Raw genomic sequence first — 144,179 nt, forward strand, 5'->3', positions numbered from 1 at the left:
GTGGGCCATTTGCACAGAGGAGCATCATGTGTGGCCATTATACAGTATGGAGCACTGTGTGGCCATATTTTTTGGGGGTTTTAATTATTGTATATGAAACAGTGTGATCAGCAGTGCTAAATGGGTGTGGTTGGGACTTGGATATGGGTGTGACTAGTGAAATGGGTGTAGTCAGCGTGGCCTAAAATTTGCCGCGGGGTACTCGGTATCGGGCCCTTTGGTTCTCAAGGGGGATGTCACGGTCCGTGGCCCTCGGGAGGTCCGTTAATAAAAGGGAAAGGTCTTTAAAGGGATTTGTTTCTGACGCCACCTGTGGTATTCGGTCAGGGTGACCAACGCTGCTCTATGGGGTTCGCTGGGGTGATGTTATGGCAGCTGGATGGTATACCTTCCCACAGGTGAAGTATGAAGGTGATGTATGTCCCCAGGGCTTCCCAGTGTGTAGACGGTGGATGATGTGAGGCACAGTGAAGAACGAGGACACAAGGTTGCAGTCTCTTTACCTTTTACTGAAGGCTTCAGCATCCACAGTCCAGAGCACCAGATCACAGGGCAGGCAGAGTCCGGCCGGTTTGGAGGCAAATCAAGAGTCCCCTTATCCAGGTGGAAATCAGTAGCCTTCCTCTAGCGCCTGGGTGTTGTTGTACCTTACTGCTGAGCCTCTCATAAGGTACTCACAACTGTTGTAGATGTTCTAGATGTTGTGTCTCACTCTGTCCCCCAGATGGATAGGACAAACCCGTATGACCGGTGGCATGAGGCTTTTTACAGGGACTCTATCACGCCCCAGCCTCTCGTGGGTGCCACCTTGCCTCCTGGGTATAGGGCGGGCAGGTAACATGGAATTAGCTGTCCTGCTGGTCTCTGGAGCAAGGCATAGAGAACTGTTGCTCCCTCAGTGTTCTGGCTACCGGGATCCTGCGCCTCAGAAGGAGGCGGCCTGTGTAGGGCAGAACTCCTTCTGGTTTCCTCTCCTTTTGCTATGACTTCTTCTCACTGTCTACAATACAGTTCTCTGTTCGTGTCTCTTTTTGGAAGCTGCCACACGTGGGGCAGGCGCAGCTCCGTGGCCTTCTGTCTAGGCCTATGACAGGATTCCACCCCTGTCAGGGACGAACTCCCTGAGCGGAGCTCAGATAGCAGCTGCTTAGCAAAGCTCATATCGCTTCTAACTTCCTCTCCAGACCACCAGTTTTACCCCCGCGGGGCTATCGGGTCTAGTGTGGTCTGCTCCCCTGATCCACCTATGGGTAAGCATGCATGATTGAAAACGCCTTTGGGTTACCATTATGGGGATATTGTGATGTGTGATTGGCTGTATGGCGAAGGTACCCTGTTATTTTGGGACCTTTGATTTAGATATATGCATTGATTGCTTGTATCCCAGGGATGAACTGTGCTGACCACATGTAACTCGATGTATCGTCATGTTTCCTCTACCATACCTTCCTGTTTGGTATACACTGCATACAGCAGTTATGTAAGAAAAAAAAAATCCAGCTCCGGAGTAAAAGTCATCAATTTTATTTCCACATATTTAAAATTCGGAAAAAGCTGCTTGCAAGTAACTGCACAACTAGTGTTGAGCGATACCGTCCGATACTTGAAAGTATCGGTATCGGATAGTATCGGCCGATACCCGAAAAGTATCGGATATCGCCGATACCGATATCCGATACCAATACAAGTCAATGGGACACCAAGTATCGGAAGGTATCCTGATGGTTCCCAGGGTCTGAAGGAGAGGAAACTCTCCTTCAGGCCCTGGGATCCATATTAATGTGTAAAATAAAGAATTAAAATAAAAAATATTGATATATTCACCTCTCCGGCGGCCCCTGGACATCACCGCGGGTAACCGGCAGGCTTCTTTGTTTAAAATGAGCGCGTTTAGGACCTGAGGAATGACGTCGCGGCTTCTGATTGGTCGCGTGCCACCCATGTGACCGCCACGCGACCAATCAGAAGCCGCGACGTCATTCCTCAGGTCCTAAATTCCTAGAATGAGGAGTTTAGTGCCTGAGAATGACGTCGCGGCTTCTGATTGGTCGCGTGGCGGTCACATGGGCAGCACGCGACCAATCAGAAGCCGCGACGTCATTCCTCAGGTCCTAAATTCCTAGAATGAGGAGTTTAGTGCCTGAGAATGACGTCGCGGCTTCTGATTGGTCGCGTGGCGGTCACATGGGCGGCACGCGACCAATCAGAAGCCGCGACGTCATTCCTCAGGTCCTAAACGCGCTCATTTTAAACAAAGAAGCCTGCCGGTTACCCGCGGTGATGTCCAGGGGCCGCCGGAGAGGTGAATATATCAATATTTTAATTCTTTATTTTACACCTCACTACGGATCCGATATTGATACCCGATACCACAAAAGTATCGGATCTCGGTATCGGAATTCCGATACCGCAAGTATCGGCCGATACCCGATACTTGCGGTATCGGAATGCTCAACACTATGCACAACTATTCCAGAAAAGAAGCCATAAGTTATCTGAACGCGTTTCGAGCACGCATGGTGCTCTTTGTCCACAATAGTGGACAATAGTTGTGCAGTTGTGGAATAGTTGTGCAGTTACTTGCAAGCAGCTTTTTCCGAATTTTAAATATGTGGAAATAAAATTGATGACTTTTACTCTGGAGCTGGATTTTTTTCTTCTTACTTACTCAGCAGAGGACGTTGGGCAGTGGCGTTTTCCTTGCTCGGATGTTCCTGTGGACTCTCATGGATTTGCTGATGGGGGTGAGCTGAACCTTAACTTTTTCACTGTTCAATACAGCAGGTATACATATATAGTTGTTATGTGTTATTGATACATAAACTTTGTACTTGTTTTTTAATTATGGTGTTTGGGACTTTTTTACTCCATTTTTCTTTGGTCTCATTTATCTGGAGTTGTCCATTTGAGTGGATACCCTTGAGGTGTCCGGGGAGAGTTATATACTCTCAGGCATATTATACATTGGTGCTTTATGATTATGCATATATAGGCTGATGGGAGCAGTAATCCTATCAGCTGACACCAGTGTACAGAGGTAACTTTTTACCTCTGATCACAGCTGTGGGCTCACGCTCATTTGACAGTGTGGGAACCACATCTCTCTGACTGGCGGTAATGATCACAGGCAGTGTTTGCCAGGCTGTCATGCACAGCGTGGCAAACACTGGATGTTCTGCCCCCCATTCAAGCAAATGGGGTCCGGGTTCTGTTCTGGCACCAAATTTTTTTTTTTTTAACTGTTCGGCCAAACCCGAGCATCGAGGGATCCATCCATCTCTGCTTAGGAATAATTTTCCCCCCTAAACACCTGTGGATATACACCATCCCGGTGTAACAGGCCAGATTAACCTCCCGCCCAGAATATACCCGGGGTTAAAGTGGCCTAGGCCAGATTATACCCCGGGTATATTCTGGCATAGCCCAAACTATACCCTGGGGTATAAATTGGACTAGTCCAGTTTATACCCCTCTGGGCCAGAATATACCCCGGGTATATTCTGGCCTAGCCCAAACTATACCCCGGGGTATCAATTGGACTAGTCCAGATTATACCCCTCCAGGTCAGAATATACCCCAGCTGCTGTAGATCAGATTTTTCAGCCTTTTGAGAACCATTGAGAGATATAATCAATAATGGAGCAAACAGGGCCCCAGGCAGCGCACAGGGCCCAAGGCAGCACACAAGGCCCCAGGCAGCGCACAGGGTCCCCAGGGAGCGCATAGGAACCCAGGCGGTGCACGGGGCCCCAGGCAGCGCACAGGGCCCCAGGCAGCCCACAGGAGCCCCAGGCAGCCCACAGGGGCCCCAGGCAGCACACGGAGACCCAAACAACGTACTGTGCCCCAGGCAGTGCACAGGACCCCAGGCAGCCCACAGGGCTCCAGTCAGCGCACAGGGGCCTCAGGCAGCGCACAGGGGCCTCAGGCAGCACACGGGGTCCGTGGCAGAACACAGGGCCCCAAGCAGCGAACAGGGGCTCAAGGCAGCACATAGGGCCCCAGGCAGCACACAGGAGCCCCAGGAAGAGCACAGGGGCCCCTGGCAGCGCACAGGGCAACAGGCAGCACAGAGGGGCCCCAGGAAGAGCACAGGGACCACGAGAAGTGCACGGTGCCCCAAAAAGCATAAGGGGCCCCAGGCAGCGTACAGGACCCCAGGCAGCCCACAGGGGCCTCAGGCAGTGCACAGGGCCTCAGGCAGTGCACAGGGCCTCAGGCAGCACACGAGGTCCCAGGAAGCGCACGAGGCCCTAGGCAGAGCACAAGGCCCCATACAGCGCACGGGCCCCAGGCAGCGCACAGGACCCCAGGCAGCCCGCAGGGCCCCAGGCAGTGCGCAGGGGCCCCAGGTAGCACACAGGGCCCCAGGCAGCGCACATGGCCCCAAGCAGCACACAGGGGCCCCAGGCAGCGAACAGGGCCCCAGGCAGCACAGAGGCCCCAGGCAGTGCACGGGGACCCAGGCAGAGCACAGGAGCCACAGGAAGCGCACGGGGCCCCAGGCAGCGCACAGGACCCCAGGCAGCCCACAGGGACCCCAGGCAGCCCACAGGGACCCCAGGCAGCCCATAGGGCCCCAGGCAGCACACAGGGCTCCAGGCAGCCCACAGGAGCCCCAGGCAGCCCGCAGGACCCCAGGCAGCCCACAGGACCCCAGGCAGCCCACAGAGGGTCCCAGATAGCGCACAGGGGGCAGAGACATTGAGCAAGGGGGTAAGAGATAGCGCGCAAGGGGGGGAAATAGACAGAGCGCATGTTCCTTGTGCGCTGTCTGGGACCCCCTGTGCGATGTCTGGGGCCCTGCTCTTAAGTATATGACTCAATCCTGTAAGGCTAGTTTCACATTTGCGTACAGCCGTGCATATGCGTACGCTCTCAGTGAAGCCTTGACTACGGCTGCACCCCGCCGGTTAAGCTTCACCCACGTTCTTTTGACGGTGCTGCAACCTGCGGCGAAGGCAACAAGTTGGATTTTCTTGCGTTCACCGAATCATCAAAACAACGCATGTAGACGCAAACATCCGCAGGGCCTGCGTACCCAATGACAAAGATAGGGTACACAGGCCGCATGCGGCCACATGCGTACCTGGGCGGAGCTTAACTGGCGGGCGCGGCTTCACAGAGCGTACACAGCCGTGCACAAATGTGAAACTAGCCTAAGATGTCTAGGGCCCCTGTGCGATGTCTGGGGCGCCATTCTTGAGTACATCACTCAATGGTTCTCAAAAGCGTGAAAAATCTGATCTACAGCAGCAGAGGTATAGTCTGGCCCGGAGGAGTATAATCTGGCCTAGGTATAATATACACATGGTCTATACTCCGCTAGGGCAGAATATTAGTTTGTTTTTGCTGCTGTAGTGCTACAGTATAAATAGATGCACATACACAAACCATATACCATTTCATGTGGCTTTTGTCAGATTTTCATGCAGTCTGCAGCAGATTTCCCTCTTCCATATGACACGGAGAAATCTGCTGTGCTTCTGCACAAAAAAATCCACATCGTTGGGATGCGAATTTTGATGCAGATTGACTGCTGATTTTTTCCCTGTTGAAAATCAGCAGCAAATCTAGTGCACGGGAACGGGTGGACTAGACTTATAGCATGTGTTGGAGGCATTACATTGAACTGACAGTAGATGGTGCATTTCCATCAGTGCATAGTTAATGTTATGTGTTGTAACTTGTTATGTATAGGGAGAAAAATACTTTATCTAAAAAACTAATTAAAGCTGCCAAAAAGGAAACAGAGAAGCACATTGCTAAGGAGAGTAAAACTAATCCCAAACTGTTCTTCAACTATATCAATAGTAAAAGAATAAAAACTGAAAATGTAGGCCCCTTAAAAAATAGTGAGTGAGGAAAGAATGGTTGTAGATGACGAGGAAAAAGCTAACATATTAAACACCTTCTTCTCCACGGTATTCATGGTTGAAAATGAAATGCTAGGTGAAATCCCAAGAAACAATGAAAACCCTATATAAAGGGTCACCCAAGAAGAGATGCGAAACCGGCTAAATAAGATTAAAATAGATAAATCTCCAGGTCCGGATGGCATACACCCACGAGTACTAAGAGAACTAAATAATGTAATAGATAAACCATTATTTCTTATTTTTAGGGACTCTATAGCGACGGGGTCTGTTCCGCAGGACTGGCGCATAGCAAATGTGGTGCCAATATTCAAAAAGGGCTCTAAAAGTGAACCTGGAAATTATAGGCCAGTAAGTCTAACCTCTATTGTTGGTAAAATATTTGAAGGGTTTCTGAGGGATGTTATTCTGGATTATCTCAATGAGAATAACTGTTTAACTCCATATCAGCATGGGTTTATGAGAAATCGCTCCTGTCAAACCAATCTAATCAGTTTTTATGAAGAGGTAAGCTATAGGCTGGACCACGGTGACTCATTGGACGTGGTATATCTCGATTTTTCCAAAGCGTTTGATACCGTGCCGCACAAAAGGTTGGTACACAAAATGAGAATGCTTGGTCTGGGGGAAAATGTGTGTAAATGGGTTAGTAACTGGCTTAGTGATAGAAAGCAGAGGGTGGTTATAAATGGTAGATTCTCTAACTGGGTCGCTGTGACCAGTGGGGTACAGCAGGGGTCGGTATTGGGACCTGTTCTCTTCAACATATTCATTAATGATCTGGTAGAAGGTTTACACAGTAAAATATCGATATTTGCAGATGATACAAAACTATGTAAAGCAGTTAATACAAGAGAAGATAGTATTCTGCTACAGATGGATCTGGATAAGTTGGAAACTTGGGCTGAAAGGTGGCAGATGAGGTTTAACAATGATAAATGTAAGGTTATACACATGGGATGAAGGAATCAATATCACCATTACACACTGAACGGGAAACCACTGTGTAAATCTGACAGGGAGGACTTGGGGATCCTAGTTAAAGGGAACCTGTCACCTGAATTTGGCGGGACTGGTTTTGGGTCATATGGGCGGAGTTTTCGGGTGTTTGATTCACCCTTTCCTCACCCGCTGGCTGCATGCTGGCTGCAATATTGGATTGAAGTTCATTCTCTGTCCTCCATAGTACACGCCTGCACAAGGCAAGATTGCTTTGCGCAGGCGTGTACTATGGAGGACAGAGAATGAACTTCAATCCAATATTGCAGCCAGCATGCAGCCAGCGGGTAAGGAAAGGGTGAATCAAACACCCAAAAACTCCGCCCATATGACCCAAAACCAGTCCCGCCAAATTCAGGTGACAGAGTCCCTTTAATGATAAACTTACCTGGAGCAGCCAGTGCCAGGCAGCAGCTGCCAAGGCAAACAGGATCATGGGGTGCATTAAAAGAGGTCTGGATACACATGATGAGAGCATTATACTGCCTCTGTACAAATGCCTAGTTAGACCGCACATGGAGTACTGTGTCCAGTTTTGGGCACCGGTGCTCAGGAAGGATATAATGGAGCTAGAGAGAGTACAAAGGAGGGCAACAAAATTAATAAAGGGGATGGGAAAACTACAATACCCAGATAGATTAGCGAAATTAAGATTATTTAGTCTAGAAAAAAAGACGACTGAGGGGCGATCTAATAACCATGTATAAGTATATAAGGGGACAATACAAATATCTCGCTGAGGATCTGTTTATACCAAGGAAGGTGACGGGCACAAGGGGGCATTCTTTGCGTCTGGAGGAGAGAAGGTTTTTCCACCAACATAGAAGAGGATTCTTTACTGTTAGGGCAGTGAGAATCTGGAATTGCTTGCCTGAGGAGGTGGTAATGGCGAACTCAGTCGAGGGGTTCAAGAGAGGCCTGGATGTCTTCCTGGAGCAGAACAATATTGTATCATACAATTATTAGGTTCTGTAGAAGGACATAGATCTGGGGATTTATTATGATGGAATATAGGCTGAACTGGATGGACAAATGTATTTTTTCGGCCTTACTAACTATGTTACTATGTATGTTTCTCCCTGCTCTCTATGATATGCACCTTAAGTTCTCCAGTGTGAGTTCCTATTCTATCCTGATAAGGTATATAAAGTGAACTTGGAACACCTCCAACAACAAAAAAAAGTTTTCCAATTTTGACAACAATGGAAGACAAACTATATGATCAGCTTTTGAGATTCTACACTGCAACAGAAGAAAAGTACCCTGTTATGGACCTGGTGGTTAGGAGCACCCGGCACGACCTGATAGTTAAACTGACACAGGACAAGCTCTGGGATGTGGGAGCTCTGCTGACCGCAACCCCTAATCCTATCACACACACTAGAAATAGCCGTGGAGCGTTCCTGACTCTCCCTAGACGCCTCTTCACAGCCTAAGAGCTAGCTAGCCCTAGAGAAAGAAAATAAAGCCTACCTTGCCTCAGAGAAATTCCCCAAAGGTAAAGGAAGCCCCCCACATATTTTGACTGTGAGTTAAGATGAAGTCACAAACACAGAAATGAAACAGACTTTAGCAAAGGGAGGCCAGACTTACTAAACAGACAGAGGATAGGAAAGGTATCTTTGTGGTCAGCACAAAAAACTACAAAAGACCACGCAGAGTGTGCAAAAAGACCTCCGCACCGACTAACGGTGCGGAGATGCCACTCTGCATCCCAGAGCTTCCAGCTAGAACGGCAAAATCATGATATCCAGCTGGACAAGAAAACAATGAACAAATAATAACTATCAGGGACTTAGCTTCTGCTGGAGCAGACAGGTCACCAGAAAGATCCAAGAGCGAACTGAACAAATGCAGGAACATTGACAGCTGGCATGGAGTAACGATCTGAGTGAAGTTAAATAGACCAGCCAACCAAAGGATAAACCACGTCACCTGTGTAAGGAACCTCAGAAGCAGCAGCTCCACTCACAGCCACCAGAGGAAGTCCATAGACAGAACTCGCCGAAGTACCATTCACGACCACAGGAGGGAGTTCGACAACAGAATTCACAACAGTACCCCCAGTGGATCTACAATCTACCTCCAGAGAAACGTTCAAATGCCAAGTCCCAGTTTAGACAAACATCTAAGCCATATCGAGCAGAGAAAGAGATAATTTACTATGGAAAAAAGGAGGATCTCACTAAAAGCCGACTGCCAAATATCCTGAAGGCCTGTCATGACAACCCAACTTCTGGTGGCCATTTTGGCAGAGATAAAACATTTGCCAAAATTTCTGACCATTATAACTGGAATGGAATTATTATTATTTATTGTTATAGCGCCATTTATTCCATGGCGCTTTACATATGAGGAAGGGTATACATAATAAAAACAAGTACAATAATCTTAAACAATACATGTCATAACTGGTACAGGAGGAGTGAGGACCCTGCCCGCGAAGGCTCACAATCTACAAGGGGTGGGAGAGAATACAGTAGGTGAGGATAGAGCTGGTCATGCAGTGAAGAATGATGTTTACCAACATGTCAAAGCCTGTCAAAAATGTTTTGTGACATGTCCCAAAATCAGCAAAGAAGCTCCACCACTCAACAGTATACCAGTGCCTGGAAAAGTATGGAGCTTAGTTGGGATTTATAATATGATCGGTCCTCTTCAGGAAACTTCAAACGGCAACAAATATATAGTTGCTGTCACTGATCATTTCTCAAAGTGGACTGAAGCAACAGCTGTTCCAGACAAGAGTGCCATGTCAGTAGCAAAATTTTTGTACACCATTATTTGCCGCTTAGGCTGTATGGACACTCTGTTTAGCGACCAGGGAAGAGAGTTTGTGAACTCGATCACTGACAACCTGATGGATCATTTTTAAACAGATCACCGCATTTCATCTGCCTACCACCCACAAACAAATGGCCAGCAGGAACGTGACAATCGAACACTCAAAGAATCTCTTTGCAAGCTTGTCAATGACCAAGGAACCAACTGGGACCAGTTCATCCCTGGTGTTTTGTTTGCCTATCACACATCTGTGGATGCCTCAACCAAGTGCACTCCATTTGAGGTCATGTATGGACGAAAGGCTAGGCTTCCTATTGACCTCAATCCATCAGCAAATGACACAGTTGATGTCATGTCTCTTTCAGATGATGCCAACCCTGATGTGCTAAATACACTCACAATCATTCATAACAGGATCCTCTCAACTGTAAGTACCAACATCCATTCTGCTCAGGAACACCAAAAGTGTGCCTTTGATCGCCGACACAAGAGCAACAAAGAAATCACTGCTGGAACCATTGTTCATATCAAGAATCAATGTTGTATTCATCGCATGGGTTCAAAGATGGCACCACGGTGGGTTGGACCCTACTTAAGGTACCGTCACATTTAGCGACGCTGCAGCGATCTAGACAACGATACCGATCGCTGCAGCGTCGCTGTGTGGTTGCTGGAGAGCTGTCACACAGACAGCTCTCCAGCGACCAACGATGCCGAAGTCCCCGGGTAACCAGGGTAAACATCGGGTTACTAAGTGCAGGGCCGCGCTTAGTAACCCGATGTTTACCCTGGTTACCAGTGTAAATGTAAAAAAAAACAAACACTACATACTTACATTCCGATGTCTGTCCCCCGGCGCTCTGCTTCCTGCACTGACTGTGAGCGCCGGCCGGCCGTAAAGCAGAGCGGTGACGTTTACACTGGTAACCAGGGTAAACAATGGGTTACTAAGCGCGGCCCTGTGCTTAGTAACCCGATGTTTACCCTGGTTACCCGGGGACTTCGGCATCGTTGGTCGCTGGAGAGCTGTCTGTGTGACAGCTCTCCAGCAACCACACAGCGACGCTGCACCTCTGGCATCTCTCGTGATGGAGTCTGGGCAACTGATGCTGAAATCATGGCCACAGCAAATCTGTTGAGTTGTGACATCGTCATCCACACCAAAGTTGGTGACACCATGGATTGGTTGACCTATCCCGCAAGCTTCAATCTGCAGTCAGCAACAGAACATGCACTTTATCTTGAAAACAATCATGATCATTTTAATGTTGTTATCAGTGTTTACTAATCATATTAATGTTGCTATCAGTGATTACCTTTGAACGTTTATATTGTAGTGTCCTGTCATCAGCCATGTGTACGATTATCAGCCGAAAGCCTCTCTGGAACCAATAATCGCCCCATGTAAAAGTACCTTTATAAGTTGAAGTTTCAGAATGTTTTATTATATGCTGAACAGTTTTTTTTATGAACAGTCAAGGTGTTCAGGTTGAAGTAAACAAAAGTCTGTGTGTTTAGAGTTTTAAACACTAAAATGTTGAAATATTATGTAATTCTTGAGTATATCACTCAATGGTGCTCATAAATGTGAAAAATCTGATCTTTAATATGCTTTAATCTTTAATATACTCAAGAACGGGGCCCTGTGCGCTGCAGGAGGCCGTGCGCTGCCTGGGGCCCCATTAGCTGTCTCTGCCCCCGTGTGCTGCCTGTGGCCCCGGGTGCTACCTGGGGCCCCTGTGCGCTCCCTGGAGTCCATGCGCTGCCTGGGGCCCTGTGCGCTGCCTGGGGCCCCTGTGCGATTCCTGGAATCCATGTGCTGCCTGGGGCCCCTGTGCGCTGTCTGTGCCACGGTGCTCTGCCTGGGGCCCCGTGTGCTGCCTGGGACCTCGTGTGTTGCCTGGGGCCCCGTGTGCTGCCTAGGGCCCCTGTGTGCTGCATGGGTCCTTGTGCGCTGCCTGGGGCCCGTGTGCTGCCTGGGGCCCCTGTGCGCTGCATGGGGCCCTGTGGTCTGCCTCGGGTCCTGTGCGCTGCTTGGTGCCCCATGCGCTGCCTGTGGCCCCTGTGTGCTGCCTGGGGCCCGTTATTAAGAATGTCACTCAATGGTTCTCAAAAGCCTGAAAAATCTGATCTACAGCAGCAGGGGTATATTCTGACCTGGAGGGGTATAAACTGGACTAGTCCAATTTGTACCCCGGGATATAGTTTATGCTAGGCCCGAATTTACTCGGGGTATAATCTGGCCTAGGCCACTTTAACCCCGGGTATATTCTGGGCGGGGGTTAATCGGGCCTGTTACACCGATGCCATGGTGGTTATATATGAGCAGTCATCACATATGCAATTTAACTCCTTAACGACCGCCGATACGCCTTTTAACGGCGGCAGTTAAGGGTATTTAAACCACAGCGCCGTTAATTAACCCCTTTACCCCCAGGGGTGGTTTGCACATTAATGACCGGGCCAATTTTTACAATTCTGACCACTGTCCCTTTGTGAGGTTATAACTCTGGAACGCTTCAACGGATCCCAGTGATTCTGACATTGTTTTCTCGTGACATATTGTACTTCATGACAATGGTAAAAATTCTTTGATAGTACCTGCGTTTATTTGTGAAAAAAACGGAAATTTGGCGAAAATTATGAAAATTTCGCAATTTTGCAACTTTGAATTTTTATGCAATTAAATCACAGAGATATGTCACACAAAATACTTAATAAGTAACATTTCCCACATGTCTACTTTACATCAGCACAATTTTGGAACCAAAATTTTTTTTTGTTAGGGAGTTATAAGGGTTAAAAGTTGACCAGCAATTTCTCATTTCTACAACACCATTTTATTTTAGGGACCACATCTCATTTGAAGTCATTTTGAGGGGTCTATATGATAGAAAATACCCAAGTGTGACACCATTCTAAAAACTACACCCCTCAAGGTGCTCAAAACCATATTCAAGAAGTTTATTAACCCTTCTGGTGCTTCACAGGAATTTTTTGAATGTTTAAATAAAAATGAACATTTACCTTTTTTTCACAAAAAATTTAATTCAGCTCCAATTTGTTTAATTTTACCAAGGGTAACAGGAGAAAATAGACCGCAAACATTGTTGTACAATTTGTCCTGAGCACGACAATACCCCACATGTGGGGGTAAACCACTGTTTGGACGCAAGGGAGAGCTCGGAAGGGAAGGAGCGCCATTTGACTTTTCAATGCAAAATTGACTGGAATTGAAATGGGACGCCATGTTTCGTTTGGAGAGCCCCTGATGTGCCTAAACATTGAAACCCCCCACAAGTGACACCATTTTGGAAAGTAGACCCCCTAAGGAACTTATCTAGATGTGTGGTGAGCACTTTGACCCACCAAGTGCTTCACAGAAGTTTATAATGTAGAACCGTAAAAATAAAAAAATCATATTTTTTCACAAAAATTAACTTTCCGCCCCCAATTTTTTATTTTCTCAAGGGTAAGAGAAGAAATTGGACCCCAAATGTTGTTGTACAATTTGTCCTGAGTACGCTGATACCCCATATGTGGGGGTAAACCACTGTTTGGGCGCATGGGAGAGCTCGGAAGGGAAGGAGCGCCGTTTGACTTTTCAATGCAAAATTGACAGGAATTGAGATGGGACGCCATGTTGCGTTTGGAGAGCCCCTGATGTGCCTAAACATTGAAACCCCCCACAAGTGACACCATTTTGGAAAGTAGACCCCTTAAGGAACTTATTTAGATGTGTGGTGAGCACTTTGACCCACCAAGTGCTTCACAGAAGTTTATAATGTAGAACCGTAAAAATAAAAAATCATATTTTTTCACAAAAATTAACTTTCCGCCCCCAATTTTTTATTTTCCCAAGGGTAAGAGAAGAAATTGGACCCCAAAAGTTGTTGTACAATTTGTCCTGAGTACGCTGATACCCCATATGTGGGGGTAAACCACTGTTTGGGCGGATGGGAGAGCTCGGAAGGGAAGGAGCGCCGTTTGACTTTTCAATGCAAAATTGACAGGAATTGAGATGGGACGCCATGTTGCGTTTGGATAGCCACCGATGTGCCTAAACATTGAAACCCCCCACAAGTGACACCATTTTGGAAAGTAGGCCCCCTAAGGAACTTATCTAGATGTGTGGTGAGCACTTTGACCCACCAAGTGCTTCACAGAAGTTTATAATGCAGAGCCGTAAAAATAAAACAAAAAATTTTTCCCACAAAAATTATTTTTTTAGCCCCCAGTTTTGTATTTTCCCGAGGGTAACAGGAGAAAGTGGACCCCAAAATTTGTTGCCCAATTTGTCCTGAGTGCGATGATACACCATATGTGGGGGGAACCACTGTTTGGGCGCATGGGAGGGTTCGGAAGGGAAGGAGTGCCATTTGAATGCAGACTTAGATGGAATGGTCTGCAGGTGTCACATTGCGTTTGCAGAGCCCCTAATGTACCTAAACAGTAGAAACCCCCCACAAGTGACACCATTTTGGAAAGTAGACCCCCTAAGGAACTTATCTACATGTGTGGTGAGCACTTTGACCCACCAAGGGCTTCACAGAAGTTTATAATGGAGAGCCGTAAAAATAAAACAAAAATTTTTTCCCACAAAAATTATTTTTTAGCCCCCAGTTTTGTATTTTCCCGAGGGTAACAGGAGAAATTGGACCCCAAAATTTGTTGTCCAATTTGTTCTGAGTGCGCTGATACCCCATATGTGGGAGGGAACCACTGTTTAGGCGCATGGGAGGGTTCGGAAGGGAAGGAGTGCCATTTGAATGCAGACTTAGATGGAATGGTCTGCAGGTGTCACATTGCATTTGCAGAGCCCCTAATGTACCGAAACAGTAGAAACCCCCCACAAGTGACACCATTTTGGAAACTAGACCCCCTAAGGAACTCATCTAGATGTGTTGTGAGAGCTTTGAACCCCCAAGTGTTTCACTACAGTTTGTAACGCAGAGCCGTGAAAATTGAAAAAAAAAATCTTTCCCCCAAAAATTATTTTTTAGCCCTCAGTTTTGTATTTTCCCGAGGGTAAGAGGAGAAATTTGACCCCAAAAGTTGTTGTCCAATTTGTCCTGAGTACGCTGATACCCCATATGTTGGGGGGAACCACCGTTTGGGCGCATGGGAGGGCTCGGAAGGGAAGGAGTGCCATTTGGAATGCAGACTTAGATGGAATGGTCTGCAGGCGTCACATTGCGTTTGCAGAACCCCTAATGCACCTAAACAGTAGAAATCCCCCACAAGTGACCCCATATTGGAAACTAGACCCCCATGGAACTTATCTAAATGTGTTGTGAGAACTTTGAACCCCCAAGTGTTTCACTACAGTTTATAACGCAGAGCCGTGAAAATAAAAAATCTTTTTTTTTCCCACAAAAATTATTTTTTAGCCCCCAGTTTTGTATTTTCCCAAGGGTAACAGGAGAAATTGGACCCCAAAAGTTGTTGTCCTATTTGTCCTGAGTACGCTGATACCCTATATGTTGGGGTAAACCCCTGTTTGGGCACACGGGAGAGCTCGGAAGGGAAGGAGCACTGTTTTACTTTTTCAACACAGAATTGGCTGGAATTGAGATCGGACGCCATGTCGCGTTTGGAGAGCCCCTGATGTGCCTAAACAGTGGAAACCCCCCAATTATAACTGAAACCCTAATCCAAACACACTCCTAACCCTAATCCCAACAGTAACCCTAACCACACCTCTAACCCTGACACACACCTAACCCTAATCCCAACCCTATTCCCAACTGTAAATGTAATCTAAACCCTAACCGTAACTTTAGCCCCAACCCTAACTGTAGCCTTAACCCTAGCCCCAACCCAAACTTTAGCCCCAACCCAAACTGTAGCCCTAACCCTAGCCCTAACCATAGCCCTAACCCTAACTTTAGCCCCAACCCTAACTGTAGCCTTAACCCTAGCCCTAACCATAGCCCTAACCCTAACCCTAGCCGTAACCCTAGCCCTAACCCTAACCCTAGCCCTAACCCTAACCCTAGCCCTAATGGAAAAATGGAAATAAATACATTTTTTTAATTTTTCCCTAACTAAGGGGGTGATGAAGGGGGGTTTGATTTACTTTTATAGCGGGTTTTTTAGCGGATTTTTATGATTGGCAGCCGTCACACACTGAGACGCTTTTTATTGCAAAAAATACTTTTTGCGTTACCACATTTTGAGAGCTATAATTTTTCCATATTTTGGTTCACAGAGTCATGTGAGGTCTTGTTTTTTGCGGGACGAGTTGACGTTTTTATTGGTAACATTTTCGGGCACGTTACATTTTTTGATCGCTTTTTATTCCGATTTTTGCGAGGCAGAATGACCAAAAACCAGCTATTCATGAATTTCTTTTGGGGGAGGCGTTTATACCGTTCAGCGTTTGGTAAAATTGATAAAGCAGTTTTATTCTTCGGGTCAGTACGATTACAGCGACACCTCATTTATATCTTTTTTATGTTTTGGCGCTTTTATACGATAAAAACTATTTTATAGAAAAAATAATTATTTTTGCATCGCTTTAGTCTCAGGACTATAACTTTTTTTTTTTTTGCTGATGATGCTGTATGGCGGCTCGTTTTTTGCGGGACAAGATGACGCTTTCAGCGGTATCATGGTTATTTATATCTGTCTTTTTGATCGCGTGTTATTCCACTTTTTGTTCGGCGGTATGATAATAAAGCGTTGTTTTTTGCCTCTTTTTTTTTTTTTTTCTTACGGTGTTTACTGAAGGGTTTAACTAGTGGGCCAGTTTTATAGGTTGGGCCGTTACGGACGCGGCGATACTAAATATGTGTACTTTTATTGTTTTTTTTTTTTTTTTATTTAGATAAAGAAATGTATTTAGGGGAATAATATTATTTATTTTTTTTTTCATTATTTAGGAATATTTTTTTTTATTTTTTTTTACACATTTTGAAATTTTTTTTTTAACTTTTTTACATTGTCCCAGGGGGGGACATCACAGATCAGTGATCTTACAGTGTGCACAGCACTCTGTCAGATCACTGATCTGACATGCAGCGCTGCAGCCTTCACAGTGCCTGCTCTGTGGAAAAAAATATTTTTTATTTTCACGATTCTGCATTCTAAACTTCTGTTTAGAATGCACTTGGGCATTCAAAGTTCTCACCACACATCTAGATAAGTTCCATGGGGGGTCTAGTTTCCAAAATGGGGTCACTTGTGGAGGGTTTCTACTGTTTAGGCACATCAGGGGCTCTCCAAACGCGACATGGCGTCCCATCTCAATTCCAGACAATTCTACATTGAAAAAGTAAAACGGCGCTCCTTCACTTCCAAGCTCTGCTGTGCGCCCAAACAGTGGTTTAGCCCCACATATGGGGTATTGACGTACTCAGGAGAAATTGCACAACAACTTTTGTGGTCTAATTTCTCCTGTTACCCTTGTGAAAATAAAAATTTGGGGCAAAAAGATCATTTGTGTAGAAAAAATGCGATTTTTTATTTTCACGGCTCTACGTTATAAACTTCTGTGAAGCACCTTGGGGTTTAAAGTGCTCACCACACATCTAGATAAGTTCCTTAAGGGGTCTAGTTTACAAAATGGGGTCACTTGTGGGGGGTTTCCACTGTTTAGGCACATCAGGGGCTCTCCAAACGCGACATGGCGTCCTTCACTTCCAAGCTCTGCGGTGCGCCCAAAAAGTGGTTTACCCCCACATATGGGGTATTGTCGTGTTCAGGAGAAATTGCATAACAAAATTTATGGTTACATTTCTGTTTTTACACATGAATAAAAAAAAAGTTAAATGTTCATTTTTTCCTTCCACATTGTTTCAGTTCCTGTGAAGCACTTAAAGGGTTAATAAACTTCTTCAATGTGGTTTTGAGAACCTTGAGGGGTGCAGTTTTTAGAATGGTGTCACACTTCATTATTTTCTATCATATAGACCCCTCAAAATGACTTCAAATGTGATGTGGTCCCTAAAAAAATGGTGTTGTAAAAATGAGAAATTGCTGGTCAACTTTTAACCCTTATAACTCCCTAACAAAAAAAATTTTTGTTTCCAAAATTGTGCTGATGTAAAGTAGACATGTGGGAAATGTTACTATTTTTTGTGACATATCCTTGTGATCTAAGGGCATAAAAATACAGTTTGAAAATTGCAAAATTTTAAAAATTTTCGCCATATTTCCGTTTTTTTTTCATAAATCGCAAGTAATATCGAAGAAATGTTACCACTAACATGAAGTATAATATGTCAGGAAAAGACAATCTCAGAATCACCAGAATCCGTTGAAGCTTTCCACAGTTATAACCTCATAAAGTGACAGTGGTCAGAATTGCAAAAATTGGCTCGGTCATTAACGGGTTAAGGATGGTATTCACACCATGCATTAATATCACGGTGTTAACCCCCAGCAATAAAGCACAAGTTCTCAATTCAGATGTCAGTTTCCACATAGTCTAGTGATGCCGGAGTTTTCGTGTGTAAGGCCATGTTCACACAGTGCGTTTTTTACTGCGGAACCGCCGCGATTTTGCCGCTGCGGCTCCGCAGCTGTTTTCCATGCAGGGTACAGTACACTGTACCCTATGGAAAACAGGAACCACTGTGCACATGATGCGGGAATCGGGAAAAAAAGCCGCGCTGAATAGCTGCGGTAAAAAAGAAGTACCATGTCACTTCTTTTTGCAAAACTGCAGCGGTTCTGCACCCATTGACCTCCATTGTGAGGTCAAACCCGCAGTAAAACCCGCAGATGAAAAATATATCTGCGGGTTTTACTGCGGTTTGTGGTGCAGAACCGCTGCAGTGTGGCTGCCCCCCCATGCCCCAATCCCACCCCCCCCATGCTCCGATACCACCCCCCCGTGCTCCGACGCCCCCCCCCCCCCCCCGTGCCCTCATCTCCCCCCCTTATACTTACCCGGCCTCCGTCCGGCCGTCTTCTCCCTGGGCGCCGCCATCTTGCAAAACGGCAGGCACATGCGCAGTGCGCCCGCCGAATCTGCCGGCCGGCAGATTCGTTCCAAAGTGCATTTTGATCACTGAGATATAACCTATCTCAGTGATCAAAATAAAAAAATAGTAAATGACCCCCCCCATCCCCCTTTGTCACCCCCATAGGTAGGGACAATAAAAAAATAATTTTTTTTTTTCCACTAAGGTTAGAATAGGGTTAGGGGTAGGGTTAGGGGTAGGGTATTTTCAGCCATTTTAACCCTAAAAAACTCCCTAGAAAACACACAGACTCTGCATAGAAAACTGCATTAAAAAACGCACTAAAAACGCATCAAAAAACGCACCAAAAAAGGACCTGCGTTTTCTGCCAAGAGCTGCGGTTTTTAGTGCAGAAAAAAAAGGATGGAAATCAGGAACGTGTGAACATGGCCTTACACATTGTACTTTACGTGAGTGCTACCGTCAGGTCAATATGTTTTGCATTTAGGCTGCATGTTCCTGTTTGTGTCCCCACAGAGCAGCTGGTTGTGTAGAGGGACAGTGCTTGCATTTACCGTCCATTCCCCGGGGAAGAACACCGGAGTGTGGTGAAGCTGTCAGTACAGAAGCGGCGGAGCGCTGCACACACCGTGACTGGAGACAGCTGCTGACAACTCAGGCACAGGCCACGCCCACACATTAGACATCACGTGCTTCCTGGAGTGACCAATCACAACATTCCTCTTGGAATCCAGTCACGCCTATCACAAACCCCGTATTGGTGCAGGTGCTCCGAAGTCTGCTTAGTGATTGGTTGCTGCTGAGTGGAGTGGGCGGGTCAGGGAAATGTTTTGCTCTGGTTAGCAGCTAGCCTGCTTCCGGTAGCCGGTGTCCCGTGCAGTTACTCAGCAGCTCCATACCACACCGGCTGGCTCGGTACTGCTGGAAGGTAACGCGTGGGCTCTCCGTGCCGTGTGTATGTGTCGGCGGGGAGACTCGCTGCTCTCGGCCTGCAGCAGTCTGTGGCTCCCTCTGCGATCTCGTACGTCTCCCCCAGTGATTAGCGTCCGTGCAGGGGGATGTCACGTGCGGGTCCCCCGGTAACGATGGGGCCAGCTGCCGCCTGCTTCCCTCCCCATACACCCACTGCTCTGTGTGGTGCCCGCCAGGTTCTGGGCACAGGAGGGGTGATGGCTGCTGCCATGGGTCATGCTGGGCAGAGGACCGGCCCGTGGTACTAGTGGTCCCGGCGGCCGCACTGCTCTTAGGCTATGTGCTCACGTTCCGGATTACATCCGGATTAGCTGCGGATTGAACGCTGCGTATCCAGATGTTATGGAATCCCGTGTCCATTATGCGTGCAGGGCCGCCCTGCGGAACTTGACATGCTGCATGTCTTTTTAGAACGCAACACGTCTGTCACAGGGCCCTATGTATGGGGTGCAGAGAGAACACATCCGGGATCACCAGGCGTACAGAAGGGAGCGGCGCGGCTCCATCCAAAGCGCCTTGATTACGGACCGTGGACACGCACCCTTAGGGTTTCCCGTATGGCTGGAAACAAGTTTGCATGCTTCCTTCTAGTGTTGGCAGCAGACGCTGTGACTGCCCCGCGCTCCTGACACTATGGTGTCACCTAATATGGACTTCACATTGTTTTTCTAAATAAAGGTCAAATCAGTTTTCTAATTTTTATGTAAATATTTAAAGAGGCCTGTCAGCATGATTTTGTAATGCAAAGCAATAGCTGTAACACAGATGAAAAATTTTGATACCTCTGGTGAAGACCTCCGCAGTGTTCTTCGTTAATCACCATTTGAAGGTGTCTGCTAATTAGATTTTGGTGTGCAGCGGCCGGACTGTACATGGAGTCTTCTCCTAGTCTATGATTGCCCGACACCTCTGCCTGCCTCAGGTCTGTGAATGACTGGACACTGCTGAGATTTTAAACACAGGAGGCAGGCGTAGGGGCCAGGGAATCACAGACCGGAGGCAGGCGGAGGGGCCGGGGAGTCGCAGGCGGAGGGGCCGGGGAATGACAGACCGGAGGCAGGCGGAGGGGCCGAGGAGTCACAGACCGGAGGCAGGCGGAGGGGCCGGGGAATGACAGACCAGAGGCAGGCGGAGGGGCCGGGGAATGGCAGACCGGAGGCAGGCGGAGGGGCCGGGGAATGGCAGACCAGAGGCAGGCGGAGGGGCCGGGGAATGGCAGACCGGAGGCAGGCGGAGGGGCCGGGGAATGGCAGACAGGAGGCAGGCGGAGGGGATGGGGAATGGCAGACCGGAGGCAGGCGGTGGCAGACCGGAGGCAGGCGGAGGGGCCGGGGAATGGCAGACCGGAGGCAGGCGGAGGGGCCGGGGAATGGCAGACAGGAGGCAGGCGGAGGGGATGGGGAATGGCAGACCGGAGGCAGGCGGAGGGGCCGGGAATGGCAGTCCGGAGGCAGGCGGAGGGGATGGGGAATCGCAGTCCGGAGGCAGGCGGAGGGGATGGGGAATCGCAGTCCGGAGGCAGGCGGAGGGGATGGGGAATGGCAGGCGGAGGGGATGGGGAGTCGCAGTCCGAAGGCAGGCGGAGGGGATGGGGAATAGCAGTCCGGAGGCAGGCGGAGGGGATGGGGAATGGCAGGCCGGAGGGGATGGGGAATGGCAGGCCGGAGGCAGGCGGAGGGGATGGGGAATGGCAGGCCGGAGGCAGGCGGAGGGGATGGGGAATGGCAGGCCGGAGGCAGGCGGAGGGGCCGGAAAGCCACAGACCGGAGGCAGGCGGAGGGGATGGGGAATTGCAGACCGGAGGCAGGCAGTGGCTGAGGAGTCGCAGACCGGAGGCAGGCGAAGGGGCCGGGGAGTTACAAACCAGAAGCAGGCGGAGGATATGGGGAGTGGCAGACCGGGGGCAGGCGAAGGGGCCGAGGAGTCACAGACCGGAGGCAGGCGAAGGGGCCGAGGAGTCACAGACCGGAGGCAGGCGCAGGGGTTGGGAATCAGAGGCAGGAGGGGGGCCAAGTAATCACAGACCGGGAGGAGAAGACCCAGTGCGCAGTTTGGCCCCTGTGCATCAAAATCTTATTACCAGAAGAATTCAAATACTGATTAAGGAAGAACAAGCTGTATAAAAATTATTAGCACTGAATCTGTTCCTGGTCCAGTGCCTGAGTGCCTTCCCAGACCAAGCACTGCCTAAAGTCAGCTGATGAACATACATACAGTTAGGGCCAGAAATATTTGGACAGTGACACAATTTTCGCGAGTTGGGCTCTGCATGCCACCACATTGGATTTGAAATGAAACCTCTACAACAGAATTCAAGTGCAGATTGTAACGTTTAATTTGAAGGGTAGAACAAAAATATCTGATAGAAAATGTAGGAATTGTACACATTTCTTTACAAACACTCCACATTTTAGGAGGTCAAAAGTAATTGGACAAATAAACATAACCCAAACAAAATATTTTTATTTTCAATATTTTGGTGCAAATCCTTTGGAGGCAATCACTTCCTTAAGTCTGGAACCCATGGACATCACCAAACGCTGGGTTTCCTCCTTCTTAGGCCATGTTCACACAGTGCGTTTTTTACCGCGGAACCGCGGCGGTTTTGCCGCTACGGTTCCGCAGCTGTTTTCCATGCAGGGTACAGTACACTGTACCCTATGGAAAACAGGACACACTGTGCACATGGTCCGGAAATTGTAAAAAGCCGCGCTGAATAGCTCCCGGAAAAAAGAAGGAGCATGTCAATTCTTCTTCCTGAACCGCAGCGGTTCTGCACCCATAGACCTCCATTGTGAGGTCAAAATCGCAGTAAAACCCGCAGATCAAAAATATATCTGCGGGTTTTACTGCGATTTGATGTGCAGAACCGCTGCAGCAGGAAGTGCGGGGGAGCGGGCGGAAGTGCGTGGGCGGAGTGTGGCTGCCCCCCCGTGCTCCGATCCCGCCCCCCCGTGCTCCGATCCCGCCCCCCCGTGCTCCGATCCCGCCCCCCCGTGCTCCGATGCCCCCCCCCCGTGCTCCGATGCCCCCCCCCAGTGCTCCGATGCCCCCCCCGTGCCCTAATCTCCCCCCCTTATACTTACCCGGCGTCCCGGTGTCCGTCCGGCCGTCTTCTCCCTGGGCGCCGCCATCTTGCAAAATGGCGGGCGCATGCGCAGTGCGCCCGCCGAATCTGCCGGCCGGCAGATTCGCTCCAAAGTGCATTTTGATCACTGAGATATAACCTATCTCAGTGATCAAAATAAAAAAATAGTAAATGACACCCCCCCCACTTTGTCACCCCCATTGGTAGGGACAATAAAAAAATTAAGAATTTTTTTTTTTTTTTTTTTTCACTAAGGTTAGAATAGGGTTAGGGTTAGGGGTAGGGTTAGGGTTAGGGGTAGGGTTAGGGGTAGGGTTAGGGTATTTTCAGCCATTTTAGCCCTAAAAAGCTTCCTAGGAAACACACAGTAAAAAAAGGATAAAAAAAAACGCATCAAAAAACGCATCAAAAACGGACAAAAAAAGGACCTGCGTTTTCTGCCAAGAGCTGCAGTTTTTTAAAAAACTGTCCTGAAAAAAAAAAGGATGGAAATCCTGAACGTGTGAACATACCCTTAATGCTTTGCCAGGCCTTTACAGCCGCAGCCTTCAGGTCTTGCTTGTTTGTGGGTCTTTCCGTCTTAAGTCTGGATTTGAGCAAGTGAAATGCATGCTCAATTGGGTTTAGATCTGGAGATTGACTTGGCCATTGCAGAATGTTCCACTTTTTGGCACTCATGAACTCCTGGGTAGCTTTGGCTGTATGCTTGGGGTCATTGTCCATCTGTACTATGAAGCGCCGTCCAATCAACTTTGCAGCATTTGGCTGAATCTGGGCTGAAAGTATATCCCGGTACACTTCAGAATTCATCCGGCTACTCTTGTCTGCTCTTATGTCATCAATAAACACAAGTGACCCAGTGCCATTGAAAGCCATGCATGCCCATGCCATCACGTTGCCTCCACCATGTTTTACAGAGGATGTGGTGTGCCTTGGATCATGTGCCGTTCCCTTTCTTCTCCAAACTTTTTTCTTCCCATCATTCTGGTACAGGTTGATCTTTGTCTCATCTGTCCATAGAATACTTTTCCAGAACTGAGCTGGCTTCTTGAGGTGTTTTTCTGCAAATTTAACTCTGGCCTGTCTATTTTTGGTATTGATGAATGGTTTGCATCTAGATGTGAACCCTTTGTATTTACTGTCATGGAGTCTTCTCTTTACTGTTGACTTAGAGACAGATACACCTACTTCACTGAGAGTGTTCTGGACTTCAGTTGATGTTGTGAACGGGTTCTTCTTCACCAAATTAAGTATGCGGCGATCATCCACCACTGTTGTCATCCGTGGACGCCCAGGCCTTTTTGAGTTCCCAAGCTCACCAGTCAATTCCTTTTTTCTCAGAATGTACCCAACTGTTGATTTTGCTACTCCAAGCATGTCTGCTATCTCTCTGATGGATTTTTTCTTTTTTTTCATCCTCAGGATGTTCTGCTTCACCTCAATTGAGAGTTCCTTTGACCGCATGTTGTCTGCTCACAGCAACAGATTCCAAATGCAAAACCACACACCGGGAATCCACCCCTGACCTTTTAACTACTTCATTGATTACAGGTTAACGAGGGAGACGCCTTCAGAGTTAATTGCAGCCCTTAGAGTCCATTGTCCAATTACTTTTGGTCCCTTGAAAAAGAGGACGCTATGCATTACAGAGCTATGATTCCTAAACCCTTTCTCCGATTTGGATGTGGAAACTATCATATTGCAGCTGGGAGTGTGCACTTTCAGCCCATATTATATATATAATTGTATTTCTGAACATGTTTTTGTAAACAGCTAAAATAACAAAACTTGTGTCACTGTCCAAATATTTCTGGCCCTAACTGTACAATATGAGGGCACATGTGCCAAAACCTTGCGCATCTCAAAGGTGCACACAGATTCAATGTTAGTATGCTTTTTATAGGTGTTCAGTCCCCTATATCATGGTGTAGCTTGTTTAAAATGTATTTTGGAAGTAACAGATTCCTTTTGGTTATGTTACTTAGTGTGTAGATTTCTATTATGGAAATGGCAGAGCCATATGCCTCTTTGTGATTCAGGAGTTACGGACGAGTGGTGTACACCTCATCATAAATCCTACTCGAGGCTTTGCTGTAACAACACCGCTTGTCATGAATTTGAGAAGCGTCCCTATGCCCCCGTCTTGCCCAACTGCACCCATGGCATGAGAACTCCAAGACACATAACTTCCAGTTGTGCCAATACTATGCAACTTTTCAGAGCTTTTTACGCCAGAATGCCGCCATAAAAGCCTTCATGTATTGGGCCTATAGTGTTCGGCATGGAGAGAGTGCATAGGTAGCAGTCGCACCCAATCCCTTGACCCTGAGTGGAGCCAAACACTGTAACATAAGGAAGATAGCAGTATTGTAAATAGCACGCAGTGGATGCACAGCTATTACAGGTGGGGCCTAGTAGCTTGAACTACTTTAGTTGAAAACAGATCTAATCCCCCTCACAGCTGAGCATTTGTTATATAATACAGCCTCCTCTTAGGCTGTGTGCACACGTTCAGGATTTTTCGTGTTTTTTTCGCTATGAAAACACGATAAAACCACAAAAAAAACCATACATCAAGCATCCTATTATTAGAATGCAATCCGCAATTTTTGTGCACATGTGTTTTTTTCCGCGGCGGAATCGCATTCCGGAAAAAAACGCAGCATGTTCATTCCTTGTGCGGAATCGCGGGGATTCCGCACACATAGGAATGCATTGATTACGTTTACTTTCCGCATGTGGCTATGCCCACCATGCGGGAAGTAAGCGGATCATGTGCGGTTAGTACCCAGGGTGGAGGAGAAGAGACTCTCCCGTTCCCAGTGATGCTTTGCGGCAATGACCTGTGATGACGTGGGGCTCGCGAGACCGCTACGTCATCTGAGGTCATTGCCGCTAGGCATTATTGGGAACGCGAGCATCGTGAGGAGCGGGAAGGCTGTGACATCGGAAGGTGAGAATAACAATTTTTTTTATTATTTTTAACATTAGATCTTTTTACTATTGATGCTGCATAGGCAGCATCAATAGTAAAAAGTTGGTCACACAGGGTTAATAGCAGCGTTAACCAAGTGTGTTACACCACGGTCAACGCTGCCATTAACCCTGTGTGAGCGCTGACTGGAGGGGAGTATGTGGGTGCCAGGCACTGACTGTGGGGAGGAAGGAGCGGACATTTTTGTCCAGACTGTGCCCGTCGCTGATTGGTCGCGGCAAAACAGCCACGACCAATCAGCGACTTGGATTTCCATGACAGACAGAGGCTGCGACCAATGAATATCCGTGACAGAAAGACAGAAGGAAGTGACCCATAGACAATTATATAGTAGATTTTGTGACATATCTCTCTGATTTAAGGGCATAAAAATTAAGTTTGAAAATTGCAAAATTTTAAAAATTTTCGCCATGTTTCCATTTTTTTCATAAATGAACGCTAGTAATATCGATGAAATTTTAACACTAACATAAAGTACAAAATGTCATGAAAAAACAGTCTCAGAATCAGCGGGATCCGTTAAAGCGTTCAAGAGTTATAACCTCATAAATTGACAGTGGTCAGAATTGTAAAAATTGGCTCGGTCATTAAGTACCAAATTGGCTGTCACTAAGGGGTTAAAACTAGGACTGTCTCATGTGCAAAACAAAGGTATACTGCGTTTTGTCCCATGGACTGTGTGGCAAAATTGATTGTGAGCCTCTCTGTGGAGATCTCAAGTGCGCAGTTCATGTTAGACAACCAGGAATTTACAGAACTGGAGGCTTTTGGCCAAGAAGATTGGGCAGTTTTACCATCTGAGAAAATAAAGAACCTCATCCACAACTACCACAAAAGACTTCAAGCTGTCATTGATGTTAGAGGGGGCAGTACACAGTGTTAAGAAATGGGGTATGTGAACTTTTGATCAGGGTCATTTGGATGTTTTGGGTTGTCATTATGACTTAAAAAGAGAAAACACAGTAGTTTGACAATAAATGGCTTCACCCAACCACTAACCATGAGTGGAGAAAAGTTTTGCTGTTATCATTCATAGTCTCTGAAAAAAGGCCAAGAAGGCAAAAATTCTGCCAGGGTATGTAAACTTTTGAGCACAACTGTACAGATGGCTGTATTCAACCTTTGGCTGGAACCACACATGAAGTGTTTTCTTGAGCCTGGGGACGATTACAAAACCATGGGAAACATGAAGGGGCAATTTTATATTTTTTTCATGCTGCTTCCACTTATTGCTTTGCCACATAAAAAAAACCTGCACTTGTATCAGAGCCACCTTTAACCCTCCATCAGGCACACCTTTGACACTCCCGAGTTCAGGTGCAGTGCGCCTGACAGGCACAGGTGAGAAAACCACCTATAATATCTAATTATCTCAATTTCTGGGCTCTAAAATTAATTGGTGACCTTCACAGGGGTGTATTAAAAGAGAGTACACAACATCAGATGCAAAAGATACCATTTAATAACCATAAATGTAATATAAACAAAAAGTTCCACATTTCACTACTACTACCAAGCAGACTACAGTTTTCAGGACATAACTATTACTAAACATTAAAATTTGGAAAAAAATAATTGTAAGACACTTGGATGCTACTGGAATCGTATTCACTCAGATTCAGAAGTTAAAAGTTCAGCAGAAGGAACACAATGGCAGAGAGAATAAGGTTGTCAAATATTGTATCAGTGATTATTATTATTATTACGTGTATGGGTGCAATGTGCCTGAGAGGCCAATTCTAAAAAAAAATCCTACTTGTTTCTATGAAATACCCACAAACTTTGTATTGTTCATTCAAGAAATGATCAAAATAAACAATTGTATTGAAAGCAATGAGCCTGAGAGGCCACGGAGATCCCACCTGCTCTCTGCTAGGACTGCGGTAAAACTGAGTATGGGGGCTTATAACAGCACCTAAAAATAAGAAGGTACTGGGAGGGGTAACTCACCCCTCCCAGTACCTTCTTATTTTTAGGTGCTGTTATAAGCCACCCCCCTGCCACCTTGATCAGGAGGGGGAAACAAACATGTAATTCCCATCGTTAAAGGGGTTGGTTATCTAGGACTTTTTTTTTCCCGATGGGGATAAAAACTTACTGGCAGGTAGTTGCCAACTGTCTGCCTGGCAATGATCTCTTCCAACTCAGGCAGTGATTCTCCTGCTTCCTGTGACCTCAAGTGGACAGAGCAGCTCTTTTTCTTTCACCTTAAGGTACCGTCACACAGTGCAATTTTGATCGCTACGACGGCACGATTCGTGACGTTCGAACGATATAGTTACGATCTCGCAGTGTCTGACACGCTCCTGCGATCAGGGACCCCGCTGAGAATCGTACGTCGTAGCAGATCGTTTGAAACTTTCTTTCGTCGTCTAGTGTCCCGCTGTGGCGGCATGATCGCATGGTGTAACAAAGGTGTGCACGATATCGTATACGATGTAATGGGTGGAGGATCTGGCTACGTAGGAGCGCCAAATTCTCCACCTCCTGTGTGCTGATTGGGCGGTACAATACTGTGCGCTCATTCGACAGACAAAGGACTATTGTTCCTGGCTGATAAAACTGGAGCTGTCGAGCGCTGTATTCTTTTCTCTCTGGAGCACGTGCTGGAAACAGAACTCCTAAATTCACTGGATTCCCTGGACTTTTATAACTACAGACTCACACTTTTGGTCACTTACGAATGGTCGCTTCTGGTGAGAAGGCCGCCGACCCGGGGGAGGAAGATGAGTGGCGGAAGGGAGGTGTTGAGGATGGTGAAGGGGTGCGAGGGAGCCAGGTCTGAAGTGATGTTGGAGGCGTGGTAGGGCGCCTGCTCCTTACTGCGCCTGTAATGTATACAATATTTCCGCTACACTGTTATGTCACCTATGCAGTAATAAAATAGCAATGAATGATGGTACACTTACGTGAGGTCCCAGGCTGTGGGCTGCCGCTGGTGGCGGACGAAGGAGAGCTGGTGGCAATGGCAGGTGCCTGTTGCCGGCGCCTTCTCTCTACACATAAATGAAAAAAACGCAATGGTTAGACATTCCTATACTGTATGTTCAAAACCAAGTGCAGAGCAAAGGGAAGCATTGCAACCAATCAGGTTCCTGCTTTAATTTTTCCAAAAATTTTAAGGGAATGAAAGCTGTGTTCTGATCGGGTTTTGCATCAGCATTTGGACAAGTTGTAACTGAGAAGCTTGTCTATTATATGTGTAGTACAGTGTGTGCTCCGTATTGTGTGCTCCGTACGGTGTGTACGTCGTACTGTGTGCGGCACGGTGTGTACGTCGTAGTGTGTGCGGCGCTGTGTGTGCTCCGTATTGTGTGCAGCACGGTGTGTATGCCGTAGTACTAGAAGCGCATCACGGCTGCGCGCGTCTACTGATTACCCCTCCTGGCAGTGCGCGCTGGATAATGTATACAATATTTCCGCTACACCGTTATGTCACCTATGCAGTAATAAAATTGCTTTGAATGATGGTACACTTACGTGAGGTCCTGGGCTGTGGGCTGCTGCTGTTGGCGGACGAAGGAGAGCTGGTGGCAATGGCAGGTGCGTGTTGCCGGCGCCTTCTCTCTACACATAAATGAAAGAAACGCAATGTTTAGACAACAAAGTACAGGGATTCCAGACCCCAAAAAAATAAAATAAAAACTTGCGCGCAGGGTTGCCAACCTCCTCCTAAAAGCGTGCATCGCCCAATTCCCCCATACTGGTACTTGCCTCGCCTTGTCTCCGCACGCAACTCTGCCAGAAGGTGTTGATTTTTGTGGCGGAGGTCAGCCCATTTCTTCCGCAGCTGCAGCGCACTGCGGCGGACGCCAAACCTCCTATCCAGCATGTGCCCAATGCGACGCAGCACCTCCTGCTTGTGTAGGTTCGGGTGGGCTGGGCGAGTCTCCTGGCACTCGTAATCCAGGGCATCCATCTTATGTACAAAAAAGCGGAGCTCGGTCTGCCCCAGAGGAGCATATCTTTGTCTTGTCGCCATTTTAGGTGGAAAGACGCTATACAGCACCGCCTAACAACGCCCAGAGGAGGTCCTTAACTCTGCCGTGCTCCCGCGCGATCCGCATCGCTATAGCGTTGCCGTTTATGGACAGCGTCACATTTGTGACGGCTGAGCGGTACGGAAGTAACGCACATAGTAAATGCCGTTCGAAGGATGTTTATATAACGCCGGAGCGGCACGTAATGTACGCTCGTGGTCTATGACGGCGTGATGACGTTACAGCGTTCCTGCGTGCCTGCACTAAGCTTGCTTTGGTTCCCTGACATCCTGAAAATGGCTGCTAGTCGACGTGATCCTCCTATGGGCATCCCAGAGCTTAAGTTCCTGATTGGCACAATGGATCGGGTGCAGTACGAAACCACAGGGCTGGTGCTGCACCGCAACCAGCACAAGGAGGAAGTCGTGCGTCTGGTGTCTGAGGGCCTCAGGAAGCAGTTTGGGATAATTCGAAGTAAGGCCCAGATTGTGAAAAAATGGGGTGATCTTAAGTCCAAAAGCCCAGGGCGCCTGCAGGAGCTTCGCCGCGAGATCCGCAGAGGTGAGTACGCAGGTACCCAAAAGTATGCACGCCGAAGGGTTAATTGGGTGATTAATGTGAATGGGGGGTACTTTTATAGGGCGTTTTTGTATTTGCCTATCCACGTGGGATCCGTACGGCATACGCTGAATGTTTTTTTATTAACATTCAATGAGCAAAAGACACAGCACCGCCGCCACGATAAATACCAGAATGCCTCAGCACGCAACTCTGCCAGAAGTTGTGGGTTTTTGTAATGTAGGTCAGGCCATTTTTTCCGCAGCTGCCACGCACTGCGGCCGGACGCCAAACCTCCACAACATCATGTGCCCAATGCGGAGTTGCACCTCCTGCTTGTGGAGGTTCCTGGGTGCAGGTCCAGTCTCCAGGCCCTCGTAGTCCAGGGCATCCATTTTGCTCAATAAATAGCGGAGCTCGGTCTGCCCCAGAGCAGCAGATCATTGTGTAGCCGCCATTTTAACTGAAAATACACTGTAGGGCACTGCATAACAACGCCCCGGTATGACATCTTTGAGTTGTTCTTTGTTTCTTCTGTGTATACTATATGGCAATGCAGCAATGCTTATCTATGTAGTAGGTAGAAAGATGTATAAAACATCTCTGGCAGCCATCTTGTGCATCTTGCAAGCTGATGCACAAAATGGAGGCACTTCGGGATGCGTTTTGCAAACTCTTTTGCTAAGGCTGCCATTTTGTGCGCACACTAGATGGAAAGGTAAACCTACTCTTTTGTGTCTGCCTTGGCTTGCCTGTCCCGGGCCAGCTCCACTAGTTAATTAATACAGCATGCAACATTACGGTTAAATATACCTTTTTTTTCCCGGCCACGAGGCATCCCACAGTGCCTCAGATCCAGAATTGCCCTCCGTGTCAAAGCCTTTTTTTTTTCCTTCACAGAAGCAAAGACACAGCGCCGCCGCCACCACGAGGCATCCCACACTGCCTCAGAACCCGAAGTGCCCTCCGTGTCAATGCCTCAACATCCTAGTAGGTTCCCACAATAATGTGATTTGGATTTGGTTGCAGGTCCCCTCTTCCCCCCCCCCCCCCGCAGTCACTGTTGCCATATATGCTGACAGAACTTTTTTTTTTCCTTCACAGAGGCAAAGACACAGCGCCGCCTCCACCATGAGGCATCCCACACTGCCTCAGAACCTGAAGTGCCCTCCGTGTCAATGCCTCAACATCCTAGTAGGTTCCCACAATAATGTGATTTGGATTTGGTTGCATGTCCCCTCTTCCACGCCCCCCCCCCCCCCCCCTGCAGTCACTGTTGCCATATATGCTGACAGAACTTTTTTTTTTCCTTCACAGAGGCAAAGACACAGGGCCGCCGCCACCATGAGGCATCCCACACTGCCTCAGAACCCGAAGTGCCCTCCGTGTCAATGCCTCAACATCCTAGTAGGTTCCCACAATAATGTGATTTGGATTTGGTTGCAGGTCCCCTCTCCCCCCCCCCCCGACCCCCGCAGTCACTGTTGCCATATATGCTGACAGAACTTTTTTTTTTCCTTCACAGAGGCAAAGACACAGCGCCGCCGCCACCACGAGGCATCACACACTGCCTCAGAACCCGAAGTGCCCTCCGTGTCAATGCCTCAACATCCTAGTAGGTTCCCACAATAATGTGATTTGGATTTGTTTGCAGGTACGGCCCCCTACTGTGTTATTTATGTTATGCTTTCTGACCAACAGTAGCCGGCAGTGTGACCATGGTGGATCTAAAAGCCAGTATTGAAAGGCTGTTCGAGACTCTGGCGCAGATTCAGGAGCAGCAGAATGTGGCAATGGGAGAGTTGCAAAAGATTAGGGACATGTGCCAACAGTTGGATGTGGGGCAAAAATAAAAACTATTCCCTGTTTGTAAATGTTATGTTGTTAATTAAAAAAATATATTTAAACTTTGATTCCATTTTCAATGTTTTGTTTTTAGAAATGTACAATTTTTTTGTTACGTGAATTTCTGCCCTCATACAGTGCTGTGGACCCATTTTGTCTCTGTGATCGAGACACACCAATCAAGCTGTCGAGATTGAAGTTCAAGAAAAAGGTTTTATTTAAAACACTATATTCACAAGACAATAAAAAAAAAATTAATGTAAAAAAAAATAATAAAATCACAATTCGTGATACGCCGAATCTTCAGTTCGATAATTTTGGTGCCTGATGTGCAAAGCCATGTGAGAAGGTATGGGCGTGTAGGAGTTAGGGGGTGGCGGGCCGAAGTGGGAAACGGGGACATTGTGGCGTATTGGTGTCTGTTACTGTGACCAACCATTAAAATATGATGACTCTGTCCGCTGCATTGGCCGGGAACAGACCAAACGAGTGTGCTCATCCAAATTGCCATCAGTACCCTTGTTAACAGCTTCCAAAATTAGACGCTCCGTTAGTGTTCTTTGCCTCTCGTCCATTTTGGCCAGTTTGTATACTATGTAGTGTCCAAAACCCTGCAACGCAGGGCTGACATTGTTCGTTAACGCCTGTTTGGCCAGGCTCAACAGTTCAAGGGAGACGTCTGAGGTGGCTTTACGTTTCCTTGAACCTTGCCTCCATTGAGTCCTGGCAGGTGCAGCCTCCACAATTTGACTCGTCGAGCAGTCCTGTGCACAGTCCTGTGCACTGTCCTGTGCACTGTCCTCCTTGGGGGAATAAAAAATGAAGTTATTAACACGAAGAAAAAAAAAAGTTTAACCACCCTAACCGCATCCAAACTATATATTCGTATTCATGCAAAAAGGTCGTAATATATGTTTATATTAGTAATATTATTTAACATTCCCATTTATTTCTTACTTTGCACTACACTGTTCCGACTGCTAGGGGAACCTGATTAACATTTTATGGTCGAAATAGTCTCACCAAGAATACTTATCTGTAGCTGGAAGCGATACTATTTTCTATATTGTTTAGATGGTATGGTTTATGAAGGTCGCCATTTAATACTTATGAAGGTCGCCATATAATACTTTACTGCGACAGGGTTACTTATGTGTACAGGAAAGTGTTATAACTTCTAATTGATGGGATAATCAGAAGGATAAAACTGAAAATGCAGATAAATTATATCTAATTATAGGACACATTGGTGAACCTGTAGTGCAAAGAGGTATTTACTTGTTGCCCTTGAGAGTCCTGCTCGACGAGGTTCTCTGATAGTCTGTTCCACAGGTGCCAACGAGCGAAAACACGTCGATGTCCGTGGCACCTCTTGGTCCCTAAGAAAATTCATATGTTCAAAGTACCAGAGCTTAGGCACGTACACCTCTTCCGTGGAAGCTCCGGACTTTGTAGTGTGCAGGACCTTATTAAGCTCCTTCCTCCACACCGTGCGTAGCGCCTGAATTTTCTTCTTAATAACCGCTTCGTTGGCTTGCTCTTCTGGTGCATGGAGATGGTAAAATTCAATTAGCTTTGAATATCCCTCCTTCCTCTTTTCCCTGTTGCAATACTCTGGAGATTTAATCTTCCAGAGGCAGGGAAAAGACTGGTAGATCTCTATGAAATCCCGGAAAAATTCTACGCGATTTGACATCTGAAAAATAATTTTAAAAAAAGTTAGGCGTTTGACAAAGAGTACTTTAAACACTACTTTTACCAGTGTACCATCCGCTTTGCTTCAGCGGCAGTACGAAGCGCTCATGCTGACCACACATTGTTCCATCTGCCATGCCCTAGCCCACCATAACCCAAAACAGCGTACCATCCGCTTCACTGCAGCAGCCGCACAAAGCGCTCAAGCTGACCACACATTGTGCCATCTGCCACGCCCTAGGCCACCATAACCCAAAACAGCGTACCACACGCTTCACTACAGCAGCCGCACAAAGCGCTCATGCCGACCATACATTGTTCCATCTGCCACGCCCTAGGCCATCATAACCCAAAACAGCGTACCACCACATACATACAAGCAGCAGTGCAAATCCCATCCACCACGCCCCAGCCCATCAGAACCCAAAACGGCGTACCACCCGCTTCACTACAGCAGCCGCACAAAGCGCTCATGCCGACCATACATTGTTCCATCTGCCACGCCCTAGGCCATCATAACCCAAAACAGCGTACCACCACATACATACAAGCAGCGGTGCAAATCCCATCCACCACGCCCCAGCCCATCAGAACCCAAAACAGCGTACCATCCGCTTCGCTACAGCAGCCGCACAAAGCGCTCATGCCAACCATACATTGTTCCATCTGCCACCCCTGCCCACCATAAGCCACAACAGCGTACCACCCGTTTCAAAACGGCGGCGGCACAAAGCGCTCATGCTGACCACACATTGTTCCATCTGCCACGCTCTAGCCCACCAGTCACAACAGCGTACCATCCGCTTCGCGTCAGCGGCGGAACGAAGCGCTCATGCCGACCATACAGCGTTCCATCCACCACGCCCAAGCGGTTTTACATACCTCAAAGCTGCGGTGCAAAGCGTGGAATAGTCTGGGAAATACAAAATCCGACGTCCAGGTCCACCAAGTGTCCAAGTACAAAGTGAAGAAAGGAAATTTTGAAAGCTGTGAGGTGGCATCTGGAATAATAGCGCTCAGGTGACAAATTTTCCAACCAATTGTGTGCACAGAACCTATGGCCTATCAGCACATTAGCTAGCAGCACAACACGCCCCTAGTGAACAACGTCACGCACAGATTATGCAAAATGTGCTCTGAATTGTCTTGTGTGACATGACCGTACGACTGTCCCATACGATTTCTACATCGCAAATACGTCATGAAATTATCGCTCCAGCGCCGTGCATTGCGAAGTGTGACCGCAGTCTACGATGCTGGAGCGATAATTGAGCGACGATGTAACGTCACGAATCGTGCCGTCGTAGCGATCAAAATGGCACTGTGTGACGGTACCCTTACTCTGTTGATGGGGCATCGTTGCTGACAATATGCTGATTGATGGCCGGCTTCCTGCTGCCTAACTGCGAGAAGCCTGTTGTCAGTCAGCATGATGTCAACAAAATAGAATGGAAGCAAAAGAGCTGCTCTGTGAACGTGGCATCACAGGAAGCAGGAGAATCACTACCTGAGCCGGAAGAGATTGTCACTGGGCAGATCAGGCAGGTAGTTAGCAACTACATGCCGGTAAGTTGGGAAAAATAAGCACAAAATTCCTGAATAACCCCTTTAAACATTTTCACATATCATGGACAGGTAATAACTTATGGATTGATGCAAACTCTAGCTCTAAAATGCCCCGTGTGAACAGAGTTGCGGCAGAACATGATGCATTCTCTACGGGACTGCCATTCACTATGGTTCTGGCTGTCTCCAGTCCCTTAGAGAATGAATGCAGCAGTGGTGCACATCTTTTTATGCTTTATCTTTCCTTCAGCATAGCCATATGAGGGATTGTGTTTTTTTTTGCGGGAAGAGCTGTAGTTTGGAATGGCAAAATGTAATTTATTTTACCAAAATGTCCTGAACAATGTGAAAGAAATTCTAGTGGGCTGAAATTGGAAAAAGTAGCAATTTTGCCATTATCTTTTGGGTTTTGCTTTTATGATGTTATGGGAAATATAACCAGGAGCTGAGCCTGCTCCATACTTCACACAGTATTCGAGTCTAACCACTGCGACTGGAGCTAACTCAGATTGCAGCACTTTAACCCCTTAGGTCAAAATCATTTTTGCAATTGAGTTTTATTTAAAAAATTGCATCATTTGACTTTTACAGGTCTCCCTGCACAGTTTAACTTTGATATGGTCATAAATCAGTGGAGAGGAACTCTGAACAAGGCAGATAACAGGCTCGTGCAGGTGACTTTTTTCGGTCCTAGTCTTATCCGATAAAACATCATATAGCACTTAGACCAGTGTTATTCTATGGAGCCATGCACGTGTGTTTTTTTTTTTTTTTTTTTACAGAGACCGAATATGTCCGAGGAAAAAAATTGCAGCAAGCATGTTTTGCATCCAGTATTCAGATGGCACTTGGCCATGCAAGTCATTGATTCCGAAATTCACTGACTGATAGAATGGAGAAGATGGAGACATTTTAATTTACTATTTTCTCCTCATACCCGAAAATCAGATAACACTATGATCACACTGTGATCAGAGTGGGATTAGCATAATTAAACCGATTTTCTTGGAAAAGATAAAATACAGTCATGTTACTCTAGCCAAAAAGTGACACTTTCCTACTAGACTGTGAAAACGAGCTTTACTGATTTGATTCTCAGTTAACTGATTCAGAAGCCGGTAATGCTGCAGCACAAAGGCTTCACATGCTAATAGTGCAAAATTTGCAATGGTATCTAAGGGGTAAGGTTTTTCCTTGTGGTGAGTGACATGCCTGGCCTGGCATGCGAGTGTGAGGAGGCTTATTAACCCTGCAATGCTTTTCTGGGAAACTAAATATCCAAATTATGTCTTTAGATAGGAAGAGGACTTGACCTCTAGTGCCACCGATTTGAAGTAGCAATTGTAAGGGTATGTGCACACGTTCTGGATTTTTCACGTTTTTTGGGGGCGGTTTTCCGCTGCAAAAACGCTTAAAAACATACATTAAGCATCCCATAATTTTTGTTCACATGTTGCGTTTTTTTCCGCGATAAAAGTGCATCGTAGAATGAGAAGAAGGAATCAATATCACCATTACACACTGAATGGGAAACCACTGGGTAAATCTGACAGGGAGAAGGACTTGGGGATCCTAGTTAATGATAAACTTACCTGGAGCAGCCAGTGCCAGGCAGCAGCTGCCAAGGCAAACAGGATCATGGGGTGCATTAAAAGAGGTCTGGATACACATGATGAGAGCATTATACTGCCTCTGTACAAATCCCTAGTTAGACCGCACATGGAGTACTGTGTCCAGTTTTGGGCACCGGTGCTCATGAAGGATATAATGGAACTAGAGAGAGTACAAAGGAGGGCAACAAAATTAATAAAGGGGATGGGAGAACTACAATACCCAGATAGATTAGCGAAATTAGGATTATTTAGTCTAGAAAAAAGACGACTGAGGGGCGATCTAATAACCATGTATAAGTATATAAGGGGACAATACAAATATCTCGCTGAGGATCTGTTTATACCAAGGAAGGTGACGGGCACAAGGGGGCATTCTTTACGTCTGGAGGAGAGAAGGTTTTTCCACCAACATAGAAGAGGATTCTTTACTGTTAGGGCAGTGAGAATCTGGAATTGCTTGCCTGAGGAGGTGGTGATGGCGAACTCAGTCGAGGGGTTCAAGAGAGGCCTGGATGTCTTCCTGGAGCAGAACAATATTGTATCATACAATTATTAGGTTCTGTAGAAGGACGTAGATCTGGGGATTTATTATGATGGAATATAGGCTGAACTGGATGGACAAATGTCTTTTTTCGGCCTTACTAACTATGTTACTATGTTACTATGTTCATTCATTTTGTGGATTTCCAAATTTCTATTTAATGCATTGGGAAGCTCCGGAAAAAAAACGCGAAAAATCCACGCAAAAAACGCATACGGATTTCCTGCGGAAAAAGTCCGGTTTTGATCAGGAAATTTCTGCGCATAATCCTGACGGTGCACATAGCCTTAAAGTCCTTAGGCTAGGTTCCCATTGCGTTAATGGACACGCTAACGGACAGCGTTGCACGGCAAAATTAACGCCGTGCAACGTGTCCGTTAGCGCGCCCATTCACGGCAATGGGAACGCGCAGCACTAGCGCGTGCCATGTTCGGCACGCGCTAGCGACGCGCCGGTGTTTCCTGGCGCGCCGCGGACGCTGCTTGCAGCGTCCGAGGCGCGCCCGCGGTCCGTTCCCCGCTCTCGCAGATCGGGGATCTGCGAGAGCGGGGACGTTACCGCGACCCCGGGACGCGGCCCCATTAAAATCATTGCGTTAGCGCAATCCGCTAGCGCTAAACGGATTGCACTAACGCAATGTGACCCTAGCCTAATTGACCCTTTAACGAGGCTTTCCATATGACTTAAGATAAAAGCCAAACCAGTATCCCAGTTTGCAGACATAGTGTTTCAGGGTGTTGCCCCTCGTCAGTGCAAAGTGTAAGATCTGATTTGGTTAGCTGAGAGGCTGGGATCTAAGGCTCTCACCTAGCCAAATCAGATCTGACGAGGGGCAACACCCCTTAACACTGTCTGCAAATTGAGGCTCTGGTTTGGCTTTTATCCCAAGTCATGTGGCAAGGCTCGTTAAAGGGAACCTGTCACCCCCAAAATCAAAGGTGAGCTAAGCCCACCGGCATCAGGGACTTATCTACAGAATTCTGTAATGCTGTAGATAAGCCCCCAATGTAACCTGAAAGATGAGAAAGAGAGGTTAGATTATACTCAATGCGGGCGGTCGGATCCGATGGGTGTCACTTTCCGGGGCCTCCCATCTTCATACGATGTCGTCCTCTTCTTGTTTTCACGCGGCGGCTCCGGCGCAGGCGTACTTTGTCCTGTTGAGGGCAGAGCAAAGTACTGCAGTGTGCAGGCTCCGGGAAAGGTCAGAGAGGCCCAGCGCCTGCGCACTGCAGTACTTTGCCCTCAACAGGGCAGAGAAGTACGCCTGCGCCGGAGCCGCAGCGTGAAGAGGACGTCATCGTAAGAAGATGGGAGGCGCTGGACCGGACCGCGACGCCGATCGGATCGCTCGCCCAGGTGAGTATAATCTAACCTCTTTTCTCATCTTTCAGGATACATCAGGGGCTTATCTGCAGCATTCCAGAATACTGTAGATAAGCCCCTGATGCCGGTGGGCTTAGCTCAACTTCGATTTTGGGGGGTGACAGGTTCCCTTTAAAGTGTCGATAGTAACATTTAGGATTGTTACTTCCAATAGGTTGCACTAGATTTCAAGTCCTCTTCCTCTCTGGAGAGGCAGTTTGCATATAAAGTTTGTGATGAAAGCCAACTGCAAAATGATGTTTTCCCCAAATACATGCATCTAAGTAAAAAAAATCTAAATTGTCAACCAAAGATGGGCAACTTTTTTTTTTTTTACGCAATGCTCACTCCTCAAACTCAGAGGTTAGTAAACTTTAAGGGGGGTGCAATTTTAACTTCCTAGAAAGTTGTGCAGACACCTTTAGTGGACTAACTGGTAGATCTAAGAGAAGTACTGAATGCTCTTTACCTAGCACTGCATTTGGGTAACACATTATAACGAGCACATAAACCTGTGGTACAGACCAGGTACATTATGTAGGGTCCATGCTATACGGAATCATTGCTGTTATGGCTACTACTTAGTGTACGCTTCATGCTTGAGATTCTTCTGGAAGCTTTGTTAGGTTGCAGTCTAAGCTGTTTTTTTTTCTATTGTTTTCTGCAGGGATGTGTTTACCAGGTCGACGACCAGTTACTACAAGAAACAAGTTAGACCACACCATTTACTGGTCACGTCTGTTTGAGCTACATGACATCTTGGTTTCCCATGTTAACAGCCCTGAGCATGTTTTACTACATTTGCCTCCGGCGCCGTGCCCGCTTAGCTAGTAGGGGGGAGATGATTAACAGCCGGAGAGCCATTGAGTCAAACAGCCGTGCTTTGCCAATGTCCACTGAAACTGTACAGTATGCCAAAGAAGTTTTGGATTTCAGTTCTCACTATGGAAGTGAAAACAGCATGTCTTATACAATGTGGAATTTAGCTGGTGCCCCTAACGTCTATCCGAGCTCTGGGGATTTCACCCAGACAGCTGTGTTTCGGACGTATGGAAACTGGTGGCATCTGAGTGAGAGCTCGGCTGTTCCTTTCAAGAGAACATCACCAAGTTTCTTTAGCCAGGATTACGTAGAACTTGCGTTTGAGGAACCAGTTTATCCTACAGCAGTTCATATCCTTGAAACCTACCATCCAGGATCCATTGTGAAGATTCTTGCTTGTTCTGCAAATCCTTACTCTCAGACCACTCCTACTGAAGTAAGGTAAGACCCCCTATGTCAGTGGGCACTTAGTGTCCGAGCGAGTTCCAAATCTCACAGAAGATGACAAGACTACTGTATAAGAAGTCTAATATCTGTAAGGTCTTAAGCTTGTCATTTACGTAGGATGTAAAGCTCAAAGGGATTGTCCACATGAAAAAATATTGAAATGTGTTATTAATGCAGTTTCTTAATTCATAATGTGCATGAAAACATAACAAATGTGAAAATTAAAAATGAAAATGTCCTGCAGGGGGATCAATTCACAAAATGGCTTTCATTTCTATTGTTTCAGTGTGACTAGTAACTGGGTCTGTTTTTAGTTTGGGCCGTTCAATTTGTGGCTAAAGTGAGTATGAGGGCACTAAATTGTGGAAGTCTGAAGGAGCCCATAGATGTTAACGGGATCGTCCACTATTTTGATATTGAAGTCCTACCAAAAAAAATGTGCTTAAGCACTAGCAGGCATGTAATTGCTAACAAAGGCAACTACCTGCCTGTTGTACCCGGTGCTGGTCATTGACCGCACTTGTCAGAGATTCAGCTGCTCCCTGTCAACAGAACAGTGGTTTCTTTTCCTGTTGACAGGACGGGACTACTGGCTTCAGGCTTACTGACATCCAGCGTCCCCCAATTAAGGCAGCGGAGAACTATCTGTCAATCAGAATGACACCAGTAGTCAAGCCCTGTCAACAGGAAAACAAACTGCCGCTCCATTGATGTGACGTCAGTGGAAGTTTGTGAACCACTCTGTGCCGTTGGAGAATGGTGCCGGGCAACTACCTGCCTGTCAGTGCTTACTTACATTTTTTCTATTAAGTCCCAGATATCCCCTATTGGTTTGGGACTGGTACCCAGCATGTCAGCTCCGGCGGTGGTTGGGTGTAAGCAATTCACTTGTAAGGACTGAGCTGCCAGGGAACTGCCACTAAGCAGTATACGGGGATGTCCAACCTGCAGCCAAAGCTCATCAGTGGGGGTACTTGTTTTGTCGGACCTTTACTGATATAATATTGATGTGCGTAGCCTAAGAATAGGTTAATATCAAAGTAGGGGACAATCCCTTTAATATTAGATGAATCGATATAAAAGATGTATGTAACAAAAGGTCTTTCTTTAGTACTAACGAACTTGTATTGAAGCTCCAGCTGCTCCTGAAAACTTCTTATGCACTTGTTAAAGTCACGTGACACAGGGGCTCAGTGGTTAGCACTATTTTTTGCAGCACTGGGGTCCTGGATTCAAATCCCACCAAGGACAACATCCACAAGGAGTTCGTATGTTCTCCCCGTGTTTGTGTGAGTTTCCTCCATACTCCACGACATACTGATAGGGAATGTAGATTGTGAGTCCCAATGGAGACAGTGATAATGATGTCTGTAAAGTGTTACAGAATAAGCGCAATATAAGCGAGGAAAATAAGCCATGTGGAATTAATGGCACTATAGAAATGAGAAAAATATAATGAAATCTAGAAGCAATTGTGAGCTGGTGGAAATGCTAACATACTCTGTGTCATGTCTAGATGGGAAACAATCTGGTCGGCAGAACCCACCCGTGTCCATTCTCCTCAGGCTCGCCAGTTCACACCCTGTATAAAAGAGATCAATTTCCCAACAAATCTCCTACGCCTGGAAATTAATAGCGGTCTCTTGGAATACTACACCGAGTTAGATGCTGTGGAATTACATGGTGTAAAAGAGAAACCCATGCTTTCCTTAAAGACAGTCGCCATTGATATGAATGATCTGGATGATGATGAATATGATAAAGATGGCTGTGGAATTGACTGCCTTACTAATCAGTTCAGTAGCTCCAGCCTCAGGGATTGGACAAATAATGGCTATTTTGACAAGCTGCCTTATGAGGTAAGATGACATGCATACGTGAGTGGCTATGCTACTATTCCTATGGTGGAATGAATAAGTTACAGAAAACATATTGTTATTATGAGATGCATCGTTTATGTATTTAGTAACCGGTTTCCAGTGTTCACCCCTGCTGTGGTCAAGTGTCTGGCACATGCCTTATCACAGGCTGCGTCGGCACGGACACTATTCGTGAGGACTTGGCACCAATTTACTCCTCTGTAGAGAAAGATGTGGTAATGTATTTACCCTGCAATCCGTAAGCTTCCTTCTTAGGGTATGTTCACACGTTCCTGATTTCCATCCTTTTTTTTTCAGGACTGTTTTTTAAAAAACTGCAGCTCTTGGCAGAAAACGCAGGTCCTTTTTTTGGTCCTTTTTTGATGCGTTTTTTGATGCGTTTTTTGATGCAGTTTTCTAGCCAGAGTCTGTGTGTTTTCTAGGAATTTTTTTAGGGTTAAAATGGCTGAAAATACCCTAACCCTACCCCTAACCCTACCCCTAACCCTACCCCTATTCTAACCTTAGTGAAAAAAAAAAAAAAAATTCTTTATTTTTTTTATTGTCCCTACCTATGGGGGTGACAAAGGGGGGGGGGGGGTCATTTACTATTTTTTTTTATTTTGATCACTGAGATAGGTTATATCTCAGTGATCAAAATGCACTTTGTAACGAATCTGCCAGATTCGGCGGGCGCACTGCGCATGCGCCCGCCATTTTGCAAGATGGCGGCGCCCAGGGAGAAGACGGCCGGACGGACACCGGGAGGCCGGGTAAGTATAAGGGGGGGAGATTAGGGCACGGGGGGGGCATCGGAGCACGGGGGGGTGACATCGGAGCACAGGGGAGGGGCATCGGAGCATGGGGGGTGGGATCGGGGCAGCCACACTCCACCCACGCACTTCCGCCCGCTTCCCCGCACTTCCTGCAGCAGCGGTTCTGCACCACGAACCGCAATAAAACCCGCAGATCTATTTTTGATCTGCGGGTTTTACTGCTGGTTTGACCTCACAATGGAGGTCTATGGGTGCAGAACCGCTGCTGTTTTACAAAAAGAAGTGACATGGTACTTCTTTTTTACCGCAGCTAATCAGTGCGTTTTTTTTTTTTCAATTCAGGATCATGTGCACAGTGGGTCCTGTTTTCCATAGGGTACAGTGTACTGTACCCTGCATGGAAAACAGCCGCGGAACCGCAGCGGCAAAACCGCTGCGTTTCCGCGGTAAAAAACGCACTGTGTGAACATGGCCTTAGGGCTGCTCAGAACCCGAATACGTCCGCATCCTGTGAGTGACCGCTAGGCTCGGTAGCCCAAGTAGTCTAGGAGTTCTTGTCCTTGGCAATACTGAGGGGGTTCACTTTGGGTTCAGCGTCTAAAAATATCGGCCCCATTCTCATCCAGGAGATTAGGACGATTTTCTCTTGCTTGCCATCCGTGTGCTGTCTGTGTGCAATACATTTTTTCACTCCGCAACTATTACCGTAATCTTTTATAGGGCCTTTTACAGTTTCCCCATGCTACAGAATTGTAATATATCTGTAAACATCACATGCTATGCTGATGGCCCATATGGCATGCCATTTTTTTTTTCCCCCACACGGTCAAGATTTGCATTCTGCAATTTTGTTCTTATGCGAATACAGCTGAGAAAAACTGAAACAAGACAAAGCTAAACAGGCACCAGTCCACACTGGAAAGTCCAATGATCTCCCCTGTAGTTGAGCTTTATGCCGCATATTAGAGCTGACAGTGGAAAATGCGACTCTTGTAGAGGACATGTCCTCTCTCCCTCTCCCGCACACCCCTTACTACCGCTGTGATGTCCTGTTCATTGGATTAAAGGATTTTTACTATAGAACGTGGTGAGGGCCGCTCTTCATTTCTTCTACACCACCTGAGAAAAAATCCGCAGATCTGCACGGCCTCATTGAGTAACATTGGCCCTAGTCCAATTCTATTTTTTTTACCGTATTGCATTTGACTGATTTATATGCAAGTGTGAGTGAACCCTTAGGAAAAGAAACTTATTGGGAGTATAGTGTGTGTGTCCAAAGGCTCGTGCAATTAGCTCCGATAAGTGCAGGCTGCCCGGACCCCCTAGTAAATGGCAGTTTAGGTTACAATGGCCATTCAGGATGTGAAATGAGTGTGAAATCAAGCAATGCTGAGAGTTTTCCACCTACAAAGAATGGTGAGGTCTGTAATTTTTATCGTAGGTACACTTCACCTGTGAGAGACAGAATCTAAAAATAACCAGAAAATCACAATGTATGATTTTTGAATAATTAGAATACATTTTATTGCATGAAAAAAGTATTTGATCACCTACCAACCAGCAAGAATTCTGGCCTTCTTACTATTCACTCATCACCTTTATTAATTGCATTCTTTGAACTCGTTACCTGTATAAAATACACCTGTCCACACATTCCAACCTCTCCACCATGGCCAATACCAAACAGCTGTCTAAGGACACAAGGGGCAAAATTGTAGACCTGCACAAGGCTATGATGGACTACAAGACAATAGGCAAGCAGCTTAGTGAGAAGGCAGCAACTGTTGGCACAATTATTAGAAAATGGAAGAAACACAAGATGACTGTCAATCTTCCTCGATCTGAAGCTCCATGCAAACTCTCACCTCATGGGGTAAGGATGATTCTCAGAAAGGTCAGGAATCCGCCCATAACTACAAGAGAGGACCTGGTCAATGACTTGAAGAGAGCTGGGACCACAATCACAAACATTACCATTAATATCACACTACGCTGTCATGGATTAAAATCCTGCAGGGCATGCAAGGTCCCCTTCTCATGTCAGCACATGTCCAGGCCCGTTTGAAGTTTGCCAATGATCATCTGGATGTTCCAGAATCGGCATGTGAGAAGGTCATGTGGTCAGATGAGAGCAAAATAGAACTTTTTGGTATCAACTCCACTCGCTGTGTTTGGAGGAAGAAGAAGGATGAGTACAACCCCAAGAACACAGTCCCAACCGTGAATCATGGTGGGGGTAACATCATACTTTGGGGGGGTGCTTTTCTTCAATGGGGACATGAAAACTGCACCGTATTGAAAGGAGGATGGATTGGGTCATGTATCACGGCATTTTGGCCAACAACTCTCTTCCCTCTGATCATTGAAGATTTGTTGTGGCTGGATCTTCCAGAATGACAACGACACAAAACACACACTCGGGGCAACTAAGGAGTGGTTCCGTAAGAAACATTTCAAGGTCCTGGAGTTGCTTAGCCAGTGTCCAGACCTGAACCCAATAGAAAATCTTTGGAGGGAGCTGAAACTCAATGTTATCCAGCGACAGCCCCAAAACCTGAATGATCTGGAGAAGATCTGTATGGAGGAGTGGGCCAAAATCCCTGCAGCAGTGTGTGCAAACTTGGTCAAGAACTACAGGACACGTCTAATCTCTGTAATTGCAAACAAAGGTTTCTGTACCAAATATTAAGTTTTGTTTTTCTGTTGTATCATATACTTATTTCATGCAGTAAAATGCTTATGTAAAAATCATACAATGTGATTTTCCTGGGGGGGGTGTTAGAATCTGTCTCCCACAGGTGAAGTGTACCTATGATAAATATTACAGACCTCTCCATTCTCTGTAAGTGGGAAAACGTGCTAGATCGGCTGTGTCAAATTTTTATTTAGCCCACTGTAAATGCAGACCTCAATTAACTTTATCCAAATTTGGCTCAGCGCTCGTTCACAGGACTATATTATCGGTCCGAGTGGTGTCCATGAGAAAAAAGGACAGCATTCGGACCAATGTTATTCAATGGGACAGTGCAGATGCAGTTTCACCCAGAAAACTCAGATGATGACAATTGGTAAAATAATCGTCTATGTGCCATCCGTCTGTACATGTTTTACGTCTGTGTGTGATTCGGTTTCATACAGTTACAGTACATTAAACATGTACATGACCACAAACTAAAAATCGGACAGCACACATCCGATTCATACACTCGTCTATGAGCTCTTAGGCTGACTCCGCACACATCAGTTGTGATTGCCACTTGTCATGGGCAGAACATAGCGGATTAGAAAGTTGACCGTAGTCGGACAGAAGACTCTGCATGCTACATTTATATTGGTCCAACTAATGTGCCAAAAATGAATAGAAAACAATGGCTAAAGCTTCTCCACAGCATTTCTGCAATGTGCCACAACAGAAAATGGCAGAGGTATTTTCTGAAATTATATGAAATTTGCAATAATATACCCCCATCTAGTCTTTCAAATCCCCCACTGCTCCGGTTGTGCTGTGCCTCTTTTTCTTTTTACCTCTGCAGCCAATCACAGGTTTTAATGATCATGTGCCATACATGCCCGCGTACACACCATGTGACCAGCTGCAGTACCATCAGGGAGTCCTGGAAAAGCTTGAACTGTGCTTTCAACAAACTGCATAAATTATTAGTAAAGCCAAATATAAAAAAAATGGTAGCATATCTTAGCAGATAAATTGGCTCCCTTCCCCAATATCAGTCATTTCTTCCTCTCCACCATGCCTTGTTCAGACAAGATGGTGGTGTGACACGTCCCATTATACTCTATGAAGAGGGGTAGGGAGAGAAAAGAGACGGACACAGAACCACGGTGCTGAGCTCTGTAAGGGTGGGTGCACACGGTCAGGAATTGGCAGCGCTTTGGACGCAGCACATGTCCACTGAGTCCAAAGCGCTGCCGGTTATTGAACGCAAGTGATTCCGCATGTGTTCACTGAACCGTGCGGAATCACCGCGCCCAATACATTGCATCTCCACAAGATAAACAGACGAGTCAGGCAGTGAAGAGGAGAATGATGAATGCTGGGACAAGATATTTCCTGTTTCCACATAGAACAGAGAAAAGAGAACAACTAACTGGGTAGAGAGACAAAATGAGCAATTGTAAGTGCACAGTGCATTATAATACGATGACTGCAATATATTAAAAGGAGAAAAACTGTGGGAGGAGGGCTTCTTTAAGAGAGAGAGCCTGCAAAGTGGAAAAACTGGTGAAATCGGTGAACACAAGTATAATGACCAGATGTAGTTTAATTCCTCACGTACACACACAGGACCGTTAATGCTGAAAAGTGACTTGGAAGTATAATTAACATTAAATGTGCGCTATTGTTGTTTTATTCTATCACATGACTGCTGTTAGGGAAATAACATAATCTGACAGCCTCTTGAATGTATATTAGATTTAATAACAAAAAATACCTGAGTGTCGCGGACAAATAAATATAATTTTGCATTCAATTATGTTTTGTTTCTTAAATATGTACTCAAAGTTATATAAATCTTAAAAATCTACAAATCATGATTTGCATGAAATAAGATTACTCACTAATGTAGCTTAGATGCCTCTATAAACCTTTCTGGCACGTACAGTTGGGGCAATACCATATATACTCATGTATAAGCCGAGCTTTTGAGCCATTTTCTTTTGTGCTGAAAACGCCCCCATCGGCTTATACAAAAGTCACTGTCCCAGAAGATGGCGGGGAGAGGGAAAGAGGCAGAGCAGCGGGTCACAGATGCAGGAGCCGGTGGCTGTGGCTAAAGCCTGTGCCCGCTGCAGCTGTTCACAGTATGGGCAGAATCTGGAACTGCGCAGTTACGGAGCTGCACAGTGCACTCTACAGTGGCCGCAGCTTGGTACTGTGTATCCACCCCATCCAAATCAACACATCGATGGAGCTATGCTTACAACTCTGTAACTGAGCACTTTCAGATGCCGACAACATCAGGATCAGCTGTTCAAGGGCATCGGGTGTAACACCCGCACTGCTCATACATTGATGATCTATCCTTATAAAGTAGTGGACAACCTGTTTAAATAGAGAATTATTCTTAGTGAATCAGGCGTGTCTTAAAAGTGATGTGCTCCTCGCCACAAATCTAACTCCAGTTCTGGACTGGAGTAAGCAAGTTTCAAAATTTTAGCACAACAGAGCATTTTCAAAGTGTTTTATGATTGCTGAATTGGGGCCATTGTGCTTCACTTGCTGTCCAGAGGACAACAGAAGAACAGGGCAGGCCAGGAGTATCTATGCACCACTTTACAAACTGTGATAGTGGGGTATGGAGACCGCTGGAAATGGCAACAATGTCAGTGAGAGGGGAGAGAAGCCATATGAACTGTACTCCTTTGGACTCATTAGTTTATTTAATCCCACAACTAGACAGAACAGAAGAATAAAGAGAAGTGTACAAGACAATGAATATAATAACTACTTATGTTTGACAGCATAGTAATCATTCGGACATGTATAGGTACTGTAAGGTGGCTGTCTGACACCTAATGGTTGGGAGATAAACCTATAGTAATGCTTCAGTACATTTGGACTAAATGGGGTTAATTGGCCAGGACAGTCTGATTGTGAGCTGCTGATGAGTTGGGAGAGACAGCTGCTCACCATATCTCCACCCCTGGGTGTGCTTTACTTTGTAAATGGCTGTGTATATGGAGGTGTGCAGATCTCCTGGATTGAGGACTAAAAAGCTAGACTCTAAGCCAGGCAGGCTAACCATCGCTATTGTATGGACTTGTTACTTTATGTTTTGTTTTATGTCGGGCAAAGGCTGTATTTGAGTTTTTTGTGATATGGTTTATGAGGACTGAAATAAACCAAACTGACTTTAAATACAAACTGTTCCTATGATACTTGAGATCGCTCCCAAGTACCGTATATACTCGAGTATAAGCTGAGATTTTCAGCCCATTTTTTTTTAGGCTAAAAGTGTCCCACTCTGCTTATACTCGAGTCATTGTCCCAGGGGAGCGGCGGCTGTCACATCATACCAGCTCCCGGCGCGGTCTCTGCACTTCCCTGCTTCTCCGATGGTCTCCGGCACCTGCAGCTCTTCCTGTGTTCAGCGGTCACATGGTACCGCTCATTAATGTAATGAACATGGACGCGACTCCACTCCCATAGGCGTGGAGCGCATATTCATTACTTTAATGAGCGGTACCACGTGACCAGGTCTCTGGCGGTATGGACAAGTGAATATCGCAAGTGCCGGGGGCCTGAGCCATCGGCGACACCTGCAGCTGGCTCCCAGCGACGAGAGGTGAGTATGTCATTTTAATTTTTTTTAATAGCAGCAGCAGCATACGGGCCATATTATTCTATGGGGCCATCAACCTTTATGGAGCAGCATATTGGGCATATTATTCTATTGAGCATTTTATGGGCCATCATCCTTTGTGCAGCATTATGAGGCACAATATGTTCTATGGAACATCTTATGGGGCCATCATTAACCTTTTATGCAGCATTATATGGGGCATATTTTAATATGGAGCATCTTATGGGGCCCATCATGAACTTTATGGAGCATTATATGGGCGATCCACCTACTAGTTAAATGCTGCTGTCAAACGCTGACAGCGGCATTTAACTACCGCTTCCGGCCGCGCGACCGGAAATGCTCACGTCGCCGACCCCGTCACATGATCGGGGGTCAGCAATGCGTCGGCATAGTAACCAGAGGTCTCCTTGAGACCTCTATGGTTACTGATTCCGGCTTGCTGTGAGCGCCACCCTGATGATCACTGCTATGTAGCAGAGCCGATCCAGTTGTGCCAGCTTCTAGGCTCCCATGGAGGCTATTAAAGCATGGCAAAAGTAAAAAAAAAAAAAAACCATGAAATAAAAAAAAAAAAGTTTAAATCACCCCCCTTTTCGCCCCATTCAAATAAAACAATAAAAAAGTCAAACATACACATATTTGGTATCGCCGCGTTCAGAATCGCCTGATCTATCAATAAAAAATGGATTGACCTGATTGCTAAATGGCGTAGCGAGAAAAAAATTTGAAACGCCAAAATTAAGTTTTTTGGTCGCCGCGACATTGCATTAAAATGCAGTAACGGGCGATCAAAAGAACGTATTTGCACCAAAATGGTATCATTAAAAACGTCAGCTCGGCATGCAGAAAGTAAACCCTCACCCGACCTCAGATCACGAAAAATGGAGATGCTACGGGTATCGGGAAAATGGTGCGATTTTTTTTTTTTTATTATTTTTTTTTTTTTTTTTTTTTTTTTTTTAAAGCAAAGTTTTGAATTTTTTTTCACCACTTAGATAAAATATAGCCTAGACATGTTTGGTGTCTATGATCTCATAATGACCTGGAGAATCATAATGGCAGGTCAGGTTTAGCATTTAGTGAAGCTAGCAAAAAAAGCCAAACTAAAAACACGCATTATATTGCACTTTTTTTTGCAATTTCACCGCACTTGGAATTTTTTTCCCATTTTCTAGTACACGACATGCTAAAACCAATGATGTCATTCAAAAGTACAACTCGTCCCGCAAGAAATAAGCCCTTACATGGCCATATTGACTGAAAAATAAAAAAGTTATGGCTCTGGGAAGGAGGTGAGCGAAAAATGAACACGGAAAAATGGAAAATCCCGAGGTCATGAAGGGGTTAAGATGGGCACACATTTTCATTGTATTGCAGTGATTTAAAAAAAATAATAAAAAATATATTGCCATGAAAATGCTTAGATTTGTCTACAGTGTCCAATAGTAGATGTCATTGGGAAACTAGAAGTTGATGATTCCAGTGTAGTTATTCAGTCGGAAAGTAGAACATATCGATAGATGCTTTCATCTGTCTTATTGGTATGTATTATATAGTCATGATCGCGAGGTTCAAAATCTGACCTGCAAATTCTAGCCTGAAGTGTTCCTAAAATAAGCCATGTGTGCACTGTATATTTTTTTTCTTTTAGAAGTGGAATGTGGCAAGATACAAGTGACCATTACAAGACCATCTGCTCCTTTATAGACATATTCCTGATTGGCACACGTACCAGTGTCTGTTGGCATGTGGCACCAGAATGTAGATACCATACTATACTGCAGCATCTCAGTATTTTCTGCCAAATGGATTGGTGAAGCTTTTACTACGTTTCCGGAGCAGTGATATTGGTAGAAGTAGAATCTAATGTAGTTCCTTTAAATAGGTCTCAATAGAACCTGGGGGTGTTTTTATAATATATGTGCATTATACAATATGCCTCTTTTGCAAGAAGTTTTGGAATAAGACCCCAAAAACGTCTTAGTTTCAAAGTAGATCTGTCAATGGGCATTGATGGTCGATATGGGAGATCCATCCTTGTCTAATTTGTCATCTGTGCAGGCACCATTCACAGTGCACACTACTACTAACCTCTTCTTTTCCGTTTTGTCTTTCCTTTAGCTAATCCAGTTGATCATTAGCCACTTAGCACTTCCGGACTTGTGTCGCCTGGCACAGACTTGCAAGCTCCTGTATCAGCACTGCTGTGATCCTCTTCAGTACACCCACTTAAGTTTACAGCCTTACTGGGCCACTCTGACTGATGCCTCCTTGGAGTATCTCTTGCCTCGTTGCACACTAGTCCAGTGGCTGAACCTGTCCTGGACTGGAAACAGAAGCTTGATCACTACCTCGGGATTTAGCAGGTAATCGAAATCTCCATCTTATGTTGTTAAAGGGGTATTCTATCTGAGCCATTCATGGCTGAGTCTGGAATAACAGCGCAAATCGCTAGCTCCGGGAGATAGGGCTATAAAAGCATCTGAGTGCTGCTAATCCGCACTGTTTTTGTTATTCACATAGAGGTGACTGGGAGTTATGGAAACATTGTAACTTGTAGTGCTACACTGTGCCTGTAACATTCATTTGTATTGGAGTTACTAAAACGGAGTAGCACGGCTCGCCATTGGCTGTTTCCAGAACCCCATGTCCTGTGGCTAGCGCTCGGACACGGTTCTTCCCATCGGTCGTTCACAGTGCTCATAATCCTTTACGCAGAAGCAATGCTATAACTATGTATTAATAAACTGGGTACATAGTTTTAAGGTATAACTAGAGGGACAGCCAATAGTATAATTTACCTACTAGAACTCTACCTCTAAAAAGCAAACTTATTACAAAAAATAACTATCAATCAATTTTATTAAAATATTACATGTCTGACTGAATGTACAGATGATTGGAAAAACACATACTGCCACATCAGACTTCACAGCCTACTGTTGCACAGAAAAACTACCTAGCGGTTATTATCTCTATACCAGTATTCAAGTAACAGAAAAAATACGGTAATCATTAGCTCATTACACGTATCACACCCAGCTACTGAACACCTAGACCAGGGTTCCTTAACTTGTGGGACCATGATGTGTGGCTCGCTGCTGTCTGACACCCTCAGGCACTAGCCCTAGGTCTAGCAAACTGCTACGAAGTGCAGGTCTCCCGGTGGTGACTTTTCTGAGAAGCTCGGCACAGAAGAGCAGATCTGGATGTGGATGATACTGCCACTTGGAGAGGTGCTTGTAGCCAGAAGCGAGGATACGAATTCCGGGAACTCCTTGATGTAAGTATACTGCCTACAAGGAAGGGGGGTGCAAGGTCTTGGTGTGACTTCTGTGGGGAAATTGTGGCTGTCATTATCCCAGTAATTGAGGCCTCTGGATGTCACTATTGTCGGGGGGGGTGAGGCTGGGGGTGAACCAAACGTGTCTTAAAGCGAACCTGTCAGCAGGATTTTGCTAAGTAAACTACAGGCATTGTCAGGTTGGCGCTGTTACACTGATTAAAATGATACCTGAGGTGAAGAAATCCATCTTGTGGTTCTTGCGTTATCAGTGTTAGAATTTTTTAGTTAATGATGTGTCTGTACTCCAGGGAGGGACAGTAGGCAGTGTTTTATCTTCATGCTCTAAGCCAGAGAAACCAAGGAAAGACCTACCACAGGCCGCCGCGAAACACAATCCTGTTTCTCATCATAGAGACAGAGAGATACACTACCTTTCCAAATTTTGGGGTCACCCAGCCAATTTTGTGTTTTCCATGAAAACTCATACTTTTATTAATCAAATGAGTTGCCAAATGAATTTAAAATCTAGTCCAGACATTGACAAGGTTCTAAAAAAAGATTTTTATTTGAAATAATAATTTTCTCCTTCAAACTTTGCTTTTGTCAGAGAATGCTCCCTTTGCAGCAATTACAGCATTGCAGACCTTTGGCATTCTAGCAGTTAATTTGCTGAAGTAATCTGGAGAAATTTCACCCCATGCTTCCAGAAGCCCCTCCCACAAGTTGGTTTGGCTTGATGGGCACTTTTTTGCGTACCATACGGTCAAGCTGCTCCCACAACAGCTCAATGGGGTTGAGATCTGGTGACTGTGCTGGCCACTCCATTACAGATAGAATACCAGCTGCCTGCTTCTTCCCTAAATAGTTCTTGTATAATTTGGAAGTGTGCTTTGGGTCATTGTCCTGTTGTAGGATGAAATTGGCTCCCATCAAGTGCTGTCCACAAGGGTATGGCGTGGCGTTGCAAAATGGTGTGATAGCCTTCCTTAATTAAAATCTCTTTTACCTTGTACAAATCTCCCACTTTACCAGCACATAAGCAACCCCAGACCATCACATTACCTCCACCATGCTTGACAGATGGCGTCAGGCACTCTTCCAGCATCTTTTCAGTTGTTCACCTCAAACTTGGATTCATCTGTCCATAACACTTTTTTCAAATCTTCCTCTGTCCAATGTCTGTGCTCTTTTGCCCATATTAACCTTTTCCTTTATTAGCCAGTCTCAGATATGGCTTTTTCTTTGCCACTCTGCACTGAAGGCCAGCATCCCGGAGTCGGCCCTCACTGTAGATGTTGACACTGGCGTTTTGCATGCACTATTTTATGTAGCTGCCAGCTGAGGACCTGTGATGTGACGATTTCTGAAACTACAGACTCTAATGTACTTGTCTTGTTGCTCAGTTGTGCAGCGGGGCCTCCCACTTCTCTTTCTAGTCTGGTTAGAGCCTGTTTGTGCTCTCCTCTGAAGGGAGTAGTACACACCTTTGTAGGAAATCTTCAGTTTATTGGCAATTTCTCGCATGGAATAGCCTTCATTTGTAAGAACAAGAATAGATTGTTGAGTTTCACATAAAAGTTCTTTTTTCTGGCCATTTTGAGATGGAACCAACAAATGTAATACCCCAGATTCTCAACTAGCTCAAAGGAAGGTCAGTTTTATTGCTTCTCTAATCAGCCAAACTGTTTTCAACTGTGCTAACATACTTGCACAAGGGTATTGTAACCATCCATTAGCCTTCCTACACAGTTAGCAAACACAAAGTACCATAAGAACACTGGAGTGATGGTTGTTGGAAATGGGCCTCTATACACCTATGAAGATATTGCATTACAAACCAGACTTATGCAGGTAGAATTGTCATTTACCACATTAACAATGTATAGAGTGTATTTCTGAATCATTTAATGTTAGCTTAATTGGAAAAAACTGTGCTTTTCTTTAAAAAATAAGGACATTTCTTAGTGACTCTAAACTTTTACACGGTAGTGCACACCAAAAGATAGATACTCAGAGAGATACACAGAGACAGAGATACAGAGAGATATACAGAGAAAAAGAGAGATACACAGATACAGAGAGAGAGATACAGAGATATAGTGAGATACACGGTGGGCGGCATGGTGGCTCAGTGGTTTACACTGTAGCCTTGCAGCGCTGGAGTCATGGGTTCAAACCCCACCAAGGACAACATCTGCAAAGAGTTTGTATGTTCTCTCCGTGTTTGCGTGGGTTCCCTCCGGGCACTCCGGTTTCCTCCCACATTCCAAAGACATACTGATAGGGAATTTAGATTGTGAGCCCCATCGGGGACAGTGATGATAATGTGTTCAAACTGTAAAGCGCTGCGGAATATGTTAGCGCTATATAAAAATAAAGATTATTATTATACACAGAGAGATACACAAAGATACAGAGAGAGATAGACAGAGATACACAGAGAGATACCCATAGAATAATAATAATCTTTATATAGCGCCAACATATTCCACAGCGCGGAATAACAGTTGCAAACACAACAGTCATAAGTAACAACATTAACAATACAATAATTAAAGCAACTTAAGACGACCCTGCTCGTGAGAGTTTACAATCTACAATGAGGTGGGGGAGATACAAAGCACAGGTGTATATTTACAATGATGTATTTACAATGATGGTCCAGCCATCTTCAGAGGGTGGGGGATAGATGGAGATAGTGAATGGGCTACACACACACAAACATAAAATGACTTTGATTAGTGAACATGATAGGCCGCTCTGAACAAATGTGTTTTGAGTGAGCGCCTAAAACTATGCAAATTGTGAATGGTCCTAATATCTTGGGGTAGAGCATTCCAGAGGATTGGCGCAGCACGGGAGAAGTCTTGGAGTCGGGAGGTACGGATTAGTGCAGAGGTTAGTTGAAAGTCATTTGCAGAGCGCAGCGGTCGGTTAGGCTGATAGGCAGAAATGAGGGAGGAGATGTAAGGGGGTGCTGCATTGTGGAGAGCTTTGTGGGTGAGAACAAGTACTTTGAATTGTATCCTGTAATGAATGGGCAGCCAGTGTAATGACTGGCGAAGAGCAGACGCGTCTGAAAACCGATTAGTCAGATAGACAACCCTGGCTGCTGCATTAAGGATTGACTGGAGAGGGGAAAGTCGAGTAAAGGGGAGGCCAATTAATAGAGCATTGCAGTAGTCCAGGCGGGAGTGAATCAGGGCGACAGTGAGGGTTTTTGTTGTTTCCATAGATACAGACCGAGATACACAGAGAGACCGAGAGATACACAGAGAGACCGGCTGAGAAACCACCAGAGAGACACAGAGATGCTGTAGCAGGGTTGCTTACATACTTTGTTCTGCTGTGGCAGGGTCTCTGGAGGGGACTGTGTATGTATGAGTGGTTGATGTATAAGAGCGAGCAAGGGACAGTCAGTCTATGATGAGGAAAGCACTGCATGGCTCAGCACCACCCTACATCTCCTCTCTGGTCTCAGCATACCCTACCCGTGCCCTCCACTCTGCTAATGACCTGAGGTTAACATCCTCAATAATCAAAACCTTCCACTCCCGTCTCCAAGACTTTTCACGTGCTGCGCCAATTCTTTGGAATGCACTACCCAGGTTAATACGATTAATCCCCAATCCCCACAGTTTTAAGCGTGCCCTAAAAACTCATTTCTTCAGATTGTCCTACCGCCTCAACACATTAACCTAACTATCCCTGTGTGGCCCATTCATATAATCAGGTTCCTCACATCATGTTCTCATACACTTTATACAGTTAATAGCCCTCTGTGTCTGTACTGTTACATATTTAGGCTGATTACCGATTCATGCAGCTTTACATGAACACCCGATCCTTACACTATGGCTGGTCCGAATAACTAAAGCAATTGTTACCATCCACCTCTCGTGTCTCCCCTTTTTCCTCATAGTTAGTAAGCTTGCGAGCAGGGCCCTCACTCCTCTTGGTATTTGTTTTGATCTGTGTTTATTGTTATGCTGTAATGTCTATTGTCTGTACAAGTCCCCTCTATAATGTAAAGTGCTGTGGAATATGTCGGTGCTATAGAAATGAAATGATTATTATATTAACATGCACAATCCTGCCCCAAAGCATGTACCTCCTCGTAAAGGGAGAGAGGCTCTCTCTAAGGCCGATGATCACACATACGTGAGATACGGCCGAGTCTCGCAGGTGACTCCCTCCTCTGGCACCAGCACTTAGGAGCGGAGCGTGCGGCTCCATGTGTTGCTGTGCGGCTGCACGCTCCACTCCGGAGTGCCGGCGCCAGAGGAGGGATTTCACCTGCGAGACTCGGCCGTATCTCGCGTATGTGTGATCCCGGCCTTATACATCAACCACTCATACAAATTCCATCGTGTAGTACCACAACAGAAACAGAAGTGACGGTAAAGGGGATGAAATTTAAAAATAATAATTTTATTGAAACACAATTTGAACAGTAAAGTAAAACATTAGACATGGGGAGGGAAAGCAATTCCCCTATTGAAGAAGCTACGGCGAAACAGCGCTTGTCGGGCGCATGGGAACCGGGGCTGCACTTTCCCTTTGGCACTAGATACCACTGCATCTGATTACAGGTAATTTACTCCCTGGCTATTTTACCCTATTGTGGCAGGTTTCCATTGTTGCACCTTATAAAGGTAGTACTCGCCTTTACATTAGCAGGTCCTTTTCTTGCCTTGTATTTGGGATAGATAGATACTTACCTGGTGCCTGGTCATTTTACCCATTTATAGGATATTTGTATGCCTTAGGGGGTCGCACCTTGTATTACATCAAGATAACTCTGCATGAGGTCATCTAGTTTGCTCTACTTTCTTATTTTATTACCATCCTACACTACTGTCAGTGGTTTAAACATTTGTCTAGACCCCTTTTGGTTCAGTGTAGTCTCGTTTTCTCTAGTTTGGTGGTTTAAACCCCCTCCTTCCCTTTGCTTTCCCTCCCCATGTCTAATGTTTTACTTTACTATTCAAATTTTGTTTCAATAAAATTATTATTTTTTTAAATATCATCCCCTTTACCTTCACTTCTGTTTCTGTTGTGGTACTACACGATGGAATATGTGATTTATTTGAGTTTTTGAAGTGACTTATAGCCTGTGTTCTTGCTAGGACTATGATAACATCAACCACTCATACGTACACAGCCCCCTCCAGAGACCCTGCCACAGCGGAACAGAGTGTGTCGGCGAACTCCGCCATATCGGCACAGAGTATGTCAGCAACCCCACCACTGCATTTCTTTGTCTCTCTCTGAGTCTCTTTCTCTGTCTGTCTCTTTGTCTCTTTTTGTCTGTCTCTGGCTGTCTGTCTTTCTGTCTCTCTCTGTGTGTCACGGTGTCTCTCGGTGTATCTCTCTGCCTCTGTGTATCTTTCTGTCTCTATGATGAGGAACATGTCTGTGCTTCGCGGCGGCCTGTGGGAAGGTCTCTTCTTGGTTTCTCTGGCTTAGAGCAGGAAGATAAGACTCTGCCTACAGTCCCTCCCTGGAGCACGGGCATCTCATTAAGGCTGCTTTCACACTTCAGGTTTTTGCCATCAGTCATCGAATGTTGAAAAAAACGGATCCGTCGCAGATTGTAAAAAAACTAATGCAACGGATCAATTTTTTCGCCGGATCCGACTAGCTGATCCAGCTAATTAGATCCTAAAAAATCGGAGCATGCACAGTTAAAAAAAAAAAAAAAATCCGTTGCCGGATTCCATCATTTGACGGATCCGGCGCCCATAGGCTTCCATTCTAGCAAACAACGGACAGCGACAGATCCCTCGCTGTCCGTTTTTTGCGAGGCAGTCAGATAAACAATTTTTGACGGATCTGGTGAATGACGGATGAAACATGAGGCCATCCTTCGCAATCCGTCACTAATACAAGTCTATGAGAAAAAAACAGATCCAGTGGCAACATTTGCCGGATTGTGACTGACGGCAGAAAACGTGTGAAAGGGGCCTAACTGAAAAAAAACTTTTAACAGTGATTACTCAAGAACCACAAGACTGATTTCTTTACCTCAGGTAACATTTTAATCAGTGTAAGAGCGGCAATGTGACAATGCCTGTAGTTTATATAGTGAAATCTTGATAACCGGTTCACTTTAAATCCCGCACACTGTCAGGATTCTCCGGTGTCAGCACTTGGAACGGCAGTCACGTGACCGCAAGTATGCAATACTCATGGCCACATTCCAACTAGACTGTTTCCAGCCTCGCTCAACACACTAGCTCAATGCGAAGCTGTGCCCACCTAGTTGGATTCTGACGTAGAGTAAGCATATCTGATTGACTGCAGTGTTAAAGGGAATCCATCAGTAGGTTTTTAATAATAATAATCTTTATTTTTATATAGCGCAAACATATTCCGCAGCGCTTTACAGGTTGCACACATTATCATCGCTGTCCCCATTGGGGCTCACAATCTTAATTCCCTATCAGTATGTCTTTGGAATATGGGAGGAAACCGGAGTGCCCGGAGGGAACCCACGCAAACACGGAGAGAACATACAAACTCTTTGCAGATGTTGTCCTTAGTGGGGCTTGAACCCAGGACTCCAGCGCTGCAAGGCTGCTGTGCTATCCACTGCGCCACCGTACTGCCCAGTGGCCGTAGTGCCCTTTTGCTATTTAATCTAAAAGCAGCAAAATGTATGGGCAGAGACCCTGATTCCAGCTACTCTATGTAATCCAGCCCCACCACTGCTTGGCAGATAGCTGACAATCAGGGCTTTGGTTGGGGGTTATATACAGCTCAGCATTCTGACCACTTCTACATCTTCAGCAGAGAAAACAGGGATTCTATCAACTTATGCCAAGCAGACAAGTAACTGACACGTTGCTGGAATCAGGGTCTCTGTCTCTACATCAGGATGTGCTCAGACTACATAGCAAAAACCTGCTGACAGATTCCCATTAAGTGACTGATAGGATGTTATCACTTCTAGTGGTATGACATCCTGTCCATCAGTCACAGTAGCCAACACTCTGTGGTTAGGTTACTGCATGACCTGCACATCAGTACTCCCAGGCCTGGGAGACACCACTGGAGCAGGAGTTCAGAGAGACCATTACCGCTACTTTCTGTATTTTACGTTGATTACCATCCATCTTTTAGTATAGAAAGGTAGGAGACAAAAAAAGAAGCCATGAGCTTCGAAACGCGTTGAATAAACCACCCGAACATCTTATAACTATATCTGGATCCATCATTTGTTGCAGCAGCGCGGATTTTATCCATTCATCTACCGTATTTTCCGGCGTATAAGACTACTTTTTAACCCCTAAAAATTGTCCCAAAAGTCGGGGGTCGTCTTATACGCCCGATACGGGTGCACGGAGCGATACTGGATGGTTCCCAGAGTCTGGAGGAGAGGAGACTCTCCTTCAGGCCCTGTGATCCATATTCATGTAAAAAATAGAGAATAAAAATAAAAAATATGGCTATACTCACCCCTCCAAAGAACCCTGACTGTCACCGCTGCAAGCGTCTGCCTCCGTTCCTAAGAATGCAGAGAGTGAAGGACCTTTGATGACGTCGCAGTCAGGTGGCCGGTCACCTGACCACTCACGTGACCGCGATGTCATCGAAGGTCCTTCACTCACTGCATTCTTAGGAACAGAGGGAGACGCTTGCAGCGGTGAGAGCCAGGGTCCGTCGGAGGGGTGAGTATATCCATATTTTTTATTTTTATTCTTTATTTTTTACATGAATATGGATCCCAGGGCCTGAAGGAGTCTCCTCTCCTCCAGACCCTGGGAACCACACGCCGTATAAGATGAACCCCCGTCTTATATGGTGGGTATATCCCAAATTCCATATTTTATATGGAAAAGTTGGGGGTCGTCTTATACGCCCAGTCGTCTTATACACCAGAAAATACTGTATTATAACCAGCCATCTTTTGAAACTAACTGATATCATAAATTTCAGTGCAACATCAGAAGTGCACGTTTTGAGTTGAAAGTCTCATAAATTTGTGAAATGTACACATTCGATTTTTCTCCCCTCTGTTCTGTGGAAAATATCGGAGACATGTCCTGTTTTGATCCAAGAGTCGGATCAAAATCATCAATGCAAGTCTATGGGTCCGTGAAAAAAAATCGTACTGCACTCGAATGACGAGTGCGGACTGCATATAATGAACTGTCAGAAGAGAGAAGGTGATGATTTTATTTTTTAGGTGAAGATTTTATTTTTTTTTCCTCTTGACGTACGAGGAAAAACTGATGACACTCGCAACACACTCTGATCAGAACAATCTGTCTGGGTTTTTTTTCGGACGTGGGAAAATCATACGTGTGGATGAACCCTGATCCAGAAATTCCATCATCCTGGTAGGACTCTTAGGGCATGTTTCCTAAGTCATACCGAAATGATACATAAGACTGGATTGAAGCAAAGCTAAAAAGGCAGCAAACTGAAGAACACAGTGCGGCGTGCAATTATCACCACTGATAATGACTATAAAATCCATTCTTGGGCTCCCGATTCCAGGGTCAACAAGGAAAACACCTCCGCACTACTGTGACATTTTGGATTTAGTAGCAGACCCTTGTTCTCCAGGCCTCTCTTATCATCAAGTCCTAAATGTAGCTGGATTCCACCCAGCATACCTGCAATTACAACAAGTGGCTAATTGGTCACAAAAGAACCTGTTAACCATTTCAGGTCAGGTGTGAAATATCAGTCTTCCTATTTAATTAAACCCTCTGGGCTGCATAAGGAAAAAGGCCGGCTACGGTTTTTTTGTCCTAATAGTTTTCTGCAGACCCCGAATTTGCTTGAATGACTGTTTAGCGCGCGGCATCATTCCGAGCATGTATCCTTGGCTGCGCTCCTGGACTCCGCCAGAGGCAATGACATAATAATTAAAAATCACATCACTCTTGTAACAAAATGTGCAACAGCGATTATAATTTAATAGACTTTCTAGAAGATTTTGTAAAAGTTTAACCACCTTGCTATTTTCAAATCCCCTCATCCTCTGGCTAAATAATTTGACATACATTTTTCCACTAGATTTGCGGTGTGCATACACAGTACACTGCTTCGGGCATGTAAATATCCAGAGGCAAGGCTGAGGGTAATTTAACTTATTGATGATGTTATTTATTGGTGAGCTATATGTCATTTGGCATCATATACACCCGCTTGTATTATTTATTTTTTTACATTATTTTGTAAACTTGATAAAATTGCACTTTAAATGGCATGCCTGTCAAGTGTAACCCTTATTATAGGCCACATCCATTCTCACCAAGAATCGTAGAGGTAATTATAGACCCGATTAAATCACGTGCTCTACTTTTGTATATGTTAACTACTATATATGTTAATGTCATGTATTGGAGTTATTCACTTTGTACTGATGCTAAGTTCCACATCTCAGCATCTCTATGCACTCTTCTCTCCATATACAGCTCAGTCCTCCAGTCCATCACTCCTCTATATACACCCCATCCTGCAGTATATCACTCCTATCAGCATCTCTATGCTCTCTTCTCCTCTCCATATACAGCTCAGTCCTACATTACATTACTCCTCTATATACACTGTGTTTCAAATTATTATGCAAATTGGATTTAAGTGTCATAAAGATTTAATGGTTTTGCTTTTCAAATAAACTCGTGGATGGTATTGTGTCTCAGGGCTCAATGGATCACTGAAATCAATCTTAAACACATGTGATAATTAGTTTTCCAGGTGATTCTAATTAAAGGAAAACTACTTAAAAATGATGTTCCACATTATTAAGCAGGCCACAGTTTTCAAGCAATATGGGAAATAAAAATTATCTCTCTACTGCTGAAAAGCGTTAAATAGTGCAATGCCTTGGACAAGGTATGAAAACATTAGATATTTCACAAAAACTTAAGAGTGATCATCATGCTGTGAAGAGATTTGTTGAAACAGAGCACAGACAGAGTTTATGCAGATAAAGGCATAATGGGGAAGGTTTCTGCCAGACAAATGCATTGGATTAAGAGAGCAGCTGGCAAAATACCATTACACAGCAGCAAACAGTAATTTGAAGCTGCTGCTGCCTCTGGAGTCCCTCAAACCTCAAGGTGTATGATCCTTTAAAGGCTTGCTGTGGTGCATAAACCTACTATTCGGCCACCCCTAAACAGTGTTCACAAGCAGAAACGGTTGCAGTGGGCCCAGACATACATGAAGACTAATTTTCAATCAGTTTTGTTTACTGATGAGTGTCGAGCAACCCTGGATGGTCCAGATGGATGGAGTAGTGGATGGTTGGTGGATGGCCACCATGTCCCAACAAGGCTGTGACGTCAGCAAGGAGGTTGAGGAGTCATGTTTTGGGCCGGAATCATGGGGAAACAGCTGGTAGGGCCCTTTTAGGCTCCTGAAGGTGTGAAAATGACCTGGCAAAGTATATAGAGTTTCTGACTGACAACTTTCTTCCATGGTCTAAAGAGCAGAAACGTGCCTTCAGGAGCAAAATCATCTTCATGCATGACAATGCACCATCTAATGCTGCAAAGAATACCTCCGAGTCATTGGCTGCTATGGGCATAAAAGGAGATAAACTCATTGTGTGGCCACCATCTTCCCCTGACCTCAACCTTATAGAGAACCTTTGGAGTATCATCAAGCAAAAGATCTATGAGGGTGGGAGGCAGTTAACATCAAAACAGCAGCTCTGGGAGGCTATTCTGACTTCATGCAACGAAATACAAGCAGAAACTCTCCAAAAACTCATGAGTTCAATGGATGTAAGAATTGTGAAGGTGATATCAAAGAAGGGGTCCTATGTTAACATGTAACTTGGCCTGTTAGGAGGTTTTGGAGTTAAATAGCTTTTTTGTTCAGTGAATGTGACCTCCTAATGCTGCAAATTCCACAAATGAGCATTTTCAGTTCTTTAAAACCTATGAAATGTTTAGAAATTCTACTGTGCTTAATAATTTGGAACAGTGCATTTTGAGATTTTATTCATTTTGGAGATTATACTGTTATCATTGGGAGGTTTCTTCAATAAAATTTGATGTATAATCTAATGGGTGATGACTTTTATTAGACTGACTGTCATTTGCACCGACCGTTTAGGAAAATCTGAGAAAAATATAATTTGCATAATAATTTGGAACATAGTGTACACCCCATCCTGCAGTATATCACTCCTATCAGCATCTCTATGCACTCTTCTCCTCCTCTCCATATACAGCTCAGTCCTACAGTCCATCACTCCTCTATATACACCCCATCCTGCAGTATATCACTCATCTCAGCATCTCTATGCACTCTTCTCCTCCCTCAATATACAGCTCAGTCCTACAGTACATCACTCGTCTATATACACCCCCCATCCTGCAGTATATAGATCCTCTCAGCATCTCTATGCACTCTTCTCCTCCTCTCCATATACAGCTCAGTCCTACAGTACATCACTCCTCTATATACACCGCATCCTGCAGTATATCACTCCTCTCAGCATCTCTGTGCACTCTTCTCCCCCTATCTATATACAGCTCAGTCCTACAGTCCATCACTCCTGTATAACCCCATCCTGCAGTATATAGATCCTCTCAGCATCTCTATGCACTCTTCTCCTTCTCTTCATATACAGCTCAGCCCTACAGTACATCACTCTTTCCTACATAAAGAGAATACAACATGTAGATTTTGATGATGGGTACTCTTTAAATACACTGCGTGCAGAATTATTAGGCAAGTTGTATTTTGGAGGATTATTTTTATTATTGATCAACAACTATGTTCTCAATCAACCCAAAAGACTCATAAATACCAAAGCTTAATATTTTTGGAAGTTGGAGTGTGGTTTTTTTTTAGATTTGGCTATCTTAGGATATCTGTTTGTGCAGGTAACTATTACTGTGCAGAATTATTAGGCAACTTAATAAAAACCAAATATATTCCCATCTCACTTGTTTATTTTCACCAGGTAAACCAATATCACGGCACAAAATTTAGAAATAAACATTTCTGACATGCAAAAACAAAACCAAAAAAAATTTGTGACCAATATAGCCACCTTTCTTTATGATGACACTCAACATCCTTCCATCCATAGATTCTGTCAGTTGCTTGATCTGTTTACGACCAACATTGCGTGCAGCAGCCACCACAGCCTCCCAGACACTTTTCCGAGAGGTGGACTGTTTTCCCTCCCTGTAGATCTCACATTTCATGAGGGACCACAGGTTCTCTATGGGGTTCAGATTAGGTGAACGAGGGGGCCATGTCATTATTTTTTCTTCTTTGAGACCTTTACTGGCCAGCCACGCTGTGGACTAGTTGGAGGCATGTGATGGAGCATACCAACTTCTTCCTGTACCACTGCTTGAAGAAGTTGTCTTCCAGAAACTGGCAGTAGGTCTGGGAGTTGAGCTTCACTCCATCCCCAAGCCGAAAAGGTCCCACAAGTTCATCTTTGATGATACCAGCCCATACCAGTACCCCACCTCCACCTTGCTGGTGGCTGAGTCGGAGTGGAGCTCTCTGCCCTTTACTGATCCAGCCTCTAGCCCATCAAGAGTCACTCTCATTTCATCAGTCCATAAAACCTTTGAAAAGTCAGTCTTAAGATATTTCTTGGCCCAGTCTTGATGTTTTATCTTATGTTTCTTGTTCAAAGGTGGTCGTTCTTCAGCTTTCCTTACCTTGGCCATGTCCCTGAGTATCGCACACCTTGTGTTTTTTGTTACTCCAGTAATGTTGCAGCTCTGAAATATGGCACAACTGGTGGCAAATGGCAACTTGGCAGCTTCACGCTTAGTTTTCCTCAATTCATGGGCAGTTATTTTGCGTCTTTTTTGCCCAGCACGCTTCTTGCGACCCTGTTGGCTATTTGCTATGAAACGCTTGATTGTTCGGTGATCACGCTTCAAAAGTTTGGCAATTTCAACACTGCTGCATCCCTCTGCACGACATCTCACAATTTTGGACTTTTCAGAGCCCGTCAAATCTCTCTTCTGACCCATTTTGCCAAAGGAAACAAAGTTGCCTAATAATGAAGCGCACCTTATATAGGGTGTTGATGTCAGTAGACAACACCCCTCCTCATTACAGAGATGCAGATCACCTGATTTACTTAATTGGTAGTTGGCTCTCAAGCCTGAACAGCTTGGAATAGGACAACATGTATAAAAAGTATCATGATCAAAATACAACTTGCCTAATAATTCTGCACGCAGTGTAAATTCATTAGTCTCATGCTTTCCTGGACAGGGCATACATAATTTTTCCTAATTGAAAAGGTTGTGAATAGATGCTGGATACTCCAGTTGTCTTTGATTTCCTCTTTTTTTGCATCTGTGCACCTTTAGCATAAGAATTTAAAAAGCATATTTCTGTTCTTTTGCTTTGGGATATTTTCTTTGCTTTGAGAGGTGTGAGATGGCTGCTTCAGTCCTTCAGCTTTCTGTTCTACCATAAATGGTTATTCACATTTTCATTCTTCTGCGTGAATGGAAAGTGCTTGTGAAACCAGGCAACGGTCCTATTTACTTAAAATACAAACTCCCCTCCCCTGATGATTTGTTGGATTTTTTTCACTGCCTATTGCATTGGTCACCCTCCACAGCTGCAATCTAGCAGAGTAGGCTGAACATGTGCAGCGCTTACAAGATCTTCTGTTGAGCTTGTAAGCACTGCTTTGAAGATGCCCTGGATCACTGGAAGGTGGTGTTATTTCACGACCCAACCAGCACCAATGCCGGTATGCTTCTCTAATGCCTCAAGCAAAGGAAAAGAAGCAGCCCAGCTCGATTTACTGCTAAAACCCAGTCATTCTCACCAACGCATTTTGAGGGCCATATACATGTTTAGTACACCGCACTAAAGCAAAACCATTTTTCTAAATATGTATTTTTTGCATCTACATATAGCGTGTGTAAAGTCACTGCTCTGAGACCTGAATAACATATACCGGTGTCAAGTCTTGACATTTGACACCCAGATATGATAAAATAGCTGACTAGGCACACACATGTAAATGAAAGCCAGGTTGTTTCCTGTTATAGGTAACGGGATCTTATGCCATCCTGGAATAACATGACGTGTTTAGAGGGAAAGTATCCCTGGAGCCAAATATCACTTCAAGCCGATACCTTTGTCTATTCTTGAGGCGAAAAATGGAATTCTTTGAATGCATCAGCATAGTTATGAGAGCCACCCGTGCTGTCATTTTCCACACCAAGCCGCGCTGTGCTTTGCAAGTCAATGCTGTATTTAGGAAGCACACTGAAAATGTGCAATTGTCAGGCTTGTGTAGGAAAGCAGAAGGTCGGGAAGGCGCTATCACACCGTGAGCGTCTCGTGTCAGGAGCCAGGGTAGGTAAGCATTGCACCTTTCCTAATTAATTCTTTCACAGGTTCCTCTCCTGCACAAGATGTTGGCTGGTAGCAACGATTTACTAGTCCATATATTTCCACGTTTACCTATTGACCCCGCAGTAAATGACTGTTCCTTTTCACAAATTATCAATGTGCTATATGGAAGCTTCTGTCTTTTCTGCCACAATAGAGGCTTCACACCTCTTTGTGCTGGCGTCGAACACACGGTAATATATTATGCTGTTTTTTTAGTTGTATTAAATAGAGGATGGGTGCACTGGTCGCTGTGTACATTTTAAATGCAGGTATAAATTACGATACACATGCATCCAATCTACACATTTCGATTTAATTTAATTTGGTTGCGGTTAGGTTACATTCAAATGTCCATATCTAGCCCGTCATTATAAAAAAAAAAAAAAAATGGACCGATTTCCAGCAGTGTTCTGGATCAGATTTTCATCACTGTTCTTTTGTGTGTACGTGCATGCGTACATATATGAAATAAAATGATGACACACAAATGGTAAAATAGGACACTGACCAATCCGGGTTTCTCGAGCTTCTCCTAGACGTTTGTGACTAAAGTACTGAAATGCCATCAATGTGCTGTCTTGAGTTTTTCACTGACCCATATATTAGTATTGGAGAGTTTGATCTACTTTCGGGATCAAAAACAGACGTGTAGGGATTAAAAAAAAACAAAATCGAAACAGACACATGACCAGCTGTATAGATTATAATGTGTTCTATCCATGAAAATTGGACGTCTGAATGAGGCATTATTCAGTCAATAACCAGTCAGAACATGGTAATTATTTTCTGTATCAAAAGTGGGCTTTTTAAAAGTGTTCTCCAGCCCCATGACAATTTTTACCCAATTTAGTTTGTGTTTTTTAATACTGTTCTAAATAATCCTTGCAGGTCTCTTCACCGCTCCTTAGCTACTGCTTCCTGAGTCCTGAGTTTTTTTTTCACTGATATGTAACCTTCTCCTCCTCCATCCATCTCTTCCTCCTCCATCTCCTCCTCCTCCATCTCTTCCGCCTCCATCTCTTCCGCCTCCATCATATCTTCCGCCTCCATCATGTCTTCCTCCTCCATCATGTCTTCCTCTTCCATCATGTCTTCCTCCTCCATCATGTCTTCCTCCTCCATCATGTCTTCCTCCTCTTCCTTCTCCATCATGTCTTCCTCCTCTTCCTCCTCCATCATGTCTTCCTCCTCCTCCTCCTTTTCCTCCTCCATGTCTTCCTCCTCCTCCATGTCTTCCTCCTCCTCCTCCATGTCTTCCTCCTCCTCCATCATGTCTTCCTCCTCCATCATGTCTTCCTCTTCCATCATGTCTTCCTCCTCCATCATGTCTTCCTCCTCTTCCTCCTCCATCATGTCTTCCTCCTCTTCCTCCTCCATCATGTCTTCCTCCTCCTCCTCCTTTTCCTCCTCCATGTCTTCCTCCTCCTCCTCCACCATGTCTTCCTCCTCCTCCTCCACCATGTCTTCCTCCTCCTCCTCCTCCACCATGTCTTCCTCCTCCTCCACCATGTCTTCCTCCTCCTCCTCCACCATGTCTTCCTCCTCCTCCTCCACCATGTCTTCCTCCTCCATCTCTGACTCTTCCATCATCTCCATCCTGATATTACCGGTACTGGAAATACCAGTACTGGTGCTATCTGTGTGTAACCTAAGTGTGTTTTCCGTGTGGATACGTACTGGAGCCCAATTTTTATTGCTGTAATTATAGGGTAGAAGAGGTGTGCTAATTTATTAATTTAAATCATGCTAAATACACTGATTTTTGCCTTTGACTTCTGTGTTGGTGGTCCTCTGTTTAGCAGATATGTCTTTTTCCAATGAGACATTGTTTTGGTTGACTTGATTTCTGCCACATCGCTTTGGGGTTCGGCAACAAACAAAACAAATATGTCATACAATCTGTTTACCCCAGGATGTCGTTTGTGGCAGTTCTATGTTAATAAAGAAACATTGACATGTGTTTTTTATTATCCAAACAACATATGAAAACAAAGCAAAATTGTCTTCATGATATCGGTACATGCACTAAATTGGAAAGCAGATGGCTAGCTACAATATTTACAAATTTCTAAATTCATCCTGACGCGCCGACAACGACTCTTGGGTGGGGTTTTCTGTGGCTACACCTTCAGGCATGCAGGACTGTGTGGGCAATTGAGAGTGTTGCATTTGGTGCTGGAGTGGCGGATTTTCTACGGAACCCAGAGGTAGCTGTAGGATAAGGGTGTGGCTCCAAGGAGGCAGCAGAAAAGGATTGTTGGAGAGGTTGTGGTTGCTGGGGGTAGTTAGAACTGACAGAGTGTTGTTGAACCTGCACAACAGGTTGCGGTTGCCTTTGTGGCTGTGATATCTGAGAGATATGTTTGGCCAGCTTGTATGTTGTGTTGGTGGCAGTGGGTTCGGCTGCATAGATCCATTTTGCGCAGGTAGTTGTCTTGCTGCCAGAGTGTACGGCTGTTGCTGGTGACATGTTGAACAAGCAGGATCACCCACGGACAGAGTGACCTATTTTGGAACTGTTGGCTGGATGCAAAGGGTGGTTCATGGACCTTAGAGGGTGCAGGCATTTGTTTGTATTGGCTGGTTAATGCTTGGTCCCCCACCCATATGAGGGTGCATTCACATGTTGCTGGTGGATTAACGGTATAGGTTCAAGCTGGGTCTGATGCTGGGCAGTTTGCCACTGTTCTATTGGGGCATGCACTTGGTTCGTCTCTTGCGCTCCGTGGCTGGCAGCAATGAGGGTGAGTATAGCAGCCCGGACACGTTCTAGACATTGTGTAGGTACTTTATTTAGCGAGACAGTGAGCAACAAAAAAGCTCAACATCAGTTTCAGGCAATAACTGAGTTCATTATATTCAGGACTTGAGCATCAATGACTTCTGGCAACATCCTGATGCCATCATGTCACCTGCTTCGCCTTCATTGGTCGGTAGGTGCTATGTACCGCGGGAGACTTGGTGGTGATGGCTGCGATGCTGGGGCTTTTGCTGCATGTGATGGTGGTTGTGTTGTTGGATGCTTCACCAGCGTCAGATGGCTGTTCAACCTGTGTTATTAGAGTAGGGTCAGCTGTGTGATCTGTCTCTGAGGCAGAGATACACGGAGCAGAGGATGCCACTGTGGGGGAATTTACATTTTTGCAAATGGTTGCACACAGACATGTTTGGGTCTAAGCAGCATAAAACTTTTAAACATATATTCCATCAGTGGCATGTTTCTACAGCTGTGGTGTGATATGGGGGTAGCGAATACTTGAAAGGTAGCCTAACAATAGCTGCATACAGGGTTGGCAACACAGGGCCAAGCGGAGCCAAAAAGCCTGGCACCCTTAGCATACACGGCAGTGCCGTAGCCCACGGCAACGTCTTTGCTTTCCTGGCTGCAATCCGGAGGATCCGTTTTACTTTTCTGATTGTGAGTACACTGTACATTAAACGAGACTTTAATTTGAACTTTTTGCTGGGTCACTGCCTTCTCACTGCACAGTGAGGACACTGCTGCACTACAGTTAGCACCATTAAACAGCAGACATGGCATTACTTTACATATACATGGTGTGATTACTATTTGGTGTCTGCCCACTTGGATACCTCTTGTCATCCATAACAATTTGTAATTGTACCCAGCACCATAATGTACCCAGTGCTATGGTGGTTAGTGGCAACCTTTTTTTAACATCTTTGTGTGTGGAGAGCAAAGAAAGTATACACAGCCTTGACAATGACTGGCAGTCACCCGTAAGGCCTGGGCCGGTGGAGCATATTATCTGGGGTATTACTGATAAAGCACAGATATACAATAAGTGGAGAGGGAAACCGTGCTGGCTCCACCACAACTCATGTATCCTCAACACTAACAGGGGGACTACGTGTTGGTGGCCGCGGCAGCAGGGTAGTCAGGACCAGGCCTAACACGACGTAATAATGTTTGAAAACACTGTGAAAGTGCAAATTCAGCCATATTATTGTCAAAAATTGTTCAAGACCCTTTCACTATATATCATCAAGCTGAAGTTTTCCATTCAGAAAGAGCGCTCAAAAGGCAGAAAGCAAAGTTGGTCATAAGGGCGCACATTCACATGACTCCACATATGTTCCTAAAAATGAATCCCTACACACCCTGCTATCAGTACAGCAAAAGGCAATGAAAGTTCAAAGCTGAGCAAAGCTTCATTTTTTTATTTATACACATCCCTTTAATAATGCCACTGCAGTTCTAATAAATGTATTTTAATGGCTCTATAGACATAACATGATAGAATGTTAATGCCACATAACATGCATCCAGACCTAGCCACAGAAAGTATGGAGACTCTAAGGCTGTGTTCACACGTTCCGCTTTTTTCGCGTTTTTTTCGCGGTTTTTCCCGATAAAAACGCTATAAAACCGCAAAAAAACCGCATACAATAAGCATCCCATCATTTAGAATGAATTCCGCATGTTTTGTGCACATGATGCGTTTTTTTCCGCATAAAAAACGCATCAGGCACAAAATCCGGACATGCTCTATCTTTTTGCGTTTTTTTTGCGGATTTCCCACTCCAAAATGCATTGGGAAGTGTCCGGAAAAAAACGCGGCAAAACCGCGGCAAAAAACGCATGCGGTTTTCTTGCGGATTTCATGCAGAAAATGTCCGGTTTTTCACAGGAATTTTCTGCATGAATTCCTGAACGTGTGCACATAGCCTAAATGGTGGACGATAGTTTGATAAATTATTGAACTGTGAAACAAAAAAAGTACATGAAAGAGACTGATCACCTTTAACAATTGTTTGCCCCTGAAGTAGAGATGGCAGTGTGCGTTACAATAACGGATCAGTTATGTGTAATGACATTTTGCCATACTACACACACATTCCCCAACGCACCAGACAGCGCTATTAGCGCTCTTTAATATGAGTGAAATTTGTTATGCCAAAGGAACACCCATGGGGCACTGCTAGCATTGGTGGCAAATATGCCTCCCAAAAGCTTAGTAGAAACAATTCTTCCACTACTGCGAGCCATCCGTGTTCTATTGGCATTCGGTCGTGGTAGCCCTCCACACAAGTGGCCCTAAGTTCAGGGTGTAGTCCCACCAGAGATATTTGGCACTCCATATCAACGCTTGGTGTTATTATATAAGCAAAACACAGGAGAATCCCTACACACGTGCTCCCACAAACTACTACTTCACCTGATCACTGAAAAGGCCAAACAGAGTTAACCCCTTTCTGCCATCGGACGGAATAGTATGTCCGAGGTCAGATTCCCTGCTTTGATGCGGCTTCGGCGGTGAGCCCGCATCAAAGCTGGGACATGTCAGCTGTTTTATACAGCTATGTGCCCGCAATAGCGGCGGGTGGAATCGCGATCCACCCCCCGCTATTAACTAGTTAAATGCCGCTATCAAACGCTGATAGCGGCATTTAACAAGCTCTTCCGGCCATCGGGCCGGAAATGCGCGCACCCTGATGCCCGTTACGTGATCGGGGGTCAGCGATGCGTTGGCATAACAACCAGAGGTCTTCTGAAGACCTCTGTGGTTGTTGATGCCAGATTGCTGTGAGCGCCACCCTGTGGACGGCGTTCATAGCAATGCAGCAATTCTACTACATAGGGGAGATCTGACCAATCGCTGCTATATAGCAGAGCCGATCAGGCTTCGCTAGCCTCCCATGGAGGCTATTGAAGCTTGGCAAAAGTAAAAAGAAAATAAATAAAAAAAAGTTTAAAAAAAAAAAAAAAAAAATCAAAGTTTAAATCACCCCCCTTTCGCCCCATTCAAAATAAAACAATTTTAAAAAAAGCAAGCCAACACAATTAATTTTTTTTTAAAAAGTATTAACCTGATCACTAAATGGCGTAGTGAGTAAAAAAAATTCAAAACACCAGAATTACATTTTTTTGGTTGCCGTGACATTGCATTAAAATGCAATAACAGGCGATCAAAAGAACGTATCTGCACCAAAATGGTATAGTTAAAAACGTCAGCTCGGCCCGCAAAAAAATAAGTCCTCACCCAACCCGAGATCACGAAAAATAGATTTTTTTTCACCACTTAGATAAAAAAATAACTTAGACATGTTAGGTGTCTATGAACTTGTAATGACCTGGAGAATCATAATGGCAGGTCAGTTTTACCATATAGTGAACCTAGCAAAAAAGCCAATCAAAAAACAACTATGGGATGGCACTTTTTTTGCAATTTCACCGCACTTGGAATTTTTTTCCTGTTTTCTAGTACAAGACATAGTAAAACCAATGATGTCGTTCAAAAGTGCAACTTGTCCTGCAAAAAATAAGCCTTAACGTGGCCATATTGACGGAAAAATAAAAAAGTTATGGCTCTGGGAAGGAGGGGTGCAAAATACGAAAATGCAAAACCGAAAAAAGCCCTGGGGGTTAAGGGGTTAAAGGATTTTCTAATCAAATTCTCAACACACCTGCCTAATAAAGAAACAATGTTTTAGAAAAGGCACATGGATGGCATGGTCATCCGTGTGCGAGCCATTACGGACCGTGCTGCCTGGAAAATACAAGCACGGCTATGTGTTTTACACACGATTCGGTATATGTGAAAACTGTCACCACACTGATGAGTGAAAGAGGCCTAAGCCTGTCGGTCGTAACCGTCAGTCTGTCCGGTGGCCCTTACAAAGAGAAACACATGACCGCTAGGAACTGTTGAATAAAGACTGTTTTTACTTGAATTTTTTATGCATTGATTTGAATGGGTGAAAGAAATGTCATGCTGTAGATTTGAAAAAAGCATTGAAGGAAACCCTCATGGAAAAAAAAAGTAGCATGTTCATAATATTTCAGAAATCGCATTAATTTTCTGGTACTGTAAAATGCTGCTCTTTTACACATGAAAAATGCACAAAAAAATACTCAACGTGTGCACAAACATATAGTTTGTAAAGGGCACATGTTATCTACAGTACATTCTATGACGAGACAGAAAACTGGAAGGTCTAAACTTTTTGGCAGAAACGAAATAAATTCAGTAAAAGTATTCATTACTTTAATGAGCGGTACCAGTGATAGCTGAACACAGGAACAAGCTGCCGGCATCAGAGACCATTGCATCAGAGAAGCAGTGACTGCGCCGGGAGGGTGAGTATAACAACAGGGGAGGGTGAGTATAACAACAGGGGAGGGTGAGCACTGACACCGGCACTTGCGATATTCAACCTGTCCCCATTCCACCACCGCGTGCCGCTGAGTCTTCCGCGTCCTGTGCCTGTGACGTTCAGGTTAGGGGGTGCGATGACGTGTTTAGTGTGCGTGTCGCCCTCTGCCAGAACAGTCACTGCAGAGACCCGGAAGACAGAGCGGCACGCAGCGGCGGAACGGGGAAAGGTGAATATTTCAAGTGCCAGTGTCCCCTCCTGCTCAGGACAAGAGGTGAGTATGTCATATTTTTTTTTAATCGCTGCAGCAGTATTATATGGGGCAAATGTTTCTATGGAGCATCTTATGGGGCCATAATCATCCTTTGTGCAGCATTATATAGAGCATATGTTTGTATGAAGCATCTTATGGGGCCCATCATAAACTTTATGGAGCATTATATGGGGCATATTTTGTATGGAGCATCTTATGGGGCCCATCATGAACTTTATGGAGCATTATATGGGGCTCCTGATTCAATATGGATATTCAAGAACACTTAACCTACTGATGTCTCAATTAATTTTACTTTTATTGGTATCTATTTTTATTTTTTAAATCTACCGGTAGCTGCTGCATTTTCCATCTTAGGCTTATACTCGAGTCATTAAGTTTTCCCAGTTTTTTGTGGCAAAGTTAGGGGGGTCGGCTTATACTCGGGTCAGCTTATACTCGAGTATATGCGGTATCTTGTGTGCTTCTTACCAGACCAGCAGACATTGTGTTACTTTGTCCAGTCAAAAATATATTGTAAAATGTGCTACAAAGTCATCCTTGGCACCAGTGTTGGACCGTGTTGGTGCAGTAACTTTGACTCTGGGGGCCCACTGTTCAGCATCAGGCACATATTACGTTATCCTCTGTCATAAAGTGACCTCTGCTTTTATATGTGAATACAGTTACTAGTTTGTGGAATGAATGAATGATAATATGCTACTTTTGTCTGTACGTAGAGAATTAAATGTATTGGCCAACTACTGGTCATGGGGTGAGAGGCTTACTATTGCATGGGGGCCCACCAGGGAATACACCTGTTCTCCTGGACGGCCAGTCCGAGCATGAGTGGCAGGCGCCAATGATAAAAAAGGTAAATATAAAACTTCTAAAATTAGTGTTCTCTCTCTTGTCACACGGGTTGGCTCCACTGCACGTTTAATGTATAGAGAGAATTTATACAATCATTTGCCATTTTGTAATCTCATATCTGCAAAACATTTCTGTCTTCAGACTCTCTCCCTTTTTTTTTGTCTCCCATTTTCAGGCTCTTGAAAGTGTGTGGCCCTGAGCTAGTACGGCTTGAGCTGGCCTGTGGCCATTTCTTAAATGAAGCGTGTCTGGAAGTCATAGCGGAGATGTGTCCAAGCCTACAGGAATTAAATCTCTCCTCTTGTGATAAGCTGCCACCTCAGGCTTTCAGCCATGTTTCTAAACTCTGTGGGTTGAAACGCCTTGTTCTCTACCGCACAAAAATTGAGGTGAGGAGGACATCCTGATGTTTCTGCTTCATGCGTGCAAAGTTCTTTACTGCATGAATTGAGCACAAGGGAAACTAGGCTGCCGAAAATGACCAGATGGGAGGGATTTCACTGTAGAGGTTTTTTTCTATATGAAGTTTTAGATTTATTTTCACATGTAAGGCCATCACCATCTGTTATAAAGGATATTTAAGTGTTTTTCTGCAGGGAAATACAGTGATATGTTGCATAGATATATATCTTTGTATTGACATGCATTTACACATTAAAGTATCATTTTTAATGGATGGTGATGGTCTTAAGAGTGAAAGTAAATTAAAAAAAAAATAATAGAATAGATTAAAGTGTAACGTCTTTGTTTATACTTCATAAATCCAATAGTACTCTTGAAAATAAGAAACTTCATAATGTGTCTAATCAGAGAAATCTGCTCTTTCTTCTCCTGGTCTGATCATTCTTAAAATTTTAAATTCAGGGGTAAAATCTGTATTCATTGAATCTATGACAGTTGCTGCTAATAAAACTCTACGGAGAACTGTATCCGTCATTTCAGGAGAGCTTGCAGCAGAATGTCTGTGTCTGCCTCCAGCTCCTCTCTGCTCCTCCTTCCCCCTGCTCCATATTATTTTAACCCCATCCCTACCTTGGAGGTACGAGGAACGTGCTGGCGATTTTGCACGCACAGCAGCTTTGTGCGCGCGATCGCCTCCTTGTATTCAGCTAATATTATAGCTGACACCCGGCTCTTACTGCCCGGAGTGGGCCCACACTGCGCTCGGCAGTTTAACCTCTTAAATGTTATTGATATTAATTCAGCATTTAGAAGGCAGGGAGTGGGCTCCCTCTGCCCTCTGATCGGTGATGTCCGATTATTGCCATGGTGACCCGACGTCATCATGACAACATCCAGGCAATGGCAAGCCTCTTAGACCATGCGTACAGTAAAACGTTATAGCCATTATAAACCATTGCAATGCGTGTCTCCAGAAGCACAAGTTGGGCATAACGTACTGGGCACTACAATGGCAGGTTGCAATTTTCACACGGCATCATTCATTGCTACTTGTTTCAGGGAAACACCCATGGACCATGGAGTCAAAATTGTCACTACACCTGTAGAGATAATCCCACAGGGGTAAAATTTCCAAAGTGGGGTCACTTGAAGGGGAATTTTGCTCTTCTAGCACTTAGTGGCTCTGTATATGGAGTCCTCAAACTATTATATGAAAAGTTGCGCTCCAGGAGGCAAATAGCGCTCCGTCATTCCCGAGTCTCTCCGTATGGCTAAGCAGTACTGTACAGCCACATATGAGGTTTTTCTACACTCAGCAGAAATTGTGGGACAAATTTTGGTGCCATTTTTGCTCATTTCCCCTTGTGAAAATGTAAAATCTAGGGCTAAAACGAGATTTTGGTGTTAAAATGCAACTAATTTTCTTCACTGCCACTGCCCGCCCAATGGTATAAAATTCTGGGACCCACATATGTCAATATGATCACTGCACCCCCTAGATGTATTCATTGAGAGATGTAGTTTGTAAAATGGGGTCAATTATATGGGGTTCTGAGGTTCTTGCACCTCAGGGGCTCTCCCAGTGGGTCATGGCACCCGCAAACTATAACTGTAAAATTTGCACCATAATGTGGCGTCCCTTCTCTTCTGAGCTTTGCACTGTGCCTGAAAAGTATTTCTCATTTACATGTAGGGTATTGGCGCACTCAGGAGACATTTTTACAACAAACTGTGGGAGGTCCACTTTTACTACTCTCCCTTAAAAAAAAACAAAAAACTTAAGGCTAAAACAACATTTTAGTGGTTAAAAATGTACCGTATTTTGTGGATTACCAGATTATAAAATGCACCCCAAATTTTGGGGAGGAAAATTGGATTTTTTTTTTCACAAAATGATGGTGTATTATCCGCTTTTACGGTAACTTACCTTGGGGCCGGCGATGGTGCGGGGGCTGCTGGCAGAGGCAGGAGATGCTGCTGGCCCCAGGTTGGTAGGTGATGGTGTTTGGCGGAGGTAGGAGTGGGGCGATACTGGTGGCCCCAGGCTGGTAGAAGCTGGTGTTCGGTGGTGTGGGGGCTCCGCCTACATTTTGTGAGGGCTCGGAGCCTTGCACTTTCCATGCTTTTCAATGCGATGAACTTCGGGAAAATGACCGCAGAAGGAGGCACATGCGCAGCTGAGATATCGGGAGACAAGATGGCGTCTGCTCTCGATTTCAGTCAATTTTGCGTTCCAAAAATCAAACTGTGCTCCTTCCTTTCTGAGCCCTGCTGTATACCCAAGCAGTGGTTTTTGCCCACATAGGGGGTATCAGCATATTCAGGAGAAATTGCACAACAATTTTTGGGGTCCATTTTCCTGTTGCCATTGTGAGAATTAAAAAAAAAAAGTGGGTCTAAAGTAAAAATGTTGTGAAAAAAATTTAAATGTTAATTTTTTCCCACCACATTTTATTAATTCCTGTGAAACACCCGAAGGGTTAGTAAACTTCTTGTTTGTGGTTTTGGGTACTATGGGGGGTGCAGTTTTTAGATTGGTGTCACTTTTGGGTATCTTCTATTATATAGACCCCTCAAAGTCACTTCAAATGCGATGTAGTCCTTAAAAAAAAAAAGGGGGGTTTTGTACATTTTGTTGGAAAAATGAGAAATTGCTGGTCAACTTTAACCCTTCTAACTTCATAACAAAAAATAATTATCTTTCAGAAATTGTGCTGATGTAAAGTAGACATGTGGGAAATGTTATTGTGTGACATAAAAATTAAAAGTTTGAAAATTGAAACATTTTCCAAATTTTCTCCAAATTTCCGATTTTTGAACAAGTTTTACCACTATCATGAAGTACAATATGTCACCAAAAAAAACTGTCTCAGAATCACTAGGATCCATTTAAACGTTCCTGAGTTATTATCACATAAAATGACAGTGGTCAGAAGAGTAAAATTTGGTCTGGTCATGAAGGTGAAAACAGGCTTAGGGGGGGAGTAAAGGGGTTAAAATCAGCAACTACCATCTCCTCTGTCAATGCTGGGAGAATCTGTCTTCACTGAATACACATTTTACCACCAAAGTGAAAGCTCAGTCCAGGAGCAGAAAGAAGCAGATTTCTCTGATAAATCATATTACAAAGTTTCTTATTGTCATATGTACTGTTGACGTATGAAATAAAAATGAAAACAACGGTTAATATTTCTGCTTTATTTGTTGGAGCCAGAATATGATTTTATGAACATACTGACTGCTGTCCAAGGATACAAAGTAATGTCTGGCTTCTAATATATTCTATGTACTGTCAGTTGTCTGGTACATCGGAGAACAGAACGCAAGATGCAGTAGATCCAAATAAAGCTTGTTTGTCCAATTTCAGCAGGCAGATATTTTAGAGAAAATCGAAAAACTTCTGAGCTAGTTGACATTCAGATTTATTGACGTTGGCTGGAGAATTGGGTTAGTCCTTATGGTTTCTCCTGTCAGTCATTAAAAGGCCTTCAAGAAGTTTGGGTATTCATATGCTTGTTTTCTGAATGCTTGGGTGTTTACAATCATTTTGTTCATGTCTCTGGTTTTTTGCCTTTAACCCCTTCATGACCGGGGGATTTTTCCTTTTTCCGTGTTCGTTTTTCGCTCCCCTCCTTCCCAGAGCCTTAACTTTTTTATTTTTCCGTCAATTTGGCCATGTGAGGGCTTATTTTTTGCGGGATGAGTTGTACTTTTGAACGACATCATTGGTTTTAGCATGTCGTGTATTAGAAAACGGGAAAAAAATTCCAAGTGCGGTGAAATTGCAAAAAAAGTGCAATCCCACATTGGTTTTTTGTTTGGCTTTTTTGCTAGGTTCACTAAATGCTAAAAATGACCTGCCATTATGATTCTCCAGGTCAGTACGAGTTCATAGACACCAAACATGACTAGGTTATTTTTTATCTAAGTGGTGAAAAAAAATTCCAAACTTTGCTAAAAAAAAAAAAAAATTGCGCCATTTTCCGATACTCGTAGCGTCTCCATTTTTCATGATCTGGGGTCGGTTGAGGGCTTATTTTTTGCGTGCCGAGATGACGTTTTTAATGATAGCATTTTGGTGCAGATACGTTCTTTTGATCGCCCGTTATTGCATTTTAATGCAATGTCGCGGCGACCAAAAAAACGTAATTCTGGCGTTTTGAATTTTTTTCCCGCTACGCTGTTTAGCGATCAGGTTAATACTTTTTTTTTATTGATAGATCGGGCGATTCTGAGCGCGGCGATACCAAATATGCGTAGATTTGATATTTTTTTTATTGATTTATTTTGATTGGGGCGAAAGGGGGGTGATTTAAACTTTTATGTTTTTTTTATTTTTTTCACATTTTTTAAAACTTTTTTTCTTAACTTTTGCCATGCTTCAATAGCCTCCATGGGAGGCTAGAAGCTGGCACAGCACGATCGGCTCTGCTACATAGCAGCGATCTGCTGATCGCTGCTATGTAGCAGAAATGGAGGTGTGCTGTGAGCGCCGACCACAGGGTGGCGCTCACAGCCACCGCTCATCAGTAACCATAGAGGTCTCTGGGACCTCTATGGCTACAATATACAAGCATCGCCGACCCCTGATCATGTGACGGGGGTCGGCGATGACGTCGTTTCCGGCCGCCCGGCCGGAAGCGGTAGTTAAATGCCGCTGTCTGCGTTTGACAGCGGCATTTAACTAGTTAATAGGTGCGGGCAGATCGCGATTCTGCCCGCACCTATTGCGGGCACATGTCAGCTGTTCAAAACAGCTGACATGTCCCGGCTTTGATGCGGGCTCACCGCGGAGCCCTGCATCAAAGCAGGGGAGCCGGCATCGGACGGTATAGTACGTCCGATGCCGGTAAGGGGTTAATCCAAGTAGGGTTTTGTATTTTTTTTTTTTTTCAATTCGATGACTAGTTCATTTATAGCGTTGAAGTCAAAAACATGTCAGTAATGAGTACAGTTGTACAAGAAGCCTGGATACTGAATTGTCCTTACTTATGTTCTTTGTTCCGCTTTGTGTTTCTTCAAGTATGGCTGATTTCAACTGTTGTTTGATTTGTTCTGCCATTTGCTTTTTTTAATTAAATAATAAAAAAAGATGTTAACTGTCATCATCTTCTGTCTGTTTTTGACTAGTGTTATGTTACTATCATGTGTACTTTTTTTTTTTTTAACCCTCTCCTGCTCCATTTTGTATTTCATGAATAGAAAGCTGTTAAAGGGAATCTGTCAGCAGGTTTTTGCCATGAAATCTAAGAGCTACATGATGTAATAATAATAATAATCTTTATATATATTTATATTCCGCAGCGCTTTACAGTTTGCACACATTATCATCACTGTCCCCATTGAGGCTCACAATCTAAATTCCCTCTCAGTATGTCTTTGGAGTGTGGGAGGTACCCGGAGGAAACCCACGCAAACACGGAGAGAACATACAAACTCTTTGCAGATGTCGTCCTTGGTGGGGTTTGAACCCAGGACTCCAGTGCTGCAAGGCTGCTGTGCTAACCACTGCACCACCGTGCTGCCCTAGGGGTAGACTGCCTGATTCCAGTGCTGAAGCACTTACTGGACTGCTTGTGCAGTTTTGATAGAATCCCAGTTTTCCCTGCTGTAGATGTAGCAATGGCTGCTTATTACCCAACCCACAGCCCTGATTGGCAGCTTCCGGTACACGCAATGCATTGTCAGAAGGCTGCTAATCAGTGACGGGGGTGGGGTTACGCTGATAACCTGGACTCGCTTGCATGTGACACCTAGTCCTGCAGTGATAATCTTCTGTTGATAAAACATTAATTATATTGCAACCACAGCAACCTGTTGAGCAAGTGGCACAACCCTGGAATCAGGCTCTCTGCTCCATACGTTCTGCTGAGCTGATCTAAGATTAAATGGCAAAAACCTGCTGATAGATTCCCTTTAAAGGAAACCTGTCACCTCTCAGAATGGTATTAACCTGCAGATATGGGGTTATGTGCAGGTTAATAGTGTTGTAAAGCCATGTGGCTGCTGCATGGAAGGCCTGGCTACCAGGAGGAGATCAACTTCATTCTTCCAGCTTTCAGTCATGGAGGCGCAGCTTCGCTCACCGATCAGTATGCAGTGAGTGGCGGCTGTAAATACGCCTTGGCTGACAGCCGGCTTTGTGACTGATGCACTGTTGAGCAAGATATCATTTAGTGCCAGGGACATGGCTACAGACGCTGCTTGCAATGTACCGAGCGGTGAATAAAGCCATGCCTTTATGACTGAAAGCCCGAGGCTGCTGGGAGGAATAAAGTTAATTTTCTCTCATTAGCCAGGCTTTTAGTACAGTGGCCGAACAGCTTTGGAATGGTATTAAAATGCAGATTAACCCCATATCTGCATGTTAATAGCTTATCTGTAACTTGACATGTTCCCTTTAACGCCCACAAACATAATGGTAAGTCAGGATTAACTAGTGTTCTCGGTAGCAACTGACATCCACCTGCAATTGTCGGGATCAGGGACGATTCCGATTCCCATTGCTTAACAATCTTAGAAATGCAATCCTAAAAAAATTAAGTGATCAGAAATTAATTCAGTAACATCCCAAATGTGATAATGATTAGTTTGTGGGTTGATCTGTTTACTTACATGTTATTCAACATCTGGAAATAGAGATGGACTTTATGTGCCATGCGTATACAAACTACTAGCATTAATGCCATCTTTGTTGTGTGTTGTTTTACACATCCCTGTATAGAGAAATCTGGACTCCTCTGTGCTCCGAGCAATGGTGCCTTCTGGTGGTTTTGTGCCACCGGACAGATTTTGGTAGTAGACCCGTCAGCTCAGTGAATCTGGTGACACAGAGGTCAGAAATTCAATGCTGATTCCCTTCAGCTCTATCGGCATTTCTATTCGTCTGGATGGAGATGTCAGCGATTGTATTGCAAACCTGTATAGGATGCTCGTAGGTCTCTGTGCTTACGACCCAGCTTCCCTACATCTTGAACTTAACAATTCTTTCAAACAGAAATCCTTTGGGAGAATGCCTGCCAGAGTTAAAGAATAGATCTCTCCAGAGGATAAGAAATCACATCCAAAGTGACAGACATTTAGGCCTGTAATGATTTTTAGACTATAAACTAATCAATGTTTCAGATACCTAGGGACTCATTAAATGGCATTTGTAATGTTTGTGTAGGAAGGCTAAAGCTGCATTTTAAGCATGGCAGGTGATGACCCAATTGACCCCTCTTCTCTCATTTTTTTTTCCTGTCCTCTCAATTCGTCTTTTGACATAATTCCAATGGCAGCAAACCGCTTTGCTAAGCATCCTGAACTTCTGTCCAGAACTACAGCACCTTAACCTTGGCAGCTGTGTCCTGGTAAGTACCATGAACTCGGTTATCAGCGATTCTCACCATATATGTTCAATGACTTTTATGTGCATTTGTGGCTACACGTTTGGCTAGGTTTACACGAGCTTTGGGACTTCCATTTTTGTGTAAGAAGTAAGAAGTTGTGCAGGAAAGTATTCATTCAATAACTGGCAAACGGTGACCGATGGAACCCATTGACAATACTGGGGTCTGTCTGGTACTCGTTGTTTTAACAAGAAATAAAAGGAAGCATGCTGTGCTTCTACTTTCAGTAGCAATGTCAGATCTTGTGACCGAGCCTCCTGAAGTTGTCTCCGATACAAGTGTCAACCTAGATAGCTGTTCACCAAGTCAGCTGAAGCACCCCAAGCCTTCTCTCAGCAGAGTCTTACATGTGTTCTCAGCGTATTAAGAAGAATAAGCCAATCGGCCGTGTTGTAATCCAAGGTGCTCGGTCCTTTTCTACACTAAAATCTGCCCTCAGGAGAAAATTGGGGCATGCCCATACATGAATGAGATACTAAGCTCCAATAAGGTGTATGAAGCTGAGCTGCAGATGAAAGCTATGGGAGAAAGTATCTTCTTATGATATTGTTTTATGATATGAGACGTTAAATACTGAATCTTTTTCTTTTACTAGATTGAAGACTATGACCTAATAGCTGGAGTTATAGGAGCCAAGTGCAAAAGATTGCGCTGTTTAGACTTGTGGAGGTGTAAAAACATTACAGAAAAGGGTATAACGGATATCGCTTCTGGTTGTCCTCTTCTTGAAGAGCTTGACCTCGGTTGGTGTCCTACACTTCACAGCGGTACTGGATGCTTTACAAACATTGCCCGTAAGCTCCCACATCTACGAAAGCTCTTTCTTACTGCTAACCGCTCTGTGTGCGACTCTGATATTGAAGAATTAGCAGCAAATTGTCAACATCTTCAATACCTTGATATATTAGGCAAGTATTAAATCGCATTACATTTCATTATTTCACATTATTCACATTATTTCACATATACAGCTCTGGCAAAAATTAAGAGACCACCACGTCAAAACCCTGTGATGGGCAGCCCAATCTCCTGACCTGAACCCCATTGAAAACCTCTGGAATGTAATCAAGAAGATGGCTAGTCACAAATCATCAAACAAAGAAGAACTGCTTACATTTCTGCGCCAGAAGCGGTGTCAAAGACTGGTGGAAAGCATGCCAAGACACATGAAAGCCGTGATTAAAAATCATGGTTATTCCACAAATTATTGATTTCTGAACTCTTCCTGAGTTAAAACATTAGTATTGTTGTTTCTACATGATTATGAACTTGTTTTCTTTGCATTATTTGAGATCTGAAAGCATTGTTTTTTTTTTTATTTTGACAATTTCTCCTTTTCAGAAAAAAAAAATACAAAATTTATTGCTTGGAAATTCAGAGACATGTTGTCAGAAGTTTATAGAATAAAAGAACAATTTACATTTTACTCAAAAATATACCTATAAAGAGAAAATCAGACAAACTCAACATTTTGCAGTGGTCTCTTACTTTTTACCAGAGCTGTATGTATTTTTCATGTGGGAAAGTAGGACACTTTCTCTTCCTTTTTTAACCCCGTCTGTTTGCATGACACCTTACGTCGTGGTGTGGGTGAGATGAATGGATGGGGTACTTGAACTGAGTCCACCCCATACCTCTCAGATGCTGGCTATGTTACCAGACCAGCACCAGGTTGTAAGAGCAGTAATCAAAGTTGAACTTTGATCTTTAACTTCTTAAATGCCGCTGTCGGTCCCTGGCAGCGGCAATTAAGGGTACTTTCACACTAGCGTTTTTTTTAATCCGTCACAATGCGTCGTTTTGCAGAAAAAAACGCATCCTGCAAAAGTGCTTGCAGGATGCGTTTTTTCCCCATAGACTTCTATTGACGACGCATTTGCGACGGATTGCCACACTTTGCATCCGTCTTGCGACGGATGCGTCGTGCTTTGGTGGACCGTCGGGAGCGAAAAACGCTACATGTAACGTTTTTTGCTCCTGACGGACCGCTTTTTCCGACCACGCATGCGCGACCGGAACTCCGCCCCCACCTCCCCGCACCTTACAATGGGGCAGCGGATGCACCGGAAAAATGCATCCACTGCACCCATTGTGCAATGCAGCAAACGCTAGCGTCGGAATCTCTCCCCGACGCATTGCGACGGGGAGATTCCGACGCTAGTGTGAAAGAAGCCTAAGATACACGGTCCCAGGTGCATGCTATGTGCTTCATCGTAGCCTGAGATCTTGCCTATATACTGCATTACAGTGGTTTTGTAATATATTTGAAATGCATGAATTTTATTGCAAGTTCTTGTCCCCTAGTGGGACTAATAGTAATAATAAATTAAAAGAATAAGCATTTAAAAATTAAAATTGGAATCACCCCTCTTTTCATCCATCAAAAATAAAGATAGCTATGACAGAATTGTGAGGTTTGGGAGGGTGGATTGGTATTTCACTGTACCAATTTCAAAGTCCTCATATGACTGTGGATGGAAAAATAAAAAGTTATAACTCTTGGTAGAAGGGGAGGAAAAAATGAAATTTGCTGCAGTGGGAAGGCATTAAATAGAAATTGTTGTAGACTTGTACATTTTTAAACTGCCTACAAGATAAGCAATGCAGTCATTTATGTTATCTAGGATTAGTGAAAAATATATATTTTTTTTGGGGGGGGGGGCTGTAAAATGTGCATTGTCATGTTTCATTTAGCATGGCTTTCTTGATGCTGATCTGCAGGACGTTAATATATCATTTTCAGATCTCAGTCCCTGAAAAAGTATTGAACTATATGTATTTATTTTACTCAGTTATATAACACCAACTTATTACACGAGGCTTTACAGTCATCATCATCATCGCTGTCCCCATCGGGTCACAATCTACATTCCCTATCAGTATGTTTTTATAGTATGGGAGGAAACCCGCACAAACACAGGGAGAACAAGCAAACTCCTGGCACATGTTGTCATTGGTGTCTACGGAACCTAGAGCTGCTAAGCAATAGTGCTAACCACTGAGCCAGTTGCATGCTGAGCCTGTTCTTATTTATTGTAAAATTCCCATACATTCAATACTATTATGATGATACCCAACATCTATAGGTTTTTATTTATTATTATTATTATTATTATTATTATTATTATTATGGCATATAAAAAAAATCTGAACTTTGAAAAAAATATATATAAATGGTTTGTACACAGAGTGAAACAGCCCTGGCTCACATCGCAAACCCGATTTCTCCAGCGATGCTCTAGGTGTGCTGAACGCATATGGAGGAAAATTCGCACACCAGAAGACTTCATACACTTCAAATTTATGTTAAGGACCTATAACTCTGCCCTTCACCTCGCCAAACAGACCTACTTCACCACCCTGATCTCCTCACTATCCAACAACCCCAAGAAACTTTTTGACACCTTTCACTCCCTCCTCAGGCCAAAAGCACAAGCCCCTATCACAGACATTTGTGCTGATGACCTGGCCTCCCACTTTATAGAGAAAATAGACAATATCTGTCAGGAAATCCGCTCCCAACCACTAAGTTCAGTGACTCCCATCCCTCCCCTCATTTCCCCTGGCTCACTCTCCACATTCGATCCCATCACAGAAGAAGTCGTCTCCAAGCTCCTCTCCTCTTCTCGTCTGACTACATGCACTACCGACCCCATTCCCTCACATCTCCTCCAGTCTCTCTCTCCAGTCGTCACAAGTCACCTAACTACAATCTTTAATCTCTCCCTCTCCTCTGGCATTTTCCCCTCCTCCTTCAAACACTTTATCATTACTCCATTACTAAAGAAACCCACCCTCGACCCATCCTGCACAAACAACTACAGACCGGTCTCCAATCTCCCCTTCATCTCTAAACTCTTGGAGCGCCTGATATACTCCCGCCTTACCCGTTACCTCTCCACTCACTCCCTCCTAGACCCTTCACAGTCCGGTTTCCGCCCCCTACATTCGGCAGAAACTGCACTCATCAAAGTGACCAATGACCTTCTGACAGCAAAACGTAATGGTGACCACTCTCTGCTCATTCTTCTCGATCTTTCTGCAGGTTTTGACACTGTTGACCACCCTCTCTTACTCTCTAGGCTCCAGTCACTAGGCATTAAGGACACTGCTCTCTCCTGGTTCTCCTCCTACCTTTCTGACCGCTCCTTCAGTGTTCTGTTCTCTGGCTCCACTTCATCTCCTCTTCCTTTCGCTGTCGGGGTACCTCAGGGCTCAGTCCTTGGCCCCCTTCTCTTTTCCCTCTACACGGACACAATTGGACAGACCATCAGCAGATTTGGCTTTCAGTACCATCTTTATGCTGATGACACACAACTATACACGTCATTCCCTGACCTTACCCCCGCTGTACTACAGAACGCCACTGACTGTCTGTCTGCAGTCTCCAACATCATGTCCGCCCTCTATCTGAAACTCAACCTCTCCAAAACTGAACTTCTTCTGCTCCCGCCATCTACTAACCTGACATTTCCCTCTCCGTGGGTGGCACCATAATAACACACCGACAGCAGGCGCGCTGTCTGGGTGTTATGTTTGACTCCGATCTCTCCTTCACCTCCCATATACAATCTCTTGCCCGCTCGTGCCGCTTACACCTAAAGAACATCTCTAGAATCCGCCCTTTTCTCACCATGGAGACAACTAAAACCCTCACTGTCGCCCTGATCCACTCCCGCCTGGACTACTGCAACGCTCTATTAATTGGCCTCCCCCTTACTCGACTTTCCCCTCTCCAGTCCATCCTTAATGCAGCAGCCAGGGTCGTTCATCTGGCTAATCGTTACTCGGATGCGTCTGCTCTTCGTCAGTCGTTACACTGGCTGCCCATTCATTACAGGATACAATTCAAAGTACTTGTTCTCACCCACAAAGCTCTCCACAGTGCGGCACCCCCTTACATCTCCTCCCTCATTTCTATCTATCGGCCTAGCCGACCACTGCGCTCTGCAAATGACTTTCGACTAACCTCTGCACTAATCCGTACCTCCAACTCCCAACTGCAAGACTTCTCCCATGCTGCGCCAATCCTCTGGAATGCTCTACCCCAAGATATTAGGACCATCCACAATTTGCATAGTTTTAGGCGCTCGCTCAAAACACATTTGTTCAGAGCGGCCTATCACGTTCACTAATCAAAGTCATTTTATGTTTGTGTGTGTGTAGCCCATTCACTATCTCCATCTATTCCCCAACCCCTGAAGATGGCTGGACCATCATTGTAAATACATCATTGTAAATACACACCTGTACTTTGCATCTCCCCCACCTCATTGTAGATTGTAAACTCTCACGAGCAGGGTCGTCTTATTTTGCTTTAATTATTGTATTGTTAACGTTGTTACTTATGACTTTTGTGTTTGAAACTGTTAAACTGTAAAGCGCTGCGGAATATGTTGGCGCTATATAAATAAAGATTATTATTATTATTATTTGTGCTGCCATTTTCCAATTCCCATAATTTATTTTTCCATGGATTGTGTGGGGGCTTGTTTTCTGCTTGATGAGCTGGTCGTTTTATTTCTACAATTTTGGGGTAGTTATGATGTTTTGCTCCCTTTTTGCATTGGAAAAAAAAATGCAATTCTGGCTTTTTGAAAACTTTTTTTTCTCTTTACAGGGTTTACCGATCAGGTAAATGGTTTTTGTATTTTGGTAGATCACACTTCAATGATGATGTGATACCAGATATGTTTTTTATGTATTTTGGTAGATCACACTTCTATGATGATGTGATACCAGATATGTTTTTTATTTCATACATATTTTTTTTATGTATTCTCAAAACCTTTTTTTTTTCCACACTGCATTGTTTGGTTGCCTAAGCTATAGGCTTGTGGTCGTACTGCTCACATCCAACGTCGTGGTGTTCACTAGCATCTATGGGATTTAGAATTTCGAGAGGAGAGTGTAATGATGGCGGTCTCGATCACGTCTGTGGTCATGCTATAACGGCTCGTAGGATGGATCCGTATTTAGAGCACGCCTTTTAAATTGGTCCTAATCTTTAGAATAGTTTGATAAGGCGAAAATCGCTATGTACTGTAAACCTGTCCTATACTTTAAAAGATAAATGCAGCCATGTAATTGGTTTGTATGTGTTGATCCTGCGGTCAGCTTCCTTTTAGTGACACATAAAATGCAAACCAACTTGTACACCATTTCCAGCTCCGATTTTGTGTCACATGTCCACCCTGAATTGCGTTCATCAATAACATCCTCTGCATTTGTCCCCTTTATTTTCCAGGTACCAGACTGGTGAGTCCGCCATCTTTACGAAAGCTGCTGGAGTGCTGCAAGGAGCTTGTCCTACTAGATGTTTCCTTTTGTTCACAGATTGACAGCCGCGTAGTTCAGGAACTAGCCTCCAGATTTCCTAATGTGTCCATCAAAAAGAGTTTTACTCAGTAAATATGCTAAATATCGAGATAATATACAACTTTTTTTTAAACCCTAGCTCTTCCAGATGTCATCTTGTATTCTATAGCTATATTTGCTGAGCTAACGTCTAATATGAATAGAAAACAGTTTTATGCTCAAAAAGACAATGTTGTTCTTTAAGTGTTTTTTTTAGATAAATTATTCTATTTTTGCCTTGTTTTTCAAATGCACCTTTCTATTGAAAACCACTTATTTGAGGTCTCCAGGGCCGATGTACTGATCTGTACAGATCTAACTATTTAGTAGGCTTAATGTGTTTTATTTATTGCTCTGTAAACAGAGATCCTGAAAATATCCTGAAATGAAATGCTTTGTGATGTGATAAAGACAGGAAAAAAAAACTTCATTAAAATTCTTGTGACCTTTACCATAACCCTTCAGATGCTAAATATTGTTTCTCTTAACCGTGAACCTATGGGATGTTACGTTATTTGGCTTTATAAAAGCTAATAATTACGGAGTCAGCCAGCAATGAAATCAATACCAGAAAATGTTAATTTAATTTTTTTTTTTTTTCCGTTCAGTGTCTTTAATGTGCATGTCATCTACCGCTCTGATGGGCATGTGACCATGGCAGCCAATCACTGGCCTTCGTCAATGATCACGAGGTGGTCACAGCCAGGAGACCTGCGAGCAATAAGTAAAGGGAATAGTTTTATTTCATTTTTTCTATTTCTTTATGCTAAATATTATAGGTTTTTTGTCCAAAAAGCTTTTTTTTCCATATACACATTGAGGGAGCTTTAAATTGCATCAAACAATTGAAAGCTGGAAAATCATTGTTTTTTTTTAATGACTTCCTCACCAGCCTCTTCATTAAACTATGTCTTAACATTTTCTGATCTTCCTATTTCTTAATATTGATTACAGCCTTAGTATACGTTTGAATGGATCATTCTTGATTTGTGCTTTTTTCTTTATTACTGGGACGGTTTACACCGGGTGACGAAAAGTTATTGAAACAAAGAAATTGTTAAAGCGATTGCTCCGTCCCCGTTCAGCCTCATGTTGTCTGAAGCACACTCCCTGTTTACACAGGATGGTGTGCCTGCGATAATGATGATTTTCTTTTTGCCAGCATGTACACACTATAATAGCCCCAAAAATGTGCATCCTACTCGCCGTCATGTCTACAAGAAGCTTATGGAAAAGGACATAAAAATCAAAAAACATCAAAAGTTAGCTGGATTTACCAACAGCAGATCCCCATGATAAAGGCCAAGGCACAGGGGCAAAATGCTTCTGAAACAACCACTTACGTGCATACTATTCATTGACGGGACCTATCTAGTTTTATAAATGCAGACGGACAAGACTTGTATAGGGCGCCGGTCACACTGATGTAGTGCACAGTGTGTGACTTGAAGCCTATTAGTGATGCCCATACTATTAGATCACGCTGGCCGACCAGCAGTATGTAAGTGTAGCCTACAAGCACAGACACCCAAATTATCCATTTAACAGTAAAAGCCCTGGCTGGACTCTGCAAAAGATGAAAACCTATGCAACAACAAAAGATGTAAAAATGATGATTATTGGTCAGTAGTTGGACCAAAATACACATGAATATGGAGGAATACCTGGCAGCAGGTCTACTATACCTCTAGTGATAATCTGTTGCTGATAAACTGATTTTATCGAAAGTACAACAAGCAGCCCAATAAGTGACGCATCGCTGGAATCAAGGTCTCAGTCCCTACATTATGCTGCTCTCAGATTTGGTTGCAAAGCTTTATAATAAATATATATATATAGTATATCTATGGCTTGTGGGACCATGATGTGTGGTTGTGTGCCAGTATGGTACACAAGCACCAGATGTAGCACGCAGTAGCCTTGAACAGAAGAACAGATCTGGATGCGCCTCTACTAGACACGGTGGGTTTAAAGGTAAATAATCTGGAGATAGGATGATACTTGTAAAGCAAAAGAGGTGCTTGAAGCTGAATGGAAGAGTGTGGTGAGAGTACATAATGCAAGAATACTGAATCGGGGCAAGGTGAGAACCCCTGGATGGAAGTATGCTGCCTGAGGTCTCGTGCAGACGTCAGTGTTTTTCACATACCCAAAAAACTGGTACGTGTGTCATCAATGGTTGTTCAGTGTTCCATCAGTGATTTTCACACTTGTGTGGATAAATCCATTACAAGGCTCCTCTTATGCATTACATTGTTAATCATGGACAGCATACGGTATCACACATAAGCCATCCATGTGCTGTCCGTGATTTTCCGGAACATAGACTTGTACTGGCACTCTTCATCTGTGCAGACAGTAAATAAGGGACGGATCTCCATAATTTCTGCACAGACACTCGGTCCTCAAATAATCCGGACATGGTCTTAAATGGGTTGGTGTTCTGTGGGATCAGCGTGGTCTCCGTGGGGAATTGTTGGCTGTCATTATACAGGTAGTGGGGGCTCTTTGTCGGGACGAGAGCAGGATGTCACTGCTCCAGAGGGAGTGGGGGTGCTGGATGTGGCTCATGACCTTCTCTCAGAGCCGTAATACAAGGTTGGAGACCACTTCTGTAAATGAACAGTTGTAGAAATAACATCTGCGCCAAGCGAAAAAACAAGTTAACATTGATTTTATAATGCCGTAACATGCATAAGCAAAGAGGAAAATCTGTTTGTTTTTTCCTTCATTTATTTTTACAAAGATTCAGTAAGCCATACTGATGTCACTGTCCTTGAGTGAACGTGTTCATGTGCCATCTTTTAGTTTACTAATAGTTACATTCCTGGAAAGTAAAAAGTAAGAACTGACCAGGGGGGAATGGTCGTGAATAGACATTAGTGAATATCGTCGTCTCCCTCCTTATTCAGCTCACTAATAGCGGAACCCGGATACCTGGAGCGCTCCCAGTAATCAGGTCTGCATGTGTCGCGGCTGTGTGACATTCACGACATATGTATGGAGGGCCTGTGTGTTGTGACTGTCACAGCGGCGACTCATGCAGCCTCAGTGTCAGGCACCTGGTTATTGGGAGCGCTCCAGGTATCCGGGTTCCTGCTGCAGCTATTCGGTAAGCGCTGAAAGAGTGGTGATGAGTGAATATACTCGTTACTCGAGATTTCCCGAGCACGCTCGGTTGACTTCCGAGCACTTGTTTTCATCGCCGCAGCTGAATGATTTCCATCTGTTAGCCAGCATAAGTACATGTGGGGGTTGCCTGGTTGTTAGTAAGTACATGTAACGAGTATATTTGCACATCACTATTAGCGAGCCGAATAAGGAGGGAGCCGACAATATTCACTCATGTCTAGTCATGAAGAGTGTTTTATCAAGAAATCCCCCGCTTCCAAGCTCTCATCCAACAGGCAGTGTTGCAGGGAAGGATATCTTGCTGGTGCAAGGCATCACCGTAAATTATGCCAGCAATGCGTTCCACCGCCTACTACACCTGCACTACGCAAAGTAATTCCAGCATGATTAATTCTTAAAGGGAACCTGTCACCTCAAAAATCGTATATGAGGTAAGGCCACCAGCATCACGGGCTTATCTACAGCATTCTGTAATGCTGTAGATAAGCCCCCGATGTAACCTGAAAGATGAGAAAAACAGGTTATATTATACTCACCCAGGGGCGGTCCGGGTCCGATGGGCGTCGCAGTCCTGTCCGGCGCCTCCTATCTATAATATAACGCTGGGAGCGTCACTCTGTCCGAAGCCTTTATAGACTGCGCAAGCGCCGGCGCAGTCTGGGCCTCACAGAGTGACGCTCCCAGGAGATCGCGGTATGCGTAAACACTGAACGCACACCACTATCTCCACCGGAGAGTCAGGGACTGCCGGGAGGGTAAGTATATTCACCTGTCCCCCGTTCCAGCGCTGCGTGCGGCTCCGTCTCCCGGGTCCTCTGCTGTGACGTTCCTAGTTCAGAGGGCGCGATGATGCGCTCAATGCACGCCGGCGCCGCCCTCTGACTGAACAGTCACAGCAGAGGACCCGGAAGATGGCGGCGCGCAGCGCTGGAACGGGACAGACAGGTGAGTATAGCAAGTGCTGGGGGCCTGAGCTAGCGGTGACTCCGGCACCTGACCCCCACAACGCGCCGGTGTCCCCGCCTGTTCAGGCCCCCAGCACTCGGCGCCCAGCGATGATAGGTGAGTATGGTATTTTTTTTATATATATATGGCAGCAGCATACGGGGAATATATAATGGAGCATCTTATGGGGGGCATATAATACACTGGTGGCGCAGGATGGGAGCAGCACATGACAGAACGGGGGCGCAGGATGGCAGCAGCACATGACAGAACGGGCGCAGGATGGCAGCAGCACATGACAGAACGGGCGCAGGATGGGAGCAGCACATGACAGAACGGGCGCAGGATGGGAGCAGCATATGACAGAACGGGGGCGCAGGATGGGAGCAGCACATGACAGAATGGGGGCGCAAGATGGGAGCATCACATGACAGCGGGGGCGCAGGATGGCAGCAGCACATGACAGAACGGGTGCAGGATGGCAGCAGCACATGACAGAACGGGGGAGCAGGATGGCAGCAGCACATGACAGAACGGGCGCAGGATGGGAGCAGCACATGACAGAACAGGGGCGCAGGATGGGAGCAGCTCATGACAGAACGGGGGCGCAGGATGGCAGCAGCACATGACAGAACGGGGGCGCAGGATGGGAGCAGCACATGACAGAACGGGCGCAGGATGGGAGCAGCACATGACAGAACAGGGGCGCAGGATGGGAGCAGCACATGAAAGAACGGGGGCACAGGATGGGAACAGCACATGACAGAACGAGTGCACGATGGCAGCAGCACATGACAAAACGGGCGCAGGATGGGAGCAGCACATGTCACAATGGGGGCGCAGGATGGAAGCAGCACATGACAGAATGGGGGCGCAGGATGGGTGCAACACATGACAGAATGGGGGCGCAAGATGGGTGCAACACATCGCAGGATGGGGGTGCAGGATGGGTGCAGCACATGACAGGATGGGGACGCAGGATGGAGCAGCACATACCAGGATGGAGACCATATACCAATATAGATGCTAGCCACCCGGGCGTAGAACGGGTTCAATAGCTAGTCTTCATATGATGACGTCCTCTTCTTGTATTCACGCTCCGGCGTAGGCGTACTGTGTCCTGTGGAGGGCAGAGCAAAGTACTGCAGTGCGCAGGTGCCGGCCCTCTCTGACCTTTCCCGATGTCTCCACACTGCAGTACGTTGCTCTGCCCTCAACAGGTCAGATAAAAGTATGCCTGCGCCGAAGCCGCGGCAGGAAGACAAGAAGAGGACGTCATCGTATGAAGATAGGAGGCGCCGGACCGGTGCGCCTATCGGACCCGAAACGAACCGGGACCGCCCCTGGGTGAGTATAATCTAACTTGTTTTTCTCCTCTTTCAGGTTACATGCAATAAACCTAAAATGGAGTGCATAATTGTGTCTACGCAAAACTCAGAGGCGTCACGGTACCGACATTCTCGCCAGGATGTGGCGGAAGTCCGAGGCCTAATGTAACCAATGGTCCCCTGTGTAGCATCCATTAATGGCCACTGTCAGGTGTAGTCTTGGTGTCGCAGTGGTTATTAATAGGGGGGGCTGTAGAGTGTAACATCCAGGAATCAGAAGTAAATGACTTCCGACATAATTATTAGTTATTGTGATAGGGATAGCTATAGATTTATTTGTAAGCACTATTAACGATTTGCAGACGAGGAGTGAATGAGTAGCTCCAAAGTATGGATTTTCCGTAATGAGCGCGTTGTGTATAGGGAGTCTGCTGCAGTGTGACCGCTGCGTATTACGGCGGACAGAAGACAGGTTATTGTAAGCTAATGGTGTACTTTTCTCTAATCTGAAAGCAGTTTACAGCACATTATATCTTTTCCGGTATATTTAGATTGTGCAGTAAAAACAGCATCTGAAAAAAGAACACGCAAGTTTTTTCTCTCTGCGATTGCAGTTTGTACAGTGGAAACGTGTTATAACTGCAGCTTCATCCATTTGTGATTTATTTATTCCATGGTTTCCACCGCACGGTCTGAATATACTAGACGCTCCAGCTCATACAGTCCCCTACCATCGTCCAGATGTAACATAAAGGAACATCTATCAGGTTTATGTCATTTAGCTGCTCTTATTCCTTTCTTCATTATTTATGTTCCACTGCTAATTAAATAAAAACTTTTTGTCACCTGAATTTTTTTTTTAAATGTCCGCAATTATTTAGCTAAAAAAAAATAAGTAGTAATATGCAGCGGCATGAGACATAATATCAATAAATGATTGTCTGACCTAAATTTAATTCTGCACTTCGGTTTATTCTTTTATAATGGATTGCCAATAAAAGTGTATGCCCAATTTAGTTTTTTTCTTTAGCAATAAATAAGAACTCGTGGTTATGTTCTGTCAATAATACAGCAGCGGATCAATTTTTCATTTTCCAATCTGTGTATTCCCCTTCGACTTCTGAAATGACAAGTTTTGAAGCCGAGGTTAGAGCATTTAATTTCACTACATCGCACTATTGCGTAATGACTTCATCTCTCCCGTATATCTATGGTATTATGGAATGATTACACAGCATATCTAAAACATCAGTTTTCTTAAAAAAAAAAATAAATAACCCTTAATGTTAATATTTTTTTCTTGGCCAGCTTCGAAATGTTAGTTGGTACTATGCTAATTTGGTATTTCCACTGAGTATTAAGTAATAGATCATTGCTGGAAGTTTGTTCTAGCTACATTTCACTTTTTTTTTTTTTGACCATTTTAAAACTTAAAAAAACATGCTCTTGGGATTTTTTTTTTACTTATGATAGGAAGACTATTTTTGGAAAAATATTTTAATGCAAAATAATCTTTGAATGGTCACGCTTGTTTTGTTTCCACAAACATTGCCTGAATCAATAGTACAAGCAAATATAATAAACTTTGTAATCCTATCAGAGGAATGTTACTTACAATGCCTACAAGTAGTATTCAACCCCCTGCAGATTTAGCAGGTTTAATAAGATGCAAATAAGTTAGAGCCTTCAAACTTCAAACAAGAGCAGGATTTATTAACAGATGCATAAATCTTACAAACCAAAAAGTTTTGTTGCTCAGTTAAATTTTTATAAATTTTAAACATAAAAGTGTGGGTCAATTATTATTCAACCCCTAGGTTTAATATTTTGTGGAATAACCTTTGTTTGCAATTACAGCTAATAATCGTCTTTTATAAGACCTGATCAGGCCGGCACAGGTCTCTGGTGTTATCTTGGCCCACTCCTCCATGCAGATCTTCTCCAAGTTATCTAGGTTCTTTGGGTGTCTCATGTGGACTTTAATCTTGAGCTCCTTCCACAAGTTTTCAATTGGGTTAAGGTCAGGAGACTGACTAGGCCACTGCAACACCTTGATTTTTTGCCTCTTGAACCAGGCCTTGGTTTTCTTGGCTGTGTGCTTTGGGTCGTTGTCTTGTTGGAAGATGAAATGACGACCCATCTTAAGATCCTTGATGGAGGAGCGGAGGTTCTTGGCCAAAATCTCCAGGTAGGCCGTGCTATCCATCTTCCCATGGATGCGGACCAGATGGCCAGGCCCCTTGGCTGAGAAACAGCCCCACAGCATGATGCTGCCACCACCATGCTTGACTGTAGGGATGGTATTCTTGGGGTCGTATGCAGTGCCATCCAGTCTCCAAACATCACGTGTGTGGTTGGCACCAAAGATCTCGATATTGGTCTCATCAGACCAGAGAACCTTGAACCAGTCAGTCTGAGTCCTCCAAGTGATCATGAGCAAACTGTAGACGAGCCTTGACATGACGCTTTGAAAGTAAAGGTACCTTACGGGCTCGTCTGGAATGGAGACCATTGCGGTGGAGTACTTTACTTATGGTATTGACTGAAACCAATGTCCCCACTGCCATGAGATCTTCCCGGAGCTCCTTCCTTGTTGTCCTTGGGTTAGCCTTGATTCTTCGGACAAGCCTGGCCTCGGCACAGGAGGAAACTTTCAAATGCTGTCCAGGCCGTGGAAGGCTAACAGTAGTTTCATAAGCCTTCCACTTCCGGATGATGCTCCCAACAGTGGAGACAGGTAGGCCCAACTCCTTGGAAAGGGTTTTGTACCCCTTGCCAGCCTTGTGACCCTCCACGATCTTGTCTCTGATGGCCTTGGAATGCTCCTTTGTCTTTCCCATGTTGACCATGTATGAGTGCTGTTCACAAGTTTGGGGAGGGTCTTAAATAGTCAGAAAAGGCTGGAAAAAGATAATTAATCCAAACGTGAAGCTCATTGTTCTTTGTGCCTGAACTACTTCTTAATACTTTAGGGGAACCAAACAGAATTCTGGTGGGTTGAGGGGTTGAATAATAAATGACCCTCTGAAAAGACTTTTCACAATTTAAAAAAAAAAATAAACAAAGAAATAACATTCTTTTTTGCTGCAGTGCATTTCACACTTCCAGGCTGATCTACAGTCCAAATGTCACAATGCCAAGTTAATTCCAAATGTGTAAACCTGCTAAATCTGCAGGGGGTTGAATACTACTTGTAGGCACTGTATTTCTCAAAACCAACAACTAAACTGATCATTCACTCAGAAATACTCTGCTAACATCTATCTTTCGTAAGACAAACTGCAGTTTATTGAGTGATCAGATTAGTTGCTTTTTGAAGTCTATGGAAAGAAGAGATTGGAGGAGAAGAATGAGAGAGAAAGACGTTGGGACTCTTCTGCTGCTTTCCAGTAGGCGCTTAATTTCACCCAAGGGCTGGATTCACAGCTACCCTGCTCAACAGTGCTGTATAGTATACCATCCATGCTGCTATTTCTTGAACATGTAATAGTAAATTGTTATTCCTCTTGTACACTCAAAAGTGACATCTGAAAAGTTACCTAAAACAATAAGTATGCTGTAAATGTATTTATAATCCTCTAAATTTGAAGCAGTAAAAAATCCCATGTCATTTTCATTTAAAAAAACTAAACAAATAATGTATACAAATACAGAAATGTATTTGAACAGATTGCATCTCGTGTTTATACAATATGTATTAAACTAATGGTATAGGGTCACCCTCTTAGGACTATTGTATGCATATTAACTAACGAAGAGAGATAATTGTATTTAATTGACCATGGATGCACATGTGAAATAAGTATGGGATGAGATCCACGAAAAAATCTTAGAGGGTGCCTTTTTTATCAGTCTGATCTAGGGGGGCTTCAGAATCTGATAAGGTTTTTAGAATCTTTATTATATTATCAAGCGTAGCAATCTATTATCATGTTTCTTGTACCAAATAGTATCTCCTAGTATATGGAGTCTAATGTTTATATAGCTTCCCTCTTTCTGGGTATCCATTCAAGCCCCGATCCTGCTCAGCCCTTATTCACACTAATATTACTATACTAGAGGTTAAGACCATTCCGATTGTGGTACACCTTGATGTTGGTGGAATGGCTTTCATGCTTTTTTTTGTTATCATAAACTGTTTACTTTGTACTCCGTTACTTACACATGTGGTCAGAATTGTTGGTACCCCTCGTTTAATGACAGAAAAACCCACAATGGTCACAGAAATAAGTAGACTGGCAAAAGTAATTAAATAATAATTAAATAAATAAAAAAATCGCCCTAATGTCACTGTATAAATTGTCTTAACTTGTATTGAATTTATTGTCTGTACATGTCCCCGCTTAATTGTAAAGTGCTGCGGAATATGTTGGCGCTATATAAATAAAAAAATTATTGATTATTATTAATCTATGGAAATGAACAAATGAAAGTCAGACATTGCTTTTCAACCATGATTCCACAGAATTTAAAAAAATAAATAAAACTCATGAAATAGGCCTGGACAGAAATGATGGTACCCTTAACTTAATATTTTGTTGCACAACCTTTTGAGGCCATCACTACAATCAAACAATTCCTGTAACTGTCATTGAGACTTCTGCACCTCTAGACTGGTATTTTGGCGCACTCCTCAAGAACTGCTCCAGTTGTCTTGTGTTGGAAGGTTGCCTTTTCCAGACAGCATGTTTCAGTGCTTTCCAAAGATGCTCAATAGGATTTAGGTCAGGGCTCAGAGACGGCCACTTCAGAATAGTCCAATGTTTTCCTCTTAGCCATTCTTGGGTGTTTTTAGCTCTGTGCTTTGGGTCATTATCCTGATGCAAGACCCATGACAAGCGACTGAGACCAAGCTTTCTGACTTTCCTTCGCTTTCTCAGGTCCATGTTGAGTGTGATACACACCATGTCAGCAAACAGCACAGTGAGTATCTGTAGCCCCATATACAGGCCCACTCACTGATTCCAAGATTGTAGACACCTGTGATGCTAATTAGTGGACACACCGTGATTTAACATGTCCCTTTAGTCACATTATTTTCAGGGGTACCATCATTTCTGTCCAGGCCTATTTCATGAAGTTTATTTTTGTTTTAATTCTACGGAAGCATAGTTATAAAGCAATGTCTGACTTTCATTTGTTCATTTTCATAGATCTTTTATTTATTATTACTTTTGTCAGATTCAAGTTCTTTCTGTGACCATTGTAGGTTTTTCTGTCAATAAACGAGGGTCAGGCCTCTTTCACACATCAGCGTTTTAGAATCAGTCACAATCCGTCAAAGTGTTGAAAAGATGGATCCTGTGCAGATTGTAAAAAACTGATGCACTGGATCCGTTTTTTTGACGGCTCTGTCGAAGCAGCTGCTGCCGGAATTTAAAGGAACAGAATGAGAGAGAGAGAGGTGGAGAATTTTTTTTTTTTTATTCTTTCCCCCGGAATGGAAAAATGGGTTAAATATAATGAGGAGAAATTCTTCCAGGCATGCTCAGTTTCAAAAAAACGGAATCCGTCGCTGGATTCCGTCATTTGACGGACAGCGACGGATCCTGCGCCCATTGGCTTCAATTATAGCCAACGACGGACGCCGCAGGATCCGTCACTGCCCGACTTTTTGACACAGACAAAAAACCTTCCTTTGTACATTCTCTCAAGACGATGGATACACAAATTCCGTTGGATCCTGCGCACGACGGACGAAACGTGAGGCCATCCGTCATAATCCGTCGCTAATACAAGTCTATGAGAAAAAAACGACGGATTTTGACGGAAACAAAAAGACTGAAGTGTGAAAGAGGCCTTACCAACAACTGTGACCACGCGTGTATATGCATTATTGCTTTTACCTATTTACTTATATAGGGCTTATGTTAGGACCATCCTGATTGTGGTACACCTTGACTCTTGTGGTATAGATTTTTTGTGTTTACGAAGTACCCAATGTTATTTATGTGCATTATTGCTTTTACTTATTTATCTACAGCAGGCTAGATCTTCATTTTGTTTCTGACTTGGGTTTTGTCTCTAGAGTTCAATATATAGCATAATAGAAAAAAAATATTTAGAAGGTAATATGAATAAAATGGTATGTCTGGGAGGGGGGATGTAATAATATCATCCCAATCTTCCAACTGCTGTTTGGACAGTGCTAAAATATAGTTTGTGTTTTGTTCCAAGCTCCCTAATCTTTAGAAAGCGCTCCTGAAACGAAACGATGTTAGTACAATGCCGGGTTGGCGAGCCTGTGCGTAATGGACATATGGTGCATTGCAAGTGTAAAAAAGCAAACAACTTTCTAACATTAATTTAAAGTAAACACCATTGATCTAAACCTCCCCGTTCCTAGGGAGACGCTTGTCAGACATACAATCTCGCGGAAATGTGAATCTTCTGGATAGAAATTCTGATCTTTCATTTTGTGCACACAGCTCCCGTGCAGATCTATGCATCTCCCTACTACAAGACTACAAATAAGCTTGTGCGCAGCTTTTTATGGTGCATCTATAAAATATTATGTCGGCAGCATTTTGACAGCTTTGCTAATTTTACAAATCTATAGAAAGGTGAACTTTACACAGTTTGTTGTGTGACAAACTTTGAAGACTGATCTAAAGTTAATTGCATTAATTGAAATAACGGTAATGGGTATTAAGTGCGTCAGCAATTCATTATGTGCAGTTGGCAAAGCCATGGAATAATTACAAACCTAACATAATTGGCAGCTTTATAATTTAAGCATACTAGACTATCTTTAAAAAAAAAAGTAAATCCATACCCAGGGGTATTTTTGTGATCCACAAGTAAAATCAGAGCTGGTTCTTTCATTATTTCCATATCTGAGTACATTTAGAAAGTGGAGTCCATGAGATGGCAGGGCAAAGGTTTCTGAAAGGGAATCTGTCATCAGCAGTTTGCTACGTAATCTGATGTAGGGGCTGAGAGCCTAATTCAAGTGATGTGCCACTTAATAGGCTGTGTGCGTCTGCTTCAATAAATCAGTGGTTTATCAGCAAGAGATTATCACTACAGCACTCGGTTTCTTCTGTATTCTAGTCAACTGCTGTGTGTAATTCCATCATCCCCACCACTGATTAGCAGCTTTCTGCCAATCAGTGGTGTAATGGCAGAGTTGTACAGGGCATTCAAGAGGACTGCTAGATTTTCAGCAGAGAAAACTGATTGTATCAAAATGACAGCATGCAGACCAGCAAGTAACACATTGCTGGAATCGGTGTCTTAGCCCCCAAAACATGCTACTTTCATTATTACATAGCAAAAACATGCGGACATATTCCCTTTTTGCAGAGCTTCCACATTATTAAACTTGTCAGCTGAAACCCTGGTGCAAATACATCCAAGGTAAAGAAGAGATGCATAGAAAATAAAATATATAAGTTTATTTCAATATAGTTAAAACAAAAGTAACATAGACAAAGTTAAAAAAGCAGAGCGTCTCAAATAAGGGAGATGCTACCAATCCACAGTTTATCACCTTTACCCCCAAGGGTGGTTTGCACGTTAATGACCGGGCCAATTTTTACAATTCTGACCACTGTCCTTTTATGAGGTTATAACTCTGGAACGCTTCAACGGATCCCTGTGATTCTGACACTGTTTTCTTGTGACATATTGTGCTTCATAATAGTGGTAAAATTTATTTGATATTACCTTCGTTTATTTGTGAAAAAAACGGAAATTTGGCAAAAATTTTGAAAATTTCGCAATTTTCCAACTTTGAATTTTTATGCAATTAAATCACAGAGACATGTTACACAAATTACTTAATAAGTAACATTTTCCACATGTCTACATTACATCAGCACAATTTTGGAACCAAATTTTTTTTTTTGTTAGGGAGTTATAAGGGTTAAAAGTTGACCAGCAATTTCTCATTTCTACAACACCATTTTTTTTAGGGACCACATCGCATTTGAAGTCATTTTTAGGGGTCTATATGATAGAAAATAACCAAGTGTCACACCATTCTAAAAACTGCACCCCTCAAGATGCTCAAAACCACATTCAAGAAGTTTATTAACCCTTCAGGTGTTTCACGGGAATTTTTGGAATGTTTAAATAAAAATGAACATTTACCTTTTTTTCACAAAAAATTTACTTCAGCTCCATTTTGTTTTATTTTACCAAGGGTAACAGGAGAAAATGGACCACAAAAGTTGTTGTACAATTTGTCCTGAGTACGATGATACCCCGTATGTGGGGGTAAACCACTGTTTGGACGCAAGGGAGAGCTCGGAAGGGAAGGAGCGCCATTTGACTTTTCAATGCAAAATTGTCAGGAATTGAGATGGGACACCATGTTGCGTTTGGAGAGCCACTTATGCGCCTAAACATTGAAACCCCCTAAAAGTGACACCATTTTGGAAAGTAGACCCCCTAAGGAACTTATCTAGATGTGTGGTGAGCACTTTGACGCACCAAGTGCTTCACAGAAGTTTATAATGCAGAACCGTAAAAATAAAAAATCATATTTTTTCACAAAAATTATTTTTCGCCCCCAATTTTTTTATTTTCCCAAGGGTAAGAGAAGAAATTGGACCCCAAAAGTTGTTGTACAATTTGTCCTGAGTACGTTGATACCCCATATGTGGGGGTAAACCACTGTTTGGGCGCACGGCTTTGCCCGGAAGGGAAGGAGCGCCATTTGACTTTTCCATGCAAAATTGACTGGAATTGAGATGGGACGCCATGTTGCATTTGGAGAGCCACTGATGTGCCTAAACATTGAAACCCCCCACAAGTGACACCATTTTGGAAAGTAGACCCCCTAAGGAACTCATCTAGATGTGTTGTGAGAGCTTTGAACCCCCAAGTGTTTCACTACAGTTTATAACGCAGAGCCGTGAAAATAAATTTAAAAAAAAATTCAAATTATTTTTTAGCCCCCGGTTTTGTATTTTCACAAGGGTAACAGGAGAAATTGGACCCCAAAAGTTGTCCAATTTGTCCTGAGTACGCTGATACCCCATATGTGGGGGGAACCAAGGTTTGGGCGCATGGCAGAGCTCGGAAGGGAAGGAGTGCCATTTGGAATGCAGACTTAGATGGAATGGTCTGCAGGCGTCATATTGCGTTTGCAGAGGCCCTAATGTACCTAAACAGTAGAAACACCCCACAAGTGACCCCATATTGGAAACTAGACCCCCCAAGGAACTTATCTAGATGTGTTGTGAGAACTTTGAACCCCCAAGTGTTTCACTACAGTTTATAATGCAGAGCCGTGAAAATAAAAAATCCTTTTTTTTCCACAAAAATAATTTTTTAGCCCCCAGTTTTGTATTTTCCCAAGGGTAACAGGAGAAATTGGACCCCAAAAGTTGTTGTCCAATGTGTCCTGAGTACGCTGATACCCCATACGTTGGGGTAAACCCCTGTTTGGGCGCATGGGAGAGCTCGGAAGGGAAGGAGCACTGTTTTACTTTTTCAATGCAGAATTGGCTGGAATTGAGATCGGACGCCATGTCGCATTTGGAGAGCCCTTGATGTGCCTAAACAGTGGAAACCCCCCAATTATAACTGAAACCCTAATCCAAACACACCCCTAACCCTAATCTCAATGGTAACCCTAACCACACCCCTAACCCTGACACACCCCTAATCCCAACCCTATTCCCAACCGTAAATGTAATCCAAACCCTAACTTTAGCCCCAACCCTAACCCTAGCTTTAGCCCCAACCCTAACTCTACCCCTAACCCTAGCCATAACCCTAACCCTAATGGGAAAATGGAAATAAATACATTTTTTTAATTTTATACTTTTTCCCTAACTAAGGGGGTGATGAAGGGGCGTTTGATTTACTTTTATAGCAGGGTTTTTTTTATCGGATTTTTATGATTGGCAGCCGTCGCACACTAAGAGACAGTTTTTGTTGCAAAAAATATTTTTTGCTTTACCACATTTTGAGAGCTATAATTTTTCCATATTTTGGTCCACAGAGTCATGTGAGGTCTTGTTTTTTGCGGGACGAGTTGATGTTTTTATTGGTAACATTTTCGGGCACGTGACATTTTTTGATCACTTTTTATTCTGATTTTTGTGAGGCAGAATGACCAAAAACCAGCTAATCATGCATTTCTTTTGGTTGGGGGCGTTTATACCGTCCCGCGTTTGGTAAAATGGATAAAGCAGTTTTATTCTTCGGGTCAGTACGATCACAGCGATACCTCATTTATATCATTTTTTTATGTTTTGGCGCTTTCATACGATAAAAACGATTTTATAGAAAAAATAATTATTTTTGCATTGCTTTATTCTGAGGACTATAACTTTTCTATTTATTCACTGATGATGCTGTATGGCGGCTCATTTTTTGCGGTACAAGATGACGTTTTCAGCGGTACCATGGATAATTATATCCGTCTTTTTGATCGCGTGTTATTCCACTTTTTGTTCGGCGGTATGATAATAAAGCGTTTTTTGCCCTTTTTTTATGGTGTTCACTGAAGGGGTTAACTACTGGGACAGTTTTATAGGACGGGTCGTTACGGACGCGGCGATACTAAATATGTGTACTTTTATTATTTTTTTTTATTTAGATAAAGGAATGTATTTATTGGAATAATCTTTTTTTATGATTTAGGAATTTTTTTTTTTTCACACATGTAAAAACTTTTTTTTTTACTTTGCCCCAGGGGCGAGCATCATATTTTATTGACAGATCGCTGATCTGACACTTTGCTGTGCACTGTGCAGGGACGCTTACCAGCGCTTGCTCTGAGCAGGCGCTGGTAAGCCACCTCCTGCAGGACCTGGATGCAGCCCCGCAGCCATTTTGGATCCGGGCTTGCAGGGAGGAGGAGGTAAGAGACCCTCGCAGCAACGCGATCACATCGTGTTGCACCGACGGTCTCAGGGAAGCACGCAGGGAGCCCCCTCCCTGCGCGATGCTTCCCTATACTAGATCAGGCAGACCTGAAGTCTGTAACATTCAAGACTGTCTTCCTAGTCGCAATAACGTCGACAAGGTGAATAGGTGAGATCCAGGCCCTGTCCATAACAGATCCATACTTAAAAATACAAGAAGATTGCATCATTCTAAAATTGGATCCTTCGTTTCTCCCAAAAGTTGTGACAGACTTTCACAGAAACCAGGAAATTATTTTGCCTACGTTCTGCCAGAACTACAACAATGACAAAGAACGTTGTCTCCATTCCCTGGATGTTAAAAGAACAGTATTGCAATATCTAAAACTTACAGACGGCTGGAAAATTGACTTAAACCTCTTTATCCAAATGTCTGGGAAGAATAGAGGCAAAAAAGCCTCAAAGGCTACTCTCGCCAGATGGATTAAATCTACCATTTGCGCTGTGTATATTTCAGCCGGTGAATCTCCTCCAGAACACCTAAAAGCCCACTCACTGAGAGCAATCTCTGCTTCATGGGCAGAGAGTGCGGGTGCATCCATGGACCAAATTTGCCGGATGGCAACTTGGTCTAGCTCAAATACTTTTTGCAAACACTACAAGCTGGACATTCTGTCAAATCAACAGACTGTGTTTGGGAGGAAAGTCCTCCAAGCTGTAATCCCGCCCTGAATAGGAGTTATTTGGTATTTCTCCTGGTGGTGCTGTCAGGAGGGACGACCTGGAAACTAGGAATTAGTCCTACCGGTAATGGCATTTCCAGGAGTCCATCATGACAGCACCCATTATTTACCCTCCCTTGAACTCCTGTCTGATGTGTGATATAAACATGTATAGAGAGGAAGTTCAATAAAATTGCGTTATCCATCCTGGTGTGGTACTTGGCAAAATCACTGAAGGGTGGAGGTGGGGAGGGGCTATTTAACCTCTTCTGTGTTCCTGTCCCTATCAAGGATATGAAAGGCAACCACCTGGTGGTGCTGTAATGATGGACTCCTGGAAATACCATTAACGGTAGGACTAATTCCTAGTTTTAAACCTGTTTTAAGATGTCCCTGTGTATTGTACAGCCAAGATAAAGGAGGAAAATATATTTGCTTCTAAAGGGTAAATCTATAACTGGAGGATTTTGCTGCTGTTAAAGGATTTATCGGAGTTTGTCACTACATACACACATCTCACAACACGCGTTCTTCTATCCTCCTCCTGATGGTCAATAATACAAAAGAAAAATTTGTACAATGCATCATTTATGATATATAGACATTGAAGTAAGATAGGAGCACAAATTTCCTTTGTTTACATGCTGCTTGCAAACTTCCCCCGCAAAGTGGTATCTTCAAATTCAAAAGCAAGAAGTCTCACACACTGTCAATATATAGTAACAGTGGAGAGCCCAACTTCAGTCTCTGTTTAAAGGCAAGAGTTATTAAATATGAGGATAAATTAGCACCTTATTGATATGATGTACCAGTATGTCACAGAACATATTAAAAATCTCTGACTCTAGTGAAGGGGCATTCTTCCCCCCCCCCCCCTCCCTTCTCCCCTCATACAAATTTCCAGTGAGGAGCCAATCAGTTGACAGTCTGAGCTTCCTCATATAGACTTACAATGGGCATAAAGAAGAAGGAAATTAAAATGTGGGATGTCCTTTTGAAGCCTAGGTGGGTACACAAGAGTTATAGTTTGGAAAGGTAATTGAGATTTAGAATAGACAAGGGAACTCTTTTCAGAGGATTAAACAAATAGTTAAAGGCTTTTTAAGTTATGAGAGAATTATAGCAAATATATCCCACCCGTTAGCAATAGCTAGTGTTCTTCATGGGTGCACATTCCTTTTATCCAAACATCTTTTCTAGACACCGGGGCACCGATAGAAAAGTATGAATAACGGAGCTTGTATATATCCGATAGTGATGGGACATACATTCTCGACTTCAAGGTTAATGGGGAAAAAATATGCAAGTTTTCTCATGACTGTAAAGGCCCCGTCACACATAGCGACGCTGCAGCGATACCGACAACGATCCGGATCGCTGCAGCGTCGCTGTTTGGTCGCTGGAGAGCTGTCACACAGACCGCTCTCCAGCGACCAACAATGCCGGTAACCAGGGTAAACATCGGGTAACTAAGCGCAGGGCCGCGCTTAGTAACCCGATGTTTACGCTGGTTACCATCCTAAAAGTAAAAAAAACAAACACTACATACTTACCTACAGCCGTCTGTCCTCCAGCGCTGTGCTCTGCTCTCCTCCTGTACTGTCTGTGAGCACAGCGGCCGGAAAGCAGAGCGGTGACGTCACCGCTCGGCTTTCCGGCTGACCGACGCTCACAGCCAGTGCAGGAGGAGAGCAGAGCACAGCGCCGGGGGACAGACAGCGGTAGGTAAGTATGTAGTGTTTGTTTTTTTTTACTTTTAGGATGGTAACCAGCGTAAACATCGGGTTACTAAGCGCGGCCCTGCGCTTAGTTACCCGATGTTTACCCTGGTTACCAGTGAAGACATCGCTGGATCGGTGTCACACACGCCGATCCAGCGATGTCAGCAGGAGTCCAGCGACGAAATAAAGTTCTGGACTTTATTCAGCGACCAACGATCTCCCAGCAGGGGCCTGATCATTGGTCGCTGTCACACAGAACGATTTCCTTAACGATATCGTTGCTACGTCACAAAAAGCAACGATATCGTTATGTGTGAAGGTACCTTAACACCTACCTATAAGCCCCAGATCCATAGTGGACAGATAATTGACAACATCCAGGTCATGTTTTATTTTCTGGTGAACAGTTAAGATCCTGATGGAAAATATGGCTGCAATTTCAAACTTCTGCGATCATCAGGAGTGAAGTTTTTGCATAAGTTGTTCAGAAAATCCTAAAGGGCTGAGGACATCCCACAACCTTGCCCACATGAGGTCTTCATGGGGAAGGGGGGGGGGGGGGGGAATGTAACTCAATTTCTGATAAAGGCCCCAGACTCATTGTGATTGGTGCTACTGTAGAGCGATACAGTGGGGGAAATAAGTATTTGATCCCTTGCTGATTTTGTAAATTTGCCCACTGACAAACACATGGACAGTCTAATTTTAAGGGTATGTTAATGTTAACATTGAGAGATAGAATATCAAAAATAAAATCCAGAAAATCACATTGTATGAATTGAACAAATTTATTTGCATTTTGCAGTGAGAAATAAGTATTTGATCCCTCTGGCAAATCAGACGTAATACTTAGTGGCAAAACCCTTGTTGGCAAGCACATCAGTCAGATGTTTTTTGTAGTTGATGAGGTTTGCGCACATGTCAGGAGGAACTTTGGTCCACTCCTCTTTGCAGATCATCTCTAAACCATTAAGATTTTGAGACTGTTGCTTGGCAACTCAGAGCTTCAACTCCCTCCATAAGTTTTCTATAGAATTAAGGTTTTGGAGACTGGCTATGCCACTCCATGACCTTAATGTGCTTCTTTTTGAGCCACTCCTTTGTTGCCTTGGCTGTATGTTTTGGGTCATTGCCTTGGCTGTATGTTTTGGGTCATTGTCTTGCTGGAAGACCCAGCCAGGACCCATTTTTAATGTCTTGTCGGAGGGAAGGACGTTGTCACTCAGGATTTTATGGGACATGGCTCCATCCATTCTCCCATTGATGCGGGGAAGTAAACCTGTGCTCTTAGAAGAGAAACACCCCCAAAACATAATATTTCCACCTTCATGCTTAACAGTGGGGACAGTGTTCTTTGGGTCATAGGCAGCATTTCTCTTCCTCCAAGCACGGCGTGTTGAGTTAATATGAAAGACCTAAATTTTTGTCTCATCTGACCACAACACCTTCTCCCAGTCACTCACAGAATCATCCAGGTGTTCATTGGCAAATTTCAGACTGGCCTGCACATGTGCCTTCTTGGGCAGGGGGACCTTGCGGGCACTGCAGGGTTTTAAACCTTAATGGCGTAATGTGTTATCAATGGTTTTCTTGGTGACTGTGGTCCCAGCTGCCTTGAGATCAGTAACAAGTTCCTCCCATATAGTTTTAGGCTGATTTCTCACCTTTCTCATGATCAAGGATACCCCACGAGGTGAGATTTTGCATGGTGGCCCAGATCAATGTCAGTTGACAGTCGTTTTGTATTTCTTCCATTTTCTTACTATTGCACCAACAGTTGTCTCCTTCTCACCCAGCATCTTATGGTTTTGTAGCCCATTCCAGCTTTGTGCAGATCTATGATCTTGTCCCTGACATCCTTATAAAGCTTTTTGCTCATGCACATGTTGTAGTGGTTAGAGTCTGGTTAATCGAGTCTGTGGACAAGTCTTTTACAAAGGTGACTATGTAAGACAGCTGTCTTTAATGCAGGTAACGAGTTGATTAGGAGCATCTGACTGGTCTGTAGGAGCTGGAACTCTTAATGGTTGATAGGGGATCAAATCCTTATTTCTCATTGCAAAATGCAAATAAATTTATACAATGTGATTTTCTGGATTTTATTTTTGATATTCTATCTCAATGTTAAAGTTAACCTACCCTTAAAATTATAGACTGTTTGTCTTTGTCAGTGGGCAAACTTACAAAATCAGGAAGGGATAAAATAATTACTTCCCCCCACTGTACACATCGCTGAACGTCCCCCAAATTGAAGTGCTCTCCTTTGGCTAAGTTCATTTATCTCTGTGAGTGGCGTAGTAAGTTTCTTTCGTTATTGATTTTTATTTTATGTACTGTATATGTTGTATTCTTTTGTCCCATGTGAAACATTTTTTGCATATTTTTTATAAACACTGCCTAATGTTTGGATTAATTAGAAAATTAATTAGCTCTGCTCCTTTTGTTTTTTAAACCGATCCTGAAAGCCATACGTTACCAGAGCCAGGCCTCCAGTCAGCCTGAATATAAAAATTAAATGATGGTGGCAGCAAGTAGTGCTGGAGGTTTTGTGGAGTTTGTAGTGTCGGTATAGGGGGTATATACATATATTTCCTGCATTGGAATTAGAGGTGTATATACCATATGCTCATTTTTAGCTTCCCGATAACCGGCCTATTAGGGAAAACCGCCTGCAGCCTCCTCCGTTAATCATTTGGCAACCTTTAAACAAAACTATAGGTGCAGGCGCGCTGGTATAGATGCAAACAGATAGCCCAGCATAGGCACTTTGTCCAGTGTTAAGTCACATGGATATCACTGTTGGTTTAGGCGCATTTATGTTGGTGCAAACCCTACCGTGCGATTGGCCGTACTGTTACGCTAGTGCCGCAAGGCCTGAGTAATTTGTACTGAAACTCTGCAGCGCATAAAACCCAGGTAGTAGACACCTGAGTAGGTGAATGTTTTAAACCGCACCTGAACATATCGACATATCCAGAGCTACATAAATATCAAACCAGTGCATATCAATAACTCCTGTTCACATAATGGAAGTAAGAGTCGTAAATTCAATATTTACTTCATATTGTACTGTTCAATCTTAATGAATTACAACAGTGACCACCTGGTGTGCCCACCAGCACACAAAGGTACACACACTGGACCCATACTGAGTGCCCATCTGTAGTAAACCAATCGAACCTGTCACAAGCGATGGAGATCACAATCAGTGGTTAGAAAAAAAATGCATTAGATACGTAGGTAAACGCTCAGTGCCTTGATTAGCGCAACGTAACCCAAATACAAGCACATAAATATGCGTAGGAGAGAGAGAGGACCCATTGGAGAGATAGGAAACCAAAGGCATGGGGGAAATTTTAGACTATTAAAGATGCTATCTACTAATACGCCCCATGTCACTTATTCAGAAGACTTAGTTATGTTGTCATAGACCATTAAACATATTGGTAACCTGAGACATGTAAGGCTAGGTTCAGATTGCGTTAGTGCAATCTGTTTAGCGCCTAGCGCTAGCGGATTGCGCTAACGCAATGTGATATAAAGGGGTCGCGTTAAACGTCCCAGCCTTTGCAGATCTCCGATCTGCGAGAGCGGGGAACGGACTGCGGGCGCGCCTCGGACGCTGCAAGCAGCGTCTGCGGCGTGCCACAAAACACCGGCGCATCGCTAGCGCGTGCCGAAAATGGCACGCGCTAGTGATGCGCGTCCCCATTGCTGTTAATGGGCGCGCTAACGGACGCGTTGCACGGCATTAATTTCGCCGTGCAACGCTGTCCGTTAGCACGGTCCCATTAACGCAATGGGAACCTAGCCTAAGACAGCTATAGCCAAAACAAACAGGCACAGCATTTGCATATTAATGGGAACCCAAATGTAGGACCCCCTGCCTGAAATGTAAATGTGTGTAGGTAGAGGCATGCTGTGTGGTGATCCCCTTTTATACGACCTATCCTGCTTCTTTTTTTGTGATTCAATATTAGTTACTTTATAGGTCTTGGTGTGTATCCCACTGACCGTGGTGCCCCCTTAATTCTTATATACAGTACCTGTGACTTGATCGCAGGGTGCCAGTGGGTTGTCATGACAGCAGAGTCTGTTCAAGACACCCGTGCCTGTTATTATTATCCTCCTGTGAAAGCCAACCCGTGGCTGGCGTTCATATGAATTCATGATTTTCACTATACAGTGGCTTGCAAAAGTACTCACCTCCTTGGCTTTTTACCTAATTTGTTACATCACAACCTGTGTTTAAATATTTTTGTAATCCGATTTGTGTGATGCATCAGCACTAAATACTCTAAGTTGATGGAGTGAAGTGAGAAAAATATAGACATTAATTAAATGTATGGGATCAAGTAACTAAAACTTGGCATATGCATATTTTACTATGAAGCCCCTAAAAAGCTCTGATGCAAGCAATTACCTTCATGAGTCACTAGTAGTGTTGAGCGATACCGGCCGATACTTGAAAGTATCGGTATCGGATAGTATCGGCCGATACCCGAAAAATATCGGATATCGCCGATACCGATATCCGATACCAATACAAGTCAATGGGACATCAAGTATCGGAAGGTATTCTCATGGTTCCCAGGGTCTGAAGGAGAGGAAACTCTCCTTCAGGCCCTGGGATCCATAGGGATGTGTAAAATAAAGAATTAAAATAAAAAATATTGATATATTTACCTCTCCGGCGGCCCCTGAACTCAGCGCGGGTAACCGGCAGGCTTCGTTGTTCAAAATCAGCGCTTTTAGGACCTGAGAATCACGTCCCGGCTTCTGATTGGTCGCGGGCCGCCCATGTGACCGCCACGCGACCAATCACAAGCCGCGACGTCACCGCAAGCTATTAACGCGCTCATTTTTAAAAATGAGCGCGGTAATGACTTTCAAAGACGTAGCGGCTTGTGATTGGTCGCGGCCACGCGACCAATCACAAGCCGCTACGTCTTTGAAAGCCATTAACGCGCTCATTTTTAAAAATGAGCGCGTTAATAGCTTGCGGTGACGTCGCGGCTTGTGATTGGTCGCGTGGCCGCGACCAATCACAAGCCGCTACGTCTTTGAAAGCCATTAACGCGCTCATTTTTAAAAATGAGCGCGTTAATAGCTTGCGGTGACGTCGCGGCTTGTGATTGGTCGCGTGGCGGTCACATGGGCGGCCCGCGACCAATCAGAAGCCGGGACGTGATTCTCAGGTCCTAAAAGCGCTGATTTTGAACAACGAAGCCTGCCGGTTACCCGCGCTGAGTCCAGGGGCCGCCGGAGAGGTAAATATATCAATATTTTTTATTTTAATTCTTTATTTTACACATCTCTATGTATCCGATACTGATACCCGATACCACAAAAGTATCGGATCTCGGTATCGGAATTCCGATACCGCAAGTATCGGCCGATACCCGATACTTGCGGTATCGGAATGCTCAACACTAGTCACTAGCTTAGTGAAAGGAAGTCCACCTGTGTGCAATCCAAGTGTCACAATGTCTGTCAGTATATATACACCTTTTCTGACACGCCACAAGTCTACAATACCATTAAGAAAGAGGGACCACTGACTAAACAAAACCATGAAAACCAAAGAGATATCCAAACAAGCCAGGGGCAAAGTTGTTGGGAAGTACCTGACAGAGTTGGCTCATAAAATAACATCCCAACCTTTAATGATCCCCAAAGCACCATCAAATCCATTATCAAATGGAAAGAACATGGTACCACAACAAACCTGCCAAGAGAGGACCGCCCACCAAAACTCTTAGCCCGGGCAAGGAGGGCATTAATCAGAGAGGCAGCACAGAGATCAAAGGAGCTTCAGAGTTTCCAGGCAGAGACGAGTATATGTCTATACGACCACAATAAGCTATACACTCTACAGAGGTGGCCTTTATTGAAGAGGGGGTAGAAAAAAAAGCTCTTCTTTACACATAAAAATTGTAAGGCTCGTTTTGAGTGTCAAAAGACATGTGGAAGACTCCCTAAATGTATGGAGAAAAGTGCTGTGGTCAGATGAGACTAAAATTGAAGTTTTTTGCCACCAAGGTAAAGGCTATAAAGCTCATTACCCCAATATCACAAGTCCCACAGTGAAACATGGTGGTGGCAGCAGCATCATGCTATAGGGATGTTTTTCAACAACAGGGACAGAAAATGGTCCACGTTGAGAGGAAGATTGATGGTGTGAAAACAGGGATATTCTTGAGCAAAATCTGTTTATCTGACAGAGGTTCACCTTCCAACAAGGCAATGACCCAAAGCTTACTGCTAAAGCAACACTCGAGTGGTTTAAAGGGAAAACTGTAAATGTTTTGAAGTGGCATAGTCAAAGCCCAGACCTTATTCCAATTGAGAATCTGTGGTCAGACTTGAAGATTGCTGTTCACAAGAGGAAACCATCTAACTTGAAGGAGCTGGAGCAGTTTTGCCTTGAAGAATTGGCAAAAATCCCAGTGGAAAGCTCATAGAGACTTATCCAAGGCGACTTTCAGCTGTAATTGCCACAAAGGAGGCTCTACAAAGTACAGACTTTGGGGCAGTGAATATTTATGCACAGTGAAGTTTTCAGTTATTTTGCCCTATTTGTTGTTTGCTTCACAATAAAAATAAAACCAAATGTTCACAATTGTAGACATGTTCTTTGCATGAACTGATACAAACCCTCAAAAAAACAGAAGTTCCAAGTAATGAGGTAACGAAACACAAAAAAATGCCAAGGGATGTGAGTGCTTTCACAAGCCACTCTATCTGTGTGGGTGTGTATATATCCCCTCAAAAATTTTAAGCTAATCTGTACAGTATTGTAATATGCACCAACAACCTTATAAAATTTGTTTTTTATTTCTACCTTTCATTCCTCCTGAATTACACTTCATTATCTGCACCCAGTCTGTTAACATGTCTTTCTTCCAGACCAACCAGCTTCCTGTGCATTTTTCTAAGGTCACAGACGGATGTAGCCCCACCCCCCTGCCTGAGTGTCCAGCACCGCCCTCTGCCTGCCCACTACACACTCATTGGCTGTTAGCATCTCCACTGACCGTTATCATTCATCTCAGCATTGGAAGTGACCAATGAGTGACATCTGTGGAAATCGGCACCAATCCCTCCAAACCACATCCAAAGTGGTGAAAGAGCTGTCATATGTCCCCTACATTATAGTGTATGTTTGTGTATATCCACAGTATACCAGGGGTGAAATAAGTATTGAACATGTCACCAATTTTATAAGTAAACTAGCTGAAGAGCCCGGCGTTACCTGGGCATAGTAAATATCTGTGGTTAGTTATAGCACGTCACTTCTCTTATTTTCCCATCACGCCTCTCATTTTCCCAATCACATCTTTAATTTTCCCCCTCACATCTCTCATTTTCTCCCTCACATCTCTCATTTTCTCCCTCACTCCTCTCATTCCCGCCTAACACTTGTCATTTCGACCTCACATCTGTCATTTTCCGATCACTACACTATTTTCCCTCACTCCTCTCATTTTGCACTCACACCTTTTCATTTTCACCTCACACCTCTAATTTTCTCCTCAGTATATACATGTTTGTCATCTCCCTTATATATAGTATACACCTGTATGTCATCTCCTGTATATAGTATATACCTGCTGCGTGTCATCTCCCCTGTATATAGTATATACCTGTATGTCATCTCCTCCTATATATAGTATATACCTGTATGTCATCTCCTCCTATATATAGTATATACCTGTATGTCATCTCCTCCTATATATAGTATATACCTGTATGTCATCTCCTCCTGTATATAGTATATACCTGTGTGTCATCTCTCCTGTATATAGTATATATCTGTGTGTCATCTCCTCCTGTATATAGTATATACCTGTATGTCATCTTCTATATATAGCATATACCTGTATGTCATCTCCTCCTGTATATAGTATATACCTGTAGGTAATCTGCTCCTGTATATAGTATATACCTGTGTGTCTTCTCCTCCTGTATATAGTATATACCTGTATGTCATCTCCTCCTGTATATAGTATGTACCTGTATGTCATCTCCTCCTCTATATAGTATATACCTGTGTGTCATCTCTCCTGTATATAGTATATATCTGTGTGTCATCTCCCCTGTATATAGTATATACCTGTGTGATCTCCTGTATTAGACCTCGTTAACACGTTATTTGCTCAGTATTTTTACCTCAGTATTTGTAAGATAAATTGGCAGCCTGATAAATCACCAGCCAACAGGAAGCCCTCCCCCTGGCAGTATATATTAGCTCACACATACACATAATAGACAGGTCATGTGACTGACAGCTGCCGTATTTCCTATATGGTACATTTGTTGCTCTTGTAGTTTGTCTGCTTATTAATCAGATTTTTATTTTTGAAGGCTAATACCAGACTTGTGTGTGTTTTAGTGCGAGTTTCGTTTGTCAAGTTGTGTGTTGAGTTGTGTGTGGCGATGTGCATGTAGCGACTTTTGTGAGATGAGTTTTGTGTGGCAACATGCGTGTAGCAACTTTTTGTGTGTCGAGTTACATGTGACAGGTTAGTGTAGCAAGTTGTGTGCAGCAAGTTTTGGGCATGGCGAGTTTTGCGCGTGGTGAGTTTTATGTCTGGTGCCTTTTGAGTATGTGCAAGTTTTGTGTGAGGCAGCTTTTGTATGTGTTGCAAATTTTGTGCATGTGGCAATTTTTCCGCATGTGCAAGTTTTGCGTGTGGCGAGTTTTCCATGATGTGAGTTTTGCACTTGTGGCGAGTTTTGCGTGAGCCTATTTTTTGCATGTGGTGAGTTTTGCGCGTGGTGAGTTTTGAGCGGCGACTTTTGTGTTTCGACTTTTATGTGGCGAGGTTGGTGTATGTGTGGTGAAATGTGTGCTGAGGGTGGTATATGTGTTCAAGCACGTGGTAGTGTGTGGCGCATTTTGTGTGTGTGTTCATATCCCCATGTGTGGTGAGTATCTCATGTCGGGGCCCCACCTTATCAACTGTACGGTATATACTCTTTTGCGCCATCGCTCTCATTCTTTAAGTCCCCCTTGTTCACATCTGGCAGCTGTCAATTTGCCTCCTACACTTTTCCTTTCACTTTTCCCCATTATGTAGATAGGGGAAAAATAGTTTGGTGAATTGGAACGCGCGGGGTTAAAATTTCACCTCACAATATAGCCTATGACGCTCTCGGGGTCCAGACATGTGACTGTGCAAAATTTTGTGGCTGTAGCTGCGACGCCTCCAACACTTTTCCTTTCACTTTTTCCCCATTATGTAGATAGGGGCAAAATTGTTTGGTGAATTGGAACGTGCGGGGTTAAAATTTCACCTCACAACATAGCCTATGACGCTCTCAGGGTCCAGACGTGTGACTGTGCAAAATTTTGTTTCTGTAGTTGCGACGCCTCCAACACTTTTCCTTTCACTTTTTTCCCCATTATGTAGATAGGGGCAAAATTGTTTGAATTGGAAAGCGCGGGGTTAATATTTCACCTCACAACGTAGCCTATGACGCTCTCGGGGTCCAGACGTGTGACTGTGCAAAATTTTGTTGCTGTAGCTGCGACGCTTCCAACACTTTTCCTTTCACTTTTTTCCCCATTATGTAGATAGGGGCAAAATTGTTTGGTGAATTGGAACGCGCAGGGTTAAAATTTCGCCTCACAATATAGCCTATGACGCTCTCGGGGTCCAGACGTGTGACTGTGCAAAATTTTGTGGCTGTAGCTGCGACGGTGCAGATGCCAATCCCGGACATACACACACACATACACACACACACACATTCAGCTTTATATAGTAGATATTGCCATTGAATTCTCACCAGATTTTGGTAACAACCCATCCAGTCCACACAGGCAAAGAAATCAAACCATAGATGTCCATAAATTAAAGGGAACCTCTCAGGTCCCCCATGCCCTCCAACCCTTCAGCATTCACATTTGTATGAGCAAATTGCCTGTCTAACCATCCCTGTATTACGGCATTGAATGAAAATAAAATACAAAAAAGCATTTATATTGTCTGTTTGCTATGCTAATGAGGGCTTTGACTAGTCAATGTGTTGTTAGTTGCCCCAGACGAGTCTACCCTCTTTCCATGTTATCACGCTTCTATGATAGCATAATTTGCACAAATCTGCTCATTCTAGCAGATGAGATGGGTTACATGACAATAGGCAAGCATCTTGGTGAGAAGACAACAACTGTTGGCACATAAGTAGAAGAAACTTAAGTCAATTATCCTTTGTCTGGGGCTCCATGCAAGATCTCGTGGGGTAAGGATGATTCTGACAAATGTACACCACAGAACCTGGTCAATGAACTGAAGAGAGCTGGAACCACAGTCTCAAACATTACCATTAATATCACACTACGCCATCATGGATTAAAATCCTGCATCCAAAGTCCCCCTGCTCACGCCAGCACATGTCCAGGCCCGTTTGAAGTTCACCACTGAACATCTAGATGAACCAGAGGATGCATAGAAGGTCAAATGAGACCAAAATGGAACTCTTTGGTGTCAACGCCACTCACCGTGTATAGACGAAGTATAAGGATTCCATCTGTGAAGCATTGTGGGGGAAACAATACTTTGCGGGTGCTTTTCAGGACTGGGGACAGGACGACTGCACTGTGTTGAAGTGAGGATGGATGAGGTCATGTAGTGCGAGATTTTGGCCAACAACCCCCATCCCTCAGTAAGAGCATTGAAGATGGCTCGCAGCTGGGTCTTCCAGCATGACAATGACCCGAAACATACAGCTAGGGCAACCAAGGATTGGCTGCGTAGAAAGTATTTCAAGGTCCTGGAGTGGCCTAGCAAGTCTTCAGATCTCCAGCGACAGCCCTGAAACCTGAAAGATCTGGAGAAGATCTGTATGGATGAGAGGGACAAAATCCCTGCTGCACTGGGTGCAAACTAGGTCAAGAACTACAGGAAATGTCTGACCTTTGTAATTGCAAACAAAGGTTTCTGTACCAAATATTAAGTTCTGTTTTTCTATTGTAACACATACTTATTTCATGCAATAAAATGCAAATTAATTATATATAAATCATACAATGTGATTTTCTGGATTTTTTATGATTTTGTAAGTTGAAGTTACAGACATCTCCATTCTTTACATGTGGGAAAACTTTCAAAATTGGCAACGTTTCAAATACTTATTTTTCCCACTGTATACGTATATATATGCACTTGAGGTAGGCACAGGAAGCAGTTTCATTAAATTGGCCAGGCAGGTTTATTAAACCTCCATAAACCTGATTAAGAATAAGCAAACTCAAGATAGCATTTTCCAGCACTAAGTGAAAACACAAAAAAGTCCATACAGTATTGCGGGTCTGCCCGCTCAGGATAGTGTCCAGTTCTTAAGGCCTTAAGACAGACCAACACATAGGAGATCCACACATCTCCAGCCCCAGACATTGAATGAGACACTTGGTCTCCATTTTATCTGCCAAACCACGCCCCTAGAATGGGGTATGTGAGCACTCATTCCCACCCATCTCTTTTGACTGCTCATAAAACCTGGCACTGGAATTCCCTAATAACTATCTCGGCACAATATGTGCTAGAGCATGCTTTCTGTGCCCACATTACCGAAGCTCATAACCTCGATGAAGCACATCTCCCCTCAAGGACCTGTCTGGCAGCCATCTTACTATATATATATATATACACAGTACAGACCAAAAGTTTGGACACACATTCTCATTTACAGATTTTTCTGTATTTTCACGACTATGAAAATTGTACATTCACACTAAAGGCATCAAAACTATGAATTAACACATGAGGAATTATATAAAAGTGTGAAACAACTGAAAATATGTCTTATATTCTAGGTTCTTCAAAGTAGCCACCTTTTGCTTTGATGACTGCTTTGCACACTCTTGGCAATCTTGCCTTGCGCAGGCGTGTACTATGGAGGACAGAGAATGAACTTCAATCCAATATTGCAGCCAGCATGCAGCCAGCGGGTAAGGAAAGGGTGAATCAAACACCCGAAAACCCCACCTCTATGGCTGAAAATTGTTCTCTCCAAATTCAGGTGACAGAGTCCCTTTAATACGATGCAGTCGTCCTGTCCCCTTTGCAGAAAAGCACTCCCAAAGTATTATGTTTCCCCCCACCATGCTTCATGGTTGGGACAGTGTTCTAAGGGTTGTACTCATCCTTTTTCCTCCAAACAAGGTGAGTGGCGTTGATACCAAAAAGTTCTATTTTGGTCTCATCTGACCACATGAGCTTCTCCCATGCCTCCTCTGGATCATCCAGATGGTCATTAGCAAACTTCAAATGGGCCTGGACATGTGCTGGCATGAGCAGGGGGACCTTTGGTGCCCTGCAGGATTTTAATCCATGACGGCGTAGTGTGTTACTAACGGTAATGTCTGAGACTGTTGTCCCAGCTCTCTTCAGTTAATTGACCAGGTATTACCATGTAGTTCTGTGCTGATTCTTGACCTTTTTCAGAATCCTCCTTACCCCACGAGACAAGTTCTTGCATGGAGCCCCAGACCAAGGAAGATTGACAATCATCTTGTGTTTCTTCCACTTTTTTAATAATTGTGAAAATGGTTGCCTTCTCGCCAAGCTGCTTGCCTATTGTCTTGTAGACCATCCCAGCCTTGTGCAGATCTACAATTTTGTCCCTGGTGTCCTTAGACAGCTCCATGGTGTTGTCCATGGAGTGTGATTGATTGTGTGAACAGGTGTTTTCTATACAGGTAATTCGTTCAAACAGGTGCAATTAATACAGGTAATGAATGGAGAGTAGGATGGCTTCTTAAAGAAAAACTAACAGGTGTGTGAAAGCCACAATTCTTTCTTGTTGGTAGCTGATCAAATACTTATTGCATACAATAAAATGCAATTTAATTATTTAAAAATCATACAATGTAATTTTCTGGTTATTATTTTTAGATTCTGTCTCTCACAGTTGAAGCGTATCTAAGACAAGTCTTTGATATACTGATAATTTTTATTTTCTCTACTGCAGATAGATAAATAGATAGGTATGTGCATCATGAATGAAATGTGATTATAAATTATATTCGATCTCATGCATGACACATATAGATAACTCAAAGTACATTACAAATAAAACACACACAGCACATTATACTCCCCTATGTAGATGCTTTTTCCTTCCTAGGGTTCAGCAGCAAAGGCTTCTTATTTCTATCTTCCAGTCACATGAGTCTATCATGTGACCCAAAAGTCCTGGCAGGATCTTCAATCTTTCCTGAGATTGAACAGTGGAGGAATGAGCTTTCAGCTTTTTGTTTCATCTTCAATTTTGCTGTGCCTGCTAGCAATTGATAGGGTTGGTTTATCCAATCAGCTGAGTAATGCCACTGCTGCCTTGACCTATGGTCTGGCAGAGACTAGACATGGCATCAGTTGTAATGTTACCTCTAGTCTTTGAACAGAACAGGAAAACACTATTCATGGTGTGGCCAGCTCTTCCAGGATCAGGAGTGAGACTGCTCACATGCTAGTGAGTAAATCTTCCAGGAAATATTGGATCCAGTTGGATAAAACATGTTAGGTGGGCTAAGCTGCTGGAGTAATCCAATTAGTCAACCATGATGATGATTATAAGGTTTATTTTTTAATCTACAATGTGTTTCGTACTGGCATCTTTATCATGTGAAAAAAAACAAATGTTTTTTGGCTATTTTTTTGTTGTTTTTTGTCACTTGATCAAGATGCCGAAATGGCATTGAAACATGTTGTGAATAAAAAAAACCTTATTATCATCATTGTTGAACAATAATAATACTCCAGCAGCGCAGCCCACCTTACGTGTGTTAGGGCTAGCGGAACGCACCGAGTAAATAGAGATGTTTTTATTGATATTGGTGCGTTCGCAGCCCCGGGGTCCACCATGCAGGAGAACCTGCTGCTAGCAAACGGCGGCACTATATGGCGGTATAGACCAACTCAGTTAATTCACCAAGTAGCCGTGAAAGAGAAGCACTGTACCCTGTTAGACTCCACAGAGGCACAGGCTAACTGCCCAAACAGAGAGCAGTCAGTGGTCACACTCGCCGGAGGAGCCAGCATTCTAGGGGCTTATTTCAGCCAGGTCCCTGAATACATCCAAACACAAACTCCTCCCAGGAGGTGCCAGCATTCTAGGGGCTTATTTCAGCCAGGTCCCTGAACACACACTCATGTGACCACACTGGTGCAAAGCACATAACAATAGACAATACTAGCGCATGGCCGTGCGGCCATGCGAGCCATAAATAGTTGCAGCACGTTTAGGACCTTTCAAAGAAGGACCAATGGAGTTGCTGCAGTATCTGAGCATGTGACCCTAGATCTCCACTGAGAGATTTCAGAGTGCAAAGCAGGACTTAGTCCTAACACCTACAAGGACCTTCCAAGAAGGACCAATGACCTTAGCTGCAGTATCTAATCATTTGACCCTCGATCTCCACTGAGAGATCTTACTCTGGGCATGCGCAGAACGTGAAAAGCAGGACTTAGTACCAGAAGTGTCTGCTCGCCGCTGCCCAGCACTGACTTCAATGGCAGAAGCAGGAAATGCAGCAGTAACTCTTAGCACAGAGTCAGACTGAGCGAGACGCTGGGATCGACGTCTCTGCTGAGCAGGCTCCACTGCGGCAGGAGAAGAATGGGAGACCGCAGCTGAGATGGCCCGAGATTCCCCCTGTGCACAGGCGTTAACTCAAACCCTAACAATATGTTTTATCCAACTGGATCCTGTATGTTAGTCACTGCATATTTGCTGAAAGTTGGCAATAAAACAAGTAGCAACTGCACATAGTGAAGAACTGATTCTCCCGAAAAAAGTTCCTGTTCCCTATGACAGGGGTGTCAAACTGCATTCCTCGAGGGCCGCAAACCATGCGTGTTTTCAAGATTTCCTTAGTATTGCACAAGGTGCTGCAATCATTATGTGTGTAGGTGATTAAATTATCACCTGTGCAGTACAAGGAAATCCTGAAAACATGACCTGTTTGCAGCCCTCGAGGAATGCAGTTTGACACCCCTGCCCTATGAAGTGAATGCCACTGATTACACTGTAAACCTTGTCTTCTGCATGCTGCATGCTGCTTATGTCCTACTTTGACTATTACTATAACTTGTTGAACTCTGCATGCATCCACAAAGATTGTATCTGACAGCCTCTGTCTAATGGTTTGAAAATAAATGGAAACTGCAGTAACAACCGCCCTGAGACTCTTTTGCTAATGAAGTCTCAATTAATAATTGAGTTAGGTTGAGCTTAATTTATGATTTCTAGAATGTGAGTCTATTTAATTTTATTTTATGAAGCATCAGGAGCATTTACTGCTGTCAATACTTACATCCCGCAGCAATGTTAGAAGTATCTATTTTGAAGACACTGATAAATTGCACCAGGCTGGCGTTATATTGCAACCAAGGGAGTCTACAGTACACAAGACACTAGATTCCTAGTTCCTTCACAGTGCTTATTTTCAGCTAATTTACAGCATTCAGCTATCAGATGCCTGATCGGAATTTCTTAGTTGTTTTGCTGCAAAAATATCTAAATTTATTGGCTTATTAGTATGTATGTACTATATATCTCTTACATTTTTAAAGGGTAACTCCACCTAAATCCATAATCACAGCCCTCCTTATGCTATAGTTTGCACTGAATAGTAATTGGCTCTTCTTTAAGAGTAGTGGGAAAATATTGGTCATTTCTGACATTTTGAATATATACTAACGTGTTTGTATATGACTAAGGCTAGTTTCACATTTGCGTTAGAATCCACAGCGTTTAATCTGCAACCGCAAATGAAGGAAAAACCGCTTTGAAATGCGTACAAATGCAGCGTTTTTTAGACGCATACGTTAACGCATGCATTTAAAAAATGCGGCTTTTTCACGCTTTTTTATGCGTTTTGCATGCGTTTGCGTTTTTGGAGGTCGGCTTTTACTTGGTCAAGGCTTTTAGTGACCTCCTGGATACATGTATTCATATGGCTAATGGCAGTATCCAGGCGGTCACCCATCGCCTTGAGTCCATCGTGAAAAACCGAGCTCAAGTGCAAAAACTCGGGCATGAGTGACCTGTCCGAGGCCATCTGCCGCTGCCAAGAAGAGCCCAAAAAAAGGGGCAGAGGCAGAGGACTGGGAAAGGGGAACACCTGATGGACCAGCTTCCTGGTCTCCAGTTAGTGTGGCAGGCCCACTTGCTGCAGCACTGCTGGATGGCTGGGACGGGTCCGTGAATGTCTGATGAAGGACCACTCCAGAACCAGGGCCAAGAGTGCTGCTCCATGTGCTGTGAAAAAAAGAAAAAAACAATAATACCAAACAATTACAAAACGCCAACTCCTGTGGAATAGAAACATACAGATTATGGCAATACAATACAACCTAATAGACAAAAAAAATACTTACGTTCTCTGGGCAAGGACCGGTCTCAAAAATGACAGAATGTGGTGGTATTTATATTTTCGGATCCTTGCTCCAGAACCACTAGGAACATGGCTCTCTTGACGAAGGTCCTTGTTGAAGCGGTCCTTCATCGAACACCAACGTGTTTTGACTTTGAGCACTGTTGAAAAAACAAAAAATAATGGTTAGACAATGGACTTTTGGCTGTGCTCACACAACTGTGTGTGATCTCTCTCTGTGTGTCATCCACAGTCAAGGTCTCTGCTGCATCACACTGCATTGCAATACTTACAAAATGCATTTCGGACCCGAGTCGGGCGTTGTCCCAGCCATCCCATATTGCTTTGGCCACCTCATTCCATAGCCGCTGGATCATCACGTTGTCCGAGTGCTGCGGAAACCGGGTATCCCACAACGGGACTCGCTCATTGACCAGGGAGATAAGGAGGTCATTTTCAATGAGATCCTCATCCTGTTCTGGAACCTAAAAAATAAATAAAGACATTAATGTTGGAGAAATTAACATAAGGAAAAGAAAGAAAACAGACACAGAAAACTGGCATGAATTTTGAAAGTCAAGAAAAAAAAGGAGTCCAGAAGAAAAATGTAAAGAAAGAGGAAAGTAAAGAAATAAAGATTCAAGAATAGTAAAGTGAGGATACAATAAACAGTCAGCCACGTATACGTACACGCTGCCACCTTGCCACCCGACCGTGAACCCGCTGCTCCTGCTCAGCCTCTGCCGCAGTGGAAGAAGTGCTCTAAAAAAAAGGGAAAAAAATATTGTCATATGTGTAGATATGACAGTGAATACTTACCAATCTGAGGAGGTGAGTACTCACTTCACTGACATGTTCAGCTTGTGCAGGCCCAGGAAGTTACTCCTCATCAGAAGATGACATTCTGATGCAGGCAGAAAGAAAAAAATGGCAGAAACAAGGATATATAGAGAAAGAACATAGAAAATAAAGTCATTGGCTAGGATATACTCACATTGTTCAGAGTCTTGTTTCCTCCAAGGTGCTTTCCTCTGTCTGGTCTGCTTCCCAGTCTGCTGTATAGTGACCTGCAAATGTCCACTCCCTCCCTTTATTATTTTGTATGGAGGATGGCTAATCAGTGTCTAGACATGTTTTCCTGTGATGCAATGCATGCATTCACAAGCGCAAGCAAACGCATGTGCTTGCGAACGCATGCGTGAACATAGACCGTAATGCTTTTTTTGTCGCATTCCTTCCGCTAACAACCACATACGTTTCTAGGCGACAAATTGACGCCTCTAAAATTACTACATGAAGCGTTTACCGCGCCAAACCACAGACGACGAAACGACGCGTGCATCATCAAACGCGGCAAAACGCAACCGATCGCAGACACATGCGTCCCTAATGTTAAATATAGGAATACACAATGCATGCGGATAATTGCGGAAAAACGCTGCATACACAACTGCAAATGTGAAACCAGCCTAATTACTTTCTCAGACTGGAAGTTTATGTGACATGATGGGAAAATGAGTTTTTAGTAAATGAGACAATGGTGATTTGCGTCATTCACTTATTCAGTATTCAAAGTTCACATTTTGACCAGTTTTGATATTAACAGAATTTTCTGCCTTCACCTTCTTACACACCATTGATCTGCTTTTGTAGTAAAAAGACAAATATAGCATGTTCTTGCCCTTCTCCTTTCTACTGCGCCTCCGCTGCTGCTCAGCGAACTACTGAAATGAGCCCTATGCTAAATGCTCATGGAGAGCCATAATACCCCCACAATACTTACAAAGGAGGATCCTACATATTTGTTTCTCCATCATTCATTACATGCAGTATTTATTGTTATGCAATGTAGAGCGACAAATTACCTTTACTGTTTATAGCCCTGTAGTAGCGAGAACTCAAGATTTCCTAATAAATTCTTACCTGAAATGAAGAAGACAGCGCAATTCTCTATTCTTGCTTCGTAATTATATATGTGTGTTCAGCAACAATCAATATAGGCAGTGACTTCACAAATCTCTTTATAATCTGTTTTTTTACTGACCTATTTCTTGTCCGCTCTCTATAAGGCTGCTGCTATAAATGTATCCACCTCCTTCCGTACAGAGCAGCTCTTTTCTTTAAATCAATGGCCGATTCCTATCAAGGATACTACCAGTTGCTTTATGTTGGGGAAAAGCCATGCATTTCTTCAATCAATATGGCAGCCTGAACCTTTTAAAAAGGTTGGTTTTGATGAAAAAAGAGCATCATTACGATGGGTGTTAACTAAGGGGTAAAATTTATTTGTATTGACCGATTTGGACTTTAAAGGGCAATTCCCATATTCAGGCGTACACCGCCATACCTCCCTGCTTTCTGCTTGTTCGGGGCAGTTCTCTCCTGAAGATTGACTGTGTGGGCCAGTGGCATGACTGAGCTGCTGTCCCAACTGCGTACTTTTCAGTGTTGCTGGCAGAGACAGCTTTGCTTCTGCAGCATGGTAGGAGCACTGGGATACTGAAGTGTTGGCAAACATATATACAATGAAGGAATTTTTTGATCCCTTGCTGATTTTGTAAGGTTTCCCACTGACAAAGACCTGAACAGTCTATAATTTTAAGGGTACATGGAGGGAACTTGATAATGATCTCGAGGCAGCTGGGACCACAGTCACCAAGAAAACCATTGGAAACACATTACGCCGTAAAGGTTTAAAATCCTGCAGTGCCTGCAAGGTCCTCCTGCTCAAGAAGACACATGTGCAGGCCCGTCTGAAACTTGCCAGTGAACAACTGGATGATTCTGTGAGTGACTGGGAGAAGGCGTTGTGGTCAGATGAGACAAAAATTGAGGTCTTTAGCATTAACTCAACTCGCCGTATTTGGAGGAAGAGAAAGGCTGCCTATGACCCAAAGAACACCGTCCCCACTGTCAAGCGTAGAGGTGGAAATATGTTTTGGTGGTGTTTCTCTGCTAAGGGCACAGGACTACTTTATCTCATCAATGGGAGAATGGATGGAGCCGTAAAATCCTGAGTGACAACCTCTTTCCCTTTGCCAGGACATTAAAAATGTGTCACAGCTGGGTCTTCTAGCAAGACAACGACCCAAAACATACAGCCAAGGCAACAAAGGAGTGGCTCAAAAAGAAGCACATTAAGGTCATGGAGTGGCCTATCCAGTCTCCAGACCTTAATCCCATAGAAAGCTTATGGAGGGAGTTGAAGCTCCAAGTTGCTAAGTGACAACCTCAAAATCTTAATGATTTAGAGATGATCTGCAAAGAGGAGTGGACCAAAATTCCCCCTGACGTGCGCAATCCTCAACTACAAAAAACGGCTGACTGTTGTGCTTGCCAACAAGAGTTTTGCCACCAAGTATTACGTCTTGTTTGCCAGAGGGATCAAATACTTATTTCTCACTGCAAAATGCAAACATATTTATATAATTTATACAATGTGATTTTCTGGATTTAATTTTTTGATATTTTATCTACCAATGTTAAAATTAACCCCTTTCTGCCATCTGACATCCCGTTGAGTTGACCTGGGACTTAATTCCCAGGGACAGGATAGTACGTCATGGGCGATCAGCCGTGCTCATGGGGAAAGCACGGCCGATCGCCGCCAAGTGTCAGCTGATTATTACAGCTGACATCCGGAACTATGTGCCAGGAGTGGTCATGGACCACTCCCGGCACATTAACCCCCAAACACTGTGATCAAACATGATCGCAGCATTCCGGCGGCATAGGGAAGCATCGCGCAGGGAGGGGGCTCCCTGCGTGCTTCCCTGAGACCCTCGGAATAACGCGATGTGATCGTGTTGTTCCGAGCATCTCCTCCCTGCAAGCCCCGGATCCAAGATGGTTTGCAAGCGCCTGCTAAGAGTAGGTGTCGGCAAGCCTGCAGAACTGTCTGTCATATCACTGATCTGACACAGTGCTTTGCAAAGTGTCAGATCAGCGATCTGACACTATACAACTATGTCCCACCCTGGGACAAAGTAAAAAAGTTTAAAAAAAATATTGACATGTGTAAAAAAAAAATCCTAAATAAAGAAAGAAAAATTTTGTTCCAATAAATACATTTCTTTATGTAAATTAGAAAAAAATAAAAGTACACATATTTAGTATCGCTAAGTCTGTAACGACCTGACCTGTAAAACTGTCCCACTAGTTAACCCCTTCAGTGAACACCATAAAAAAAGGCAAAAAACAACGCTTTAGTATCATACCGCCGAACAAAAAGTGGAATAACACGCAATCAAAAAGATGGATATAAATATACATGGTACTGCTGAAAATGTCATCTTGTCCTGCAAAAAACGAGCTGCCATACAGCGTCATCAGCAAAAAAATAAAAAAGTTAGAGTCCTCAGAATAAAGCGATACAAAAATAATTATTGTTTATATAAAATAGTTTTTATCATATAAAAGCGCTAAAACATAAAAAAATATAAATGAGGTATCGCTGTGATCGTACTGACCTGAAGAATAAAACTGCTTTATCAATTTTACCAAACGTGGAACAGTATAAACGCCCTCCCCCACAAAAGAAATTCATGAATAGCTGGTTTTTGGTCATTCTGTCTCACAAAAATTGGAATAAAAAGCTATCTGAAAATGTCACGTGCCCGAAAATGGTACCAATAACAACGTCAACTCGTTCCGCAAAAAACAAGAACACAAATGACTCTGTGGACCAAAATATGGAAAAATTATAGCTCTCAAAATATGGAGACGCAAAAACTATTTTTTGCAATAAAAAGCGTCTTTTAGTGTGTGACAGCTGCCAATCATAAAAATCCGCTAACAAAAACCCGCTATAAATAGTAAATCAAACCCCCCTTCATCACCCCTTAGTTAGGGAAAAATAATAAAATAAAGAAAATGTGTTTATTTCCATTTTCTCATTAGGGTTGGGGTTGGGGCTAAAGTTAGGGCTACAGTTAGGGTTGTGGCTAAAGTTAGGGTTAGGGTTGGGGCTAAAGTTAGGGTTAGGGTTCAGGCTAACCTTAGGGTTAGGGATTGGATTACATTTACGGTTGGGATTAGGGTTGGGATTAAAGTTAGGGGTGTGTCAGGGTTAGAGGTGTGGTTAGGGTTGGGATTAGGGTTAGAGGTGTGTTGGGGTTAGGGGTGTGGTTGGGATTAGGGTTAGTGGTGTGTTTGGGTTAGGGTTTCAGTTAGAATTGGAGGGTTCCACTGTTTAGGCACATCAGGGGCTCTCCAAACGCGACATGGCGTTCGATCTCAATTCCAGCCAATTCCGAGTTTAAAAAGCTCTCCTGTGAGGCCAAACAAGGGTTTACCCCAACATATGGGGTATCAGTGTACTCAGGACAAATTGGACGACAACTTTTGTGGTCCAATTTCTCTTGTTTCCCTTGGGAAAATAAAAATTTGGGGGCTAAAAAAATAATTTTTGTGGGAAAAAATGATTTTTTATTTTCATGGCTCTGCATTATAAACTAGTGAAACACTTGGGTGTTCAAAGTTCTCACAACACATCTAGATAAGTTCCTTGGGGGGTCTAGAATCAAATATGGGGTCACTTGTGGGGTTTCTACTCTTTAGGTAAATCAGGGGCTCTGCAAATGCAATGTGACGCCTGCAGACCAATCCATCTAAGTCTGCATTCCAAACGGCGCTCCTTCCTTTCTGAGCTCTGTCATGCGCCCAAACGGTAGTTCCCCCCACATATGGGGTATCAGCGTACTCAGGACAAATTGCACAACAACTTTTGGGGTCCAATTTCTTCTGTTACCCTTGGGAAAATAAAAAATTGGAGGTGAAAGTTAATTTTTGTGAAAAAATATGATTTGTTTTATTTTTACGGCTCTACATTATAAACTTCTGTGAAGCAATTGGTGGGCCAAAGTGCTCACCACACATCTAGATAAGTTCCTTAGGGGGTCTATTTTCCAAAATGGTGTCACTTGTGTGGGGTTTCAATGTTTAGGCACATCAGTGGCTCTCCAAACGTGACATGTAGTCCTATCTCAATTCCCGTCAATTTTGCATTGAAAAGTCAAATGGCGCTCCTTCCCTTCCGAGCTCTGCCATGCGTCCAAACAGTGGTTTACCCCCACATATGGAGTATCAGTTTACTCAGGACAAATTGTACAACAACTTTTGTGGTTCACTTTCTCCTGTTACCCTTGGTAAAATAAAACAAATTTGAGCTGAAGTAAATTTTTTGTGAAAAAAGTTAAATGTTCATTTATTTTTTAAACATTCCAAAAATTCCTGTGAAACACCTGAAGGGTTAATAAACTTCTTGAATGTGGTTTTGAGCACCTTGGGGGTGCAGTTTTTAGAATGGTGTCACACTTGGGTATTTTCTATCATATAGACCCCTCAAAGTGACTTCAAATATGATGTGGGCCCTAAAAAAAAATGGTGTTGTAAAAATGAGAAATTGCTGGTCAACTTTAACCCCTTACCGGCATCGGACGTACTATACCGTCCGATGCCGGCTCCCCTGCTTTGATGCAGGGCTCCGCGGTGAGCCCGCACCAAAGCCGGGACATGTCAGCTGTTTTGAACAGCTGACATGTGCCCGTAATAGGCGCGGGCAGAATCGCGATCTGCCCGCACCTATTAACTAGTTAAATGCCGCTGTCAAACGCAGACAGCGGCATTTAACTACCGCTTCCGGCCGGGCGGCCGGAAATGACGTCATCGCCGACCCCCGTCACATGTCCGGGGGTCGGCGATGCGTCTCCATTGTAGCCATAGAGGTCCTTGAGACCTCTATGGTTACTGATTGCCCGTCGCTGTGAGCGCCACCCTGTGGTCGGCGCTCACAGCACACGTGCAATTCTGCTACATAGCAGCGATCAGCAGATCGCTGCTATGTAGCAGAGCCGATCGGCTTGTGCCTGCTTCTAGCCTCTCATGGAGGCTATTGAAGCATGGCAAAAGTTAAAAAAAAAAGTTTAAAAAAATGTGAAAAAAATAAAAAAAACATAAAAGTTTAAATCACCCCCCTTTCGCCCCAATCAAAATAAATCAATAAAAAAAATATCAAATCTACGCATATTTGGTATCGCCGCGCTCAGAATTGCCCGATCTATCAAATAAAAAAAAGTATTAACCTGATCGCTAAACAGCGTAGCGGGAAAAAAACTCGAAACGCCAGAATTACGTTTTTTTGGTCGCCGCGACATTGCATTAAAATGCAATAACGGGCGATCAAAAGAACGTATCTGCACCGAAATGCTATCATTAAAAACGTCATCTCGGCACGCAAAAAATAAGCCCTCAACCGACCCCAGATCACGAAAAATGGAGACGCTACGAGTATCGGAAAATGGCGCAATTTTTTTTTTTTTTTTTTTAGCAAAGTTTGGAATTTTTTTTCACCACTTAGATAAAAAATAACCTAGTCATGTTTGGTGTCTATGAACTCGTAATGACCTGGAGAATCATAATGGCAAATCATTTTTAGCATTTAGTGAACCTAGCAAAAAAGCCAAACAAAAAACCAATGTGGGATTGCACTTTTTTTGCAATTTCACCGCACTTGGAATTTTTTTCCCGTTTTCTAGTACACGACATGCTAAAACCAATGATGTCGTTCAAAAGTACAACTCGTCCCGCAAAAAATAAGCCCTCACATGGCCAAATTGACGGAAAAATAAAAAAGTTATGGCTCTGGGAAGGAGGGGAGCGAAAAACGAACACGGAAAAACGAAAAATCCCCTGGTCATGAAGGGGTTAACCCTTATAAATACCTAACAAAAAAAATTTTTGGTTCCAGAATTGTACTGATGTAAAGTAGACATGTGGGAAATGTTACTTATGAAGTATTTTGCGTGACATATCTCTGTGATTTAAGGGCATAAAAATTCAAAGTTGGAAAATTGCGAAATTTTCTAAAATTTTTCCAAATTTCCGTTTTTTTTATAAATACATGCAAGTAATATCAAAGAAATTTTACCACTAACATGAACTACAATATCCAAATAGGAAGAAAATAGCAGCACTACACAAGTCTTCCAGTAAAAAAAAAACCTTTGTCCTTTATTTTAACAACGTGCTGTGGACATGGTTACAGAGGGCAGGATAATTGCAAGACAAACTGGTTAGGTTAATGGACTACGGCTGTTTCGCGTGGTATACGCGACTGTGTTGTAAGAAGCAGATTCTTCTCTGCACAGAATATATTTAAGGGAATAAATTAAGAACAGTAGATAACATCATAACAAGTATGTTATAGCAATAACAATATCTTGTGTGCTTCATCTAACAGGTAAATAATAACACTGAGATTACCTTTTTAAGAAGATTTCCCACCTAAACACTGTGTGCGTTATTATTAGGCGATTTGGATTTTGGATTATTAATTGTATTATTGAGCAAATACAGTGCTATTGGTCAGTCCAAAACGTTAATAAACATGAAACTTGAATATTTCAGAAAGTAAAAGTTAGATTTTTTCTTTTAGAAATACATTTACAAAATAGCCCCCCATTCCTTTCAATAACAGTCATAAGCCATCCATCCATGGAGTCTGTCAGTTTCTTACAGGAAATCTGTCAGGTGGATCCACCCTCCTAAGCGTCTATATGGGCATGCAGGTCATAGGAAATTAAATAAAATGATAACTTGATATCAATGATCCAATATCTTATTTGTTGTGAATTCAGCTCTTGGGCTCCCTCCGCTGGTTATGAGTGGTAGTGCTGCTGTCTTTGGATCGCAGCATTTATCAGGTGTGTTCACTTTTTGCAATTTGGACTCAGCTATTTAGTCCTGCTTGATCCTTTAGTCAGTGCCAGTTGCCCATTGTTTTTTGGAGGATTTACATCCCTTACTAGTCTCTCCTGTTTGCTGTGCTTTTCAACAAAGATAAGTCCTGGCTTTGTTTTTGCTGTGCACATGCTGTGGGCCTTATAGTTCAGTGCATTTTCATGTTTTGTCTTGTCCAGCTTGTCTGTGTAAGGATTTTTTGCAGCCAAGCGGTATCTCTGGAGATGCAGATATACCCTCCATGTCTTTAGTCAGATGTGGAGTTTTGTATTTTCTGTGGTGGATATTTTCTAGTGTTTTAATACTGACCGCATAGTTCTCTGTCCTATTCTTTCTTCTTTCTTTTTAGTTAGTAAGGCCTCCTTTTCTAATCCTGATTTCAGTCTGCGTTTGTCATTTCCCTCTCCTCTCACAGTCAATATTTGTGGGGGGCTGTCTATCCTTTGGGGATTTTCTCTGAGGCAAGATAGTTTTCCCGTTTCTATCTTTAGGGGAAGTTAGTCCTTAGGCTGTGTCGAGGTGTCTAGGGAGTGTTAGGTACATCCCACGGCTATTTCTAGTTGCGCTGCTAAGTTCAGGGTCTGCGGTCAGTACAGGTACCACCTTCTCCAGAGTACGTCACATGCTGCTCCTAGGCCACCAGAACATAACAGTACAACTGGCCAACAATGAGTTAATTGCATCTCAGAAGAAGGGAGGAAAGGTTTTGAGCCATTTTTTTTCCTTAGCCTGTTTTATCTTTTCCTCCCTCTTAATCTCTGGGTGGCTGCGGAACCTAGTAATAACATGAATGTTCAGGAATTAGTTTCTCGTGTGGATCAGCTTGCTGCTAGGGTACAGGGTATTTCAGATTATATTGTTCAGACTCCTGCCTTAGAACCTAAGATTCCCACTCCTGATTTATTCTTTGGTGACTGATCCAAATTTTTGAGTTTCAAAAATAACTGTAAACTGTTTTTTGCATTGAGACCCCGGTCCTCTGGTGATCCCATTCAGCAGGTTAAAATCATCATATCCCTGCTGCGTGGTGACCCACAGGATTGGGCATTTTCCCTGGAAACTGGCAATCCTGCTTTGTTTAATGTTGATTCTTTCTTTCAATAATTGGGGTTATTGTATGATGAGCCTAATTCTGTGGATCAAGCTGATAAGATCTAGTTGGCCCTGTGTCAGGGTCAAGAAGCGGCAGAATCGTATTGCCAGAAATTTAGAAAATGGTCTGTACTGACTAAGTGGAATGAGGATGCCTTGGCGGCAATTTTCAGAAAGGGTCTTTCTGAATCCATTAAAGATGTTATGGTGGGGTTCCCCACGCCTGCTGGTCTGAGTGATTCTATGTCTCTGGCCATTCAGATTGATCGGCGCTTGCGCGAGCGCAGAGTTGTGCACACTGGCGTTGTCCTCTGAGCGGAGCCCTGAGCCTATGCAGTGTGATACGATTTTGTCTAGAGCTGAACGTCAAAGATTCAGGCGTCAGAATAGGTTGTGTTTTTACTGTGGCGATTCTGCTCATGTTATTTCTGATTGCCCTAAGCGTACAAAGAGAATCGCTAGTTCTGTTACTATCAGTACTGTACAACCTAAATTTCTGTTATCTGTGACCTTGATCTGCTCATTATCATCATTTTCTGTCATGGCATTTGTGGATTCAGGCACCGCTCTGAACTTAATGGACTTAGAATTTGCCAGACGGTGTGGTTTTCCCTTGCAGCCTTTTCAGAACCCTATTCCTTTAAAGGGCATTGATGCTACACCGTTGGCTTTAAATAAACCTAAGTTTTGGACACAGCTGACCATGCGCATGGCGCCAGCCCATGAGGAAGATTGTCGTTTTCTGGTGTTGCATAATTTGCATGATGATATTGTGCTGGGTTTTCCATGGTTACAGGTACATAATCCGATGTTAGATTGGAGATCTATGTCTGTGACTAGTTGGGGTTGTCAGGGGGTTCATGGTCACGTTCCTTTGATGTCAATTTCCTCTTCCCCCTTTTCTGAAATTCCTGAGTTTTTGTCAGATTTCCAGGATGTATTCGATGAGCCCAAATCCAGTTCCCTTCCACCGCATAGGGACTGTGATTGTGCTATTGACTTGATTCCAGGTTGTAAGTTCCCTACGGGCCGACTTTTCAACCTGTCTGTGCCAGAACATGCCGCCATGCGGAGCAATATTAAGGAGTCTTTGGAGAAGGGGCATATTCGGCCATCTTCTTCACCATTGGGAGCAGGTTTTTTTTTGTTGCCAAGAAGGATGGCTCCTTGAGACCCTGTATTGATTATCGCCTCTTGAATAAGATCACGGTCAAATTTCAATACCCTTTGCCTTTGCTTACTGATTTGTTTGCTAGGATTAAGGGGGCTAGCTGGTTTACTAAGATTGACCTTCGAGGGGCATACAATCTTATTCGTATTAAGCAGGGTGATGAATGGAAAACTGCATTTAATACGCCCGAAGGCCATTTTGAATACCTTGTGATGCCATTCGGACTCTCTAATGCCCCATCTGTGTTCCAGTCCTTCATGCATGATATCTTTCGGAGTTATCTTGATAAATTCTTGGTTGTATATTTGGATGATATTTTGATTTTTTATGATGATTGGGAGTCTCATGTGAAACAGGTCAGGATGGTATTTCAAATCCTCCGTAATAATGCTTTATTTGTGAAGGGGTCGAAGTGCCTCTTTGGAGTGCAGAAGGTTTCTTTTTTGGGCTTCATTTTTTCTCCCTCATCTATAGAAATGGATCCGGTTAAGGTTCAGGCCATTCATGATTGGATTCAGCCCACATCTGTGAAGAGCCTTCATAAATTCTTGGGGTTTGCTAATTTTTATCGTCGTTTCATTGAAAACTTCTCCAGTGTGGTTAAACCTCTGACCGATTTGACGAAGAAAGGCACTGATGTGACGAATTGGTCCTCCGCGGCTGTTTCTGCCTTTCAGGAGCTTAAACGCCGATTTACTTCTGCCCCTTTGTTGCGTCAGCCGGATGTTTCTCTTCCATTTCAGGCTGAGGTTGATGCGTCTGAGATTGGGGCAGGGGGCGTTTTGTCTCAGAGGAATTCTGATTGTTCCTTGATGAAACCGTGTGCCTTCTTTTCTCGGAAGTTTTCGCCTGCGGAACGCAATTATGATGTCGGCAATCGGGAGTTGTTGGCTATGAAGTGCGCATTTGAGGAGTGGCGACATTGGCTTGAGGGGGCCAAGCACCGTGTTGTGGTCCTGACTGATCATAAGAATCTGATTTACCTCGAGTCTGCTAAACGGCTGAATCCTAGACAGGCTCGATGGTCCTTGTTTTTCTCCCGTTTTGATTTTGTGGTCTCGTACATTCCTGGTACTAAGAATGTTAAGGCGGATGCCCTCTCTAGGAGTTTTTTTCCTGATTCCCCTGGGGTTCTTGAGCCGGTCGGCATTCTGAAGGAAGGGGTGATTCTTTCTGCCATGTCCCCTGATTTACGATGGGTTCTTCAGGAATTTCAGGCTAATAAACCTGACCGCTGTCCAGTGGGGAAACTGTTTGTTCCTGATAGATGGACTACTAAAGTGATTTCTGAGGTTCATTGTTCTGTGTTGGCTGGCCATCCTGGGATTTTTGGTACCAGAGATTTGGTTGGTAGGTCCTTTTGGTGGCCTTCTTTGTCGCGGGATGTGCGTTCTTTTGTGCAGTCCTGTGGGATTTGTGCGTGGGCTAAGCCTTGCTGTTCCCGCGCTAGTGGGTTGCTTCTGCCTTTGCCGGTCCCTGAGAGACCTTGGATGCATATTTCTATGGATTTTATTTCAGAGCTTCCGGTTTCCCAGAGGATGTCTGTTATCTGGGTGGTTTGTGACCGGTTTTCTAAGATGGTTCATTTGGTACCTTCGCCTAAATTGCCTTCCTCTTCTGATTTGGTTTAGTTGTTTTTTCAGCATGTGGTTCGTTTGCATGGCATTCCGGAGAACATTGCGTCCGATAGAGGTTCCCAGTTTGTTTCTAGGTTTTGGTGGGCCTTTTGTGCTAGGCTGGGCATTGATTTGTCTTTTTCTTCCGCATTTCATCCTCAGACAAATGGCCAAACTGAGCGAACTAATCAGACTTTGGAAACTTATTTGAGATGCTTTGTGTCTGCTGATCAGGATGATTGGGTGGCTTTCTTGCCATTGGCCGAGTTTGCCCTTAATAATCGGGCTAGTTCTGCTACCTTGGTTTCGCCTTTTTTTTGTAATTTTGGTTTTCATCCTCGTTTTTCTTCAGGGCAGGTTGAGCCTTCTGATTGTCCTGGTGTGGATTCTGTGGTTGACAGGCTGCAGCAGATTTGGGCTCATGTGGTGGACAATTTGGTGTTGTCTCAGGAGGAGGCTCAGTGTTTTGCTAATCGTCGTCTGTGTGTTGGTTCCCGGCTTCGGGTTGGGGATTTGGTCTGGTTGTCTTCCCGTCATGTTCCTATGAAGGTTTCTTCCCCTAAGTTCAAGCCTCGGTTTATTGGTCCTTATAGGATTTCTGAGATTATCAATCCAGTGTCTTTTCGTTTGGCCCTTCCAGCCTCTTTTTCCATCCATAATGTTTTCCATAGATCTTTGTTGCGGAAGTATGTGGTGCCCGTTGTTCCCTCTGTTGATCCTCCGGCCCCGGTGTTGATTGATGGGGAGTTGGAGTATGTGGTTGAGAAGATTTTGGATTCTCGTTTTTCGAGGCGGAAGCTTCAGTATCTGGTCAAATGGAAGGGTTATGGCCAGGAGGATAATTCTTGGGTTGTTGCCTCCGATGTTCATGCTGACGATTTGGTTCGTGCCTTTCATTTGGCTCATCCTGAATGGCCTGGGGGCTCTGGTGAGGGTTCGGTGACCCCTCCTCAAGGGGGGGTACTGTTGTGAATTCTGCTCTTGGGCTCCCTCCGGTGGTTATGAGTGGTAGTGCTGCTGTCTTTGGATCGCAGCATTTATCAGGTGTGTTCACTTTTTGCAATTTGGACTCAGCTATTTAGGCCTGCTTGATCCTTTAGTCAGTGCCAGTTGCCCATTGTTTTTGGAGGATTCACATTCCTTACTGGTCTCTCCTGTTTGCTGTGCTTTTCAACAAAGATAAGTCCTGGCTTTGTTTTTGCTGTCCACATGCTGTGGGCCTTATAGTTCAGTGCATTTTCATGTTTTGTCTTGTCCAGCTTGTCTGTGTAAGGATTTTTTGCAGCCAAGCGGTATCTCTGGAGATGCAGATATACCCTCCATGTCTTTAGTCAGATGTGGAGTTTTGTATTTTCTGTGGTGGATATTTTCTAGTGGTTTAATCATGACCGCATTGTTCTCTGTCCTATTCTTTGTTTTTAGTTAGTAAGGCCTCCTTTGCTAATCCTGATTTCAGTCTGCGTTTGTCATTTCCCTCTCCTCTCACAGTCAATATTTGTGGGGGGCTGTCTATCCTTTGGGGATTTTTTCTGAGGCAAGATTGTTTTCCCGTTTCTATCTTTAGGGGAAGTTAGTCCTTAGGCTGTGTCGAGGTGTCTAGGGAGTGTTAGGTACATCCCACGGCTATTTCTAGTTGCGCTGCTAAGTTCAGGGTCTGCGGTCAGTACAGGTACCACCTTCTCCAGAGTACGTCACATGCTGCTCCTAGGCCACCAGAACATAACACTTATTCCACAGAAATACACGTTTTTCCTAATATGTAAATGAGCTGTTAAGATCTATGGGCAAGGCAGATGCCCTTTAATCTGTTGATAAGCTTTTTGTGTAGCACCAATCACAGTCTATCAGACACTGTTAAGGGAGATATTCTGTTTTCATTCACTGTAAACCTCCTGTTTATCCCTTCACTCCGAAGCCTGTTTTCACCTTCATGACCAGGCTAAATTTTACAATTCTGACCAGTGTCAGTTAATATGGTAAAAACCCTGCAATGCTTCAACAGATCCCATCAATTCAGAAAATGCATTCTCGTGACATATTGTACTTTATGATAGTGGTAACATTTGTTCGATATGACATGCATTTATTTGTAAAAATATCAGAAATTTGCCGAAAATTTTGAACATTTTCCTATTTTCAAACATTTAATTTTTATGCCCTTAAATCAAAGAGTCATGTGACATATAATAGTTAATAAATAACATTTCTCACATGTCTTCAGATCAGCACAATTTTTGAACATAATATTTTAGAAGTTAGAAAGGTTAAAATTTATCAGCGATTTCTCATTTTTCCAACAAAATTTACCAAACCGTTTGTTTTGTTTTTATGGACCACCTCACATTTGAAGTGACTTTGAGGGGTCTATATTATAGAAAATACCCAAAAGCAGCACCATTCTCAAGGTACCCAAAACCACATTCAAAAAATGTATTAACCCTTCAGGTACTTTACAGGAATTAATGAAACGTGTAAGCAAAAAATGAACGTTTAACTTTTTTTCACAAACATTTTACTTTTGACCGCAATTTCTTATTTTCGCAAGGGTAACAGGAAAAAATGGACCGCAAAATGTGTTGTGTAATTTCTCCTGAGTACGCCCATACCCCATATGTGGGGAAAACCATTGTTTGGGCATACGGCAGAGCTCGAAAGGAAGGAGCACCATTTCAAGTTTTGAAAGGAAAATTTGCTGGAATAATTAGCAGACGCCATGTCATGTTTGGAGAGCCCCTGATGGGCCTATACAGTGGAAACAACTCACAAGTGACACAATTTTGGCGTCTCAAGGAACTTATCTAGATGTGTTGTGACTACAATAAACCCCAAATGCTTCACAGAAGTTGATAACATTGAGCAGTGAAAATAAAAAAATCACATTTTTCACACAATTTTTTTTAGCCCCAAATTTAGAATTTTTACAAGAGTAACAGGAGAAATGCACAATACAATTTGCTGTGCAATTTCTCCTGAGTATGCTGATACTTCATGTGTGGGGGAAAATTACTGCTTTGTCAGCGACAGGGCTCAGAAGGGAGGGAGCACCACTTGAATTTTTAAATGTAATACTTGCTGGAATCATTAGCGGACTCCTTTTCGTGTTTGGAGAGACCCTGATGTGCCTAAACACTGGAACCCACACAAGTGACCCCATTTGGGAAACTATACCCCTCAGGGAACTTATCTAGATGTGTGGTGAGCCCCTTGAACCTGAAGGTGCTTCACAGAAGTTATTAACATTGAGCCATGAAATAAAAAAATCACAATTATTCCCACAAACTTTTTCTTTTAGCACCATATTTTTATTTTCACAAGGATAACAGGGAAAAATGGACCCCAAAATGCGTTGTACAATTTCTCCTGAGTACAAGAATTATGTGGCCGAATACTACCTTTGAGGCACAGTTCAAAGCTCAGAAAGGAAACAGCACCTTATTTGAGTTAATATCTTACTGGACTGGTTTGCCATGTCACATTGGTAGTGCTCCTGATGTGTCAAAATAGCAGATTCCCCATAAGTGGCCCTCTTTTACAAATTACACCTCTCAATGAATTAATCTATGGGTGCATATTGACACACCAGGTGTGTCACAGAATGATATACCATTGGGCAGTGAAGAAAAATTAATTACATTTTTACCACCAAAATTTTGTTTTTGCCCCAGATTTTACAATTTCACACTGGGAAATATGTAAAAATGTCACCTAAACTTGTCCTACAATTTTTGCTGAATGTGAAAATATCCCATATGTGATTGTACAGTATTGCTTAGTCATACAGCGAGACTCAGGAAGGAAAGAGAACTATTTTCCTCCTGGAACTCAGATTTTGCTAGAATAGTTTGCAGACTCCATATACAGAGACCTTAAATGCTAGAAGAGCATAATTCCCCCTCAAGTGACCCCATTTTGGAATTTATACCCCTTTGGGAATTTATCTACAGGTATATTGATGATTGTCAGAGCAAGATTTAGTTAAATATAGTCTTTTCTCACTTTCTCACTTGCAGTCTTTTCACATTCACTGCGCACTTTTCCTTTCTGGCCATCACTCCCCAGCTTCACCTTCGGTATGTATACTTAATGTCTTCTCCTTTTATTGGCACTCAGCTGTTTGCGCCGCACTTCATCTCCCAATGTATTTTCAACATCGTTGTGGTGAGCGCTCCCTGCGGCTGACAAAGATCCGGTGCCATGGATACGCGCCCTCTCGGCATTGTGGAGTCCCCGCCCACTTTGCTGATGCGTCGGCTGTGGGCGTGGATCTATGACGTCGGATGCCGAGACCATGGTTCCAGTCCCCGCCGTACTGCTGGAAGCGCCACGTGAGGCCACGCTATTGGGGCTTCTTTTCTGAATGCCCTATAAATATCTGCAATACTTACGTTACACCACGCCCCCCAAGGAAGCACTGATATCGAAACACACGTCGGGGCTCTCTTTCCACGCCTGGCTGGTAGGTTGGCACTGCTATTACTACCTGATCTATTTTCTCTCCCCTTTATGTATTTGGACATTTATATACCTTCATGTTAGAGGTTATAGCTGGTAGCAGTGGACTTTGCATAAAACGTGGCTGAGTTGAATCTGGCTCCTGTCATCACATTGTATTGATTTGATTTACTTACTTGTATTGCACTTGAGCACTTTTTTGAGCCATGTTGTAGCCTTAAATTGGACTATCCACTATTGCCCCATTACCTCTTTTTACATATGATCTATAGTATTCTGAGGGATTTTTTCTTGCTACTTGTGTTTTTGTATTTCAACCTCGCCGGACGTGGCACTTAGGTGTCACTATCCCTGTTATATCAATTTTTGCATGTATTTTAATGATCATCCTTATTTGAATTATTCATTATTAAAAGACTATATTTAAGTAAATCTTGCTCTGAGACTCACTTTTCTCTGTTTCGGATAATATTTCAAATTTAATGTGATAGAACTCTTATACTTACTGGCCGTCCCTTTGGTTAAAAAAAAATGACATACTGATGATTTTGACTCTATGGGTGTTTTCCAGAAACAGGCAGCAGTGGATGTTGCTGAGTGAAAATTGTAAACTGCCATTGTGGTGCCCATACGTTGTAGTGCCCAGTACGTTGCAGTCACTGGTATGTTGTATTCACCAGTACATGGTAGTGCCGAATACGTTGTGGTGCCCAGTTCATGCTTCTGGAGATATGCACCTGTGAATTAGGTGTGCTGTTATCACTACAGAAATGCCAAACATGTGGATGCTAAATGTGGTTTAGGCACACTGTAGTGTTCAGAAGATAGGGGGCATTTGGATTTGGGAATGCAGAATCTGCTGAATTTCTTTTGGGGGCGAGGAGCCATAGTACTTTTTCAGAGCCTTTGTATGACCATTAACGTGGAAGTACCCCATATTTCCATTAACAGATGATGGAGCTGTGCGGGAACTTGCTTTTTTGTGGATTCATTGGAAGCTTTTGTAGGGAACACTTTACGTAACATTTGGAATCACATTTATCCGTTGCTCTACGCCAAGATTTACATCATTGTTTACCTATAAATCTCCAAGTTAATCTGGACTCCATCTGGCCTTAGGTCAGTGGTGTCCTTCCTTTCATAGATGCACAAAACTATGGTGGATCAAGCTTTTATGTATGCCTAAAAAAACGGACACCGCCAGATCACAGGCCAGAGAGTGTCCATGGTGCCTCCATCTGCCTTGCTATATGGAACCTTCCATCTGAATAATGTATTTAAGAGATTTACATGGAAACTCTTGTGTAAATACTCAGCACAGAGCACAGGATAAATATGAGCTGAGCATTACTGCAATCTTTGGGAGGCAGAATGCACAAATCAACAGCAGGTGAAGAATTGGTTTCATTTATTTTTTACGCTGTTCCTCATGCGGTGTAAGCGATTAGATGACTTTGATCTTTGGTTGGGTGCTATTACAGCGATACCAGATTTATATTGGGTCTTTTATGTTTGGCTGCTGACTGTTAGGGCTGGGGGAACGCGCCGAGTAATTATAAGAGTAGCATAGGTGCGTTTGCAGCAGGAGTGGGATCTGCTGCTAATAAATGGCAGCACTATATGGTGGTATAGACACGAGTTCGGTCACTTGGTCTGATTATGAACTAACCCTGCTGCTGTACAGAATCGTAAGATTCCACGTGGGAATAATACCCTAACTAGGGTTGTGCTTGCTCTGGAACTCTTCTGTGCTAACCGCACACAGGAAGGAACCAGATGCTAAGCCGAGCGACTAATTGCCCCCACTGACGCTAACTGCCTGCCTGAGAGTATTCCTAAAGCTAGACGAACACACACCACATGTAGACAGAATGGTAGTGTATCAACTGGCGACAAGCACATACACAGATGATACTAGCGCATGGCCGTGCGGCCATGTGAACCTTTTATAGTTGCAGCAACTTCAGGACCTTCCTAGAGGACCAATGGGAGTTGCTACAGGACCTGAGCATGTGACCCCCAATCTCCAATGAGAAGTCTACCTTTGGACATGCTCAGAAGGTGAAAAGCAGGACTTAGTTCCAGAGGCGTCTGCAAAAGTATTTATTGGAGTCATATTTTTTCTTATTGTTTGTTCTTTACTTTGTAATTTTTTAAAATATTTTAACAATTTTTATTTACCTTATTTTTCTTTTTTTACTATTTTACATTGTTCTTGGAAGGGACATCCATTTCAAACTGAGGAAAAACACCGTGTGCACAGCTACAAACTGGTGCTAAGACTTAGGTTCCCAAACCATCAGTATATATAGCAAGAAAGTCTAGCACTCAACTTCAGTAACCGTAGAAACGATTTATTAGTAGCACTAGAAACGTTTCAGTCCCTTGGGACTTTCATCAGTCACGTGCCAATGGAGGCCGATAGGGCCAGGATGATGGAGCAGAGAAAAATAAGCCTATGTATTGCGCATAGGTAGGATACCCCTAGTTGTACTAATGGGGGAGATAGAGAGAGCTGGAGAGCAAAGCTGATACGGTGGGGAATGGCCACCTAAAGGGTAAAATACCCACAAGCTGAGAAGACTGGACAGAGGGGTGAGAGGAACTGCCTCTAGACACGGCGTCCGAGACTTGACAGTGACATCACAGGCTTTAAAGGCCCTTGATCAGTGCTTGCTCTGATCCTGGGCATCGCTGCAGGGTGTCAGTTCTCACATACAGCTGACACCCGCACTCAATCGTGGAGTCGCTCAGCGTGAGCCCGCGGGATCTTGGCACCATATTTATACGTTTTGCTGGAACGCAGCTTCCACAGCGCCATATACATACACGGCGCATGTCTGGAAGGAATTATTAAGGGAACACAAGTTCTTAATAGGGTTTAGGTAAGGTGAGGAAGGGACCACGTCATTATTCTCTCATATTTAAGGCCTTTACTGTCTAGCCAAGCATTAGAGCACTTAAATCTA

The 144,179-nt window shown here is 43.8% G+C and overlaps 1 protein-coding gene across 2 annotated transcripts; it reads left to right on the forward strand.

Moving 5' to 3' along the window:
- The first annotated feature begins 19,403 nt into the window (after positions 1-19,403).
- On the forward strand, positions 19,404-90,006 carry FBXL4 (F-box and leucine rich repeat protein 4). Of its 2 annotated transcripts, XM_069726331.1 has the most exons (9): positions 19,410-19,517; positions 35,880-35,962; positions 39,475-40,070; positions 41,593-41,935; positions 51,159-51,403; positions 75,111-75,324; positions 82,618-82,689; positions 83,324-83,636; positions 88,976-89,540. In XM_069726331.1, exons 3-9 carry the CDS (start codon positions 39,559-39,561, stop codon positions 89,137-89,139), a joined length of 1,863 nt encoding a protein of 620 aa, XP_069582432.1. In that variant the 5' UTR covers positions 19,410-19,517; positions 35,880-35,962; positions 39,475-39,558; the 3' UTR covers positions 89,140-89,540. The 2 variants fall into 2 exon arrangements, with proteins under 2 accessions (XP_069582433.1, XP_069582432.1); XM_069726332.1 differs by lacking the exon at positions 35,880-35,962 and having other exon boundaries at positions 19,404-19,517; positions 88,976-90,006.
- Positions 90,007-144,179: the final 54,173 nt, after the last annotated feature.

The sequence above is a fragment of the Ranitomeya imitator genome, chromosome 5, assembly GCF_032444005.1.
Source record: "Ranitomeya imitator isolate aRanImi1 chromosome 5, aRanImi1.pri, whole genome shotgun sequence".
In the NCBI taxonomy this organism is placed as follows: domain Eukaryota; kingdom Metazoa; phylum Chordata; class Amphibia; order Anura; family Dendrobatidae; genus Ranitomeya; species Ranitomeya imitator.

Excerpts from the sequence above, each read along its gene's own strand:
- FBXL4 (XM_069726332.1), top strand. The coding sequence starts at position 39,559 with ATGACATCTTGGTTTCCCATGTTAACAGCCCTGAGCATGTTTTACTAC. Across the intron at positions 51,404-75,110 it reads ACTACCTCGGGATTTAGCAG|GCTCTTGAAAGTGTGTGGCC; the intron begins GTAATCGAAATC and ends TCCCATTTTCAG. Across the intron at positions 82,690-83,323 it reads ACCTTGGCAGCTGTGTCCTG|ATTGAAGACTATGACCTAAT; the intron begins GTAAGTACCATG and ends TTCTTTTACTAG.